Source organism: Megalops cyprinoides, chromosome 15, assembly GCF_013368585.1.
Source record: "Megalops cyprinoides isolate fMegCyp1 chromosome 15, fMegCyp1.pri, whole genome shotgun sequence".
NCBI classification, from domain to species: Eukaryota; Metazoa; Chordata; class Actinopteri; order Elopiformes; family Megalopidae; genus Megalops; species Megalops cyprinoides.
Window position 1 is genome coordinate 25,496,120 of NC_050597.1, and position 113,881 is coordinate 25,610,000.

The 113,881-nt window shown below is 44.7% G+C and overlaps 7 protein-coding genes across 8 annotated transcripts in view; 5 read left to right on the plus strand and 2 right to left on the minus strand.

Moving 5' to 3' along the window:
• Positions 1–318: 318 nt before the first annotated feature.
• On the plus strand, positions 319–5,603 carry LOC118790376 (serine/arginine repetitive matrix protein 2-like). The gene is made up of 5 exons (XM_036547282.1): positions 319–482; positions 646–1,501; positions 1,799–2,842; positions 3,143–3,197; positions 5,002–5,603. The coding sequence occupies exons 1-5, from the start codon at positions 382–384 to the stop codon at positions 5,601–5,603; spliced, it is 2,658 nt and encodes an 885-aa protein (XP_036403175.1). The 5' UTR covers positions 319–381.
• A 7,641-nt stretch (positions 5,604–13,244) lies between these two features.
• On the plus strand, positions 13,245–30,853 carry LOC118789813 (zinc finger protein 318-like). The gene is made up of 12 exons (XM_036546460.1): positions 13,245–13,706; positions 15,786–15,910; positions 17,220–17,772; positions 20,543–22,187; positions 22,462–22,571; positions 23,115–23,214; positions 23,666–23,976; positions 24,064–24,081; positions 25,865–26,056; positions 26,588–26,681; positions 27,001–27,119; positions 28,371–30,853. The coding sequence occupies exons 1-12, from the start codon at positions 13,410–13,412 to the stop codon at positions 29,994–29,996; spliced, it is 5,190 nt and encodes a 1,729-aa protein (XP_036402353.1). The 5' UTR covers positions 13,245–13,409; the 3' UTR covers positions 29,997–30,853.
• Positions 30,854–33,290: 2,437 nt separating this feature from the next.
• ppp2r5d (protein phosphatase 2, regulatory subunit B', delta) lies at positions 33,291–61,450 on the plus strand. The gene is made up of 17 exons (XM_036546456.1): positions 33,291–33,463; positions 34,695–34,778; positions 40,448–40,640; positions 47,320–47,519; positions 49,680–49,790; positions 50,164–50,256; positions 51,379–51,509; positions 51,698–51,757; positions 51,981–52,089; positions 52,226–52,279; positions 53,333–53,503; positions 54,251–54,378; positions 56,673–56,774; positions 57,050–57,122; positions 59,224–59,274; positions 59,827–59,943; positions 61,228–61,450. The coding sequence occupies exons 1-17, from the start codon at positions 33,437–33,439 to the stop codon at positions 61,363–61,365; spliced, it is 1,842 nt and encodes a 613-aa protein (XP_036402349.1). The 5' UTR covers positions 33,291–33,436; the 3' UTR covers positions 61,366–61,450.
• Positions 61,451–66,054: 4,604 nt separating this feature from the next.
• Positions 66,055–69,842, minus strand: mea1 (male-enhanced antigen 1). Its single transcript, XM_036547153.1, has 4 exons — positions 69,748–69,842; positions 69,142–69,485; positions 68,419–68,527; positions 66,055–66,325 (listed from the first exon to the last, which is right to left on the minus strand). The coding sequence occupies exons 2-4, from the start codon at positions 69,442–69,444 to the stop codon at positions 66,162–66,164; spliced, it is 576 nt and encodes a 191-aa protein (XP_036403046.1). The 5' UTR covers positions 69,445–69,485; positions 69,748–69,842; the 3' UTR covers positions 66,055–66,161.
• A 1,720-nt stretch (positions 69,843–71,562) lies between these two features.
• Positions 71,563–74,553, plus strand: dnph1 (2'-deoxynucleoside 5'-phosphate N-hydrolase 1). Its single transcript, XM_036547447.1, has 4 exons — positions 71,563–71,784; positions 72,126–72,197; positions 73,040–73,150; positions 74,032–74,553. The coding sequence occupies exons 1-4, from the start codon at positions 71,649–71,651 to the stop codon at positions 74,160–74,162; spliced, it is 450 nt and encodes a 149-aa protein (XP_036403340.1). The 5' UTR covers positions 71,563–71,648; the 3' UTR covers positions 74,163–74,553.
• A 10,068-nt stretch (positions 74,554–84,621) lies between these two features.
• tjap1 (tight junction associated protein 1 (peripheral)) overlaps positions 84,622–113,881 on the plus strand; it is a 98,991-nt gene continuing 69,731 nt past the window's right edge. Inside the window, exon 1 of the mRNA XM_036546279.1 lies at positions 84,622–84,670. The gene's annotated coding sequence lies outside the window, so the exon portion shown is untranslated. The remainder of the gene's footprint in view (positions 84,671–113,881) is intronic.
• On the minus strand, positions 86,763–110,569 carry dlk2 (delta-like 2 homolog (Drosophila)). 2 transcript variants are annotated; one of them, XM_036546281.1, is made up of 6 exons: positions 110,493–110,569; positions 99,140–99,225; positions 92,589–92,646; positions 90,932–91,062; positions 89,945–90,089; positions 86,763–87,514 (listed from the first exon to the last, which is right to left on the minus strand). In XM_036546281.1, exons 2-6 carry the CDS (start codon positions 99,210–99,212, stop codon positions 86,773–86,775), a joined length of 1,149 nt encoding a protein of 382 aa, XP_036402174.1. In that variant the 5' UTR covers positions 99,213–99,225; positions 110,493–110,569; the 3' UTR covers positions 86,763–86,772. The 2 variants fall into 2 exon arrangements, with proteins under 2 accessions (XP_036402174.1, XP_036402173.1); XM_036546280.1 differs by lacking the exon at positions 110,493–110,569 and adding an exon at positions 103,105–103,326.

Sequence of the window (113,881 nt, forward strand, 5' to 3'; positions counted from 1 at the left end):
ATTGACAGGTCATTCCTGTTGCCAGTTTACCTTTCCGTTTGAGATCAAGCCACCTCTCTGTTTTTTTTTTTTGTCAGCGCATAGAACTCTCACCGTGGTTTTTACATTAATTCTGATGAATAAATGCCTAAATGCCTTCTTACATTCATTCGGCTTAAGGCGCTCCGCAAAAACGCTTAGGTGCAGCGCCTAATCCTCTTTATGGTAGGGAAAACCCTGTCTTTGGATGAGTCTTTGGATGGTGACTGAGAACCTAAGTTCATTTATCGCAATAAGATGTTCTCCTGTGTGAAGTGCATCAATGAAGTGGCTCAATTTCAGTTCCAACTTTGACCTTTCACCTTTCTTGATTCCTCTGTGCGCACCTATACACAGAAGAAAATGACCATCAAACTGTTGAGAGACTCAGTGAATGAGGACATGAAAAACCTGAAGGTTGAAATCGAGTCCTTCAGCATAGAAGATTTCCCACAAGAGCCTGTGTGAGTTTTACTGTGTGGAGCAGATAATGTGTCCTCAGTGGTTAGACTGATGTAACACCTACAGTAACAATCACTCAAGAAGTCATGGCACTACGCTTTGAAACTAATGTTGGCTTGCTTACTCTGAACAGAGGAGTTGATTTATTCTGCAATATTTCTTTAGAGACCCCCTGGAAGAGGAATGCAGCTCAGGTAAGCCAGACGACATCAACTCAGTTCCCCTGAAATCGGAGAGCGCCTCACTGCTGGCCGAGGTGGAGGCGGAGCCGAAAGGAGAGGGCGGGCACAGAGAGCGCAGCGGGAGCATGGAGAGGAGGTGGAGCAGCCGGAGCTGGAGGCAGCGGAGTCCAGCGGGCGAGCACACCAGGGGGCGGAGCAGGAGCCGCAGCAGGGAGTGGGGCCACAGGTACGAGTGCAAGTGCAGCTGGAGCCGGAGCCGAAGCCGCAGCAGGGAGAGGAGCGGCCGGGGGAGCAGGAGGTGGAGCCGCAGCCGCAGCCGGGAGCGCACCAGCGTCCGCTACGGGAGACGCAGTGACAGCAGGGAGCGGGCAGCCAATCAGGCCAGGAGGCGGAGCAGGAGCCCGAGCCCTGCGTGGGATGGTGGCAGCAGAAGGAAGAGAAGCACAAACGATGCCCACGCTGGGCATTCCATTGTGAGGGACAGGAGCAGAGAGGCCCCACACACGGTGCAACTTGATCAGTCAGCTCAGGAAGTACCCAGACGCAATGATATCTTGGACGATGAGCTAGTCAGGAAGAAGAGAGAGCTGGAGCTACTTGAAGAGCAGATTGCCCGAAAGAGAGCTATCATAGCGATGGAGCAGAAAGGTCTAACCCCGAAGGTCCATCCCAGAGAAGAGCAGGACTATGATTCCCACCTCCCCACAGACAATGCGTACTACCAGTGCAGGCTGCCTCTGGAGTCTGAACATGACACGCCCCTTAAAGACGTTAGATCCACCCCTGGACCCATCCTGAAGAAACGGGCTGAACCTTTTGAGTTGGACAACTACCTACAGGTCTGTTGTAGTTTACTTTTTATTTGTGTGATTCATTTGATTTGCTCGTGAGTTTCCCTCTACATTAAAATCAGGACTGATCATGGTTAATCCATCTTTGTTATAGGTTAATTTTTGATAAAAATTGTATAATTGCAATTCAAGTGTGGTCCTCAAATGACCTGTTAGAAATGTCAGAAATCTGTGAGTACTCTTTTGCAATAAAGATGAATGCCTTGTGACCATTCATGTCGTAAATGTTGCTTGCAAAAATGGAATGGAATTGTTCATAGGTCATATTGTTTCTCTTCTCTACAGACTGAATTCACCAAAAAACCATCTCTCGACCAAAATTTCCTTTCCCAGTCACATCTTGACCAGCCCCCTGGCGATCATTCACTTCACCAAATCTCTGTTCGCTACTCTCATTTCAGTGAGCCATCTGGCCATCCTTCCCTCGGCCACCCTGTATCCCAGCACGTACCTGTCCATCATCCCCCTCTCGAAAAGTCTGCACCCCATCAGATCCCCCCCCATCCTCCTACTCACAGCCAATCATCTGTTGACCAGCCCCCTGTTTGCCATTCCCCTCCCGACCGTGAACCGGCTCCTAAGAGCAACATTTCCACCCAGTTTGACCGATTCCTCCGAATCCTCAACAAAGGGGTGGATGTAAACCTCCTCACCACCCTGGTTAGAGAGACCAAGGAGGAGACGGCTGCCTATGAGAAGCAGACGGCCCACCAGCTTCCGCAGAATGAGGTTCCCTACAAGGACCGAGACCCTTACAAGGATTCGTATGGGAGAAGGCCAGAGGAGCAAGAGGACCTTGGAGAGAGCAGCCAGGACTTCCTCCTGCCCCATGAGAGGGCTTGCCAGGACGGCATCGGATTTTCCCGCATCGTAAGGATGAAGCACGGGGTGCAGGAGGAGGAGCCGTACTGGAAGGAAGGGGATGTGGAGGATGAGGAGCGGTTCCTGTATGGCGAGAGGGCGTTTGGGGATGAAGATGAACAGGAAACCTCGGTGCCACCAGACAGGAAGCACAGAGGACCAAGCCCATCTTGGCCAGCGGCGGAGAAGCCCCTCTCGGTGGCGAACGGAGAGGACAAGATGCAGCACTACGACAAGATCCAGAGCCTGCTCCAGACCATCGGCCTGGACCTCGACACGGCGGAGGTCAGCAAGCTGACGGACAGGACACAGGAGCGACTCTATGGCAAGAAGCTGAAGGCCAAACCACCCGAGTCCGAACAGACCCGCTCCGTTTCTCCTGTCCAGTCATCAAGGAGGGAGGTCTATATGAGCTACTCGAGCACCCTAGAACACGGCAGCACTCATAACCAGAGGAGTCATCGAGAGGTTCACATCGACTCAAGGACCGTCCAACACACCCAAGAATCCGTGCCTCCCTCTGCCACCCAATATCTTCACACGTCCTCAGAGTTGTACCCCATGTATGAGGGTGGTCAGCATGAACACCCATACAACCAACATGGCGGCACCGTGCCTACGAGCTGGGATCATGTGCCCCCCCATTCGGATGTGCAGTCACCCCAGGCTTTCTCACAACACCCAGAGTCCTTTGTGGGACCGGCCCCACCGTTTTCAGTTGATCCCAATGGGCTCTCTCAGTTCTTTACATCCCCCACCGTTCCTCAGGTGCCTTTAGCTTCCCCCATGGGGCTGCCCCATGGGCTGCCCCCAGCGTACGCAAGTCTGTCCTCTGTGCCTCTGCCCCCGTTTGTTGGGCAGCTGCCTTCTGCAGTCCTGCCTTTTGCTGGGGCTGTACCCCACTACCCCATGCATCCATTGACAAGGGCCCCCATCATACCCCAAGCATCGTTGGGGGGTGCCATTTTTGTTGCTTCCCAAGCCCTAGCGGGCAGTGCAGGGGACGGGGGAAAGCAAGTCAAGGAGTTACCCCCCACCAAGTCTCGCTGCCTTCGAGTCATCAAAACGGTCAACAGGTGTTGCAAAAGAAAGGCGAAGAAAAGTATCGGCTTTGAAAGAAGTGCCTCTAACCGAGCAAAGCTCAGCTCCCTCTCCGGGTCCATTACCGGCCTCCTCGGAGGCGACAGAGAAGAGGCAAGTGGCGACACTTTCCGAGGATGATATCACGGCCAAACAGAAGAAAAGGGTATGGGTTTCTCCTGTTTCTCCTCTTTTCACTGAGTAATTTTACACTACAGCTACAACACTTTTGTTACATGTTTATAATGTTATTGGTAAGAAAAATGAGGAATATTATTGGTGAGAATAACTTTTGTGTAACATCATTACTTTCCCAGATTTAATATTTTTGATTTTGTGGTGGAGAAATGTATGTCTTAAAGCACTACTACTGAAAAGCATTGAGCAATATTGTTACTTAAAGCACTACTACTGAAAAGCATTAAGCACTATATTAATGTGCTGTGATTCTGTGTGTGTGGTTTTAATATGATTTTATGAGTTTAAGCAAGGCCGGGGGGTTATTCTAGGTTACAAGCATTTGGAAGTTATTACAGGACAGGTATCAGAATATGTGACCTTGGAGAAGGAACACTGCCTTTGGCATTACTCCTCCATGGAAGTCACCCCAGCTTCTCCATGCACTATTTTGCTTTTTCCTGGTCATGCCACCTTCTCCCATTGTATTTCAATGTAACTCGAGTTACATTGAAAATTCTGTCCATGTTGCAGTTTGTGGACTTGTCAACGTTCTGTGAAAACATCTGTTTTGAAAGCTTGTGCGCTAAACATTGCCTAATGTGACAGGCAATATCGTGAGTGGATAGGTAGCTGGCCTGTGTATTTGACACGCTAAGTTTGGAGAGTGCAGTCCTGTTTTGTGATGTTTTGCACAGGTAAACTAGCGCTGGCGCTATCCTGAAAGACAGGTCATTTTCTGCTCTAAATTCGGACTTTATGATTTCACACGTCTTGGATGGATAAAGCAGCAGCAGTTACAGTGGCCACAGCTCCCAGCAACGTTGACGTACAACGAAGAGCCCGAACAGAAACACATAAAGGAGGGGGGGAGCAGGATGCTTGGGGATGTGCTAGTGAATGTATTGTAATCTGTTGCTCCGCAGACCAACCCAATTTACTGTATGTGACTGATCACCATATGCAATAAACCAAACTTAATTACATCAGACTATGTAAGAACTTATTATTTTCCAGAAGGCTTCAAAGTATGGAGGAAAACCAGTATGACTCAGTATTGTGGGCTCCCCTGATGAGGCTGGCAGACAGTCTTGTTGCTAGGCAATGCTGGCCCAGACCAGGGGGATATCCGCCACAGTAGGCCTATTTCAGTTATATATAATGCTCTTACCATATTTAGATTTCAGAAGGGCCCAGTTTCTTTCATGTACTGTTGCATTCTCATTCAAATTTCACCCCTTTGTTGCGCTGGTCTGTTTAGCGAGCTGAAGGACAGGAGCGAGTTGCAGCGCTCCGAAGGAGGAGGGGCCGCCCTGCCACCCAGCAGCCTGGCCCGCGAGGTTAACATGTGCTGTGTTCCATTTTTGCAGGTAAGACCTGCACAGAGGTAAAGAATGTGTGGATTTGTGGCCACTCGCTCGTGTTTTGGGCAGAGAAGAGAGCCAAGTCACCCGAGTACGGCAAGCAGCTTGGTATGGACTCCAGCTGCGTGCGCGTCTGGTGGAAGGGGATGCAGGGCATGACCTGGGAGCAGCTGCTCCCGCTGCTGCTGAAGCTGAAGGGCAGCTGGCCCAACCCGGACGTCATCATCCTGCACCTGGGCGGCAACGACCTGGGCAAGACCGACCCCAAGGGCCTGCTGGCCGCCATGAAGAAGGACCTGACCTCCCTGAAGAGCATTTTCCCGCAGTGCCTGCTGGTGTGGTCGGACATCCTGCTGCGTCGCTCCTGGAGGACCACGGAGGGTGCCGAAGCCATGGAGAGCACCCGCGTCTCGGTCAACAAGAAGGTGCACACGAACATCGCCGAGCTGGCGACCCACCACCAGATCCGGCCCGGTTCGGACACAGGCCTCTACTGGCCTGATGGGGTTCACCTGTTGGGGAAAGGCATTGACACCTTCAACAATGACATGCAGGATTTCTTGGAGAAGTGGGAGACCAAGCTGAACGAAACCGCCAACCAAAGTTAGATGCCATAAGCTCTTTTGTGTTCCTTAATTTCCTGTAATTAAACACCTCTATTAGGTTGTAACAAAAGTTAGTTATATTTTTGATAGTTATATTAGTTATAATTTTGATGGTTTTGTTTACAAGAAGCTTTTTTTTCTGGCAAAGGTTGTGGCTTAGATTTTGGTAGATCTTCTGGAGGTGTGGAATGGAGGGGAAACTCATACCCAGTAATTCTCATGTGTCCTGTGTTGTCATAAGGAGGAAACGGTTTCCTCCTCCTTTTCTCCCACCCAGGTGTTTGATTTGTAGAGATGGTAGAGTGAGAATGGGTGGAGCAGTGACTCTTGAAGTCTTTTGATTGGTTCATACAAGTCAGTGATGGACATGGTAACTCTACCCATTATTGGGGTCATGAAGCTTTGTTCTTCCTTCCCTACATTAGATGAATCTGCCATATGTTAATGTTCAGGAAACCCCAACTTTTAAGACTAGGAGTTCCTGTGTACCCCATCATAAACTTTTGTGAATTGAATCCTGTTCCCATCGACACAATGTTATATGAGCAGGGGTTCCTAAGTGTGGGCTAGAAGTCGAAGTTTTTAATAAAAAATGCAAGATCAAAATATATTGAAATAATCACAAGATATTAGTAGTGTTATACTGTAATCTTTAAATATTTAAATACACTTACAACAGTATAAATATTTAGTATTGTGACACACTCTGTGACAACAGGACAAGGAGAACAGCGAGCCGCAAATCGTGGTCTCTGGGAAGGCATTATCTTTCTCATCGTATTTCTCATCTGTTTGTGTCATTAATATAGGTATAACCGTGGGTAATCACAAACTGAGTCATTTTAAAGTGGGGACTGTGAGATGCATGGAAAGGTGGATTTAGATGTGGAGTATCGTTTTGGAGACAAAACTTGGAGGCAATGTGTTATTCATTTGTGACATTAAACTTCAGATCATGCTGTGCAGGCAGTGAGAAGCAGAGTCAAATTTGGAGCCAGTTTGCTAGAGAAATATCTCAAGGACAGAATGGTGCAGTGATGGATCAGAGGACATTTTCTCATGTTCTTTTTTGGTCCTCTTTCACAAAACCTCTTGGAATAGTAACAAGATCTAACACTTCATTAGTCATCACATCTGCCTTCCTTGGCCTTATTGTGTTGGTGAATGCATTTTTCATAGTTCGGGAAATGGCTGCACTAAACCACTACTGCACATTAAAAGAATCTGTAACAAAATGAAAATATTTTGTTGGCCTTTGTACATCAACTTTGCAATGGCCATTGACTGTGCTTTACATTCCCAACAAAACACTACCCGAGCGGTTCAGTTTCTGAAATTCTAGTTGTACTTGTAACTTAATTAATTTCAGCTCTCCAGTTAGACGTTAACTTAAAACAGTGCAGGGTTTCCTTAGGAAAACCAGGTCTGTCAAATCTGTGAACATAGAAACAACATTTAGCACAGTAAGGGTATTTGTTACAAACAAGAAAACAGAGACGATGTTACCAGTTCTGAAAATGTGCTGTCAAAATAAAATCAAAATTCCATGGATAAAGGCTGAATAGTTTCCTCTGTTGCCACCAAGTATAAGTATAAGTATAGTTGGCCCAGTGTTATATAGCGGTCTTTGCTAAATGAAGTGATGGCTAAGTTACTAGTAACCTGGACAACCAAGGTAAAAACTGTTAAGCAGTGGAGTTGGTTAGCCGTTTCCCTTGCTCCCTGTGAGAAAGCCAAAGCTTCATCTTTGGTGGACCAAACAGTGGATACCTCTCTTCCCTCTCCAGGTCATCTGGAGGGTCCTTAACTTGATCTTATCCCTGGACCAATTCGTCAGTTCATACAGGTTTGGACTCCTAGGTGGTATCATGTCACATGACATTACGGAAAATCCAGGATACTGGGGACAAAAAAAAGTGGATGGACTCTGACCGAAAAGAAAGGAACATTTGTATGGCCCTTGTCATAGAATGAGGACCAAAGTGGAGCAACATGTTAGTATTTGTATGGAAAATACTGTCCCTCTAGTTTGGCACAAGCTCCTTGAGTTGAGTGTAATCCAGTGAGACTTTAGAAGAACTCTAGATGCTTTTCAGCCTCCAAAGTTATGTTATGGACTCTCAGGTTTGTATTAGTTTCTGGCCTCAGACTGGACTGAAGGTACACTCAGTGTCCAGCATGTGTACTGCATGCTGTGCTGTTGCATTGCTGAACAGATGCGCAGACATTGTAAGTGTGTAATGTATTTTCTTTCAGTTGCACTACCCTGTTCACAGCTGTATCATTGTCTTATGCTGCTGAATGTTCTGCAGGCCAATCTGTGTGGTATAAACCTGCTAACATTGTCATTTTTTACATTGTCGTGTCTGTGTATCTGAGACACATTTGAAATTGTAAAAGTAAAAGTGTGTGTGTGTGTGTGTGTGTGTGTGTATGTGAGTGTGTTTGTGTGTGTGTGTGTAAATTTATATTTGTTGCACTAAAACTTGTAAGCGTGTGATGGACACGCTCCACCTTTTACTGGAGGGGGCCTTCCAAAAACTTTGAGATTAAGCACATTCCTGGATTAGATTTTGATTAGATTGTATACATCTGTTTGGAATGACTGCTCTGAGATGGCTCTCAGCAGATGTACTGTTAAACATGATATATGTGATTGGGGGTATACATTGTGATGTCCTTTTGAATATTTATTTGGCAACATGAAAGTAAATGAAAATTGGCAGAAAAAAGTGATCAGTAGGAATAATCCTGTTGATCCGTGACCTGATACCCCTTAACATGTGAATCAGTAAAGAAAGAAATGAAGATTTTGTCTGCTTTTTAAATTGGTAAATGTAAATGGACTGCATTTATATAGCGCTTTTCTATTCATTTGAGTACTCAAAGCACTTTACAGTTATATGCCTCACATCTACCTACCAGTGGCAGAGGCTGCTATACAGGCTTACCAACTGGCCACTGGGAGCTGTTGGGGGTTCAGTGTCTTGCTCAAGGACACTTCGACACTCTGCCAGGATGAGCCAGATTCAAACCAGGGACCTTCCAATCCCCAGTCAACTGCTCTACCTCCTGAGCCACTGTCACCCCTTTAAACCTGCAAACAGGACAAGGAGGAGGAAGAGGACACATTCAGCAAAACTGCCTGTGATGGAACTGTATTCCTGAACCCAGTTTTTACAAATGGATTAAGGGACTGCAGTTCTCAGTATTTGTTCCTGTGCTGCTAGACCCAACAGTCTGGTTGCTTTAAAAATGGCTGCTTGAGTGCAGGAGTGGTTGAGATTTTGGATTATTTCAAGCAAACATAAACAAGGTCATTTCACTTGCCATGTGTCCCTGATTCTTATTTGCATGGTGCTCCCCAGCTCTGTGAGAAGTGAAAGCTTTATGCATGTAATGACTTCCCCTGCCACACGGTACAGAAAGAGTGTTGAATCTCCACCCTCAATGTACAAACTATCATTTAATTGACCTGAATAACTGTGGATCTGTCCATCCATAATGCTTTCTTCCCAAGTGCAATGTTTTGTAGGAGTAAAGGAGCAGGTCTTATAACCCAAAGATGGTGGGTTTGATTGCCATATGGGTCACTGGTGTTGTATCCTTGGGCTGCCTTTGTAAATATTCAGTTAAGTACATGGATAACATGTAAAATAATAAGCTATGTAAGTTGCTCTGGGTAAGACATCTGGTCTTGTAATGTAACTTCAGCTATTTGTTGTACTTGCTAATACCACAGACCTGCTCCTTTAGGGCTTCTGTAGCTGTAACAAGCTGTAGCATCTTGTACAACTGCATATGTAAAACAAGATTAAGATTTCTTCCAATTTCTGTGCCTTTTTTAATACATTTGCCTTGAGCGAGGGCAAAGGTACTAATTCACTGTATCTTAATTACCACACAGTGGTAATGAGACCCTTGACCTTTTGTCCACTGCTTTCTGTGGTGTGCATAGATACCTAAGAATTAAACTATATCATGAATTATGAAGAAGATAAGAGTAAGAACAGAATTCATACCTCTCAAAAGTGCATATAGTTTTCAACCGTCAAGCAGTTGGTGTTTCTTCCTGTTCAGATGTGCCTTGACCCGTGACTCAGAAAGGCAGCAGCCCCCAAGTTCTCACAGTTGGTGTGTGGAGGAAGTGGCAGCCAAGCAGCACAAAGGCGTGGTGTGCATGCAACCTTGGGCACAGTGGTCTACAAATGAGTGGGCAAACCCCAACCAAAACAGATAGTAGACTGCAAATGTACTTGTTGCACAATCACGTTGTGAATCATTCTTGCCATTTCAACAACTTAGCCTAGTGAAAATTGCCTTGCAACTCAAAACTATTGAACTCTCTGCAGCAAAGTTTTGTAGCAGACCTGCTTTGATTCTACTTTGAACATTACCTGAGTGAAGGTAAAAGCACAATGCACTAGGTTGATGTGCTTTTTTTTAATGAAATGTTTTAAGTAAAACAAATTACACTGCTTTGGGCTTTTTTCCAGAGTAGCTTAAGTATTGATAGGTTTTGTAATTTAGGTATGAATTTAAAAATTACACAAGATCCTAATGAACTCCTAATGTCATATTGCCAAATGCAGCTGAATGGTAATTGTATGTTCCATCTTTGAAAGAAATTTCAGTGAAGTTTTCAAGTCTGTAGTCGTTATAGTACAAGTCTTTATTATGTTTGATTTTCAGTATGAATTGTATGCATTCAAGGTATGTGTCCTGACTTTATTCTATGACATCATAAGTGTGTGAACTTGATGTGAATTAATACATGTTCACAAAGAACGTAATTGCAGGGATCTCTCATGTTCTTTCTCTGCTATTCCTCCCTGCAGAAAGCTGTCCTAGCGCTGTGACTTACATCCATTCCAATGCAGAGGTAGGTGTGTGTGTCTGTGTGTCTGTATCTTTGTGTACGGATGACTGTCCTCACATAAAGGTCTTTGTGCCATTGTCTTCCTGTTTTGTTTTCTCTTGCGTTGTCTTGAAAATAAAGAAAGCAGTGTGACCTTTACAAATAAATCCTTTAAAACTGTATGTGGAATGTGAGGCAGAAAGACTGGGAACGTTTGAAAGCAGATGGAAGGATGGTCAAAGACAAAAATGTTTTATTCAAATGCTACACTTGAGCACATAACACTGACCTCTTAGATGGTTCTTTAGTAGACTCACTCAAATAATATTTATGACATCACAGGACTCCCTGAATGTAACCCTCTGCACACTTTATGATATTAATTCTCCAAGGAGTTATTAGAATACTTAAATGCATACCACTGATCGCTCAGATTACTCCTTGGTGTACTCAATAAATGCACAGTACTCCATATCCGTAACACAAACCTCATAACCAAGATGGGTGCACTTCCTTTCAGGGGGATTTTCAAAGCATCTGAATCAATCTTTTTCACACTTGAATACCACACCCTTGATGGTGACTCATTCTCCCAAGAGGTAAAGAGTGTACACCCAAAGTTGATGAAGATGCAGCCGGCTGTTTCAGGGCTGACCTGGGGAAGAGGTTTTAAAATGCTCCTCGATTACAGCGATGATGACAATACTGCCTTTTCAAAATGAGTGTCTGATGCAAAGTGTGGCATGAGACATTAAACATGTCCTCATTCTGTAAGCTTTGATTTTATATTGTCCAGCTCAACAGGGGCACTGCTCATCTACAATATAGTATTAACCAAGTGTTTTCAGACAGCCATGCTAAAAGATCCAGGGCCCCTTTACAGAAGACTTCAAGTTCCTGTGACTGAAGAAGATGACATTATCCTCCTCATGGAGGTCACTGGAAATGGATAATGAATTTATTTGTGCAACAGAAAATGATCCTGTCTATTGAGCAATGGGATTACTGATGTGCACTTTCTTTGTGAACACAGACTCATACATACTCATACTCTAAGGTCAGTTACCTGAAATGTTGACACTTTGTTGATGAAAGTGATATTGCAAAAATGCAGTGCATGGGTATTTTTCCTTTTTGTTCAATAAATTTTCATCATCATTTATTTCAAATGATGCATCCAGAAATTATATTATGCAGATTACATCATGCTGTTGTGCTAGACATTTAAAAATCCCTCAGCAATGAGTAAAAGGTTACTGTATCAGTTTTATGCACATGCTTCCAGTAAACCTGTCTCTTGCCCATCAAGCTGAAGCAGAGGTCAAAGCAACAAAGAGGTTCTGTACTGTAATTTAGGACACAAAATGGTTGGTATTTGTGCCCTGTCCTGTGTTCATTGCTTCTTCTTAAGAACTACTATGTTACTACTGTATACTATTATGCTTGTGTATAAGACAAGTTATTCAGGACAACAAATATATGGCTGGTAGAATTTGATGTTTATTCTCCACACTAGTGCATGATTTCAAGATCACAAAAGTTATTTGTAAAGCTTAAACATAGGCTTTTCACAGTAAGCAAACACTACATGTTAGTCACTGGTGCAAATCATATTCTCGTTAAGACAGTCAATACATCACATTTCCAAAATCGTTTATCATTTTAGCATATGAAGAGACTGGTCTCTCAAAGCTCGGGTGTGATATGAAACTGTGACAGTGTAAAGTGGCAGCACAAAGCATACATGACTCAGTCTCCTGCTGTTGTAAAACAATGTACATACATTAAGCACTTTACAACATATGTTTGACCAAATCATGCCTATCTTTCCCAAGCTATTACCTTGTGGAGGAAAACAAATGCAGAATGAAAAAACTGAAAAAGTGGTGTCCTGCTCCCATCATATTCCATCCATGTTATGGCTGAGGAAAAAAGGGGGAAAACAATAGAAACAGGAAGTATTAGCTCCATCGGTTACGCCATTGGTATGGAGCTATAATTGTGCTTGTGAAGAACAGATGCTGTGTTCATGACATCGATGTCTTTGGTTTAATGTTTACTCCTGGGTGTGTGACACAGATGTGGGGAACATAACGATTGCAACATCCAAACGAGGTTGCAAACCAAATGAGGTTCTATTTGAAACTATGAAATTCTAAATTAGAAGTACATTTTCGCACAAAAAAAAAACCCGGGACAATTCGTGTCCCGGGAAAAATTATTAATTTTCCGAGACAGTCGCTCAAAAAAAGGACAATCCCGGCAAAACCGGACAGGTGGCAACCCCAACTACAAGCAAGAACAGACACGTCTCTTTCTGAGCATCAAATATATACCATCCCACGGAAGCAGTTATCATTCATTCCATTACCTTGTTGTCATTTATCAGACACTTTCATCCAGAAACAAAGTTTCTCTAATTTCCCATAGCCAACAGTGGGTGTTTAGCTTAGCACACAGAATGTTTAGTAACACGCATTATGTTCTCATAATAAAATGACACCCCACAGCGCCAAGTCACTTGACAGACTATATGGCTATTTCACTTGACAGAGAAAATATGGGTAGCATTAATGATTGTATGAGTGGAGTAACAGGAAAATTCAGATTCAAGCGTAACATTTTCAGCGTGAGAGATATTTCGGCATTGTATTATGTACTGATATGTAAACTACGTGATTCGTATCTGCGAGTAACTTGGCCTGCCTGAATGCTGAAATCCGTTTTGTACCTTAGAAGTTTTGCTCCAACACAATAGGTGGCGCTATACGCCATTAAGATGAATACCCTACAATTTCCCTGTAAAATCCCCTGAAGAAGATTAAGAAAATGAAGAAAAATTAAGACATAGGTCTGCGCATCTAAAGCGCCGACCATTTATGCAGTAAACTATGCTGCATGGGTTTATTATATTAGAGCTCCGCAAAAGCATTTCAGATTGAAAGAGCAATATGTTTCGTGGAAGGCCACATCGAGGAGGATATCTCCGGCCGTACGGTCCACCGCCCGGCCCCGCTTCCCGTGTTCCGCATCCCGGCCACTCGCCACCCGGTCCTGGCCGTCCTTTGCCACAAGGGCCTTATCGAGAGGACCGTGAAAGAGAGCGACACGGCTTTCATCGTGGCTATTCAGAAGATTATCGCCGTTCTCCGCCTCGCCGAAGGTATCCGTCTCCTGGGTCATCGGGTAGAGGACCGAGCGGTGAATACCGGTGCAGCGGGCCTCCTCCTAGAGACCATTACAGTAAGGTAGGGATGGATCACTTGCTGCTTCCTTGCTATCTCGGTAACTTAGCTATTGCTTAGCAAGACATTTTCTTACCTTTATCAATGGTAGCCAGTTTACCATTCTAAGGGTGAAGGGGACCGTGTGCCAGAATTTCTGCAAACCTAAAAAACTTTTAGGCGACGATTGTTAATGTTAATAAATGATTCAGTTTTTTTTAAATGTTTGCATTTAGAGCTATCACCCGCTGTCTGTGCAGGTACCTATCTGAATCTCAGATTTTACTGTGGTGACAGATTGGCCACCTGATTGTATTACCTACATTAAAATGAAAACGTTGGATGCTCTGGTAAGAATACTTGAGTGTAAAATAAATGCAATATGCATTGTAGATGAAAATGTACTTAAATGTAATTAACTTTGCATTTACTGAAATGTTCAAAACTTTAAGAAATGTAGTTCCTGCGCCATCGTGATTTTTAGCTCCTCTTTTGCTGAATACAAATCATAGCATTTCAATCATTTGCATCACCCACCTTAACTTTCATCTTAGTATTTGGTGATGTGCCCAAATATTCTGACCATACACCTTCTGCATAATAAAGACGATGGGTGGTATATTGCTTAAATAATCATTTTAATAACAACATATTGGCCATGTAAATATATTTGGCATACTTAAATTCTTACTTTAATTCGTGCATTGCATTTAACGTTGGAGAAGAACATTAGTTATTTGTTGCACAAGAACTATTCAGCTAACAAAGATGATCAATCAATCACTTTTTCGAATGCTATCAGAAAATTTTGAGTGGACACCGCGGAATTGGATGTATTAGTTTGGTGATTTGTGATTCTCGAAGCTCTCGAAGCTCCCAGACTAATATTTGAACAGAAATATATCGCACTACATCACCGCGTCGTTTGTTCTCAGGTCTCTCGCCTCGTTCTAGACCTCTCTAGAGCAGTTGGCTCTCAACCGGTGTGCCGTGAGGCAAAGTGAAGTGTGCCGTGGAATTTTGAGTAACCCCATGCGCTTTTATATAGGGGTGTGTGTGTGTGTGTGTGCACTTATACTCTGTGAAAAGACTAATGTTTTATATTGTGCTATTAACCCTTTCGCACGTAACTTTTTATGCTATGTAGCGCGTGTTATGTTACATGGTCCTTTATGTTTTCATTAGCGTTATTAAGCTTCTCAGAGATTTCAGTTAGCATTTGATATATTTTTTTACGTTAAACCACTGTTTCCTCAAAGCTAAAATTAGTCAGAATTTTTCCAATCTAGTGTTCTAATAGCACCGGTTTTAGCATACGCGCTAAACAGCAAATCACAGGACCTTACGTGCGAATTCTGGTTAATGGAGTAATGTTTGGTTGTATTTTATTAATTTAATTTTAGTGTGTTGCTGTTCATGATGCCACACTATGTCGGACAAGTTCTTTCTCAGATGCATTTCAATGCATTTTTAATAAATTATACGATCGCCTGTCTGATTTAACTATCTGTTTGATAATTATTTGACAGTCTGCTGTAGTGCAGTATGGGTCAAATCTCGCTAATGACATATAGCTTACCACAATGTGTGTGACATTCTTTATAATCGATAACCACCTTTAAGATGGTGTGCCTAAGTTGGTTTGACCTTTGATGCGCCTTTGCCCCCAAAAGGATGAAAACCTCTGCTCTAGAGTGTGACACCACAGATTTTACGACCCACTGAACAGGAACAGGAAGCTAATTTCGTTTTTTTAGAGATGCAGATGCGACTGCGGCTCTCTGCCAATTTCCCAGTTACTATAACGGAGGGACTGATAACCTTTTCTACACCCCCATTAAATTCAGTTTAATAACACACATTTAACAATGCACAGATGGAGGTTCTATACCCCTTTTCTCACTTCGTACTCAAACCATCGTGCGGATTGAATATTTTGTGTATAATGTAATTTGTGTATATTGTACAGGTCGGAGCAATGGCATGTGACACGTTTGAGGTCCTTTAAAAGGAATGAAAGTTATACTGAGTGATCCCACTGAATTAAAAAGATGGTCGAGTGGAACATGTCCTCACTGACCTTTTCTTTTGGCCGGCACACAGCGACTCTCTCCATCCCCTCCTCGCGGTAGCCTCTCCACAGACCATAGCCTGGTTATCACTGTGGGCAATGAGCTGACTGGACTGCCAGCACTGCGAAGCAGTCAGAACCCAGATCATTATGACAGGTAAGGCATCAATGATGAAGTTATTGGGCTTTAGTTTTAGGACCTAAACAGTCACAGAAGAACTCAATGGTTGTGTGTGCTGCCCATCAGAATTTTGCAACAATGCCAAAATATAAGTGTTGGTATTATTTAACCCCTTGTTCTAAGTCTTGTAAGAGTGTTTCCCTGTTTTGTTGTGTAATCTTTTTTTCTTCAAGCATTAATTCTATTTGTGTAGAAGAAAAGCAAGTGTACCCACTCTGTTTAAATGCTTTCAAGAGATTATTACAAAAGGACAACTTTTTGACATACATAGCTTTCCCGTCAGGTCAACTGTTATGGCCAGACTCCTGCCAAAGGTGACTACGCAGGACAGTTAGCAGGATAAATACTCCGCACGTAAAAGCAAATCAACCCAGCTACTCACACTCCGATGGTGGTCTATTAAGTGTTTTGGTCCAGCTGGACAGACGACGCTGTGGCGAAGGGTTGCAAAGTCTTAGCTTAAGAGCTTAGAATAGATAGTGGTGCACAAGAATTTCATAAAGTGAGGTTTGGGAGTGGAAAGAAGGGAATGTGGTGCGGAGAAAAGATGAGTTCTCGAGTACGGTGCGCAAAACAATGAAATAAAACGGTGGGGGCCGGCCAGTCTGCAATAGACCGTCGGACTAGCTCCACCGTCCTACCCAAAACAACAAAACAAAACTATAAAATAAAACGCGGCAAAACGCACCACAGACTTTACACACACTGTTGCTCTTGAACTCTATACAAGACAATGGCTATATTGGCGCAATATACCACACTGGTACTCACAATAATACCCCCCGACTGTGCTTACTGCCATAGCAATTTAAAATACCTGAGGTGCACACCTTCGTGCTCCCTTTACCTAACGTCATGTGACATACCCGTAACACAACCATGTTGACACTTCGAACACTACTGGTACTGCAGTACAGTGAGACTGAAAGCAAAATAAGAATAAAAAAGTGTGTATCAGAGTGCAAGGGTATTCTCTTCAAGTCAGCCATTTCAACCTGCCAAAGAAATGTATGTAGAAACGTGGTCCTTTTGCAATAAATTACTGGAGTGTTTGAATAACGTGCAGGCACATTTCTCTTTATTATATATAAATTGCTGTAAATTACCGTTCAACGGTACTCATCATTTCTGATGTATGTAAATAAACACTTACCAAGAACAGTTAGTCTTGTTTGTTTGAATGTTTTTTGTACTCGCTGTACTTGCTCTGTCTTTGATTGCAGTGCAGTTAAAGGGAGGGCATCATCTGTATTTATCTGTCAATACCTTTTTTTGGTGTTGACAGAGATCACCACATGGGCGATCCGCACTATAGGCCTCCCATCCCCGGGATGAGGCCTGGCTACGAGCCAGGGATTGATGAACGTGGGTACAGGAGGCGGAGCCCGAGCAGAGGGAGGAGCCGGGGGAGGAGCCGAAGCCGCAGCCGAGGCAGGGGGCAGAGCAAAAGCCGGCCCAGGAGCAGGAGTCGCGGGAAGAGTCGGGGGCGGAGCAAGAGCCGCCATCGCAGCAGGAGTCGCAGCCGTGACAGGAGCTGCGGGAGGAGCAAGAGCCGCCCCCGCAGCAGGAGCTGGAGCAGGGGCAGGAGCCGGGGGCGGAGCCACGCCAAGGGGAAAAGCAGGAGTCGCAGTCGCAGCGGCAGCAGCAGTAGCAGCAGCAGCAGCGGGAGCAGGAGCAAGAGCCTCTCTTCCGTAAATAGGGCCCAGGATAGAGACGACTTTCGGGAGCTGCAGCTGGCGCGGCGGCGCAAGGAGCTGGAGGAAATGCTGACTGCTCCAAAGAAGTCCATCCTGAAGAAACGTCTTGACTCGGAGACTGATTCCCCAGCAGCTGCCCAGGTGAGCTGATCTTTCTCCCAAATATGACTCTCACTGTAAGGATGCTGGCAAAAAAGCTGCAATGAAAAGCTTTTGGATCCCGTCCACATTGGAGGACACATACTGGCATATTGGCAGAGTGGTACCTTTCACAGCGAATGGGCAGCGAAAGCAGGCCCTCATATTATGACAGTTTTGACATCAATAAAATAATGTTTATAGCAAGGTTGCTAGTTCACCAAGATATCTTACAGTCAAAATTTCCTGTGGTAAGCTGAGGTCTCAGGTAAAATATACAGATATTTAGGTAGCACCTACTAGAAAACATTTAGCTAGCTGGGTAGTTACAGTATCTAACTAGCTAAAGCACATCACCACTGTCATTGTGGTGGGTAAAAGTTATTTCAGTAATTTTCATATACAGTCCTGCCATAAGGGAGGAAGTTTTCTCCTCTGTTCATATCTGTGTAGGATAAGTATTCATGTTTCAAACTCTACCAGGTTGCCTCAAAAGAGTTAGGAACACTCTAGCTAGTATACTTTGGACAGCTAGATCAATGTTATATTAGTAACGCTAGCTGTACATTTTGAATACTGCTGCTGAGTGAGGTGAAAGTAGAGCAAAGCACAACAACAAACTATTTTGAGTATTCCAGTTACTTGACTGACTAGACCCTTTGGGCAAATAATTTTTGAGTTATTGTGGTATATTTTACAATATAATCTAGGGCTGGGTATTGGTACTGATGCCCCAATTCGATTTGGTTCCGATTCACAAGCTAACAATTCGATTCAATCCGATTCGATTTGATTCCGATTTGATATCGATTCAATAGGAATGAGATATGAAATGCTATATCGCAGCTTTCCATATTTGGAGAGATGTTTAAAAAGCTCTAAAGTGAACACAAATTTACAAATGCAGAGTCACTGGAAAAAAATTGTGAAAACCACTAAAGAAAAGGCGAAAGGCTTGTACAGTCATGCGCTGCTTAACATTTGGACAACGTCCCTTCGCATATAGTCCGTAGTCCCATAAGGTTGTAATAAAGTTTTAAAATCCCGATTGCAGAACGGGACGTAACTGACATAACCGGACATAGTGAAGGCAACGCTTCCCGCACGCAACACGTGTATCTCTTGTCTCATGGAAATAAAGCGATTGCGTTGCCAGGCGTATAATCGTACAGTACACAGTATACCATATAATCTTGATAGTCATAATAAACACCAGCTACGATGACTGACAAAACGTAGCTGACTGCAACTGTACTGCTACTGACTGCTATACAGCAACTTTGCAATTGTGAACAATGTTTTCTTGCTAGCCTAATGTGAACACCTAGCTAGCTAACTACCTAGCAAATGAACATGAGCAACTGCGTTTCTCTTGAATTGCGCTAAATTACATTGCATCCGTGAGCAAGTGTTGCTGTTCAGTTTAGCTAGCTAGCTAGGTAGTGGCTGCACTGTATTAAAGTTAAAGCCAAAAAGCTGTGACTGCAGTGCACATATATGTATGTATACCAGGCATCTCCACGATTTCGATATCTCTGTACATATCAAGAGACAATACTCTACAATTTAAATTGTAGAGTCTGGGGGAAACCCGACACTACCACGATAAGCTTCTCCTCCATGTTTGACTGGAACCAAAATGTTGGATCATTTGTTTCAGCAACGTGTCACGCTGCCTTCACTCCATAGTCGCCGTGTCACATCGCTCCGTATTTGCATAAAACAGACCTCGAGTCTAGTCTATTTTAGCCCCACCTAGTTGGCTTTGCAATGGCCACTTGCCTCTTGTCGCTTTAAATCGCCAACTCTCATTAAAAATGAATGGCAGCCGGTTGCTTTGTCTCTCTCCTGTCGTCCATGTGACCGTACGGTTAGCCATGGTGAACAGGTCGCATCACAGTAAAAAAAAAAAATAATGACGTATCAGGTTTTTCTCTATGCGTTCGCAGAAAAACAGTGTTCAAAAAAATCAATTTAACTCTGGTATATCTGTATATTGTCACAACTGGAAAGCCCACTGTCCAATAGGAACAGTGGATCACGATGAATCATTTTGTCACTATTCAGTACACAAATTATATTGTATTTTACTACATGAATTGTATGAATATATTTATGAAATCATCTGAAGTCACAGCAGTGATAAGTACTAAAGGACAGAACGGGTAAAATGAATAATGCACTGATATAGTACTTTTGGGGGACAAATGCATGTTACATTTTAGTCAGTTTTATTTTGATATCACATGGTAGTTTGATTATGTGGTTTGAACTGAGGAGTACAAAACATTGTCTTATGTCAGGAATATAAAAAAAACAAAAAAAGCGACATTTCAGCTCACGCCTAATCTTTAAAATGCTGAGGTGTGGGAGAATTATTTCTGTTGGCAAAAAATGTGAAACACCAGAAATGGAAAAAAAATTATATGAATTTGGCAAGATGCACCTTATATTTTAAAATGATTGACATGCTTTCTCGCCCTAAACTATATTTAAGCATGCCAGACTATCCCTTTCACTTGGAGATAAGCTCTCTATAATGTCTTGAGTGAAAACAATTACATGTACTTGGCTCAGAAGGGGAAATGATTCTCAATCAATACATTTACAATCTGCCCAGAAGGAAAATCAAAGTTCGTCTCCTGTCGGCTTTTTCTTTTGATGCCACTCGGTTGACATAATTTATGGATGGATTACATTTTGTAAAGGACTGCCTCTGTAATTATGGATTATTATTGCTAACGCAACTATTGTTTCCTGTGAAATTTTTCAGACCAGCGATTCCCCCCAGGACATCCTGGTGGAGCATCAGAGCAGCAGCCTCTCCAGAGAGACGGAGCGCTTCCTTAATGCCGTGACCAAGGGGATGGAGTCTGGTCTCTTTGCCTCCATTCTGGGTGAAATGGGTGGAGGTCCTCCCGAGAAGGTGCAGCTGATGAGAGAGAATCCTGAGGGGGGGCAGTATGCAGACATTGTAGGCCGGGTCAAGCAAGAGCCACAGGTGGAGGGCGTGAGTGAGTTCCTCCTACCTCACGAGACGGTCAGTCAGGACAGCAGCGGCTTCTCCAGGATTTTGGGCCTGATGGGGGGCTCGCCCAGCCTGCAGGAGATGAGGAGAAGCTTCACGGACATCGAGGACGAGGAGAAGTTCCTCTACGGAGATGAGGATGAGGCTGAGCAGGACAATCCGCCAGTGCAGACCCATTCGATGGTCACAGCTGGACTGTCCCGACAGCACATTCAGCCTGAACCGTATGGTGACGGCCGGCCTGAGATGGCCAAGTATCTCGACAGCAAGTCAGACATGCCAGAGTATCGTGGCAGTCAAGACTTCCTGCAGCGCCGTCTCAGTCAGGCAGAGGTGACCCATGAGCTGCTGAGCAAAGCATATGGCGTTGCCACAGACTCGCCCTCTCACCGGGGTAAGGCAAGCATTGAGGACCATCTGGAGGCTCACCTGCTCCGCAGCTCCCTCCAGCACACTCAGGCGGACATGAGGTACCGCCATCGGAGCCAGTCCTCCACCACGCCTGAGGGCGACAGCAGGGCGGGCGTGTCCCGTCAGCAGTCCGAACCCGCTGGCTACCCGCCGGGGTTGGACCCACAGGAGGCCAGGGAGAGGCACGAGGTGGAGGAGTACGAGAAAATCCAGGACTTGCTGAAGACCATCGGGCTGGACTTGGGCGTGGCGGAGATCAGCAAGATGGCGGCCAGGACGCAGGAGCGCCTGCACGGCAAGAAGCTGCCCCCGGGGTCTTCCCGCCGCGGGGAGAAGCAGCAGGACCGGCGGGCGTCGTCCGGCAGCTGGGACCGGCGCCGCAGCGGGAGCCGGAGCCGGAGCAGCAGCCTCAGCCGCAGCCCCAGCTGGAGCCGCGGCAGGAGGAGGTCTCTGAACTCGGAGAGGCGCTCTGTCTCCCCTCAGCCCGCCAGGCGCAGCTCGCACGGTGACCCCCACAGTGCTCCAGGCAGGCCGGAGCTGCAGCCCAAAGCAGAGAAGCAGGGCTGGGGGATTCCGGTGCTGGGAAAGGGTGCCTCTCAGCCTCCCATCACTGTCAGCGTGGATCCCACTCCCAGCACCGCGTCTGTCCATCAGCCAATCGCTGCTGTAGCAGCACACACCGTTCATGCGGTCCCGGGGTACCAGGCCCAAACACCAGCCTACCCGCCGCCTGCTCCGAATTACCCCCCTCCTGGCTACGGCCAGTACGGGAGTTACATGCCTTATGTGGACCAAAGGTGGCCCATGTACCCTCCTCCCGCCCTGGTGCCACCTCCCGCCCCTGTGGAGGCTCACCAGATGCCTGCCGCACCTGGACGGCCCTACCTGAGAGTCATTGAAACGGTTGCCATGGATCAGCAGAACAAAGAGTCCTCAACCCAGTATCGTAAGGCAGAGCTGCTGCAGGCAGCAGAGAGAGGTGAGGCCAAATGGGGGATTTCTCTACTTCAAAGTTCAGTGGCCATCTGACAGATAACTTGCCTCTTACAAGCTTAGATATGATTTTAGATTTTACATACTGTATGTTTGAATTTGTGTCTATGTTGTTTGTGGGTGCATGGGTGTGTCAGTGTTAAGATTTAAAAATTACAGTTAAATTGCCCACTTTCTCTATAGGTCTTTGAGGTACTTCTCCATTCATGTCTACAATAGAATATTGGAATGTCTAATGATGCACAATTTCCATTTTTAAGTGTTGAAGGGGGAGGCTGAAGACAATGTAACCAGTCAGAGTGCGAAAGTGGGGAGCAGCCAGTCACAGAGGGATTTGGAAGAGAAAAATAATGAAAGTCAAAAACAAAAGGTACCCTCTTATGTGCATACTACTTATGAGAGGTTGGGATGAAACATCTTTCCCTCCCAAAACTTGCACAGTCATTTTTGTATATGTGTGCTTGCAGAAGCTATCGAATCTTCAGGAATTAAATCAAATGCAGGCAATGAAAACCACTGAAAGGCAAGCAAAATGACAGTGGTTGTTAAAACCTGCAGTAATATTGGTAAAACATTTCTCTTATAGAACTGTGTTCTCTGCTTTCATGTCATATGTGAAGGTGAACCCAAATAAGTCAACTGTATTCATCACTTCATGTGAAGGCCATCTGTAATTAGTTTTCATCTTGCTTACTTCTCGAACTTTTCCATGGTGTAGATCACTAGTTTGGTTCAGATACTGCTAAAGGGAATTTTGCAATCTAGTAATACCTGTGGTGTTTGCCAATGATACTTAAATAGCTAAAATGAACTAAAGATTAGTTTAACTACTACATTTGTTTCAAACATGATGTTGAAATTCCATACGGTAAGGATTTACCGTTGCATTCAAATAACGATTTGCAACATGTAGGTCATTGAAGAACTAGAGAACCTGAAGAAAGAACGAGATGTGCGAATGAAGAAGAAAGAGTATCTCATGAAGGAACTGGAGAGATTACGAAAGCAGCAAGGTACGCGTCATGTTTTCCCAAATGCTGTTGCTATACTGCCTACACAGATGCTGTAGTTAATGCCGCTTTCAGGGGACCATGAGCTCACGGGTTCATTCTGAACTATGAGTGTACAGATAACTCTCCATTGTCTGCCATAATGAAAGGAGCGGGGTTGGGTATGGGTAGTTCAGAATCATGGATGGTGCAAATCACATTATTTGTGCAAACATCTAAGAAAACAAACTTCTGAAAAAACATATTTGTACTTAGCTTGGAATACAGTTGCACATTGATAGATACTGATGGCACATATTTAAAGAACTGGTTAATTTGTTTTAGGTTTGATTATTATTATTGTGGTGCCTATAGGTCACCATTTAAGGTAACTGGAAATTTCATTTCACGTGTGGATCCTCTGGCAGAACTCTCGAGTAATCAACTGTATGTCATTCCTCCGTTTGTCCTCTAGGGGAGCTCTTGAGGAAGAAGAGGCGAGAAAAAGATGGTCACAAGGACCCTCTTCTGGCGGAGCTGGGCCGCCTCCAGGAGGAGGTGATGGCACAGATCTCCCACCTCCGCAAGGACCATGAGGAGGCCGAAAAGAAGCATTCCGAGCTGGACAAGGTGGCCCTCATCCTGGGCTTGCACGTTTCGGGCAAGCACAGGAAGGAGCACCGAGCCTCTGGGGAGTATGAGCCACCATCGAAGAAGACGCAGGAGCGCGCACCGAGCCCTGAGAAAACACCTGCTGCTCCCCCCTCCAACACCTCCTCTTCTAAGGTAGAATTCTTAGCGCTGGTCAAGGTTGCACAGCAGAGAGGTGAGGCACTGGTAAGAAGCCTCTATGTGTTTGCCCATCTCTTTCAGGGTCAGAAGAGTCCAGTGGTAAGTTGTTATGCAGCGATTTCCTTGACCGGAAGCTGTAAGTTCTCTCTGACCTTGTGGCTTTTGTCATTTTGTATGTGTTATTTTTTTATTGGATTACAATGGAGGCCCTTACCATTCACAGTTTCAGATATTTGCTCCAGGCAGCACTCTCTCTTCCTGGCATGACTCTGTTCCCAGGCACTGCCCACACCTGTGCTCTTTCCTTCATTCTGCATAATGCACATGCCTGTTGCATTATTACACCACATTAAATGTGCTTTTTGTGTGTGTGTGTGTGTGTGTGTGTGTGTGTGTGTGTGTGTGTGTGTGTGTGTCTAGAATGGGTCTCTCTCTTGGCATAAGTCTATTTTCTGTACCGTATTTTGGATTTTCCCATGCATGGACATCTCAAGGACGTATTCCCTCGGAATATTGAGGATCTCCTGTGTTCCCTCTTTCTTCCATCATTTGCTCCATTTGATATCGGTAAATCTGCTCTGACATGCCGTTAGCCTCCCGCTTCAGCCCCTTGCACATCGATGCTGGTGTTGGTTGGAGTGGAAGGTGGGAATTACACCCTCCATCCCAAAAACATGTACATTGCTAGCTGAAAAAGGGCTGAAGTACAGGAGCGGTCAGGCTGTTAGGAAACTGACATGTTGCAAGTAGCTACCATGGGGTGAACATATGAGCTCGAATTAAACTGATAGGTTAAAACATTTTATGAAGATGAAGTGGACAAAATAGATAAGGCAGGCCCACAGTCAATAGACCTATTATGTGACTTTTCCTTTGAGTAAAAAAAGAATGCATGCTTATGGTATCATACTTTGCACGTGGTACTTTTATCTTAAAATCGTATTAATACAGCCAACACAATGCAATTGTTGTAACATTGTTGAGCTGATTCTTAGTGTCACACAGCTGAACTCTTATTATCAGAGGTGATAGGCATTCCTGACTACAGGCTAAAAACAATGTGGGATATAAAACGTTTTTAATTAACATTAATTAGATGTTAACCCTGTACATTAACTAAGATGTTAAATATTTGTACATTTAAATATGCTTACATATGATGTACAATATACATAAATATAAATATTCAGTTCTGTAACTTGCTCTGCGTTGTAGTTTAGGAATGACAACCAGCGAACGAGCAAGCACACGCTCAAGTGATTGAAGGTGTCTTCCACAGCTCCCCCACACGTTCCTCAATTGAAAAGAAAACCTAAAATAATAAAAACAACAAAAAATCAGATAAAGACCCCCCCCCTCCCCCCCAATGGAGAAAAAAAATGGCTACCTTCCCTGGGTTTTTATTGTTCACTCTCACTCCCCAGCTTTTCAGAATTAATCGGGATTTTGAATAAAACATTTAGACTTAGCATGACTATAAATGTATCTTTATCTTTACAGTGAACTTAAACACATGGAGTATATGTAAAAAAGTGACATGTTTTCTGAAACACATCCCTTTCTACACGGGGTAAAAATACAGTGCAAATTTAGAAAATACATCCTTGGTGTAAGTCAGGCTATGCAGTAGTGCAAAGGCAGATCGCAATTTACAGTATGAGTAACTCCTCCAAGGCCGGAACACAGACCTCCTAAATCGCAAAGGTAAGACCGTTTTGGAAAACTTAAATGATTGAGGTTCAGGGTTTAAAATGCATTTACCTTGATGTTTTGGTGCAGGACTTGAACTGTTTTCAAATAAAAACAAAATAGAGTATTTTCCTGATGTCAGTTGGGAAACTGGGCACCATGACTGATGACTCTTTCACATATTCTTTATTAGGCCTCATCCACTTCGAAGTCCAGCCCTGAAAAACAGAAGCTGAAAAGCCCAGTTCGTACCTCTTCTCCAGAAAATTCAGCAGACCTGTATGAATACTATGACTCTGGGAACCACTGGTGTAAAAACTGCAACACCACCTGTGGCTCCATGTTTGATTTTTTCACACACTTGCACAGCAAAACGCACAGAAAGGTTGGTATGATGTTCACTGTTTTGTAGGTGATTATGTATACTAATAGTTTTCATTTTTTGATGTTATGTGCTATGTAAAAAATGCTTATAGGTTGCACTTTTTATATTGTGGCTTAATTTGTTTTTTCCTCTGAAAGGTAACCATACAAAGGAACTTATTACAATTCTGGAATCGCTGTACGTTAGAGGGACTCAATAAGTACTCCATTACTCCTTCACAAGTGGTATATAAGACTACATAACGGAATTCTCCACTATGTATTAACATTTATATGAAATAATTATCCTTGGGTTCAAACACCACGGAGCATGAATTAGCTCATTATAATACATCATATTGCATATCAGCCAATGTTAATAGTAATAAGAAATATTTGTAATGAAAAAGATAATGAACAATAATTCCATCATGCAGTCTTATGTACCTTTATGAAGACTCCCTGTGGAAAATTTTTCCATGATTTTTTAGTTTTCTAAAAGGCTCTGTTGGTTTTGGGGTTTGACCTTTGACCTTTGTCACTATGCATACAGACTCAGGACCCCTACGATAGACCCTGGGCATCAAATCCCTCCAGCAAAGAGAAGAAACGTACCACTGGAGAGAAGGTTGTTAGGCCAGCTAAAGGTACTGCAATTCAGTATGCCTTAGGTGGTAAAGTATTGCAAGGTCTTGGGAATGTCACTTAAGTCTAATTCATAAATGCATCATTTAGTATAATTCAGTATCTAATAAGTGTGACTAATTACTGGCTTACATTGTAATGGACTGTGCCTCTAAACATATTCAGCAAGTTTTCAAGGAGAGAAAATGTGTTAAACCTTGACTCTGCTTTGTGACTTGGTATTGCTGTGGAAAACACAACATGGTAAAAGCCCTACACACATTGGCCATTTTTTGCCACGATTGCCAGCCGTTTGACTCCTCCCTTGTGCTGCTCTTGCAGGTTCTGAGTTTTTGGTCCCTGTGATAGGATTTTACTGCCAGCTGTGCGAGGAGTTTTTCGGGGATCAGATATCTGCAGAAGATCACGTCATAAGTCACGGTCACAATGAGAAATATAAGGTAACGCCGGAGCACGATGGACCAGTGTCAACATTTTCATTGTCTGTCCTGCTACCTTCATTTCCTATAATCCTGTTCGTTATCGTGAGGAACGGCTGCTGCATTTCAGTTCAGACACTTCATTACTCACGCAGCACTGACACCACAAACGGAGCAATTTGTCACGTAATACCCTGCTTTGTTTTTGGCACCATTGTTTCCCATTTTTTGAAGTCACTCTAAAAACGGCCATTCAAGGATATTACTCACATTGACGTATGCTGCTACTTCAGTTTAATAGATAAGACTGAGGATTGACGCAGCCCATGCTGAAGGAATTTGTTTATTTAGAATTTAGTGTCGGGTGTCAGATTATTACAATATTTGTCCGGATATAAGGTGATCCTGATCATATGACGAGCACCCCTTTTTCAAAAACGTGAATTTAAAAATATGACACAAATTCATTTTATCAAGCTAAAAAGTATACATGTCAACAATAAATGAAAAAAAAAAAAGAACAAAGAAGAAAATAAAATTTTTCTTACTCGTGACTCATCATAACTCATGACTAATAGAGCTCATGTTTGTTATTCACAAACAAGGTTTCAGCATTATTGTCCTGCTAATTGGTTCTGGTTCTAAATTACAGATTCAATGACCCTCTCTGAATTGAGGGCATCTATGACTGCGAAATGATTTCCTCTGAAAGTTATTGGTTAAAATGAGCCCTTCTTGCACATGCCTTGTCATGTGTTATTTTCAGTGACTCCATATTTTTTAGCTAAAATGATTTTTGAATTGCCATCATGACTTCCTCTTACCCCCTTGAGTACTTGCCCAACTTTTGATCCACAACAGGTAGGCTGTCTTTTTTTTCTGACCACCATAATAGCAGCACATAGCTTCCTGAATGCACTCTCCTTTCACTATATCACTTTGGCCAATTGGACCACTTTGTGTGACTTACCTTTAGCGTTAGTGATTCTGAGTTGTCTGAAAAGGGGGAAAGCAGCTTTTTTCAATGTCTGTATATTTCCAGGAGGAAAGCCCTACCCTATTTTGGCAATTATATTAGTACAGCCATTGAATTTTATAAGAAGAGCTAGCAATGTTTGACATTAGTCAGATTGACTTTATTTTTCAGTCATTGAGAAGCAAGGTTTTGTGAACAGATGTGCGGTAAGGCATTCAAAATTACATACCTGTGTAATATATCTGTACCTGTTTCACAAATATGGGGAAAAATCAGGGTTTTTTGTCTCCCAACAGAAGCGCATTGAAGAGTACCCCCTCTACGAGCAGAGGAGAAATCTAGACCGACAGGCTGGACTCACTGTGGTGAACAGTGACAACAGAAAGAAAAGGCACAGTGAGCTCAAACGAAAACTAGACAAAGAGCCCATGGAACACAGAGACGAAAAAGCAGTAAATCACAGAGATGAGAAGTCCAAGGGTGACAGAGAGGAGAAGCAAACTGGCGACAGAGATAAGTGCACAGGTCACAAAGATGAGAAGTCCCCTGGTCACAGAGATGGAAAGTCCACCAGTCACAGAGATGATGGGTCCACAGGCCACAAAGATGACAAATCTATTGGTCACAGAGAGGAGAGGGAAGATAGAAAACTGACACAAGTGCAGGAGGTTAAGTCAGAGCCCCAGGAACCAGTGGACCTGGCTGAAAAGCCCCCAGACTTTCACAGAGTAATCTGTGGGCCCAGTCCCTCAATACTGGCAAAGGTGAGAAAGAGAAACGAGGAGCTGGCCAAGAGCTCGGCTGCAGCGTCCGCCTTTGGGAAGTTCAGCTGGAAGAAACCTGACAAGGAGGCTGAGAAGGAAGAGGAGAAAGCAGTTGAAAATGTGATGGAAGAAAACAACAATCTAGATGAAGGTGGAGACAAAGAAGATGGGAAAGGTCCCTTGGGAAAGGCCAAGACCACCATTTCCATCAAGCTGTCTGGGAAGACCATCATTCCTCCCTCTAGTGCGTGGGTCCCCTGCAGTTCCGCTAACTCTGCGTCTGCCTCAACAAAAATCCGGCCTAACCTGCCTGTGCCAGCTATGGTCTTGAGGAAATCCAGCACTGTTGCCTCCAGTAAGCCTGCTCCATTAAACACTTTCCTGTCCATCAGACCCCCTGGCAATGGCAGTACTAAACCTCTGCCAGTATTGAAGAGCCAAGATAAAAAAGATGGAGTGCTGACTGCTGACCTTATTTCCAAGGCATTTGGTGGTGAGGAGGTCGTTTTGAAAACTCCCGAAGTGCCAGGAAAAACTACAACCCTCGCAACAGATTCAATAACGCCCTCCAAGACGGTTAGAAGCCCGCCTGCCGCTGTTGAAACAAAGGCGCCCTCTGTGGAAAAAACAGATACAGCTCAAGTTCAGGAACCGCCCCCTCCAGTCATGCGCGTAATGAGCTTTGAGTCCGATGTGGCTGCCCCAGGAGTCCCTGAAAGTGAGCAAACTGTAACTGTGCTGGTTCGCCCTCCTCCCCTGCACAAGAATCTGATTGAATCCTCACAGAAAAACGAAAAGCCAAAATCCAGTTTGGCTGCGGCTAAGGTACAGGATTTGTATGACATCTTTTACAGCAGCAGTAAAGGCACCTCTGACCTCCTAGCCAGAACGAAAGACTCGAAGAACGGAGAGGCCACCAAGAGCAAGGGCTCGGGGGCCTCTGCTCCCAAAACCGAAAACAAAAGCGAGGCAGGTGCCCAGAACCCAAAAGCATCTGACAGGGGCTGCAGCCTGCAGCTCAAGGACCAGACCTCAGACAATTGCAGTCAGAAAAAGGACTCTGGGGTAACTTCGACTAGCTGTAAAATGCCAGCCCTGAGATCCAGAATGGGAGAACTGGACCTGGAATCACTGGACTTTAATTTTGAATCTGCATAGTTGGATGTGAGGAATTTGATGCGTTGTAATGTCACTGCCCAGACTGTATGTGGTACTGAAGAAGCAGTGAGTTTGTTAGGTCTCAGACAGAATGTTCTGGCAAAAGTAGAAGGGTTGGCAGTCAGTCAGGCTGGATGAAGGAAGGGGTTTGACAGAAGGGGTACTGCAAATGTGGGGGTTGGAGTGAGGGTTGGGGCAGGGGATGGTTCTTAGTGATGGAGAACACACCTCTCTCTTAAGCTAAAAAAAAAAGTTCCTGCTTGCCATGTTGTGCAATAAAATGAGATTGTACTGCATGCTTCACCATTGTTCTGACATTTCCAACATTTAGGGGAAAAAAGTCTGGCCTTACCTTCCTATAAAAGGTAATGTAAAATAACATCTTGTTTATCATGATGTCCGGTATGTCATGATTCACACTCCTAAGCTTTTGTTCTTTTTTTTTAATGAAAGACAAGTTAATACAGGAACAAGAAAAAGACCATGGATGAGAAGAAAGATTGGTAAGGAGACAAAGGACCAAAACAAGTTTCAATATTTTTTGTTTATTTTCATCACTATATCACATATTTGTGGCTTGTTGCAGCACGCGGCAGAAAAGCAATGAAGATGTGGATGAAACAACTGTACATATGTGTGTATTATATATTCATGTATACGGCTGGATGTTGTGCAATTATTGTGTGTGTTTCTTCTGTAAATGTACTGAATTCCATTGTGTTAGTCTGTCAGAATTAAATGTGCATGTCATGTTTACATGACTAGCTATGTAACATTAGGCTCAAATAAATTTGTTGCCACTGAAGTTTGCTCTGGAATTGCTTGTATTTTTTTTTTTTTTTTAGCTTTTATCTAAATATCGGGGGGTCAATTAGTTGTAAACCACTATGTCTGTACTTGGCTTGTACATGGCTGTACCTTTATAATCTTAAAACAATGTGCTACGCTTTCTTAGATTTGGTTTGTTTTCCATTTTAATTGTGTGTAACATTTGTAAGTTTCTTGTTTACTTGTATTTGTCTAAGAAATGCTTGTCACCATGGTCTTTATATTTTCTTTCTAACGTGCCAACAAAATTCAGATCACTGCCTGAAATCATACACTGTTGACTGGAAAGGTGAGATAAAAGCAATAACACACAAAAAACCTATGTGTAGGCTAACTTTCAAGACATAAAAAGACTTAGGATGCCTCTGCATTTACTATGTTTTTTTTTTTCCACTCCCACATGTCTGTGAGCGTTAACTTCCTACATACTCAAGGTATTTGCTGAGGCATCTCATATTATTTACCGTGATGTGCTTGTGTTGCATAACACATTTAAGGAGTCATGATGAAGGTAATAGTGTCAAATCTGTTTTGTCTGAAATCAATGTTTAATTCATTTGTTGCCACACGTATATTTTGACCATGGGCTGATATTATAACTGTCACGCAACTTTGCTGATTGCTTATTCGAGCAGTGTTCCTTTCGTCCTTGTGGCAGTTGTCTGGGAAGACTTGAACTCAACAGTCGTGATGCGCATCCAAAAGATTCTATTCGCATTCTGCACAATGAGATGGAATGGGGGTACTGATGTTCCTACACCTCCATCATTGAGAAGTTGGAACCTTGTGGAACAAGCTGCTGGGCTCCTGCAATACTGTGTTCTCTCTATCTCTGTGGTCAAGGTCAGTGCAGTTATTCCACACAAAGCCATTTGGAAATTCTTGATTTCTAAACCGGAACAGGTAAGACCCCAACTGAAGAATCTTTTGCAAGAACAACCATTATCAGGCAAGATTTTTTGTGTAATGATGTGACTTGGTTATTAAAATATATCAATCCTTGTAACAATAGCTAATTTTTCTAAGGATGTTATTTAATTTCCTCAAGGTTATTCTTTACACAACTTATGAAAACTTCATAGAACTTCCGGAAACTGCTACCTTGGTGCTCAGAGTTGCACTGCAAAAACTTGTTTCTCTCAGGAGATAGATTCACATTGTCTCTGTTCTAGTTCTGATGATGTGGCTCAAAGTTCAGATATATTCTCTCTAGTGAGGACTTTTGTCTTTGTCCGCATTGTATGCATTTTTATCAATAAAAATCTTTGAAAATGCTTGACTTAATTTTATTTCCTGTAATAGGAATTTAACTACAGAAGTGATAGACTACCAATATGAAAGTATGTATGCACAGCCGATCATTAATGCAGTCGTCACCTATACTGTGACATTTGGTCTGTGATGCATAAATAGATCAAGTGATGATGACACTAAGCGTATCACTGCTTTGCACTGTACGGTGTGCATTGGCAGCATGCAAATGCTTTATTTGACGCTTGGAACAGTCATGAGAGGCCAGCCCACTTTGAGTGGTTGAGAAAGACAAGGCAAAATGAAGCAGCTACACAAATGAAATTAGGGGCTAAGGAACAAATTGGTGGCTGGTCAGGTGTATGTAAAAAGTAGCCTATACAGTACAATACTAATTAATATGAGACCACCAGAGGTGGAGGAGGGGTCATGTTCTTCTGGCACAGTACTAATGCTCCTGAAAAGAAGACCCACAACACAGACACGGTCACTCTTCAACTGGCCTTCTCACCTATTGTTCTCTGGCAGGGGTTATTCTCATCTTCTTCTTCACAATGGCTCCAGGGTGCATACTTGTGTCAGGGATGGGGAATGATCTGGGTGTCTGCTATCAAATCACTGAACACTGAAAAGAGCCATCATAACATATGATCAACTCCTTTTTTCCCCACACTAGTCTTATTAATATTGAGGAGAAGCAACCTGGATGTTTTGCAGTGTGAGTACACAGTTTGAAGCAGTGGAGGGGACAAAACAGAGTAGTAGAATCTGAACAAACGGCTATTGCCACAATGCTATTAGACAACTAGTAGTATTAGACAATACTATAGTAACAATTAATATTTTAAAGAATCAAGACCTTTAAGAGGAAAATCGAAAGGATTTGAAACAAGTACAAGCAGAGCCAATGTTTTAATTAACTGGGCGAGTAACACTTTGATGTACCCAAAATATAAATTAATTTTGTCGATAACTACAGCGTATGTTCCACAAAAATAACTGAAGGAGTATTTGATAGACCCGTTTATCACGCAGTTGTCCAAAAACATGTAGTGCGTTTGTTTCCTGTTGAAGTTAATATTAAAACCTTCATGTATTTGTCTAGCGTTCCCGTTGCTTGGTGGAGTGCCCCCCCTACAGCTTCGAATAAGAGTAGAGGGAAAGAATCCTTCGAACTGCATTTGCCCAATGGAAAAATCCCGCAGTTTGATCACTAGGCGGCTTTACGTTTCACAGGCCAATGAGAAATAATGTCGGCCTAGAAGGGCGCAGGGAGCTGGAGGTAACCGAGGGGAGAGCGATCAAGTCCTGGGGAAGTCACTCACGGAGTCACCGTGAAAAACATCAACAACCGCCGCATAATGCCGAATAAAACTAAAAAAGAGAAGGTAATACATGTAAACGAGTATCGTGGGAATTGTAAGAGAATTATGTGTTGTTTTTTTCAGTGCTTGTTTGTTAGGTAGACGTATTTGAAGAGAAATTGTGTTTTATTTCACCAACTAGCTAGCGAGATTTTGTATTAGTATTCTTAAGGCCTAGCTACCTACCTTTCAGTCCGTGCATAAGCGCCCTTCCTCGTTCCCCTCCTATTTATTAGTAGCTGGCTTGCCTGATGTAATTCAGTGGTAAATAATAGGTACCGTTAAGTTTAATTTGTAATCCTAATACGATCTAGGTGTGCATTTCAATGCTACATGCATTTAAGTTTTAAATATTGCATTGTTTTTATCTGTCCAATGATTTTGGGGAAACAGTTTTTCTTTAAATCTTAAAGCAAATTTCAGGCAAATAATTTACAAAACAGATTTCTCGGCTGTGTGAGTGCAAGAACTGCCTTTCGATGGGGTGTACTGACAGTATAAATCAGCTAACAAGCGACCAGTCTCTAATGTTACATAAACGCACATTCATATCAAGTGTAGCCATAAGTTTATGTGGTCTTAGTTTGCTGGCATAATCATAACGAATCTATTGTTGCTAAAATTATTAACAGGTAGCTACTTAAGTGGCGATATCGTCTGGCGGATGTGCTTCATCATTGTGCAATTCGTTATTGTGTTATTGCAGCGTTTCAGTCGGAATACTTTAACTGTTTCCACTTAATGTCCCTGACATGAATGCGAGAACGACAAGAATACAATCGTGTCCCGGTCGTTCGAATGAAAATGCGTGACAGTGTGGTAGGATAGAGGGGGAAAGTGGGCCGTTTTCTGTGCATTAAAGAAACTGGTTAGGTGTATATCTCGGACGTATGTAGTGCTGATCACTATTCTGACCGTATTGGCTACCCTACATATAGGCCTGTGCATTGGCTATATGGTGGATAGCTATCGAAGTTGCATAGGAAGGTAACATGCTATGCCGTCACTAGCACACCTTTTTCGGGAATCCTGTGCGCCCGTAGCAAGCAAGTCAGAAACCACACTCCTAAATATTTAATTCATTATTTACATAAATATTTGAAAATAAAAGTACTTGATGCCTGTAATACTCGTGCTCAGTGACCTTTCTTTGTACCCTGGTACGTTAAGTACAGTGCTTGTTTGGCTGACCAAAAACAACGAGAGCTGAAGTGCTCAAGTATTTGATGTAATAAATTTGACTTGTCATCCACAGGAGCCAACCAAATCTGCTAAAAGCAGCTCAAAAAACAGTAACGTTAGTGGGGGAAAGGACACCGGAACCGAAAATTCAGATGAGGTAAATGAATCTTTTATGAGATTTTGAGTGTATTTTTGAATGTATTGGTTCCGATTGTCCCGATCATGCTCAGTTATCACTAGTATTCTGTTTTATCTGTTATTAATAGTTCATATGTGAACCCGTAGTTTTGCGTGCGTCTAGACATGTTTCAAAACAATAACATAATGTTCTACATGTCTAATAGGTCATGGTCATTTTTCCTTTATGTTGTAATTAAAAGTTAATTGGAAGAAGATTGCACCGAAGCCGAATGTGTCTTGTGTCAAGTGCTCAGTATGTCCCGTTTTTTGTCTCTAAAATGAAATATGAAACATTTGTGATTATGACACAAGTAAATGTGAAATTGCTGTTCGGTATGTGTGAAGCCCAACTATGATTAAATATATGTAGCTATGCAATCTGCTCATCTCTTATCACAAGTTGTACTGTATCACTGAAGACAATCAGTATATTCTAAGCATGGAAACTCTGACAGATAGGGAGAGCTAAATGCAGGTTAGACAAATGTGGCCTCATGGTATTACGTAGAAAAGTTTTTCTCCGGCTGCCAGGCTTTGAACCAATGATTTTTTTTTGTTGGGCAATACACTCCTTGCCAAAGCTGGCACCTTACATGCAGGGCGAATCTGACAGAAACATGCGGGCTCGCTGGTGGAGTTTACAGCAGTTTCTTGGAACGCTCATGGAGGAGCCATTAAAGCATTTGAGCTGGATCCAGATCCCTGCATTTATCAGGAAGGGAGAGGCTGAGCTCTGTGCACAGGCCTCTCAGCATGCAGCCGGGCTGTGTGCAGGCCTCCTGGATCTAAAGGCTGAGTCGTCTCCCCCCACCCCCACCATTTACCTCCACAGAACATCCTACAAAAAGCAAAGAGGGATTGGTTTTGTGTGTGTGCGTTTGTGTTTGTTTATGAGTTGTATTTTCTGTCCCTGCTGGTTAGTGGTACCTTGGATTCAGTGGCAGTGGTGCTAAAATGAATGGAGTAGACCTGACGGCTCCTCGTCTGTATTTGTCATTTATTGTCCTAAAGCCTCCTGCAAAAGTTTAGAAGGATCATTGGGGGATAGAGGAAGAAATTGTGGTGATGGGGTTTTATATGTGAATTATGCATTTGACAGGATCCGGTCTAAGCTATCAGATGCTAATAGGGCAAGCAGCAGTTTTTTTGAGAGGCTGGAAGTAGCAGCCTTGGTGTTTCAGCCAAAAGTTGGCAGTGTTAAAGCCATATGTGAGCGTTTGGGCGTTTGGATTGGCACAGAACAGACCGTGTGACTCTGATGTGTCCAGTCATGGGAGTGATTTCCTCTATATAGTGATGGGCGTGTCCAAAGAATGGGCTAATACGCTTGAATCACGAGACTTGATTTATTCCCTGAGAGGAGGACTTCATAAGGGCTTCTGCGTGGCATGCAACAGGGCAAGGCAGTAGACATGTTTCTGCAAATGCAGGGACACAGTGGAGCTTGCAGATGTTAATGAAGAATCTTTAGGACCTCCTGCAGCTTCCTTTCTAAATTTACAGTTGCAAGGAAAAAAACTAAACAACAATAGTAAATACCTTTATCAGAGAGAAAGGATTCCATACTCAAACACCCCCCCCCCCAAATGTTACTTGCTCAAGTTATTGTTACAGAGCAACAGTATCTGCAGTTGTGCCACTGGTTTCTTTCTTTACAAAAGTAAGAGTCTGCGCAGATATGCGGGAGTTGTATCCCTTTTCTGGTTATACACTGTGCTTTTTGTCTGCATTTAGCAAATGGTTTTTTTTTTTTTTTAAATATTAATTGAGAGGTTATAAAATATTCCTTGATGTCTCTGAGTGGTGAAAAAACTGCAATTTTGTAACAGTTCATTACCTCATGCTCTCAGCTGCTTGTTTTTAAGGAGTCCAGTGGGTCTGAAAATATGTCACCACCGCTTTCACCCGCCATTAGCCAGCAGTGGCAGAGGTGGCAAATTATTTGTTTATTTATTATACCCCGTTATGAAAATTTTGGGAGGCGTCAGGCCTGTATTCATGATAGCCATGGTAAGCCTTGCAGCAAGTGGCTTGTGAGACGGGCAGGAATTTTTGACTGTAAATAAGCCTCTTGATTTTTGGGCGGCTTGTTTACAGCCGTATTTTGCCATGGAGAAGTGAAGCGTTGTGTCAGTTCTGTTGGATGATGGGTTGTTTAGATCTTATTTCGGGATGTCTCGCTGTTTCACACTAAGCCGTGCTGTGGTTTAGTCCCACTTTGACACTCCTGAATGAATCTCCATAATCGGAGTAGCAGTGTATCGAGGAGGAAAAAAGAATCACCCAGCCGGCATCCCTGAGCTCATTGGACATAGGTCTAGAAATGGCTGTTGAAAGTGCTTGGTGGTGAATTTGGTTTATTGCTCATTCTGAAGCAGCGCTGGCCCACCGTAACGAGAGGTGTGTTTGTACCCTGACAAAGGCCCCGATGTGCAGTAGCGTATTGATGGTGGGGTAGGGGGAGGAGAGAGACACAGCGCCCTCAGCATTTGACGTCGCACACAGGAAGGCTATCGATTAAAATCTATTTTCAGGGGGGCTCAGGCATGCAGCTGTGGTCGGGCAGGCCACCCTCTGCCATTCTGTGTTCCTGGCCTTGGGCAGGCTTCAGCATGTGTTTGATAAGAAGAGGTGACAGGCCTCTCTTTGCTAATGTAAGGTCCAGTGCTGGGCAGGGTGTCCATTTTGTTACCGCAACTCCTCTGAATTTAAGCAGAAGGCCAGCCTCCATGTAAATTGCCAGCTCTTGTAGCTTGGAGTGTCTCATTTTGACCTCTGTGGTGCTGGAATGGTTTGGAAGGGAGGGGCTGTGAGTGCCAGTCCTGTGTTGGAGTTAATCTGAAAAAACAGCTGAGTGTCGCTCTTGATCCAGGCCTTCGCTGCCATTGGCTGGTGCCAAAGGGCTAGACCTGCCCACCACTTGACCAAGAATGATGGGAGCATCGTGCATTTCTGCCATCTCTGATTGAAGACATAATGTGCTAGCCTCGGGAGTTTGGAGGGAATTCCCCCTCAGTCAGTTCTACACAATCAGCAGCGTACTACATTGCGGGTGTCAGAGGTTGACTGGGCCACCCTCCTCGTGAAGGGGCTCTCTGTCTCCTCATGTGACGGCGCAGCCAGCCGTCGGGCCCTCTTGTCTGACCACCCGGCCCGGGCGTGGCGGCTCCGTCTGAGAGACACCCTCCCTTGTCCCAGCAGAATAATCTTCCATCAATGTACTGTTCCCTCACAGTGGCTGTCTGTTTTCTGTGTAGATGAAAATAAGTGCATTATGCAACGCCAAACGAAGCCAAAGTTTAAAAAAAAAAAAAAAAAAAAAAGGTAATTGGATGTCCCGCTGTGTTCGTTTTCGGCGTTTCCTTGGCGAGAACATTTTGTAAGCCCGGCACTTGATGTGTGCAAATCAATACAGCTAAATTGAACAGTACGTTAAACATAACTTGAGAACGGTAAATTAAACTTGATTGACATCGTTTAAAATGTGCACCCGTCACGTTTCGCGGCGGTGTGTACGTGCGTCAGGGCTGTCCTTTGGAAGAGGAGGTTCAGCGTTTTGAGCTGACCCCAGCCTGGAAGGTGACGATCTTATTCAGGGTGACATTGATCCTGTGGTCGCATCAAAAGGGTCTTTTTATAGACAATTGATCCATTGGGCCTCACTATGCCCAGATTTGGACACAGCAGTCATATTCACATGTCATTACTCTGTCCCTTTGTGTAGGCTCAGTGGGACTGCCACAGAGGATCTTCTCCTCTGTTACTGTTCAAAGTGCCAGAGTTATAAGCTGTCACACTGCCCTGTACAGGGACATACTCTCCCCAAATTTGGCACCAGTGAGGCAGAGCAGTCTTGCATTATTACGCAAAGTCTAGCTACAAAAGGAGCAGCATATCCAACAGCAAACTGTGTGCGTATCAGAGCTATGTAAGTCACTGAGGTTTTCAGTTGTTGCAGCTTTTCAGGACTACAACTCCCAGGAGGCTTTGAACGGAGTCTCAGCCATGGGCTGTTTATGTAGCAGACAAAACTTATGTCTGAAGTTCCATAGTATTAGACACGTTCATGTCAAGCCCTCAAAGATTTGGGGTGCTGCGACATTTGAATGATGTTTTTTGAATAAAATTTTGTCCTTGGACATGGAATTAGGCAGACTCGTTTGGCAGCTATGAGAATTGCCCCATAAGCCTGACCATGACAAAGACACAGTTGCTCAGTGACATGACTTTATAAACTCAAAAATGTGGCCATCAGCAAAATGACCAATCATGTTTTTTAATATGTTCTGAATGTTGTTGTCGTTTTTTTTTAAATAATGTTCTTCACTGGTGTTCCAGGAAAGTAGGTCTTTAAATAAGTCAGTTCAGTGTTCCCTGTGGAACTGTTTTGACTATTTCATCATTTGTAATGCTCTGCTGCAAATTTATTCCAGATAAGAGAGATTTTATCCACATCACCAGGTTGCTTTGTGGTGAAATTATAGAAGCAGTCATGCTCCATAAGGATCTTCTCACTGTTGCTAAGTTCCTGCCCCGTCTTCAGTTCAGTCGGGGACTAATTTGGATTCACTAAATGCCACTGTCTGGGCTATTTCAGATCAGCTACTGAAAGGGGCTCTCACTCAGAATGAAAATGAACTGATATGCTTGTCCATTTCTTGTGAAGAATGTTTGTACTAGTTATTATGTTCATGTGTTCCAGTTATGATTGTAGAACGGCCAAAGAGGGAATTGCCTACTACTCCTCTGACACTCAGCATACTAGATTGATATGATATCATTTTACTCAAGCCCAGTTTGCATACATTCACCAGCAGATACTGGCTTCCTCAGCCAGTGATAGAAGAGCAATTCATGGTTTTTGTGATGCAAAGAAGGACAAGGTTAATCCCAGCCTTTAATTTCTGTATAATTCATGGCAATGAATGCAATATAAAACGCAACAACAGAAAACATTTTGAATTCTCTGTGTTCCTCAGCTGAAATGTGTTATTGTTTCCTTGTTTCCTCTTCCAGTTTTTTGGTAAACATTTAAAGGTTGCAAAAAAATAGTAGCAGTATTGCAGATTTTACCCTCTCTGTGCCTTGGATGCGGCCATAGAAACACGCAGCATATGTAAACTAGGCATCCAGAAGGACTGGCTTTTAATGTCTGTGGCTGTAATGTACTGCGGAGTGAAGCTGCAGGTGTTCATGTTTATATGGTTGTTTTTTTTTTGGATTCATGTTGTTGACTGCTTCGAGGTGCTGCAACTAACGGCTCTTGTTGAAAGATGAAAGTGAGGATTGAGGCTTATTATTTTAACGTCTTTCTGTTGTCCCCACAAAGATGTGTGCTGGATTTTACAGTGGCTCAAAGCAGGCTTTCGCCAAACTCACTGCGTGTGTTTGTGTGTGTGTGTGAATGTGTGTGTGTGTGTGTGTGTGTGTGTGTGTTTGTGTGTGTGTGTGTGTGAATGTGTGTGTGTGTGAATGTGTGTGTGTGTGTGTGTGTGTATATATGCATATGTGCACTTGTGCATTTGTGTGTGTGTGTGCGTATGTGTCTGTGCATCTGTGTGCACATGCATGTGTGTGTGCACATGTGTGTATCTGTGTGCGTGCGCGTCTGCATGGTGTGCCCCCCCCCCCACCCCCGCTCCACAGGCCCAGCAGCAGCAGCAGCAGCAGCAGCAGACGGCCAGCAAGCGCCCCAGCAACAGCACCCCGCCTCCCACCCAGCTCAACAAAATCAAGTACTCCGGGGGGCCCCAGATCGTCAAGAAGGAGCGCCGCCAGAGCTCCTCACGCTTCAACCTCAGCAAGAACCGTGAGCTGCAGAAGCTGCCCGCGCTCAAAGGTAGAGCCCCCGCCCAGCCGCTGACACCCCGACTCAGCCCTTACCTCTGCTCCCTTACCCCCAAACCCCACCTCAGCCCCCCCTCTGACGTAACTCCTCTGGTGGCTTAAGTTAACAGCTTCATGGCCTCTCTTTTGTCTTTTCCCCAGTTCCCCATTAGGGTAAAGAGGAGGACTGTTAGATCATTGGAGTGCAGTGTCACTTTTTGACATGAAATGTATGGTGATGACTATTTTTTACGGTCAAGTAAGTAAGTTAATTAAGTTAGATATTACATTATGTTGTGTATGTTCATTAAACTGGACATAGGGTATTAAGCATAAAGACTTCTTTGCTCAGTTATGTCCAATATCACTCCCCACCTGGTACATTTTTAAAAAAAGAAAAAAAAAAATCACATTTGTGTTCATTTTTGAAGTTATTGAACGTTTGAACGTTTTTTTATATACTCACTGTAAAAATGTGAGAGAACGCCTTATTGCATACCCATCCTTGTAACACAAATCACGACAGTTAAATGAGAATGAAGTGGATTAATGTGGGAAAAACGTATTAGAAATTAAAAAAGCATTTGGCCCTTGACGTGATTTCTGGTCGGCTGCTCCGTCCCGTCCCGGGCGCCCGCTCTCTCCGGCCGCAGCCTCTCAGGCCGCAGCCTCTCTCAGCCAGGCCCGGGCGGCGCTGGCGCGTGTGACGTGTCCCGTCCCCCGTAATTGGATCTGCAGTGAAAGTGCCTGCGCTAAGTAGGACAGCGAGGCCTCGTCATAACACTCGGCGCAGACGGATTAGGCTCCCGTTACTGGCGTATGCATGCGTGGCCCAGAGCAGGGAGGTTTATCCAGGAGGCGAAGTCACGTCTGTGGGCCGCTCTCACCCCCCCCCCATCAGCTGACACGGCCGATCCGGGAAAGCCCCCACACAGAGATACAGCCCTCATTGGCCAGACTCACTTTAAGGTCACACATACTGACAAAAGAGATGTATCCTGTAGTTTGAGCCAGTCTGCTATTCCATGGGACAGAAAATGTTATTTGGAGGCAGCTCAGTTAAATCCGAGCCACTCTTTCAATGTAGTCCATATGAATGACTATGAGAGCCGGGAAGCCTGTAAACAGACTCGGGTTTTCTGCCTATTTCACACAAGGGTATTATGAAATTTATGAAAACGATAATTGTTGGAACTGGTTGTTGTCCTCCGTTGATCATCAGTCATAAACGTTGTTTTACAGTCACCCAGACTTCCTTCTGAAACCAGTCTCTTGAAAGTGGCCACGTTGCACAGATAGTACTAGTAGAATGGTCCAGATACCTGCTGGCCTACCGATGTTTACTCACTGGAGCATCCCACAGCGTGACCCTTTGACCCCCTCCACAGGTTTATGAAAGCTGAGAGAGGGGCATAGTGGGAAATATCTCTGGGAAAGGGGATTACCCAGTGTCAATGTTCTTAGTGTGCTGCCAATGTTCCCGGTGCTAATTCCATAACTCACATGAACGAGGGGGTCAGAGATCCCATTCAGCCCTCCCCCCCTCCGCTATTGCTCCGGGAAGAAGAGCGATTTTAGTCTCCTCCCTGTCGCAGCCGCCTCTTTGAATGGAGGCCTTTTTTTCCCTCCCCGGTCGACGCTAAAGCGTTGCTCGCGGGCTGCGAACAATTATCCTGTACAGTGTGTACAATGAGTGGCCCACATTCATCTCCCCGTTCCGCAGGGGCTCTGCAGGCATACCTGATTGCAGTCAGTTAAAGCGTCTTGTGACCCTCGAGGCCTAAAGGGCTGGGAGAGGGTCAGGTCGGGGTGCTGTGTTACATTCTTCCCCAGTAGGCGAAAGCTCCTTCAGTGGTGAACTTGAGACGGGTGTCTGCCTGAAGTCAGAGTGTATTGAGTTTTACAGCTCTGAGAGATGTGAATTTGCTTGCTGTTTTAGCGGCGACGTACCCCTAGGTTTGGTAAGGCCATCGGGGTTGGTGCTAAATATATTATTTGGCCCAGATCAGAGTGCTGAGAAAGTAGATGGTAATGCTAATAATGACTGTAATAATGTATAAAACACTACAAAGGGATTACAGCGACGATCCTTTTTTCCCCACCAAAAAATGATCTCAGTGACTAAATCTCTGCTGTAATAACACCAGATGGGGTGCAGAAGATAAAGCATTCTCTCCAGCTTGTGTCAAAAGTGTGTGTGTCGTGGGCGCTGTTGGTCCTGTGCTTCTTTAGCACTGCACATGGATGCCCACTTCAGTGAGTGACACAGAGCATAATTTGAGATAATTCCATCCGTGCTGCATTTGGGCCAGTTCCCAAGCCACCAAAATAGTCGTTAGCGTTTTTAGTGGGGGAACGCGAGAGCTGCCGCGTTTTGTTTTTATCGCCTGCCACACATGCTTGGCTGCGGGCGCTTACGCGCGCGAGTGTGTGTGTGCGCGAGTGTGTGTGTGCGCGAGTGTGTGTGTGCGCGAGTGTGTGTGTGCGCGAGTGTGTGTGTGCGCGAATGTGTGTGTGCGCGTGTGTGTGTGGTACGGTCCCCACCAGGGCTCCGCCCTGAGCGGGTCGTTCCTGTTTCTGGAAGTCGGCGAGAGAACAAACGGAGGAAATTTCGGGGACTCCCTTTCCTCCCTTTGTGTGCGGCAGCAGCTGCCCCCGTGAAGTCATAACCTGCCTGCGCAGCTCTGACCGACAGGAGTGTGCCATCCTCCTGGACCCAGATCACACTGCTGCTGTGGCTCCACCCGGTCATGTGACCCCTGAAGCACAAAGCTTCCCCCCCCACACACACACACACACACGCACACACTCAAACCTTGAAATAAATGAAAGCCCAGCAAAGGCAGGAGACACTGTAAATAACACCTGACTCCTGTGAAGATTCCGGAACTCCGAACGTCCCTCCTCATACTCTGCTTGGAAAAATAGTGCTTTGAACTTTTTTAAACTGGTAGTATTTTTTAATTTAATTTTCCTATTGCAATGGCCCTCCTCAAGACGAAAGGAGTGTGTCTAACAGATGCAGCTGAGCAGGGAGCAGAGCTGCAATGTAATGACGGCAGCGGCAAAAGGCCAGATCTACTGATGGCAGAACTGAAGACGCCGTGTCCTCTGGCCACAAGTAGCAATGGAGGGTCATCGTCAGAGCAGGAGTCAGCACCTTTGCAGAATACCTGAAAGAAAAGCTGTTCTTGAGGTTCATTTTTGTCTCTCAGCAGGAGGTTGTCACACCTGTAGGCCCCAGATTTGATTTCGCACCAGATGGAGCGTTGCAGTTCCCACGCATTAGTTCCGTATGGTTACAGATCTCTCACACGTAGAGAGACACAGGCAAGATGGAGTGCTACAAGAAAGAGCTGTTGAAACAGTCCTTAAAACAACCGCAGAACAAGCAAGCGTTTTTTTTTTTTTTTTTGTTTGTTTGTTTTTGTTTTTAAACTGCATATTTCGGCAAACCCTGGCAGATTTCAGGGTAGTTAAGGAGATTTGATGGCCGAAGTCCCTGCAACTGCTCAGCTGTCGGCTGGATTCCGACTCCATCTCGCCCCGCTTGCAACACCTGATTCCTCCCACCTGTTTGGCAGTGGGTGGTGGCAGAGGCCAGAGTGGTTTGTGAGGAGGGGGGAGGTGGGGGGCGTTGTTGCTGGCTGCATAAAAGGAGGTCAGATGTAGTAGGTGGATCAGGAGCTCTGGGTTCTGAGAAGAGACGCTTCAGGACACACAGAGCCCAGGCGGGTCTGAGTGACAGGAGCACTGGCATCTGGAGCGCCATTGGCCGGCCTGCGTGGGGCGGCTGGTGTCACGGTGGCAGTAACCTGAGCTGTTGTGCTCCTCCAAGGTTGGAACTCTCATTTTCAGTGAGCTTCGCGTGAGCGAGGAGCGGCACCCTGACAAACATCCTCTGCCTCCACAGAGAAGATCCAAGCCTCCCCCTTTTTATGACGTTGGACTTCATGAGATTCCCTCACCCCTCATGCGGACCTGAGAAAAATTGCACTTCCCTGCAAAACACAGCAGCTTGCGTTGTGTCATGGCTGTGGGCTTCGCTCACACTCCCGCTTCCCAGAATCCTTTGGGGGAAGGGGGAGCCAGTTGACCTGGTGTGTTGATTGGTTCTGAGCCAGTCACCCTTCCCCAGAGCCACAAAACAAGCAGTCTTGCCTCTGTGGCCAGGCAGAGAGATTTAGGTGAGATGGGGTTACAGAATGAGAGATACATCTTCTTCAGCTGTGCTGGCAGCAGGTGAGAGGAGAGAGAAGAGGAGGAACAGGAAGAGTGGGAGAAGTAGAGCTGGAGCTGGGGAGGAAGGGAGTGAAAGGGGGAGGGGGAGGGAGGCGGGGGCGGGGATGTGAGGTCCAGAGTGCGGTGCGGTTTTGTTTGTTGTGATTATACTGGTAAGCAGCTTACACTCCTGGTGGAGTAGCGACAGACAGAAGAAGTCAAGCTCAAACCCGTAGAGCCGGGGGCTTTGTTTTGCTCCGGTTTGCTTGCATTTGCTGTCGGCCATCTTTTTTCTTTTTTTTGTCCCACCCCCTCACTCAGTAAACAAAAGTGCCGTTCACCATCACATTGTTTGGGAAGATTATTGTTCCCCCCCCCCAGTCAACACACAGGCCAGCTCGAGCGTCAGGCTCAGGGTGTCGATTTAGCAAGCGCTGTTAACACCCGACGCCTGCCCTCGTCACACCTGGGTAGAAAGCCTTACCTGGGATGGTAATAAGCTGCTGGGTCACCGTCACGCACCGGTGTAATTTGTGGGGGAACGCGACAGCATGGGTATATTAAAATGGGCTGGACGTGAGGCATTTGGCAGTGTGGCGCAGTGGCGGCTCGCCCGTGACGGGCAACACAAGCCATGGCTGCCTCCTTCTCCCTCCGTTTGCGTCTCCGTTTAATTCCCCTGCCTTTTTGCAAGCAGGCTTCATGTCTGCCCTCCACCTTTTGTGCTGCATTAGAGCTCAGAGCTCTGGCAAGCAAAGGTTCAACAAACTTAATTCATTAGTGTAGCTCTGTTCACTAGTAAGGTGAGCAGTATTGTGGTTTAGTGGTAAGGAGCAAGGCGTGTAACCTGGTTTGATTCCCGGACGGTCCACCGCTGTTGCACTTTGGAAAGGTACTTAACCTGAACTGCCTCGGTACATATCCAGCTGTATTAACGTATAATATGTGGAAGGTGTTAGCCATGTAAAACGCTCTGGATAAGAGCATCTGCTAAGTGAAATGTTATGTGGTGAGCTTAATATTTAGTGATACTCTTCGGTCCACGTGCCCTTCTGAAATGGACTTCTACCTTTGACACTTTATCTAAAACCTCGGCAGCCACAGATGGAGCCGTCCTGTGGGCCTGTGGTCTGCAGCAGTGCCTTTTATGAATACTGCCTTGCGGGACGCTGCCGCTGGTGCCCTAGATTCCCGTCTCTCCTATTCACATTCAGTTACTGCGGTCTCTCGAAAGGGGATCAATATTTATGTGTGCCTGTGTATGCCCGATTACCCTCGACACAGCTGACAGATCTCGCTGCCTCATCAGGCTGACTGGAGATCATATGCCGAGCATGTGCCGCGAGGCCCGCCTAGGTGCCGGAGCGCTACACCGTGTTTCGTTTGTTTGTTTGTTCTGTACTTGCTGCCTTGCGCTTATCAGGGAATATCACGTTGCATAAGCGATTTCTGAAAAAGAAAGAAAAAAAAAAAACAAAAAGCGGCAGAAGAGGAATGGTGCGTACATCCTGCTGTTTTCTAACCTTGCAGGATCAACACATTTTTCAATCTGAGCTCCTTTCACAACTTAAGTAGGGAGTCTTTCTGTGTTTCAAATGCCTGACAAAGGGTTTAATTGTTTACCATAGGAGGGGTTTTTCCTGATGTTGTCAAAGAAGATGGCTTAGAGTCAAAGTTAACGACGATCTTAATTAAAAAGTCCTAAAATGCATATCTAACATGCACTACTCTGGTCTCGTTCCAGCGCCTCCTCCCCCCAGTAACACTGTGGGGAATTTCTTCCACCACTCCTGAATGTGGTTCATATCTTCGTTTGACTCTCAGTTACGCCAGATAAGCATCTGCTTTTAAGACTGTTGTATAATATACTTAAGTATATCTCCGCCCTAATGGCAGTCCTCTGAAGCTGAGCGCCATAATCTGGCACAAGTTGAATTCTGTGGGCAGAGTGTAGTGCACAGGTCAAAGCAGTGGGCTTGGGTTCCCTGGCCGGGTCACTGCTGTGGGAACCCATGAGTGAAGAGCTTTGCCTCATAGTCTTCATTGAAAAATGAGACAGAGGAAGTTGAAGTTGAAGGCATTGCAAGTAACTCTGTATGTGGGTGTCTGAAACAAATACCAAATTATAATATAACGACAATAATAATGCTACTGCAAGTTATACTACGACTAGTGATGGTGGTAATGAAAGTAATACTGTTCAATATAAAATAAAGAAGTGGTCGGTAAACCTGCCACGTGATGGCCATACACCTGCCGAAGTGATTAATTTAATAGTTAAAGATGCTTAATAAACATAGTCTTAGGCTGTCAGGATTGAGGGGGGCTAGGCGGGGAGACCAGACAGTGTGTGTTTGTATGTGAATTTATGTTTGTGTGGAGTTTAGCTATAGAATCTCAGACTCTTTGGTATTCTCTCTCTCTCTCTTGCTCTCCCTCTCCCTCATACTGTCACTGTTCCCGCCCCCCAGATGCCCCGCCCATCGACAGGGAGGAGCTATTTGTGCAGAAGCTGCGCCAGTGCTGCGTGCTCTTCGACTTCGTCACCGACCCGCTGAGCGACCTCAAGTACAAGGAGGTGAAGCGCGCCGGCCTCAACGAGATGGTGGAGTACATCACGCACAACCGCGACGTGGTCACCGAGTCCATCTACCCCGAGGCCGTCATCATGGTGAGAGAGGACCGCCACGGCGTCTTACTCGCACATGGCAGGGAGTGGCCCTGGCCCAGGGGAGTCTAACAGTCTGTGCCTGGCAAGCTCTAGCCTTGGGGATTTGTACTCGGCATGTTTAATGTGAACATTTGTAGATTGAGTGAAATTCTAAAGTACCATTGAAAGGCAACACCCTTATGATGCAGCACCCTCAGCTTTTTAAACATCTTCAAGGTTCCGCTCAGTGGAGCATATTTTCAGCAAATCATTAAATCGTTAGGCCAGACATTTCAGACTCCATAATCAACATTCTCAGAACATTTTTCCACTATGTTTGCAAATACCAACTTTGTATTTTCACAGAACATCTAAGCTCCAGATCTGGTGAAGGACAATGGAACTTAAACAAACTGCACTCAGTTAAAAAAATCTAACAGGATTAAAACATTTTACCCCAAGTTAAACTTTCAAGTGGGTTACACGTTGCATCCTTGTTCTATGCTGAATATCTGGACATTGCTCTCCATGTGGATTGATATTCAGAGTGATTGGATCTTTTGCACTGTGACTGATTTACATCACCCAAGACATATTGTTCTCTGACATTCTCTGACACAGAGGGCAGATCTACCCAAGGCCTCCCCTCCAACACAGATTCTGTTGCGGCTAGATTGTGTTGCAGCTCCTCAGAACCCTGCTGCTTCTGACCAATGAGGCAATGCATTACCGAGTTACATTAATGAGTAACTTCAGCTGGATATCCGGTTATGGCAACGCTGGGTCCATTCTTTGTTCCTCAGCCATCCTCGAATCATCATTTATTCAGTTCACACTGCCCTGTGATGGTATTGACACTCTTGCCTGTTGTTCACCCTGAACCTACCCCACCCTGCCTCTTTTTTTCAACCAATGGGCTCTTCCTATATAGGGGGAGGAGCATGTGTTAATTTTTCTTACAACTGGAGAGTGGAGATTTGAGGTCGCAAGCCTGGGGTGAGTTACATCTGGTCACATATCAGACGCGAGGCTGGAACACACAGATGTCTCTCCAGTCCTCTCCATGGCACTCTCTGGCATAGCCATATGCTGAAACAACATCCGCCTCTAAGACTCAAGAATTACGACAGCGGGTAGAACTGCCTAAACCTCTTGGAGTACCCAATCTCATTATTTATTTCAGGGAGTAAGTCAGCCAGCGGCTAAGAAAATCCCTCTGGAAACCCTTAAGCCGGGCGTCCCCACAGGACAGCGTCTCTCTGCCTGAGTGACAGATGCCCGCGTTCTTTCCCACGCACGACCTGGGGGGGATGATGGGTAATTAGTCATCGCAGATCAGATCAGCGTGGCATCTGCTTTTCCCACGAGCCCGCGATGGTGCTCACCACGGTTCACGGTTCAGACCCCACGGCGACGCCTCACACCCTCGTGCTGTATGTCTTAAGCCCTGGTGCCCCCTCTCCCGAGCCTCACCTGCATTTGAGCGCCCCCGCTGATGGCAGGCATCCTTCAGGGGACCGTTGGGCGGGCTGGCATTTCGGATGAATCAAGGCTATTTCCAGCCACGGCATATTGCTCCTGCTGGCTTCAGTGGGGGCGGAGCAGGAGCCGTTACATCATCACTAATCGGGGGGGGGGGGTTGATTGTCTCGGTGATAAGGGTTCAGCTGAGTCCAGACAGCGAAGGGAGCCTTTGTTCACTTTCAGGGAATCCCATAATGTAGCCATCTAACTCAATTGTTTTGGCTTGCCTGACACTTGTATTCCTGTTTTGAAATCACCAGTTGTATGCTAGGTATGTCATGAATGCCAGCTTCGGATATACTTGCACGCAGCCCATGGCCGTCTTCCCCTCAACAAGTCACACAGCACACTACTGTGGAGTGGCCACCCATTTTAGGATGGGCACAATCTGCCTGTCTACCTATCTGAGAGATCCCAGGGGGTTGGTAGGCACCCAGCAACAGTGTAATGAAGACAGTTTGTTCTGCTGCTGTGAGATTCCGGAATCTGGACCGTAGGTCTCAGACTCCTGTGAAAGAAAACGCCTGGCCAGCTGAGTCTCCAGGAACCCTCTCCTGTCACCTCTGTTGTGCATTCTAGGTCTTCAGGACAGAGCAGAGTGTGTAACATTGAGGCGAGTGGGTGCCGTTGGTTGATGGCTGATGTCTTCTGTTTCAGTTTTCGGTGAATCTCTTTCGGACCCTGCCTCCATCCTCCAACCCAACGGGGGCGGAGTTTGATCCTGAGGAGGACGAGCCAACCCTAGAAGCAGCCTGGCCACACTTGCAGGTATACACAGTTCCCTCTTCTCCTGAAATGCTTCCTCCATGCTATAGACCATGTTTTGCACTGTAATATCAGCATTCACCTTCTGTGCTGTCACCGATTTCAAGTTTAAAATGAATTTGTTGTTAAAGGTTTTAGTCACCTATGGTTTCACTACTGTTTCTGGACCTGGCTGTCACAATTTTACTAGTTACTTGGAAATAATAAAAGATATTTGATTCAAAGAATTGCATTAATATAAGAGATCTTCTGTGTAGATGCAGGACTTGAGTGTTTGAAACAGACTTTTTCATCAGTGAAAGATGGCCTCTGGTTTTAGTAGTCTTTCATTATTAATGTGCTTGTTCTTTAACACTGTCCACGGCTCTCTCCCCAGCTGGTGTACGAGTTCTTCTTACGATTCCTGGAGTCGCCCGACTTCCAGCCAAACATCGCCAAAAAATACATCGACCAAAAGTTTGTATTATCTGTAAGTACCTCTTTTATCCCTGATAAAAATGCGTGAGATCTCAACTCCTCACTCCCTCCATACCACTGGTAAGAGAGCGCCGATGCTGTGAAGGCCTCCGGCTTCCAGGGGAAGAGTGGTGCTTAAGTGGAGGCAGATGGGTGTCTTCGCCGTGTTCGAGTGCTCTCTCCTTTTCCCAGCAAGCACAGGAGAGCGGGTCGCTCTCAGGGTATTAGAAGGGATTGCTGTGCGTGATCGATGACAGGTTCGTCCCTCGGCCGAATACATGAATTTTAAAAGCGGGTGAGTCAAAGCGGCTCGCGTTGCGGAGCCATATCTCCTTCAGGCTCATATCGCGGGCTGGCAGACGGCGTTAGGGCGCCCTGTGGGCTCTCGCCCGTGACCTTGAAGGGTCGTGTTAACCGAACGAGATCTCCCATCACTCCTTTTGGTGCTGTGAATCCTAAGTTCTGTTCTTGGCCCCCGTGATGGATCCACCCTCGGCACTGTGATTTCAGCTCGTTGGGTGACGATCGAATTGGGGAGAAGAGGGCAAGGTGTCCTGGATTGTAAGAACAGGAGAGTGTTGATTTCAACAACGCTTACGCTTTAGCCGTGTGTGTCACCTGTACACGTTAGCATCCATGCTTTTGTTCAAGACTGGAGTGCTCATTGGTGTATGTCCTCGAAAATGGCTGGGGAAACTAGAAGTCAGTTACAGTGTTAGCAGCATGTAGAGAAGCTGGCTGATACTTCTCCAATAATTTATTTTAAAACCCAAACAAAGAAACCAGCCCGTGCACAAAGAGCAGTGGAGACAAAGTGAGCCTCCCTCCTGCTCTGCAGCCACACCTGTATTTAATTAGGCCTCAATCTGTAAGGTGTGGCTCGTTATCCAATAGGCTGGCTCCCCAAACAAATTGCGAACATGTGTACATAATTAACCAATTACTGCTACACAACTGACAATTAGCACTCGGGGAGAGGTGGTGAAGGCTCTCCTACACACAGAGTAATAGGATAAAGCAGATTTGCATGCATTCCTCTGGCGTTTCCATGCCAAGCACTTGTTAGTGCAGAAGCTGTTCCGGGTTCGCATTCTGCCCTGTTTTCAGATGGTGGGATCACCCCTTCTCTCTGCAGCTCCTGGAGCTGTTTGACAGCGAAGACCCCCGGGAGAGAGATTTCCTCAAGACCATCCTCCACAGGATCTACGGCAAGTTCCTGGGCCTGAGAGCTTACATCAGGCGACAGATCAACAATATCTTCTACAGGTAAGCGCTGCTGCCCTGTCACCTTAGGTTTACAGCATGCTTCCAGTGTGGGATATGGGAAGATCAAGTAAATCCATCTTCGAGTGGAGTACCTGAGGAAATGAAGGGGTTATCTTTATTTATGCTTGTTTTTTTTACAGCAGAATTAACCTTGCTTATTGAAAATGTTGATGTTTGTTTTGTTCCAGGTTTATATATGAAACTGAGCACCACAATGGAATTGCAGAGCTTTTAGAAATCTTAGGAAGGTAGGTGATCCCTTTCTTGCAATCATATGTTGTGACTAACAGAAGATGGTTATCTTTTGATAGAAGAGAAAAAAGATGCTTAAGACGCGAGTCAAAATCTTACGATGCATTTGAACATTTGAAAGGCGTTGGACAGGCTATGACATTTATAGGCTATGACCGTGTTTGGAACAGCTGATTTTAAAAAACGAAATGGATTTGGTGTTCTCTTCATCCTCCTCAGCATAATCAACGGCTTCGCTCTACCGCTGAAGGAAGAGCATAAAATGTTCCTGATCAGAGTGCTGCTGCCACTCCACAAAGTGAAGTCCCTCAGCGTGTACCACCCACAGGTAGCGCGGCTCTTTAAAGCCCCTTGCTCTCCAGCGTTAATCGCGGAAGTGCTGCGCGCTAGGCCCTGAGTCCCGCTCACCGTATGTGATGGTCTGGTTTTTCTGTTTGTGTCTCCTCTTCTCCCGGGATCCCCAGCTGGCCTACTGCGTGGTGCAGTTCTTGGAGAAAGACAGCAGCCTAACGGAGCCTGTGAGTAGGGAAATTGAGTTTCTTCTCACGTTTGAAGTCCCCACCCAAAAAAAAAAAAAGAGTACCGCTAATGTCAGCGATTGCCACATGTTGCCTCACACGGTGCAGGCCCGAAGTCTAATTAAAACCTGGCAACCGTCGCTGTTAGACTTGAGAAGAGATGTACGTAAATGATAGGATTGAGTCAGAGAGAGTGGAATCCGGTGAACGCTGCCTGATTAAGACTCTAATGAGATTTAAAGGCGTCAGGGAATGCCAGCTCCACTGCTGGCTGTCACAAGGGTTGGCCAGGCGGTTTTGTAATGCTAGTAATCTTGGTATTTGAAAACAGATGATAATTTGCCTTAATATGTATATGCAAAGGGTAGTGTTGTTTCTGAAGAATGGCAGTGTGTTGGATATGTGCGTGCACATCAAACTTATAACAGTGATCCTTTATTTCTTTTATGCAAGACACAGGTCTCCTAGTGTTTACAGGGCAGAAAATCAAATAATATACGGTATATCCAAAGCTCAGGGAAAGTGACAGCAGAATAAAACGGAGCGTCTCCAGCGTGTGGGACAGGATTACACAGTGAACTGCTGCCAGTTTGTGTACTGGTTTGAAAACAAACCTAAGCTAGTTTTACAAAATGGCTCATTATTAGTATAAGGGCTTGCTATACTTAAACTGGGGAAACTCAGCTGGCTGAACTCAAACTAAATTTGCTAAACAGGGTGACTTTTCCAGTGATCTACTGTTAAGTATTTTTTTTGTTGCTCATGGATTGACATTTCAAAAGTAGCTCTTGAAGTTGGAGTGTTCATTGTTGCATGTAGTTTCGTAAATAGGTTAATTGAAAAAAAATCAATAAATGGGGAAAACAACTTTGCAATTCGGAACAATGCAAATGATATGATAGATTTGTGAAGAATGGTTATTTTAATGCAAGGGATATTCTGGGAGTTTAATTATAATAACCTTATATGGGTACAGTGCCCCCATAATCATTCAGGACGGCCCACTTCATGTCTCTGCCCCTCTGCCCCCCCCCCCCCCCCCCCCCTGTTCAGGTGATCATGGGACTGCTGAAGTTCTGGCCCAAGACCCACAGCCCCAAAGAGGTGATGTTCCTGAACGAGCTGGAGGAGATCCTGGACGTCATCGAGCCCTCCGAGTTCGTCAAGGTCATGGAGCCGCTCTTCCGCCAGCTGGCCAAGTGTGTGTCCAGTCCACACTTCCAGGTACGCCGCGCGGGACGGCCGGCGGCTGCAGCCCAGAGCAGCCGGGTAGCTCGCTCGCGTAGAGGATTGGCCTCAAGTGTTGTTGACAGAGCCTGAAGACGTACCTCGGGCTCCGTTTGGGGCATTGCACAGGTGGCGTATCACGCTGGCGTAAAGTCTGCAGCGAAAGTTCATTCCAAGGAGGAGTGCTGAGGTTAACCAGGACCACGCTGTGAGCATATGGCTCGCATTGGCTTCGCTGCGTCGGCCAACCAAAACAAGGCTTTTTCGCTGTGACGCTGCTATTTTCTCACAACACTTGAAGGGCCAAGGAGGCGCACTCATTTGTAATTAGCCTTCGTGTTGTAACCCCTAATACTCAGGGTTGGGGGGTACTGGGGAGGTGCAGGTCTTATAACCCTAAGGTCAACAGCTCAGTGCCCAGGTGGGAGGCTGCCATCGCACCCTTGAGCTGGGTGTTTAACGCAGTATGCTTCTGGAAAATATCCAACTGTATAAATGACTGCCGTATAAGTTATGTCAGCCACTCTGATTCAGGGTGTTTGCTGAGGAGAATGTAATTATGCTACGTTATAATTACAATGCATCTTAATTATGCTCAATGAAAGATTGAGTAATTTGATCCAGCTCACGGGCATGGCCCTCCCCCGGAGAGACGGGAACGTCTCTTTAATAGAGAAGGCACGTTTTTCGTTAATGCGTCTCTTCGGGTGCATCTGGGGACAGTAACGGTGTGTGTGTTTTTAGGTGGCGGAGAGGGCCCTGTACTATTGGAACAACGAGTACATTATGAGTCTGATCAGCGACAATGCGGCCAGGATCCTCCCCATCATGTTCCCGGCGCTCTACAAGAACTCCAAAAGCCACTGGAACAAGTGCGTCATCAACCCCCCGCTGTCACTGTAAACCTCAGCTAAAGTGCCACCTGAGCTACAGCGCTGCTCAGTGGTCAGGGAATGGGGCTGGTACACACAGGGTTACTGGTTTCAATCTTGCATAGGGCATTGCCGTTTTACCCTTCAGCAGAGTGTAATGTATGTGAACTAGATCTGTGAGTGAGATTGAAACGGAAGTTCTCGTCCCCCGAATTCTAATGGCCAGCGTCATTACCAGTTAAGCTAAAGGCAATTTTCCCCTACCTCCATCGATGACAACACCAGCTAACCAGGTCTCAGGGAGTGATGTCAAAGCTGAAACCGCTCTGCTACCTGCTACCCTACTGGCTTTATACAGGACTCACACAAGCTACACACAACTTCAGGTCTGCTATAAAGGCATTCGGTCTGAATTGCAACCATAAGTCCAGCCGTATAAATGTGTGCTTGCACATCTTATTTGACCAGAATGGCAGTTACTAACTAGTGTTCCAGCATTGTGGCGTAAGTGAAAGGTCTACCTGATGATTGTAAACGTAAGTGTAGAAGGAGGCTTTAATCAGAGAAGGCGGTTTCCCATTTGCATTCTTGGGCTTCTCATACTGGGCAGGAGGTACTCCTCATTATATACATGCAGGTGGGAACCTAGCTTTCTGTCTACAGATACAGGACTGGAATAGATTTGTTGATTTAATAATCTGTCTGTAATCAGATGGTATGAAAGCAATTAATTAGCATCACAGCGCTAATAAAGGGGCTCTTTTTAGGACTAGTGAACGACTGTGCTAACTGCTGCTGCTATTACACAGTTGTTTCTTGTGCTAACTTAGGCATGGAGATCATGCATACGCATCATGCATGCCTCAAACAGGCTGAACACTGGTGTCGTGTTGGGTCGATAATTTGCTTCTGAAGAGAACAAGAATTTTCACATCAGTGTCAGCTACTGAATGAATATATGTGAACATAACCAAAATGTAAGATATGTCAGTTTGCTTATACTACAGAATTGCAGTTACAGTGAAAATTCTAGTTAAAATGTGCTTCATGTGGCACGTAACTAAGGAGAGAAGGGCAGGCGCAGCATTTCCGTGGTTAAAACGCCTGCCTCTGAACTGTCCTCTGCAGCAGATTAGGCCCATTAACACCATCAGTGATTTCACTGCCCCTGCCACAGAAACGCCACAGTTCTCTCCGCCTCAGAAAGCAAACGCAGCTCGGAATACAGCGCTGGACTCTGCAGTCCAGAAACGGCGGTCGGCTTTGAGCGGCCTTCAGGTGGAGACGATTGACGCGGCTGCTGGCGAGAGGCTAGTAGTGAATATGCAGCCTCGCTCTCTCTTGTGGAGGGGAATGTTGGATTCACACATCTGCTATAACTGCCTGAACCAAAGCAGATCGTCTCAAATAGTCCTTTTTTTCACCGTGACAGAATAATACCTGACGTGTAAGTGGAAGTAATGGAAGCAGATTCGAGGCTAGGTCTTGCGCATCAGCTGTGTCAACATTCACATGTGATATTTGAGGTATACTACAACTTATTCAAGGGTTGACACTTCTGGTAAAATACAGAAGCACCATTCTTTACCTTTTGTAATAGTTTTTTTATTTTCAATCTGTTTTGTAAAAAGAGCAATACATACGTATCCAGAAGAATACATCCAAAAGAAAGCCAGGGTTGTGTTTCTGTCTCACTGCTGTGTTAAACCCTCTTAGATATTAACAAACATTTTGCAAATTTTGGATGATTTGCAACCTTGTCCAGCTCATTTACTGAGCCTGTATGCCCGATTTGGTTGTGTCTCATTATATAAAGTTTTTGTAATATTGAGTCATACGCACTCGACAGTGTAACTATCTCACATTTCTGAAGAACAAAAGCAAATTAATTCAAGTGCCTGCAAAATACTGGCTGGGATCCAAAATTAAAAACAAGTGAGTTAAAGTCCATAAAAATAATGGCTACCTTAACATCAGCACAGCCAATAATGGATTGGTAACAATTACAACCGCAGTTTTACAGCAAGGCTTTTGACAGCAAACACACTGTAAGATACATTGCCAATTTGTCACAATAAATAATGCGTTTGTTGCAGATAAGCAGGATTCTATGTTAAGCATGGACTTTGGCCACATCTGTTGCTTGATTATGCTTGCAGTTAAAAACCCAAAATATGGACTCCCCACTTTTGATACATCAGAGTGCCTTCACAATATTCAACCCACCCACCATTATACATGTCATTAGATATATTCGACTGAAATGTTGATTTAACATTTTTCTCTCTCTGCAGGACAATACATGGCCTGATCTACAACGCCCTGAAGCTCTTCATGGAGATGAACCAGAAGTTGTTTGATGACTGCACCCAGCAGTACAAGGCAGAGAAGCAGAAGTAAGTGGCTCCAGGGACCTCCTGTTGTGAGAATGCCCAGTAGGCTTCCAGCAGGAGGCCGGCAACCTTTTCAAAAGGGCATCAGGATCTATTGATCATTTGCAAACCACCCCCACCCGACTCAAAAGAAAGACCAAAATTAGATGGTACATTTGATTCACTCAGTGTAACAGTAAGGAACGCCGTGAGGCAGTGAGTGCTTGTGCCGCGTGCTTCCTGCCGGGCGGGGGACGGTGTCTCTGTGGCTCTGAGGTGTCGTTTGGCTTGGATTGCAGGGAGAAGTACAAGCTGAAGGAGCGGGAAGAGATCTGGCACAAGATCGAGGAGCTGGCGAGGCAGAACCCCCAGGTAACGGCCTCCACAGCAAGGCCCTCGTTTAGCACTGCAAGTGAGCGCATCTGAAAAACCCGACCCAGGGCTACAACAATGTTGTTATGCAGTTAATAACTGCTATTACATAAGAGCAACTTTGCATAGTTGGCTGTTTGCCACCAAAAAACAGGACAACATTTACCCACCTGAGGTGTTTGGAGGTGTGATGAAGAAATAACAGCAACCAGCTGTCCCTGCACTGCATTATACTGCACATTTAAAATAAGTTTTGTGTTTAAAACTCAGTCTCTTTCTTTATGAAAACTGCACATACTGTATCAGAGGATTGATGAAAGCAAATTTATCTTCACCCAAATTACATGTCGGACATCAGATAGTCACGGGAGTTCACACTGTGCACTTGGTATAACTGTCAGTCATGGAGATTCTGCACGACTAGAAAGCAAAGATCCCCAGAGCAGCGATTGTAGCTGCACTCAAGGCTTGATTACAGAGGCGCCATAAGTGCCACAGGCATTCTATTATGACCAGATATTCAACTCCTGCGTGCCCTCCATCCTCCTTCTAGGTGGTTTCCGGTTAGTAACAGGAGATTCAGGTGCTTGTGCTATCTTCATTCCTATGCAAACCATGCCTGTTATTTTTTAGACCACCCTCCCCCCTTAAAAGTTTTCATAAAGATCCAGCAAATCAGAACACTTGTAGCTTCAACAATGGCAGAGACAGAATCCTCTATGTAGAATGAACTGAGCTTGATGTCTGGTCCATTTGATATAAAAAAAGGCTGTGCAAGTGTCCTCCAAATTGCATCAGGAGATCAAATGCAAAGCCTCATGGTATTCTCTTTGAAAAAGCATTTCATTATTCACTTTCTCTGAACGAACACAGTCTGAATTCAAAGCACCGAGTTATGTAGTGGTAGGTTGTTTCAGCACAAGTGTGGCGTCAAATGTTGTAGTAATCCAATTTTCTGTCAGTTAGCTGGCAAACTAAAATTTCATGGGTTCCCTTCAATTTATTGACATAAAACAACTGCCAAGTTCAGATTTGTTTGAAGCTGATGTTAGGTAATTCCATTAGTAGTTTAGTCTATAAGGGCTGTGATTTATAGATATCCATCACATTCAGTCTGAAGCATTCTGGAAGGGTACTCAGATACTTTTCATGTCAATATTCAGTGTCAACAACCAATTGCATATAAAATGTAGACTTTCAGGGAGTGTCTTTTGATAACAGTAATTCAGACACTTAAATTGAATATACAGAACATACAGAGTAGTACCTCTGAATTACGTTTTTGTTTTTCTGAATTTATATGTTGTGCTTAATTTGTATGTTTGAATGAAACAGGTGATGTATATGTACTGTACCCCCCCCCCCCACTCCACCCCAAATACTGCATAGCCTTGTATTTGTATAGCCATATTATTTTTTCATTTATATGTTTACATTTATATGAAAATATTTGATATATAAACACATTTCAATTTGTGGGTCTTTTTCACTGTCCTCCACCTCCTCACCTTGCCATTCTCCTGTTTGCTCTTTGACCTTTTTTGGGTTTTATTTTAAATGATTTACAGGGAGTCTGTACAACTGTCCTTTCCTTCAGTGGCATAGTGTGTGTCTTTGAAACACTGTAAATGTCATGCGAAAGACTGCCAATTAATGAAGAAGTATGTCTCCGTGCACATATCGGCCCCTGCTTTCTGCCATTCTCCTCGTGCCTGTAATGATATCGCATAATACTCCTCCTAGAGAGCAGGCGAGGTGGAGGGATTGCCATCCGGGAGTTCTCTGGCAATTAAAGACCCAGGGCTTTGTGTGAAATTGCCATTGTAAAAGGGAGTCAGGGCAGGGGTTTGTGGTATCTCGCTTTTTTTTTTTTTAAACAAAGTCATGCTTTAATTAATTACTCTGAAATCTTTGTGTTCCAGACAGATTTAATTATCACAGTTCATCTCTTGTGACTAGCCTGTAGCTCTCGGTTGTAGAGCTGGTTCATACAAAAGGCTTTTTTTTGTGGTTGATGTTTTAATTAACAGAAACGGCTTCAATGCAGTTTGATGGGTCGCTTTGCACACCCACATGTCTTTTCATCCGTCTCGCCCTGCAGATTACAAAGGTCTACCCTCACCTCCGGCCCGGAGCTCACCCACAGGAAGAGGTCAGCTCTCTTTTCATGGAATCGTTAGCTGATTCACTCGCTGTAGTTATGCAACCCAGTTTGAATAGGCTTTTTGGTGTTCATAGATGTGAAAAGAACACCTGGGGTTTGAAATAAGTTAAAACCTAACTTGGAAATCATCCTTGAACATTATGGCTGCTGCATTTCTTCCTCAATCAGACATAAACTGTGAATAAATGAGAAACGCTTGACAGCCTCTGTAATATGTTTTTATGCCTTCTGCCTGTTGTGGTGTTTTGCTTACCACACTTCTCCTGTAAATTACACAAATTCTTCAGTGCAAATTAATTCAATTAGTCTAACTGAGTGTGCTGTCTGTTGCTTAGTGTTCAAAGCTCAAGCTCTCTTCAGACAGAGTGTTTTTCATTCATGTCAGAAGTAACCCAAGGCTGAGCTGCTATAGTGTTGGTCTTCTATTATGTTTTGAATGAGATGAGGTGGTAATGTTCCTATTGTAGATTCCTGGTTATTCAGTCTTTACTGACTAGGCCTCAGCTCTGATTGATTTTGTGTGTGTGTGTGTGTGTCTAGTACATGATGTACAACGAGACCCCAGCGGGGATGCCGCTGTACTCCATGGAAACGGAGACGCCCACTGCTGAGGACATCCAGCTGCTGAAGAAGACTGTGGAGACAGAAGCCTCCCAGGTGACCTGCAGCTGCCCCCCTGATCTTAGCAGCACTACACAGAGGCAGCGCTGCATAGAAGCAAGGCCGTGTAGAAGCTGTGCTGTGTTGAGACAGCTCTGTTGAACCGTGGCCAGAGGTCTGGATTTTCGCTCTGGAGTCCGGGGCGCTCTTCTGTTGCGCTCTTGAGCCGGACGCTAATTAGAATTACAGCAGAGAGGGGAACGTCCAGCTGTGTAATGTAGATATGTCAGCCGTGTAATTCAACAGAGCCGAACAAATGAAAGTATGAAATACGATCACTTGCGTTCGTTGGCGGAGCGGTTACAGCTCTGGGGTTTCTGCGGGGCACACGCTCAGGTATCCTGAACAGAGCAGTGCTGTTATGGCTTTAGCATGGCACTCTGCCAGAATGATGCCAGCGTAAACCCAGCAGTGTATGTGGGTGTTAAATAAATCATTGAAATTATTATTGCATTACTTTACATTACATGAATGCCTTTTATCAGATGCTCTCATCCAGAGCAACTTACACAGGTTAAATTAGTTACAATTTCATCCATTTATACAGTTGGATTATTAATGAGGCAGTTGTGGGTTAAGTACTTCATCTAAGGGTACAACAGCAGCACCCTAGCAGGGAAAGGCTGTTGCTTTGATTTGGTTACAGGTCCTGCCCCTTACCACTTTGTCACACTGCCACTTAATATATATCACTGTTAGTAAATACTAATAATAAAATCTTTGTAATATCACATCATTCATTTATTTAGCATGATATTATAATGGAGCAGAAGAATTATTATGGGATAATATATTACATCAAAGTCATTAGTAACTACATGGAGGAAGTACAGCTGAGGGGTTGTCAAAGGAGAGAGAGAGAGAGAGCAGGGATGCACCTGCCAGGTAACCGAGCAGGTGCAGGAAGCCATGAGTGAGGGTAAGATTTCACTTTGATCTGAGCAGCAGGGTCGGAGGATCGGAGAGGAGAAAGTAGAGGGGGGAGGGGGAACAGAGGTACGGCAGGGGTGCAACGAAGGTTCAGTTCCACTTCAGTTCCAGCTGCACAGTTTCTGACTGATAACACTGCACCCTCATCATTTTTAGCTAAATATCAATATTGAGTGTTAAAGTTTTTCCCCCTACAGCTGTTCACTCAGTGAAAGTAGCATAGCGAATAAAAAGATTCCCAGTTCTAATGTGTCCATTGTGGTTGTAATTAAAAATTAACCTCTGTAACCTCTGTTGTACTTGATTGTAACTGGTGTTAAGTGTGTGCTCTTTTTTGTGGGGCACCCCCAGGGCTTGAAGGAGCTGAAGAAGGACAAGGTGTTGATGAGGCGGAAGTCGGAGCTGCCGCAGGATGTGTACACTATAAAAGCCCTGGAAGCACACAAGCGGGCCGAGGAGTACCTGACGGCCAACCAGGAAGCACTCTGACCGGAGAGCAGTGCCACCCTCCACGCCCAGCTTACCCGCCTCTTCCCGTCCTAAAGTTGCCTGCTGTACAACCCTCCCAATCTCCCCCCCCCCCCCTTCCCCACCCCTCTGCCCCGCCCCCACACCTCCTCCTGCTCCCTCGTGCCACAGACACAGCTCCCCCTCCCCTCCCGTCGGAGAGCCCAATCTGCATAGACCTTTGCCATCACTGGGATCAGTCGATATGCTGGCGCAAACACAAGCTCGTACATGCACACGCTCACATGAACACACACTCACGGTAACGCACACGCTCACATAAATACACACACACACACACACACACACACACACACACACACACATACAGAGTCACTCAGTGACACAACAGGTGCAGTTCAGTCATTAGACACCAGTGTCCTTAGATGTACTCATCTCTGCAGTCAGGCATGTTTTTGGTTTTGTTTCTCTCTGTCCTTATGATGTTGTCCTATTGTACCTGCTTTGTTTGCTTGTTGTCACTGCTAGCGTTAAGTCCAAGGGTTACCATGGAGAGGTTTGTTTGCGCTCTGCTTAGCAGGCTGTAAACGGTAAATGGATTGCGATGCTGACTTGCTGCAAACTGTGTGCAGTAAGAGTGACATTCATCCCAAAGAGGAAGGAATAGGTTTGCCATGGGATGACTGGGGCCAGTCAGCTATAACAGCCTTAGAGCGCTGCTGTGCTGATGCTGCAGCATGATCGCATCGTTGCAGAGATGTAGAGAAAAACTTGGTTTGCTGGGGAGCGCCTGATTCCTGCCCAATACTGAACGGTCAGTCAAGATGGTGTTTTGTGAATTATGCTTATCTATACCATGTCTGAAGAGAAAGCACTTGTGAGAAGCAGCCTGTTTCCACCTTCTTTAAAAAAAAAAAAAAAAGTTTAAGGAAAAAGTTTTATTTCACACGCTGGTCTCTACTCAAATGTCAGTAAAAGGTGTTTTTGCAGATGTGTCCGTTGCACACGGCAATACATCTCCTATTTTACGTTCTTTGCATTTGTCTTTGCATCTTTTAAATCATGGCCTTTCACCACCTGTCGGACTGCCTATTTGTGTAGCTAGAACAAAAGCGTTTGCACATCTGTACATACATTGTCAGTATCATTTTAACATCTGGTTAATAATTGACATTATTAATAATGATGATTGACACCATTTGACCGAACTTCGCGTCCAGCATGACCGTGTATAAGATTCCAGAACCTGTTTGTTAGGTGCAGGCACACCTTATAAGACAGCGAATCTGTTCTCTGCAGGGCATCATGGCCGTTGCATGTCCAGAGGAGGTTTTCCCCTGTCAGAAGCACTCTGGTGCTGTGTTGTCTTTCGCTGGTCTCCACAGAATTTACAATACAAAAAAAAAACACCTCTGCATGAACCGATGTGATTATGAAAAGTAGAGGATCTGTATTCCAGACAGTGGATCAGTTAGGTTTGGGGGGGATGTCACAGTGTATGTCAGGGCGGACGTGGGGCCGTTTTATTTACGCAAGATATCGCGAGCTAAAGGTGTCGGGTTGCGCCACAGGAATGTGTCCAACCTAAACTAGCTTTTTAAAAAATTATTATTCTGCTTCTCAATCTATTAGCAAAGATTAGTGGACCAGCAATGCTGAATTGCCACATACTCATTGCGGTAGGCTAGCTGTGGGGTCTGATAAATCCACATGGATTCCCCTCCCACAGTTCTCAGAAAAAATGGTGTAACTCCCATTTCATGAATTTTGTCCGTATCCCGCTGTCTTTGTTGCCTCATGGCCCACTAGACCTCCAACACATTGAGTCCGTCTTAGGCTCCCTTTACCGACAGTAATTGATGCACGTCTGTGTCTTGCGTCCTGCTTCTGTTGTGGGTATGTCCTGTTATATGCACTTGTACATTCGGTTGACAGAAAGCAATTTTTCAAGTTTCGGCAATTATAAAGCTCAACCTCACTGCAAGGGGCAGCCATCATTCTCACAGGATGAATCCGCCGTAGTCTTCCACACCTTCAAACATGCCAGCACCCAGAATCCTTTGTCCTGAACATGAGTCATGTTGCCACCCACTGGTTGTGGAGCGAAATGGCCCTTTTGGGCCTGCAAAGCTTTCCAACTGACCATGTAGACAGTTGAAGTCTCTGTGTTAGTCAACTTTTGACTAAACATTCTCCCATTGATTCTCAAATTATTTGCCAAATGTCACCAAAGGACTCGACAAGACAGTAATCATCCTTCAAAATGCGTTGTATTTACAGTAAATGCATATATGTTTTTCCCTTGTGAAACTAAAACCAATAAGAAGTCCACATCCTAAGACAGATGAAGCCTCTGATTGTCTGAACTCTCCGTCCACCCCCCAGGATTTAACTTGAGCACCTGGTGCCCCATTCTCACGTTCGCTTGATGTTTCTTCAGTGTTAGCTGGCCGTTGACTGGGGAGAGGACTGTGGCTGGGCTGGGACGATCCCCGCATCTTCAGATATGTCACATTTTTGAAACCACGTTAGCTGTCAACACAGACGATTGCCATGAAAATGTTTTCATCTGTTGTATTTGTTTTTTTTTAATTCATATGGATGAATTGTCTGTGTCCATACAGAGAATCATGGATAAGCTACCAGCTTTTTAAACCCTTCTTCGAGGGCCTAATGTAGCTGCCTTTATATTTCCTTTTTTTTCTAAACAAAAAAGCTCTGCTCCTTCAAGGCTGCAAGGTCTTTTGGAAAGGAAAGGGTTAATTCAGTTAAAAAAAAAAAAAAAAAGCTGAGGTAATCTCTACATGTACCCCAACCCCTATCCTCTCCTCCCTGACCTGCTTGATTTATTTAGTCTGTGTCATAGATTGTGAGCTACAATTTCTTTAAAGCGCCTAAGCAATATTAAAAAAAAAAAGAAAAAAAAAACAGATGCACTTGGTGTATGGAAGAGCGCTATACAATCCTCCTACTGGGACTATATATAGGAAAAAAAGATACTTGCTTACTATTCAGGCTCATTATATGAGGAAAGGAAAGCCTGCAGTTACTGTTGATAATATTTGTGTACTGTATATTGTAAATGTATATTGCTTAGGGTCCTCCCCAGCCCCCATTCCCGTAGGTCCCTGTAGCCCCACACCACTCTCTATGTCTATATGCTACAACCCCCCCTCCTCTTTTTTTTATTAATTTCAAACTGCACGATGTCCCCCCTTCTGTTGCAGGATATTGTCCTTGAAATCTGTCTTTCGCTTTCTGATCATTCCAAAGGTGGGGAACACTCTGTTGTTGCTGGACAAATTGAGCACTCAGGCACTCGGACTGGCACTCTGGCCCACAGTGTCCGCACAGGAGCACTCCCTTTAGAGAGTCACTTCTAAGCTACGAAGTGAGAGGGGTCAATTTATTAGACACCTGGGGCTTGTTTTGATAGCTTCTTTTTATTTTAACTGCTGTTCCTAGCCCCGGCATGAAATCTGGTAGTTAATAATAGAGAGAGTGATGGATGCAACATAATGAACAAGTACCACTACTGTTGTAGTCTGTGGAACAAATGGCTGCATACCTCAGGTTGTTTAGGATCTTAATGCTGTGTGTAATTTTGTTTGCTCTATCCTTTTTTTAGGCGCATCAGAAAACTAAGATTCAAGAAAAGGAAACACTGCAGGCAAACAGCTTTTTTCATTTATGTTTCTATGTAAGATGCGTAATTAAGCTACCATTTCAAAATAGCTTTCCTCATTCCTTCATTTCCTCTGAAACTTTTTTTTTACATTTCAAACATTTGTGCTGCAATTCCGTCACTCTCTTGACTAAAAAAGTAGTCATTTTTAGCGCACGCATTGCTGAGTACAGGTTACTGACCAGCCCTCTCATGTTGACAGTCCCCAGACATTCCTGTGTCAAAGACAAGCTGCATCGTTCTGGCCACTGTGTGTCATGGATTGGCGCACATTGATGCCATCACTATAGACAGTGGGTGGCGCGAGTGCTCTCTTTGTCCAGCAGCAGAATGTGAAGTAGAGGACAATTGGAATCAAAGGGTCTCTCCACACACCACCCCCCTCCCTCCTCCTCCTCCCCAGTTCTGACACTAATGTTAAGCTGCTTTCCAGGTCATATGTACATATGTTGTACTTAAATTAGGTAGAGCATTACATAGTATGAAAATGTCATATTTTGTACAGATGTTCATGTATGTACAGAACAAAATAAAAAAAGTCAAAGAAAAACCTGTGTGAAGACCACAAAGTATCTAAATTTGTGGAAACACTACATAAAAATTGCACATGGTTTTTCCTTACACCAGTTTTGTCACTTTTTCAAGTGTCCAAGGAAGTGCAAACAATGACATGTCCTTAACTACTTAATCCATGTAGAATTTACATATATAGACTGCTGTATAGACTCCAGCAGATACTGTTACACTAGGTGTGTGAAACCACGTGCTCGTTTGACCATTCCTTATCTTCTTCATGCAATCCATGAAACGTATTCACAAAGTGAGCAATGGGTTTATTGCACTCAATGAACTAAAACAGTCATCGCAGACACAAACACAAATTAAAACACAGGATTCAAACCCATTATGACTGACCAGTTCAGATAACACACATAAAAAAACACTCAGCATGTATGTATATTTGTATATATACACCCATGTATAAATGAATGTATGTATGTATGTGTATATATATACACACACACATATATGAATGTATGTGTCATTGGAATGCATGAGGAGCAGATATGCTTGGGATTCCTGATGCAGGTGTGGTTAACATTCCTTCCCAATGTCCTTCACATGAGCTTCCTCATTTGCGCTGCAGCCTTAGCCCAGTGGAGCTCTGTCGGGACTGTAGGGTCTGCTGGACCATGTCCTTCCACTGGTCGTCAGAGATCTCCCGGGCCCAGGCAGGAATGCCCAGGGTCGGCAGGTTCACCGCAGCCATGGTCCTCTTCACGAGCTCCACGTGATCTGCGGGGGGTTAGGGTGGAGCAGGGGACATGTGAGCAGCGGTGGGACATGCCCAGTCGCAATGTTCTTCTACACCAAAGAAGATTCATGATTTTAACACTAAAAACAAAGTGCCTCTTCTAAAAAAAAAACCCTTGCTGTCAACATGCAACTTCTTTCTCTGCTCCATGATTGCCTGGCTGGCTGTGACTTGCATCGATGCTTGCTGATTTCCACCCTACCAGGATAACAACCCGTCAGTGGGCTCTCGGACCAACCCACGGTCTCGTCCTAAAATCAACACGTGCTGCACGGTACAGACACACATTGCGACAATCATGGCTTTGATTCAGGGAGACATGCTACCAGGAGATTCACATAAACCACCTTTAATCCCTATCCTTGAAAATAATAAACCAATAGATTATCTGATGCTGCCTTGAGAGCAAGGAAATGCCCTTGCTCAATCATTCAGGTAACTAATTCCACAAGGTGACTGGGCTCAGACCAAGTGAAACCCAGGAAACTCATCTCTCCAGGACTCAATTTGCTGAGCGCTGGCAGTGTGCAGTGAGCTGTAGTGTAGTGATTAAGCAGTTAAGCTTGCGTCACAGAGGCTGTAGTTCCAATCCCCAGGTGGGGCACAGTAGCACTGTACAAGGTACTCGACCTGAATTGCTTCTGTAAATTTCCAGCTTCGTAAACGGATAACATGCAAGGCACCCTGGATAAGGGAACTGGCTAGGCTAACATTGAGATCCACAGTCCTTCTGGTTTTTGTGAGATGTGGACCACTCACGCAGTACCTAGAATAACATGTATTTTGAGGTCCCTGACAGGTCGAATAAATGACTCCAATTAAACAATCAAGACTTGAGCGGGAAAGAAGACAGAACCCCTGCTAATCCCACACAGCCAATCACTGGCGTACATGCTCTTAGACTCATGACTAAGTGCTAGTACACCTTTGAGGAGGGCACTGTATTCCACCTGAGCTGCTATAGAAAACCCAGCTGTCACACACAAAGAGCTACTACATATTAAGTACAAGATGTGACCCCTATGAGCACAACAATTACCATTTCTGAGTGTTGGCCAAGCAAGTGAATGTATCCTCTGGGTTAAGTAATACTCAGACGACCACTCACACAACTCCTAGAAAAACATCCACTCAAAGTTAATTAACTTCTAGATCAAGTTTATTATGGCTACGTGGACAGGTCTCTGTGATAAAGCGAGGGCTTGGAGCTTGCCGTCTCAAAATCATTCCAGTGACTTCTGGCGATTTAAAAACTGCAGGTTTGTAATTCAGCGGGAATACATCTTAAACAACTGTGATATAAAGTAAAGACGCAGTCTTCGGTAGTTGTTGTACCACCATTATGCTCACTGCTCTTCCTGGGGATCATCAATTTCCTGTTTTTCCATATCTGTCTGAACAATTAAAGTGCAAGCCGTTTTCCTCAATAAATCCTCCTACAGTTCCCCAGTCACGAATGTCTTTGTATATTAATGCTCGCTTTAAAATAAATAAATAACTAAATAATTAAAATAACCTCACGCTGGCTCCTGCATTTTCCTATTGTTTTCTTAAATGTATTTTTCCCCTCATTGGCACTGTTTATCAGCCTGCTTTTAATTATGTTTTAAATTTGTTGTATTAAATCCCATGCATATTAAGTGCATTCCCATGCATATTAAGTGCATTTTTATTTTAACCTCTATAATTGGTTTGTGGTGTTTATCTTTAATATTTTGTTTATCTCTAATATTGTAGCTATTGCCGTTATTTCATGCACTTTACGTCACCCTGGATAAATGGTTCTGCCAGATGACTACAATAACATTATTCAACAGTTAAAAAGCATCATGTTGCATCTGGGTTTGTAGCAGCATGCCTACGCCTCCAATGCTATTCCATATGCAGGTAGACTATGGACTAGGGCCAAGTATGCAGGAACAGCAATTAACTGGCAGAATGGCAGGGATTTGTTTGGTTGTTTGGCTGTTTGGTTTTGACCCACGACATGTTTAAATGGTTTAGGTCTCTGCCCAGGGTCTGCTGAAGGCCTTGCAGAGAGGGGCAGCTCAGCGGTGGACAGGAAGAACCTTACCTGCGTCCATGGGAATGGAGCCACGGCTGTGCCTGGCGGCAGCGCCCTCAGGGTCATCCTCCTCATCACTGTCCGGGGGCGGGGGCTGGGGCAGGTAGAGCCCCATGGCCTGCAGATCACAACTCAGAATCACTACAGAAGCTGGACTCAACAACCTGGCCATCCAACACAATGCCACTACACTCACATCATTCTTTTTCATTCCATTCACATGCACTTTGGTGCTCTTCAGCTGGCACTTATTTATTAATTCATAATATTTCATTTGGATACATATTTAGCATTCTTGTGATCCAAGACAATATGGCTGTTACAGGAAAAGACCAGTACATTAAAGATATTGAGGACTATTGCTTGAAAACTGAACACCACGAAAAAGTGCCACGTTAAATGTTAACTCATCAGCGTCAAACGCTCAAAATGCACTTTCAGTTTAATACATTTTGTCTGAAATGACTGGGGCCCATCCAATGTTTACCAAGAGGCACAATCTAGAGTGTCACAGAACTATCTAACTGCTGTCCAAGGCCGTGTCTGTGACACCTAACTTTGAATATTTCTAATATGTGCATTTGGATAATCAGCTAACAAACTAAATTCAAGTATTCATTTATTTATGTATTTATTTATTTACATTCCTAAGTCCTTGTTTCATTTGATTCACCGTTCCTTCTGATGACAGCTGCTATACAAAATGAGTAATTTATATAAATTCCCAGGTACCTCTATTCTTTCCTGAACGTCCTGAAGCTGTTCGGCGTGTGACCCTATCTCTTCAGAGTGGTCTGGCTGATAGGGGTTTGACGTGCCGTCAGGATCCTGGTTCAGTGGCTGGTAATAGTAACCACCGCCTCCGCCATCCTCATCGTCCCCCATTCCTCCCTCGTCTTCCTCGGCATCCTCGCCGCTCCACTCTCCGCCGACTTCGGCCACCCCGCCATCGGACAGCCGCTCCTGGCCCAGCTCTTCCTCCGAGTTCGGTAAGATTCTTTCAGGACCCATCTCCCCGGTACTCTCCACTTCCATCCACGGGCGCCAGACTCAGGCTCAGGCCCTGGGGAGAAAGTCTGCGGAGAAAGCTAGTGAGGCAACATGACAACTCCACACTGTGGTCTGTAGTCAGTATTATATAACATATGTAACGTTATTGTCTATTGTCATTAACCATAGTATCTCAGAAAATATATTTTGCAGTGACTGAAGCCAACCTAACTGCTAGGGTGGCATTTTTTTTTCCGAAACGTGAGACCGATCTTTTAACTAACTTTTAGCAATGATCGAGCTGAACTAGCAATAGCAGGAAGATGTCTTTTTCCTGATTAGCCTTACCTTATACTTATTTTCTGTCGTACAAAGTATCGTTTTTACGACTATATTGACTATCACAAACAGTAATTAGCTACACTGCACCACTGACTGCTTCCTGTTTTTGGAGGAAACAGTTTCCCTACGTTCAACGTCATTACGTCATCCTAAGGGTTGCCAGAGTTTGAGAAAATCATCACATTAAATCCAACGCGGATTTTGCAATAGATGTAGGCTAGTAAAGTGAAAATCAAGGAAAATTAACTTTATATTTGTCTCATAGCCGGGTTTCGGAATTTGCTTCCACAATATGTCGGCCTTGCAAGATTAATAGTTGAAGTCATTGAAAATTGCGATTGTTGCTATCCTCCAGTCATAATTATTACTAAAATAACTATGACAGACCGTCCTCCAGTTGTACTTTTTTCGGCATGGTTTAACAATGAGGTTTATGTGTCTATAAACCTTCTTGGGATCAATAGCCTTGCACTATTTACAATCCAATTTGTGCACAGAAATGGGACGATAGCATTACCTGATGGGACAGACGTGATGAGGTAATGCCTATGGAGGCTTTAAATAGTAATTATTCGCATCGTTCATTATGTGCCAAAGCAGTTGCAATTTCTCGACTGCAATACACCAAATAAACAAACAACCCTCTCAGTATGTTTGCCCGTCTGTCTACAACAAAGGGATGGAGTGATGAGGTTTTACCCCAGACCTCCAGATCAAATCTAAGGATCAAGGCAAGGAAGTTCTCATTGCACCTGTTTTCAGTGTTTTAATGACATGTCATTATTGTGATAGTTGATATTGTGATAGGGAGGTATCTGTGAATGAGCAGGGTGATATTTCACCATACAACAGTAACATTATAGCCAGCCTTCATGTTATATCAATGTATGGCCAGTTGTGGGATGTTAACCACGATAAGAGAAAGTGAAAATTTATTTAGCAGGTTAGCCATCACAGTTGTTCTGTGTTCCCTTTCAAGCCTCTATCACTGGTGGGGCTAGTTTGCTACTGCTTTTGTAATGTTGATTGCAGATTTGAATGATCTTGTTTGGCTCAAGTGGAATATCTGACACAGGACTAGCTTGCTACTTAGCTAATGGTCAAAATTACAGATGCATGCAGGGCAAAAAGAAGATACAGGTTAAGCACAGTAGTGGTATTAGCAATGCATCATTTCAAGACTAAATCTCTAGGACAACTTCAACTACCTATGTCCTTTTATTGAGTGGTGCAGAAAGTATTGAAGGTAGAGTTGCACATTGACGTTAACACTGCTTTCATAAGGATTGCAGACTGTGTAGGAAATGCAGAGCAGTGCACAGGAGGGTTCAGATCTCTATACTTTCCAATGAGGGACACTGACACAGCAGTGCCACACCTACCAACTGAGCTGGAGACCTATGGGATATGAGGCCTTCCTACTACACCACTGCTGCGTTTATGAATATTACACAACAGTACTCTGTCAGGAGGTGCTGCACCTAATTGCATCGCTGTGGCATTGTTCAATAAAGCTGGAGTGCTTTCCAATAGATGTCATCAATACTCCCCATTATACTGTACATAATTTTCTGTGAGGTAGAGAATCAACAATTCAATCACAAGTCCCATATATGGATTTCAGAAACCTTAAGGGATGGGGTAAGCGCTGGTGTTCTGATGAACACTCTGAAGCATTTGTGCCCCCATTCCTGAGACACACCCCTAGTGCGAGCCATGGAGAAAACTGTTGAATAAAATTTTAAATGGCTCTATATTTTACCAAACCATAGAAGTTTTAGAGAGTATCTGGCAACCCTAGTGAACGTTACAGGAATCAGACCAGAGGAGGCAAATTCCCCGTCGTAGACACGTGTGTTACGGGGTGAATTATCTTGAGATTTTATGTTTTGAAACGCTTAAATACGATGCGTATATATTTTTGTGGCAGTATTCGTGGAGGACGACAGGATGTGGTTATTTATCAGAGAATTGTGCAGAAATTACAAACCTACGGTAAAGTTCTAACGGAGCATGTTAGCAGTGGTGATATTTCAGAAAAAGGTAAAAAAGTTTTTAAGTTTCCTATCTGTCTTTCTAAGTCTCTCGAAATGTCTCCGTATTTAGCAAGCTAGCGACTTTTCATGTGCCCCCACGATTACCTTACTTTGTCTTGGGTGAATTGTTGCACTTCTTCCTTTGAATGGATTGCCCAGTTCGCGGTATAGTTGGCTAAATTTTGACATGCATTTCTTATTCGTGAAGTTGGCGAATTTGCAACAGCTTTTCTATTTAGCTTTATATAAATTCTTCAGATAAAACGCTGCCAGGTTTATGCTTGCTTACAAGGCTAAATAGTCCTAGTGATAGGCTATTGACCTTATATGACCCTTTTATTTTCCAAGGTGAAGATGCAGCACTGGATGGAGACAAAGCAATCCACGACCGAGACATTGAATGGCTCATGTCAGCTGATGGTGAGCAGTTGCGGCTGGTGAAGTGGAAACACTACCTTTAAATATATCATTACATTCAACCTCTTCCCTTTTATCCTCCTTAATTAACAATAAAACAAATAGTTCACAGGATAATCGACAACAATCGTGTAATTTCAATAAATGATTATGGTCGCGAAACACCGCAGATTGTCTGAAATTTGTGTGCTATTGCGAAAGCTACAGCATGAGATTGTTTAATTAACAAGGGTGGCAATTTGAATAATTAAGTTGCAAGTAATCCCAAAACTTTCTCTTAAATGTTTCACATTATAGCTTTCTTGTGTTACAAAATTCAAATTACAAAACGGAGCTAAATTTAGTTAAATCGATTTAAATGACTGAGAATAAACTTTTAGGTTAGGCTGAGTGCAATGAACAATAACGTTTAGAACACAGAGCTCACAAAAGCTGTGATGTGTCATGAGCTTTAACGTAATTTAAATCGATAAATGCCATCCTTGTTAGTTGAACAATCTCACGTTGCAGCTTTCGCAAGCACACAAACTACAGGCAATTTGCGCTGTTTTGCGAGCATAATCATTTACTCAATTTACGCAACTGGTTTTGATTATTCTGTGAATTATTTTATTGTTAATCAAGGAGGATAAAGGGGAACAGGTTGAAAGTAATGATAGATTTAAATGTAGCCTTTCCGCTTCCCCTCTTTCCAGCTCACCAGCTGCCACAGCTGCCACAATCTCATACACTGTTCTCAACAAAATGCTATAAGCCATCGCAACATAATTTGGTAATACCAATAGGTTTTCTGTTGTTTTCTTACTTGGAAATTGTTCCCATCTGTGTTCTTCACCAATTTATAGTGATTGTGGCGGAGGTGACGCAGCCCTCACTCGGAGTTGGGTACGAGCTGGGACGTGCGCTGGCCATGGACAAAAAGATTCTCTGCCTCTTCCGCCCTTCCTCTGGGCGAGGTAGCACACTGTTCTGCATAATTCCCCAATAACCGCAGCCCTATCGAGTGTGTAGTTTTACAGAGAGGGATTATGGTAATGGGTATATGATTGACTGGAGTGGCTTTTGGTGGATGTTTATTCCACACATCTCCAGGCCTGAACTCATTACAGGGATAGGAACGCGGCTGTTTATACAAGCTGAATTCATAACTTATTTAGAGGCACATTTATCGCATACACGATCCCAATATTTGAAGGAAGTATTAAAGCCGTCTGCTGGATGTCACCCGTGACATCCACTTCCAATCAACTGCGTTCTGTCACTAATCACAAAATAGAGAGGAAAGGTTCGTTACATATGACAGAGGCTAGCATCATGAATAGTTTACCTTGAATAGTTACGCCACAGGTAGATGGAATGCATCTTGCTGCAGAAATGAGCAGTTGCCAAGTCCATTTCTTTCTTGTGTGTGTAATAAGAAGCATAGCACCTCCTGACCCAGGGAAAAATACAACAGTGCCCAACAGGTAGATTAAGATGAGAAAACAATATTAAGGATAGCCACAATGAATAATACAAAGAGGAGTATGTTGTAAAGGAAACTGGTCTTGTTTCTCCAGAGTTCAAAGCACTGTTTTACTGTGGGGAAGTAGGTGCTGTTTCCCTTAAAGCATCTTTTGATTGTTTTTTGTGACTCTCTCATATTGGCTATCTTTCAAAGCAGCCTTTGTTTTAGTTTGTTTTCTTTATCTCTGAAACAAGAGTACATACTCTGTGCCTCCTTGGTGTATATGTCTATGTACCCATGTAGTTTCTGCCTTTTACACCATCCTTACTTCAAACAGAAACAGTCTGACACTCACTCTCTTTCTCTCTCTCATTTCCTCTCTCTCCCCAGTCCTGTCTGCTATGATCCGGGGGGCTGAGACCAGATCCCAGAATTCTCTTTTCCAAGTGCAGGACTACTCTGAGGATGAGGTAGAAAGAGTCCTGGAGGACTTCTTCAGTGCCCTCTCCCCCAAGATCTGACTCGGAGTGAAGTGGTAATTACAGGATCTCCCTGTGAAAACATGGTAGCTCTACAAATGTACTCTACTACCTTACTACTGACTTTACTAACTGGCTGTTTTTGACAAATTATCGGAGTCAGACCATATTACCTCCCAGGCTCGATGCTTTAGTATTTGAATATATTGTTCTCCTTACAAAGTATATTTGCAGATTGCAGATATATTTGCAATTTAGTGCAGCATAATAAAGCCAGAATAGGAAGCATCAGTGCCAATTTCTTGAAGAGAACTATGATAGCAACATGTTGAAAGCTGTTTGGTTGTAATCCAAATGTGACACTTACTTGTAGGAACTCGAAGGAAGTCATAGCACAAAAGGTTCAATGTTATTTCATAATTAATACCTTTGCAAACTGTCAATAAAGAAAGCAAATAAATTGCCTTATGGCAAATGAAGTTACAGGTGTCTAAATCCTCATTTTACTTCTGCATGCATACACTATCACCATACTGTAAAATGTTGACATCTTGGAAACAACTCTGTGGGCCGGTAAGTGTTAATGTAACAGCCTAAGGCTGATTTTGTTTACGTTATGTTACATTAAACTTTTCAGCCCTGTTTTGATTTTTAAGGGCAGATATAAATTAGAATCTTTTGCGTAACATCAACTCTAATAATGTGAAAGTCAAACTTCTATTACTATTTTCAGTGCCCAATAGAGTATCACTCCATGGTAAGATTTTGGAGTAGATATTTTTGAGTGGAGGACTTGCTGACAAAGATCTGTAACATATATCAGATGTATAGGCTGAAGGAAACCATTTCATCCTCTTTCTCTACAGAAGTGACTTTCTGTATGGAGTTGAGAGGGCTTGCTCTGTGCCTGTTGCAGGTCTTTAATATGTCCACCAGGGGTCCCTGGTTGCTCTTGTGAGGATGGTCGGTTGTGGGAGTGCCACGTTGGCTGTGCTGATCGACCATATTATTGCTTCTCAGTGCCCTTTAAAAGACCCTTTTAATCGTCTGCAAAAATGCCATCATCAATCATATAATGAATAACTAATTATGGACTCAAAAAAGTATTTGCAAAGCTGACCACAGCTTTGTAGGAGATGACACATGATTACTGCATTTACTTGTGTGTATAAAAAGGCGGACACTGACACACAGAGACTGAAATATCAATTATCTGTGTTTGAGAGGTCTGCATTCATACTTCCCAATAAGGAAAGAGGGTTGTAATTGATTACACAGTAATCCACTCCATTCAAGAAGTGACTCATGTGGCTTTTACTTAATGATGAAACCATTACTGAAAGGGAAAAGCACCACCCGTTTCAGATGTTTTATAACTGTCAAGCTATTTTGGACTGCACTAAGCCCTGCTTTTGGAGTAAAAACACAAATCCATCACACATTCAACACTAGCTCTGTCAATTACTGAACATGCTTTTTTTTTTTTTTTTTTTTTGCTAATGCACTGTCTTTGCACCATCTACTCAAATTGTCTTCCAGTTTGTAGTCTGTAAACACCAGCAGTAATCTGGATGAAAACAGAAGTTCTGGAGTTTCAAACGTTCACCACCTCAACCAATCCCATATCTTTTAGCCTTTTTTTCACCTGGTTGACCATTCAGGAGGTCCTCGACATTTGCGGTTCAGAATGCCATTCCAGCCCATGCTGCGTGGCATTTATTTTACATGTTACACACATTGATAATAATAAATCTCCTATCTGAATGAATGGAGAGGATCTCCTGTGCAGCCACCTTCCCTGTCCAAAATTCACAAACTCCATATTTTGTTTCTTTTTTTGCATGTGCTTTAGCTATGAACAACATTCTGAAACAGGCAATGTTTAAACAGTGGAGAAACAATCAGAATTCACATTTCTAGGACGATGTATCAGATTAAGGAGGGGGGCTCTTGGGTTTGTCATTATGAGATCACTGTTGGAGTTGCGTGTGTGTGGAGGTTGTTCGGCTGTGTTGTTTTGTCAGGAGTGCTTGGCTTCGTTTTGGCTTGTTTTGTTTTTTTATCTGTTGACAGCTGTTCAATAAAGCTCTTTTAAAAAGTCAAAAGTCTAAGCCTTGCTCAGAGAGCTGACTCCAGGAAAACAAACAGCTCGGACTGTGTAGATTTGAGATTTGTAGCCCTTGACAGCTGCAAAATGGTCGACCTGGAAGCGCCTGTCTGATGAGTCAGTGTTGCACATCGCCGGAGCTGAAGTGAGGGAGACGGTCTCGCTGGCACTGGACAGACTGCTGTCTGTTAATGCGGGAGGTACCTGACTGCTGGAACCGTGGGGCTGGGGCAGGGTGCAGCATCCTGACTGCTTGACGTTACAACACCACGTGTGTATGCCGACGACTTCACTCAGATGTCCTCAGGCCGTGGTTCACTGGGCAAATATAGTGATTCAGTGGAATGCATGTCCAGAGCACTGGGTAGAAAGTGTCGTCTCGGTGCACAACAATCCTCTACCCATCATGCAACAGTTATGATGACATCCTGTTTAGCATGAGGTAAAGCAGCCAAGCCCCCTCTGGCTGTGGCAGAGGTTCTGTGTGCCCGCTAACCCCATATTGAGATGATCCGTTTATTCGTTTCTGGCTGTCATTTTCCCATTCTCTACTCTGTCTGCCCCCCCCCACTGGTCACGCTTTTTGTCGTTATGCCATTTTTAAAGCATAAACTTGCAACTTTTCTTATGTGAAACATTGTCAAAATGGAACATATACACTGTACCCATTATGGTCACCTAGCTCAGAGATTATAATATGTGACATGACATTTTTCTAATATGAGTAATCTGAGTATTGTTTTCCATTGAAAAATAGATAAATTCACAATGATGCCAAGATTGACAAATAGTTGCCACAAACCTGGAGCTCAGAGATGTGCATCCAGGTTCTTTGAAATGTTCTTTGTATATGAATGCTCACAGCTATGTGAAAAGCCTTTAATTGAACAGTTTCATCATCTCTACAGAGATTGCAGCAGCTTTCTTGTTTCAAATTTCCTGTATGTTTTTGCCAGTTAGGAAAATGACAGATGTCTTGGAGAGTGGGACTCATAGCCTAATTTTCCATGAGTTTTGCATTGCGATGGGTCTCTGTAATGACACTGGCATACCTTGAGCTTTGATTAAAGAAATGTTGGTAAACGGCGAATCCAAGGGAATATGGACTTTTCCGTGTTTAACACCAGACGCACCCAATATTCATAACAGAGTAAAGGAGTTTTACTTCACAGCCAGCAACGGGAACATCATCATAACATGGTGTTCACAGCATGATCAAATGACAATACAGTTGCGCTCGATCTTACACATTGAGGGGGAATCCCCCGGGGTGTGAGACTGCAGCTCCTGCCCTGACAGCTACCCAGGGAGTGGCAGCCCTGTTGTTCAGCTAAACACATCTGTCCCCTCCAGAATGCAATCACGCAGAGGTGTCATCTCCCTCGGTGGTGAACCAGCAGGAACCTCATGATAAAAATGGAAGATGTTATCCGTGGGTGCTCAGACCAAACGCTTTCCTCCACACAGTGAAATTCATTTTAATTGCTTTCTAACAGAACATTCTGTTCTGTGCTCAATGTACAGCACGTTCTGTGTGGTCTGGCTACATTGTATAGCGGGTGCGTGTGTGCACCAAATTACTGCTGTTCAAAAAACACTGGACGCTGTCTTTAAAGCGTCTTTCACGAAGAGACAGATCAATAAGCTATTAACCGCCCAATAAGTTAGGCTGGCTTATTTTATGTAATGGTTCTTTGTGCTCCCGTGTATTGACAGTAGGGGTCTAATGGATGACCTTCAGGGTTTGCACCTGAATTGTATTCCATCTGTCTCTCACTCTGCCTCCATTTCTTCCTGACCGTCAATGCTGGAGAAAAACGTATGTTTTAATAACCTTTATTCATTCATTCATTCATGAAATGATTGAAAATTTCTCCATCTCTGTTGGAAAAAAGAACTTTGAATCCACATTTACATAACCGCTTTGATTATAAGGTTGTGTGGGTGGATTATTATGAATGATTAATGCCCAACTGAGAGCGCAATTATTCAACTGACAAGTGTAATTGTTTGCTACAGTTACATATCATTGATGTATTTAAATTATTCATCCCCACCCTTAACCTCCTCCCCCTCCCAGACAAAGTTTAACATAAGAGCAAGAAAAAAGGCAATAAATTAGGTGAAATCACACAAGAGCTGTTTATTTGACTGAACTTCTAAGGCTTTCCTGCATATCTCTGGTTTCCTAACAGGTACAGTACTGTATATGATTGGCCTGACCAGTGTCGAATACATGTTCTCTGAAGTGAAGCCACATACACTACTGTATGACCTAGCAAAGGGAGTTTTGAGGGAAAGCCTCTGGGCAAGTAAAGGCCTGTGTTGCTTGCTCGTTCTTTGACTTTTTGAGCTTTTTTTTACTGGGATGCTCTGACTGGAGGAGGCAGCATTTGATGGTGTTTCCCTTCACCCACTCAGCAACTTCTTCATGCAACATCTATGATGTCTTCATTCATTACATATCTGTCATGAAACCTATAGTGTTACATGTATGAAGAGACTTGACACATGGCATGCAGTATTTTATACATGAATCACTAACCCACGGCAGATTTCTCTAACGACATAATATGCTTACCACAGACAGGAGGTGTAGCATTTAGTTGGACCTTCTGTTTGACATGGCCCATAGGAGAATGGGGGCTCTGTAGCTGGCCATTCATAAATGGTTAGCCCATGGATTTCAGAGATCCATCATATTTGTAATGATGATAACATACTGTATTAGTCATCGCATTACATTATTGTCATTGAGCAGATGCTCTTATCCAGAGTGATTTACACAATGGCACTAATAAAGTGGCATGAAAGGTTACACAAACAGGACAACACTAACCACAAGTAGGCAAAGTCTGAATAACATGCTGTAGCTAGGCCCAGTCTTTCTAAATCAAGGGACTCTGTGCTTTGCCAAGATTTCTCCTCTTGTTTACAACATGAAACTGATGATAGCATGTATACTGTATGCTCTGCTCTCATCATCTGGTCTACGATGATACACTTGATAGCTGGCCAGACATTACTGGTTAGTGAGATGAAGTTTCTAAGCTAACATTATTTGACTATTTCTTCTTACTTATATGCCTAGGTGGTACATATTAGCCAAGCTACATTTCAGGTTTCTTGTGAACAAGCTGGTTCCCTGCTTAATATTTTTATCATGTCCCCATAATTTTTAAATGTTTACACAGCTTGTTTACAATTTCAGTATTTTACAGTGAATAAAAAAATAAATATCAGTCTGGCAAAAGAGTTGAAACCTTTACAGCAATGAGCCATGATCACCATCTTAATTGTCTTAATTGTCTTAACATTTCTATGTGTAACCCAAATTTTTTTGCCATCTCTTTCCATTTGGTCTCTGGTATGCAATTTAAGTACCAAAACCTGCTTTAGGTTTAAGATTAAGATTTGTGCTGTCCACTAGCTAGACCTAACTCTTTACAGTGATAAGATAGCAGTGGTACATAATGGTGAATGCCATGTTTTGAATGCATCTGTGCACTGGCATCACAGGTAGGTTGTTACAGACCTCTGACACCACAAATACTAAATTAGTTTCAACAAAATGCACTTCCCCATGGCACTGTTCAGAACTATACCATAGTTAGAAACATAACCAAGTTTTGCACCTTTTAATAATAGATTGTATTTTCATTTTGTAGAAGCAGTGCCCCCTAGGGGACAGCAGGGGAGAGGCACAAAGGCAAGGCGAGGCCCTCTGGGTAGCAGCAGGTGGCTTACTGGCATGCTCCTGACATTTCTCCCTGCTGCCAGTGCCAGGTACCTGGGTCTGCGACAGCCCGGATTACCCCACAGCTGTCCTCCTGGCACAGGTCATGAACCCACCGCTGAAGGGCTGGTTTAATTTTTCCAGGAAAATTTTCTTTTATTATTTAGGTCAACAATTTGATTTAATCCCTACTGAACCCCTGCCAGGATATACTGAGTTCTGTGAATATGAATTCTGTGGAAAAAGGGGCCTGTTTCCTGGAAGGTGTCAGCTACCACTCTACTTTTCTCTGCATGAGAAAGATTCGCAGCATTTCTTCACAAAAACCCTTCAGGAGCTCTGGGATGTAGGCAGGTTGAGCACAAAAAGCTGTACATTTCCATGATTGCAGTTCTCATTAGCATTTTTTAAACCATGCATACCCATTTCTGTGTGACTAAAAGACCAAGTCAAAAGGTAGTAAAATTTGTGTCTGATTACTTCACATGGAAACACTTATAAGTTTGGATTCTATCGCCCTCCATTTCCCTTACTGTGATTCATAGATCTTTTAAAAGACCAAAGGAGGACTTATATAGGCTCCTCTGCCAGTGAGATACCCAGGACGATGATGTGAATAAAATCGCGTTGAAGTACAACAGGCCACATTGTAGCCTGAGGGTCTTGGTCACACTAATTTGGCAGCAGTTGATAACTGTCTTTACTGGTTTTGAAGTTTGAATCTTTTTTTTGGCTAAATTTAAATCCTGAGCTGTACTAAAGCACACCCCTAGGTCTCTGTCCAGTTCTGCATGCTGTGAAGTGACAGGCAGACATTTTCTCAAGTTACCCTCACTACAGAATCCATTTCTTTGTCCTGTTATTTATTTCAGCACTGGAGCAATGATTATCCTTGTTGCTATGTGGTTAGTTACAGTGCATACATCTAGCACGGGGAGTACGTGGGAGACTAATAGCGCTGGCTACCACAAATGCATAACTATGCCCTACTGTTATTTGCCTGTTTCATTATTTTTTTAGAAGAGCAGTGTAGTGTTAGCCAACAGAGGCACTGTGGTTCTCTCCCTCATTCCCTCAAAGTCAGTGCATCCACAGCTCGGCGGGAGGAGAAAATCATCTCAAACAATAGTTTGTCCCTGTACCCTTGTCCCACTTTTGAGCGAATGGGGTTGCGGTTCAGCACAGTCACGGGTCTATTGTCTCACCTGACCTCCCCACCTGCCTCCTGCTTTTAGCGCCCACCGCAGGTTGGAGCTGGCTGTCCTCCAGCCAGGCCCTTCTCCCGAGCGGGACAGGGCTGAAGGACCTTGAGCCCTGCGGCCCCCTGTAAGGGCCCGCTGCTGGACGCCCTGGAGCAGAGCCACTCTGGCCAGGCTGACTGCAGAGGGGAGGGGTGCGAAAGGAGGGACACGAATGAAGATATAAACCGGTATACAAACTCAATACAATTTCAAAAAAAAACTCTTCTTTATCTGCTGAAATATGCACAGAACTCAAATTTGTAGTTTGGTTCATACCATATTGTGACATAGTATACAAACATACCATTATACACGGCTCCCAAGTAGCTCAATGGCTAAGGCGTTTGCGTGGAGTTTTTGCTGAGCTCTACAGCACGGGTTTGATCCCGGCCGAGTCATCAGCAGACTGTGACTGGAAGGCCACAACGCCGGAACGAAGAGGCGGTTATGTTGGCAGGGGCTGCTCGTCTTGGCACTTTCAGGCACACCCTGACTCATCAGGCATCTGTAGGTTGCCTGGATGACATCAGTAAAGCCACGCCCTCCCTTCTGTTCAGGCGCTTAGGTCACCATAGTGTGCTGGGCAACCTGAATGCGAAAAATAGTCGCTGTTGCCGTGTGAGTGTATTACAGGATTGCATTAACTACACCTCAGCACTCCTGCATTAGTACAGTGGTGGTCATGGTGAGACAAATACAACTTATCCAATTGGAGATTTCAAAATAAGGTAAAAGGGAAAAAAGCATTAGGAAGCAAAAACATCATACATATATCCATACAAAGTAAACAATCAAAAGATAACAAAACTTCACAAACAGCAATTCCTAGACTTCCAGACAACACAGCGACAGCTCACTGCTGAGCAGTAGTGTGTGTATACTTCTCAGCATCTTCATTTCATTTCCTTGTTAAGAACTGGGATAGAACAGAAAAATCTTTTTTCTAATAATTTTCCGGTATGAGGATTACAGATGGAAACAGATGGAGAGAGATAAGCAAGTGAGCAAACAGCTGTGCAGAGAGGCACACCAGCAAATATACTGGCAGGCAAAACGAGAGAGGCAGACGCAGAAATCGTCCGGCCAGCAGGCAAGATGAATACAGACATGTCGTGAACCAAATAGCCTAGAATACACAGAGAGCAAACAACAAAATCCTGTCAAAATATTGATTATGATTATATATATGTTCACAACAGAACAACTCTGGTAGGGCTATGGCTGCCGGGATCGTACAGTATCTAGTCACAGGAACAATAATCAGACGCAGGGAGGAAGCCAGGCTGCATGTTTTTTTCCTGTTTTTGTGGAGGCTGATGTCTCTCTGGTGTGTGGGGGGGGTGGCATGTGTAGGGATTGGGTCGGGTGGCGTGTCCCTCCCTGGGGAGTCGGCTGCTGCTGTGGCTGGTGACAGCCCCGCACAGAGCCCGCGGCGGGAGCGCCAGTGGCACCACTCGGATGTGTCCCGGCCGCGCCCCCCCTGGGCCAAGTCCTCGTTTCCCCTCCTCGCACTGTGGCGGGTGGCCAGGGACAGACTGGCGCTGGCCAGCGGTAAAGAGACAGAGAGAGAAAAGAAAATAAACTCTTTGTTGCATTAAACAGGTGTCCTGCAAACAGAAGTACCACATAAGGACCCATTTCAAAGAAAGGACCAGAGGGGTCGTTATTGATAATGAAAGATAATGAAAACTGCTCTTGCTAAAGAGAGTCTCTCTTCTCAGTAATCCCTATTGAGGGAAATTGCATGCAATAGCCTGCGTGGTTTTCTTTTGAATCTAATGGGCAGGCTCCACTAAGTGGCTGTATCCATTTTGAATGGAAGGGACTACTTTATGTTGTTTTTGTCTTTTTTTATGTTGTGATTTTAGTGTGCTTCACGTTTGCAAACAAACTCAATTTGAGCTGCAGGGTGAGGGTGGGGTGAATAGTAGGAGGACCAGGATAATGTGGCGGCAGTGTAGCATAGTGGTTAAGGAGCAGGACTCGTAACCGAAAGGTTGCCAGTTTGATCCCCGCTGGGACACTGCTGCTGTACCCTTGGGCAAGGTACTTAACCCATACTTGCCTCAGTAAATATCCAGCTGTATAAATGGATAACATTGTAAAGAACTGTAGCCTATGTAAGTCGCTTTGGATAAAAGCGTCTGCTAAATGAATGAATGTAAATGTAAATGTAAATAATGTGGATATCATCAAGGTGAAGACCAGGTGAATCCAAGGCCAGGGCACAGGTTAGGGCAGTGTTTCTCAATCCTACTCCTGGAGCCCTCCTGTCCTGCATATCTTCTATCTATCTTTGCTCCAAACACACCTGATTGAAATGACTAACATGCTCTTGATTAAATCAGGTGTGCTCAGCTAATCAAAAGTGCCACTGATGAGTTCAGTCAGGTAGGTAGAGCAGGGAAAGATGGAAAACGTGCAGAGCAGGGGGGCCCCAGGAGCGGGATTGAAAATCAGTGGGTTAGGGTAAGGGTGGAGGGTAAGGCCTGGGTAGAAGTGAGAATAAGGGTAGATTGAGAGCAGGATGGAGGAAAGGAAAAGCGTGGAGTACGGTCTGGGGGGAGGTGAGGGTAAGGGCAGAGTGAGTTTCAAGTGAACAGAAGTGTAGGAGACAGAGCAGCAGTAACGGAGGAGTGAGGACACTGGCAGTTCCGAGCCCCCTTGGCACCGGCAGGGCCTGTTTCCTGCCAAGTCCCGTGGACCGGCCTGCTGCCCCTCCACCCCCGGCACTCCCACAGGAGAGTTCATCCCCGGCACATGCCAACGAAAGCTGCTTCCTCCAGCTCCTGGGGTCAGCAATCTGCTGTTTACCACACAAAGACACCCAGAACAGGCCCTAATTGTTTTTTTAAGGTTCTTCTTTCATGTGGCCTCAGCGTGATTCTGGCAGCAGCCCTGGGTCCGGGGCTCATCAGGGCTTGGTGACTACATTGTGCATATGCTTGCAATTCTGGAACGAAAGAGAAGATGGGGTCATCTGTAAATTTAACTAGTTTGGAATTCCCTAATGGCTGATTTTTAAGAATCCAGTGGGTTTAAAACCGTGCCGTTGGTCATGTGCATCCAGGTACTGAGGTGGGTAAGTCCATCTCACATCGTTAAGTGGGATGCATAAAAAGGCAAATTTCTGCAACAGACTGTCACTTTGCTCACAATCTCTCATTCCGGGCGCAGTTTCCGCCGCGGTCGCCGTCTCACCCGCGGGGGTCGAAACCAAGAATTGGCCACCGCTCCTTCACACAGGAAGTAAGGACTCCTGTTTCAGTTATTCCTGGGATCGGTCCTGCTTCCTGCGCTGGATATAGCGTCGGGGGTGGGAAGGGGGCATGGGGGCGGGGATCGGATTTCGTTTCCCAGGGAGAGGCGATCGGGCGGAATCTGAGGCGGCAGAGCTCGGGACGGGCGATGGCGGCGCAGAGAGGTGGTGCTGGACAATGCCCGCTGCACGCAGCGGTCTCACGGGGTAAGTCGTTTCGGTTTTAGTAAATGAATGAGGCAGGTGTGTGGTGTATTTTTTTCCTCATTGGTTGACAGGTGGTGGCTTGGACTGGGCTGTGCGTGTTGGCCTGCTCTCAGTTATCTGCCCCGGAAAGCCCCAGTAATTAGCAGGATGGGCCCAAACGGCAGGTTGCTGTGGTGTTGACTGTGCAGTATGTGGTTCAAGGTCCTCTGGCTGGATAGGAAAACAAGCTCTGATGGCTGCTTCCTTTTTATCTTGGTTTGTGCGGTTAGATTCTTGTCTTTTAGCAGATCTATCTAGAGTGCTACACTTGTCCAAAGATCTATTTAGGGTGTGTGGACTGGACTGGTCATAGATTTAGACTGGACATCAAAGTATGTATTAGGGAGTGTAGACTGACCTGGGTATAGAAATAGACTGGGCATCAAGGTGTGTAGACTGGACTTTACATAGATATAGACTAGACATTAGGCAGCTTTTGCAAACTTTCTTGTTTCTTGATCTGTGGAGTTATTCACAAAAGCAAGTCATGTCAGAGCTTGCATGGTTATTTTGCTTTATCCTGATTTATGGAGCGAAACATTGATTGAAATGGAAGCACACACAGTGGACTGAAAAAAACCTTTTCAAACCCATTCTTCACAAAATATGTTATTAATATTCTGATCAGCACTGTGTGTTACTCGTGACCCGCTACAGCCGGAGACTATGATATCACAGAGCGTTCAGTTTTAGCACGTAGGACAGAAGTTCACAGCTTTAATGCACACATTCAGTATCAAAAATAGGACGACTTGCAAAAGAGAATCATGTACAGTACGCGTTTCACAAATAAATTACAAGAATAAATTACAAATACAGCTTCAAATACTGTTGACCACAAAGCTATTTGTTAGGGCTGTCTACACAATCACTGATGGTGGCGTCACATGACACAATCCCCACAAACTTCTTACTTACACTGCTGCCCATCACTGCACACTAAACATAACAGGATAGTGTAGCAATGTCCACTGAACCTGATTTCCATGAACAATGAAGTACTGTTACAGCTTCCAACAAATGTATAAAATCATGAGAGAAAATATTAACATACCGCATTTACAATTATCATTCCTGCTATGGGATGGATTTTGTTTTAAACCTGAACAAGGCAACTGTGACAATAGTCTGTTTGTCGTTTCGTGCCATTCTTAAAGGTGGACACAGTCCTTGTAGGACGCTCTTGAATCGAATTGTCAGAGGCTGTGTGTAAATGTGTGTACGAACAGCACACACACTTGCTGCAGCTCTTATTTACATTCAGACTTAGTCCAACAGACTGTGACAATATTCTGTGAAATACACAGCAGGGATGGAAGTAGGTGGTGCCACATGGCAATTAAAAATGAACCTAATGTACAAAAGAGGGAAATTACACTTTGACAAAAATCATTGGGGGTAATGCATGATGTGTTTAAGGTTGACATTTTTTTGGCAAAATGTGGCAACACTGGGGTTCAAGTAATACACAAACTATTGTAAATCTTTTAGAAAAGAAAATTGCTCTGAAAATTGCTACACATCTTATAAGAATTGCTATTCAAATGATGATTTGTGTCCCAGATTCAAATACATAAAGCAAAAAGGCATTCCATCCCTGCAATGTCATCTCATTACAAAGGCTATTGTCTTGGCTGTAAATTTAAAAAGTCAAGCTGTTTTTCATCAATCTTGGCTTTTTCTTCAGGCTGCAGATAAGTCTGGCAACCAGTTTGGAGGTGGAGTTTTCAGTGATCCTTTTGCACAGAAAAATTTTACCTCCATCTTTTTGTGTTATTTTTCCCATTGAATCTCTTTCACATTTTACATCACTGGCTCCACAGTTCTGAAGCAACTAAACCTGGCTGTTTTGGGTCCTGCTCCATCCTCCAGGAGTTTTACCAGTTCACCCCACCTCTTCTAAGATGTGGTGCACACGCCCTTTTAAAGTTTCTCCATGACCCCTCCCGCAAAGCCAATTGGTCAGTCAAAGAGGGAGGGCGGGAACAAGGCGTGACCTTCCCACATGCAAGTGTAAGCAGTCTCTACCAAGGTTCTTGGGTTGCAGGGTGAGTTGGGCGGGGCTAAATGACCTGTGTGTTCAGCCTCTTCTTCTCCAGCCCGGGGGCGGGGTCATGCAGGAAGCTGATCTTGCAGTCCTGCTCGGCAGGGGTGTGGTGTGCCCTCGGGGGCTCGCAGCGGCAGCGGGCGCAGCGGTCCCGCCAGTGGCCCCGCAGCACCAGGGCGGCCGTCAGCGCCACCACGGCGAGCGTCATCCCCCCCAGCACCAGGAGGGTGATGAGCTGGGCTTCTGTCAGCCCCGCCCCTCGCTGCGTCACCACCTCCTTCACCGAGATCTTCAGCAGCTGGCCTGCTCTGCTGGGTGTCACCCTCTGGGAGGAGTTGCCCTGCGACGCCCCGGCCCCTCCCCCTCCCGCCCAGCCCTGGGAGGTCCAGGCGGGCGCGCGGGTCTCTGGGCCGGGCCTCCACAGCTCGCCCTCGCAGGTGGCCCCGGTGAATCCGGGGGGGCAGAGGCACTGGAAGGCGTTGACGCGGTCGAGGCAGCGCCCGCCGTTGAGGCACGGCCGGCTGGCGCAATCGTCCTCGTTGACGGTGCAGAAGCGGCCGGCGAAGCCCGCGGGGCAGAGGCAGGAGAAGCGGTTGACCCCGTCCACGCAGGTGGCGCCGTTGGCGCAGGGCCGCATCAGGCAGTCATCCACGTTCACCTCGCAGCGCAGCCCCACGAAGCCCGCCAGGCACCGGCACGACAGCTCCGAGGCAAAGCCGTTACTGTCCTCGCACAGACCGCCGTTCTTACAGGGGGACCTGAGGGACAAACAGAGCTGAGTCATATGCCAAAATAACAAAAAAAACTGTAGCTGTTGAGGACATGTTTTTTTCAACGCATGAACAATCAAGGAGTTCTGCTGCCTGGTTACGACTAAAAACTATTCTCCACTGTACATTCAGACAGCTAAATTAGGGGCTTCTTATACACCAATACACACAAGATACACCTCTGTCTTAACACAGTGAGGTTGAGCCATTGGACTATAAGGGACCAGGACAATTCAGTAGCCCTGACGTTTCCTTGGAAACCACTGTGCTCTGGTCTGTTTGAGGACCCCAGGAGAGAGGGAGTGGCCTGGTTTGCGGCACGCCGCCTCTGGTAATGAGCCAGCTGAATTACATGATTGCCCTCCCGCAACAGCAAATTGTCCCAGCCTGTGCCGGCCTGCGTGCGTCTGACAGCCATCTTAGAGGGTTTTTCTCTTCTCTTCCCCCCCATGGCAGGAGCGTCAACACGCCGAGCCGGTCCATTTGAAGTATAAATTATTCACACTCACGGTCCACTCTTCCATAAGCTGCTTGGAGTGTGATTTAATGCATATTTGAAAACATGCCGCCACCCCTTGCACGTTACTCTTTTGCAGAGGGATGTGAAAAGCTGCTGCTCATTCCACACTCATTCCACAGAGCAGAATGGGTCTAAAACGACTAAAACGACATGGCGAAGCGGTAACCGGAAGGCTTCGGGCTCACATGTCGTCCAGTTGAGCTCAGGAGCTGCTTTTTATCATTATCAATAATAATACTTTGCATTACATTTGGCAGGCACCTTTACCTAGATTAAATTAAAAGGCCTTTGTGGCAAGAAATACTGTTTATCACAGGAACAACACACACAACAAGGGCACATCTACAGAACAGCCAGTGACACTAAATGAGGAGGACGCTGGAAAGCAGTGTAGAAATACAAGCTAACATGACCAATTTCTTTTACATTACATTAGCTCTTAGCCAGAGTGACCTACATCTTTATCCATGTTTACCACAAATATCAAACCCAATGTATTTAATTTTCAAACATCAGGATTCCACCAATATCAATCATCTTTCTGCAATGAAGGCTGATTGTTTAAACAGCTGAGCTTTCTTTCTCTTTCCCTCCCACTGCGTGGCCTAAGGAAATTACATTAGCTCCTATTCAGAGCGACCTACGTTGTTGCCATTTTTACAGCTGGGTATTTACTGATGCGATTCAGGCTAATGACCTTATTCATGGGTGCAACAGCAACAGCCTACCTGTGAATAAAACCAGCACCCCTGGGCAATGAGCCATGCTCCATAAGCACTACACCACACTGCTGCTTGTTGGTCCCGCATGTAAATAGTGCCTAGCAATTTTCCTTGACAGTAACATATCTACATAATTCTACTGTGCACAGACAGCCTAATGATGATCTGTTGAGCGACATTACTTTGCAGCGTTCACATGGTGCCAAAGTGTGATCCTTGCATTTCCTTGCATCATACACATTTGGTGCCTACGTATTGTATTAACTACACTACAGATCAGATTTCACTTAGCAGATGGAGTGGTCAGATACTGCTCCTAGGCATAGGCTATGTCCAAGTTCTGCATGCAAAGGTAAAGTGGGAACAGGTGTGTTTCCAGTCTTTGTAAAAAGGTGAAAATTCCTGCAGTGCAGGTAGCTCTTGTGCAGGGAGGAAAAAAGGTTGGGTTTGGAATGTGTGGTCATGGAGGGGAGGAGGTACCAGTGGTTGCCAAGCAGAGAGCTCTTGCTGGGGTGGAAGATCTAATAATGTATCGAAGGTACAAAGGAGGTGTGCTCTTGACTGTCAAGCAGGCTAGCAACAGGGTGTTTAATTTGATACCAGCAGCGATCAGAAGTCAGCGAGGGGAGAATCACAGAGGCGAGACAGTCTAGCAGTAGCACTCTGAAGTGGTCTGATGGCACAGGTGGGGATTGTGGCCAACAGAGTGTAGTAGTAGCTTGAGTGGAATAGTACTAGGGATAGTGATTATTGAGCAGTGCACAAAGAACTTACAATGTGTACATGTGACAGAAACCAGCAGCATATTACAGAAGTCTATTACAGTCTATTATAGTATATGATAGTTATACTCCGATACAACATTACATATTTTTAGCTTAGCAGACAACCTACATAAAATGCATGTTAGATGTATTTCCAGAGCACTGTTACCCATTACAGCCACTGGATCATTACTGGAGCAGCGCAGATTAGGTCTTGCACAAGGATATAACAGCAGAGACTGAGGCTTCTCAGATCCTGACCCCGGGACAAAATCCATGGCATATACAGCAGTACTGCCCCTAGAAACCCTAGACCACTTCATTAGTGTCTCATGAACATTTTCACAAGGTTCAGAGTAGTGCTGTGAGAACGTTATCCTTGAGGCGGTTCAGGGAGGGGAGGTGGTCTCACCTGGTCCTCTGGCAAGGCCCTGTCTTCAGCTCGCAGTGCTTGCCATGGAAGCCCTCGGGACAGAAGCATGAGTAATCCCCCATGTCATTGGTGAAGCATGTGGCTCCGTTCTGGCAGGGCTGCTCATTGGCGCACACATAGATATCTGGGGACGGGGGCGAGGTGTTAGACACAGGTCTTTAGGATGCAGGGTGTCCTTACAGAGAATGATTAATTCTGCCCAAATTACCAGTACTCTTCCAGTTCCCATTACACTGTTTCAGATTGGCCCCACTTGCATTTGAAACAATGTTTAACTAAAGAATTAAGTGAATAAAACCTTTCGGTGACATTAGAGGAGGACTGGGGATTTTTCTCTACAGTAAATCTAAACTGTTAATGTCTGTAATTTTTGCAACTTTATTGTCATATTGTGAAAGTGGTGTTTTTTTTTGGAAAAAGTATTTTACATAGTAGCTGCAAAAACCTAGGATTCCAAATTACTGCAGATTAACATGTGTTCAAAATGACATGGTTGAGCCAATGTTACAGATCTCTTGAGAATTGAACTCAACCATCAATTTTTCATTACGCTTTGAATGAAAGTGCCATCTTTTGGAATACTGCCTTGTTAACAAAGTATATATCCTTCACATAATTTACACTACGTATTAAAATGCACAAAGACTTTTCAGCTGCTTTCTAGTCTTCCTACATTGCAGTGAAATGACTTCTCTCAAAATAGATTAGATTTCAGTGTTTAGCTACAGTTACATAATTACCAATTTATGCACTGCAGCTGTACCTTTAATAGGCATGAGTGTTCATTTCCTTCCTTAAGATAAATCTGCTTGAGTTTCTGTTGAATATTGCTCACAGTAAGTTCACAGTAAGTATTCGCAGTAAGTTCCTTCATTCAGACTGAGTATGGGCAGAGGACAGAAGGACATGCCACATTTTGAATTGTCACTTTAGTACAGCCCGCCACACGCAGGGTGCCCGGCTCACCTTTGTCGCAGAAGCGTCCGGCCCACCCGCTCTCGCAGGTGCACTGCCAGGGCTGGTCACAGGAGCCGTGGACGCACCCCGGCATGCGCACGCAGTCTTCACACTGAGGCCCCTCCCAGCCTGGGTCGCACCTGCAGGACCGCACCGAGTTTTTAACACCCCAACAGAAACGCCTGTGAACTTGTTCTTCTCACCAACCCTGAATATGTACGAGATCCAGGATGATTTTCACAGTGGATAGACAGAGCAGGGTGAGTAAGGCTAAATCTAGAGGTTAACTTCCTTGTCATGACATAGCTGGGCACATGAGGGCGCTAGTAATGAACTACTGAGACAGGCAACCTTGTCAGACTGCACCCACTGGCTCAGAACACCACAAATGCAGTATCATTAAATGGGCACAAAGAATAGGTGTCTTGGGGGGAAAAGCGGTTGGAAGCTGTGAGACAATCAGATTGGAGAAATTATTTTACATTTACTTCTTTGTTACCAGTGAGATGAGATGTTATATGTTTGAATGGTGGAACATTGACTGGTTGTTAGTGGTCATCACCCACAGAATGAAAACCTATCCACTTTGTATCTTGTGCTTGTCCGAATCACTCAGCTCCAGAGAATCACTGTCTCTGAAACTTTCACTCAGGCATTCAATGATGAGTGTCACATCATTGTAACTCACAGGGCATAACTGAATTTTGCAGCCATGTTTAAGGTGGACTGCCGCCAAAAACAAAACTGTCTTTACTACTTTGCGCGTGTCCAATCATCAACTTCTTGTGAAATGGATTCCTCAAGCAAAATAAGTCCATTTAGGCTACAGACATTATGACAGAAACATGCTAGCCAGTTAGAGGAATCAATAAACATCATTCTGGATGAAAAAGAAACCTTTGAAATCTACAACTATGCAAATATAAAATGATCATTCAATAAAATATATAACAGATATAATAATAGAATGATAATAGAAACAGTAACAATAGTAATTGCTGTAATTACTGATGTTGTTGATGTTGCATTTGCATTGGCAGTTTAGTCAGAGTTGGTTGAGAGCATGAATAATCATTTCCAGAAGCGTTGTTATTACGCTGATTGTGTGACTGTGCTGTGAAACCCAGCTGGGTAGTGACAGGCGCATTTGGAAATCTGTGGGTGATGATGAACCGGCTTCGGCGAAGTCAGTCATTCTTTAATCACTTATACATCTATGCAAATTTAAAAGAAATCTTTGCTCAGAGTAAAATTACGTCTTTTATTCCTTTTTTGCCTCGGAAAAAAGGCCTCATTGGAATTCACATAGAGATTTTGTACTGAATATAATTTAAACTTGGCTAAGGGTTACTTGTTCTTATGAAAAGTAGAGCAATTAACAGTCAATGGCCTGAATTCATGAAGCAGACAGGGCTGCTTAAGGATACTGTTTTTAATACCCACAGGCTGTCAAAGAGCAGGACAGCGTGGTGAGACTTTACAATATTAAGGAAAATCGAATGTGTCATTTTACTTTTCAGTAGGTTTGGCGAGTTTTGGCAACAGGTTAAAGAGGAAAAAAAAGTCTTTTTTTAAGATTACTTCATGAAGTGTGCCTGATGTTCCTTCGACATGCAGAGCCCTAAGTGAGACCCCGCTAATGGAGTTGGCTAACAAGGCCTCTCACCTGCACACGCCACTCTCATCACACCGCCCGTGGCTCAGGTTGCAGTGGCAGTCCCCCTCTGAAAGGAAATGGGAAAGGCTCAGTCCTTCTTTATTACCACTGTAGACCCACAGATCACTGCATTGGTTTCTTTACTCTTCACCTAACTGTGTCTAGTCCTGTTTCAAAAGCCAGTTGGGACCTCTAGTTATAGCAGGCATTTAGATTTGGCTTTTACGAATTTCTAATTGGTAAACTGTATTATTTATAATTCATAATCATTGGATTTTTTGCTGTGTCATGCAGTGTGGACTCTGACATCATGGTACCGAATTGGTAATTTTGTTTTTTAAACCTGGTACTACAATTTTTTTTTTCCTGTGAGTTTTCTGTTGCAGATGAAGATACATTTTGCAAACATATTGTTCTAGCACAGAATGGAAAACTAGAAGTCATTGTTTTCTGTGGGAGACCAAGGCACCGCCTTCTCTACGGCCCACCAGCTCAGCTGTATAGCTCAGTTCAGCATTTACTGGCACCAGAAAAGCACACTTGTGCTATGAAAAATAGAAATGAGGTTGGAGCTTGTTGGATCCTGCCATTGCGGGGGGGGGGGGGGGGGGGGATCTCCTTGTTGTCACTGAAGGTTTTTATACTTAAAGATGGTCAGTGGTGTTGCTGTCTCTGTTGGCATTTCCCTCTGAGCTGAGGAGGTGAATGAAGCTCAGGCTTAGCACTGCACTGGACAACAGTGAGTGGGTTCCAGTCTTTCCTGTTAAGGTTTCTGAGAGAGCTCCTCCAGGGAAAATACATGCCCTTCTATATGGCAGATGAACGCAGATGATAATGTCAAATACAGTGCAGAACATAAATGTTCTCCTTCCTTTAGGGTATCATACACTTCCAGTCTGCCATAGACTTATAGTGATTCATCTGGTATTCAATCCGCAATATATTCTGAGATAACAGAAAAAGAAAAGCTGTCTGAAGTGTACCACTTTTTTGCAGACTCAATCTGGAGATTCCTTCGTTAACCTTTATGAGAACTGGGACTCTCTCCAAGATGGAAGCTGTTGTACATCAGGCTTCTGTGTCAAGGGGAAATTCTGACTAAGATGAAGGAGGGAGCATCAAATGAATGAAAGAATGACAGATTCCACGCAGTGCCCTGAGCCACTCCCCTCTACGCCCTTCGAGGAATTTACACTTTGTGTGATGTTGACACCCACTTGAGTAATCACTGGGCCAGGTGGGAAGGAGGAGCGGCGCACTTAAACATTGGAACACGCTTCAGTGTTTTCATTTTGCGCTTTTTTCCCCAACAGCTCCAGTGGTCATGGATAGATATCAAAGTCCATGGAGTTGGCAGCCACTGTGGCATTTGCTTAATTCATTATACAGTGTAGATGGCCTTTGGTGCTTTTAAACCGAGTTAGTTATTTTAATTACAGTTTAGAGTCAGTTAAAGTGAACTGTATCTTTGTCTCTGCAACACCAGCCAAGACTATAAATGTAATAAACTAGCGTTGAGCATCTGGCAAGTTATGATTGTGTAGTAAGAGAGGATAGCTCAATCAGTTCTAAAATTTGAGAACATCATAATTCTTCCTCTCTGGCTCAAATTGACATCCTCAGGCATTGTCTCCCATATTAAAATGAGATGACACAGAGTTCATAGTATCTCCAGCACAACCACCTCTAGTGCCCCTCCCGGTCACACAGGAAAGCTATGTTCATTTTCATCAGCATGCTGAGTGGCTCTAGCAACCGCTGTCACTACCTGCCTCCAGCAGAGCTGACAGCTGTGGTTATCAGTCTCGCTTGTAACTTCACTGTTTGTGAATGCGCACAAGAACAGAGGTGAACTCACAGCCATCAGAATAGCATGACCAAAGCCCCAGGGAGCTGGTGGTGATTTAAGGAGTGAAGCAAGAGACAGTTAGGAGCTTCTGCTCGTTTCTGACAAAAAGCTTCATTTCCTTTTTCCCTGCTCTCCGATAGGTCTCTTCTGTAAAGAGGCTCTCAAGTTGCCTTTTAGCCCCTCTGTTTGTTACCAGATAACCAATTTCACGCTTTCCTTGGACAGTAGATTAGACCCCCTCCATTTTATGCTTTGCAGAACACATTTGAGATTATGACAGTCCGGTGCCTTTCTAACATTATTCCCTGGTCTTCACTAAAAATCATTCTGAAGAAGCAGTTTGCGACCTTTAGAAGGACTTCATGTTCTTTTTTCGAAAATCCCCTAGTGAAACAGCTACAATTGCTATATGAAGTGTTTTAAGGGTCATTTTTGCCGGGTTTGGTACAGTGAGAGCTGGAGCAAATGGCACACTGTGACTTTGAGAAAATGTATTATGGGATGGTGAGCCCTTTTTTTTGGTGGTGGAGCATATATGTGTGCTGCCAGATTCTTGGTTTTGGGTTTCTTGACAAATACAGCTGGTTAACACACAGAGACAACTGAGGATCTGTTTGTGGTGTAAGCAAATTGCCTATACATGTCACCAGCAAGCAGTACTTGAGCCTGAATCCCAGCAGAACCAGCTGGATGTAAAGACACACATTACCAGGTCATAGGATAGATTACCAGACATATTACCATTGATTTTACTTTGGACTTCCACAGCAATATGAATAAATCGATAAACTCAGTCAGATTTCAGTTGATTTGTGTGGGCTGGCTTCAATCAATACCAGTTTTGCAACTGTCGTTTATATGATGAATACCGTTTGTGAGTACACAAGACATTTGTTGACATATAGATTATATAGATTGGTAGAGAAGTACTGTTGCTGATAAATCTCTTCATGGTTGTAGACATTCAATCATAATTTTACTGCACCTTTTATGTTATTTTTTTATCACATCTCAGCAGTAAAGCAACCTATTCCACATGTAAATCAATACTGGTCCTTTTCTTGTAATTCTGTGACAGTAAATACGGAGAGGGTGTTGGTTTGCTCAGTCAATACTGATTTCTTGTGCAGCTATCATGACGTCACCGTTTCACGGTAGGTCAGAGAGTCGGTGAGTTCACGGCCTGCGCTCGGCGGCGGCGCCCAGCCAGGGCTCGCGCGGCGGAGACGGGCAGACACGAGGGCCGCGCGTGCAGAGCGAGGCGAGGAATGCGCCGCGATCATGTCACCACCCGCACAAGCTCTGCCCCAACATCGCTGGAATTCGTGATTGCTTTTCCCTTTCTTTCCACCCCCCCACCACCCTTTTACAAGAAACGCGCCTCTTTGAGAAAAAAGGCACGACTGAGTTGTTTGACGCTGAGTAATTCAAACATCGAGGGGATAAGTACGGGGTCCAGTTGTTTGCGTTCATGTTATAAAACGTGCGTGAGCATGTCGTAAAACAATTCTTTTTTTACCAGAGCCGTGCAGTTTTCACTCTCGAGGGTCTTTGTTTTAAACGCAGGGTGTTGCTGTAAACATCTATGTCCGATTTTTGTTGTTGTTCTGTGGAATTCGCACGGCGATAATTGTTATTCTGTAGTTAAGGATAACATTTGTTCATCTGACTTGGAATGCCAAACATTTGTCATTAATACTGGCTATGGCAAAGCACTGTGTTTGAGGGAACACAGTGGAGCTCGAACAATGAGTGCTGAGACCTCTTTGTGCTCACCAGAACAGCTGAAAAGTCCTAGCTGTTATCCGAGAACAGTTGAGTGGTCGAGAAAACAGAAACATAAACTATGATCATTTCAACACAGGCAGCTGGGAAAGCCTGGGATTATCTTATGAACTCTAAACAGGGAAGAGATGAAACTGTAGCAGAGCATGTTCTGGAGGCTTAGCATAAACTGTGTGGGAGGAACGAAACTTAACAATAGCTTACGTGAGGGGTCAAGAAGCTTGTTTCTGAGGTGTAAAAAAGGCTGGTACATTTATTTAGTGAAGTATGGATAACTTTCTACGTGCATGCATGTGTGAAGCACACCGTTCGTACGAGGTGTGTGTTGTGCTTTGAGGGGAAACTGTACAGGGACCTTGCAGTCAATCAACATCCACAGCCCTTGAAGTGCCATTTAACGTGCTTGCCATCTGTGCCCTGAGGGCTTAGCGATGTGCGCTGGGTGTTTTTGCAGAAGTCTTTCTTTCCACACTGTCCCTTCAAGGCATGCCTCTCGGAAGTGCGTTTATTTCTGAATCTTCCATTGGCGTGGGTTATTAAAGTCGGCTTCAAATCTGTGTTCCACGGCTGCGCTCCTTCAAGGCTTCAATTACGCTCAGAGTATCTCCTGAGGTTGTGTCACATTCCACGGACCGTTCCGGCTCCGCGGTCCTCGTAAATTAATCTAGCGTTGTCTCGAGATTCCAGCTGAGGTCCTCTCCTGTTCTCATGAGGTCTAATTCCACTGTCTTTTTCCCAAAGGAGGGGGTCATTCTTTCGTGGGGAGGTGTGCAGTGCACAGTCTATGGGTTTTGCTCCTGTAATTTAGTAGAAACTTCTCCATACTCCATCTGGGCATATATGTATACTTAAGGGAGCTGAAAGTTAACTGTTAACTGTTACTGACAGTTAACTGACAGTTATATGCCATTCCAAGCAACGACAACATCCATTCATCTGTGGTACATCTACTGAATAGCTGTTCTGGGGATCCCATTTTCTCTGTATGTATTGACTTATTGCAGGGAAGTGCAAATCAATTTCATACATCACTTGTTAAAAGCTCACACTTGATTTCTGTTTTAATGGTTGTGTCAAATTCGTGTCATTTAAATGATCTAAAGCAGGCTTTCAGTTTGTAGATGTGACACGTTTTGTCACTGGTCTTTTACTACTATCAGCTTGTGACTGATGCCTTCGTCGCACAGTTAAAGTTCTGGAATGTTGGGCCTGCCCTCTCTGGAGAGCAGGGCTGAGTAACCGCTAGGGACATTCAAGCGGCAGCCGGCACGCCTGCAGGTGCGGACAGACGAGGGAACTCAGTCTCTGCTCTCTGTGGTACAGGGTAACCGCCCGCCCACCTGCTGTTCCTGCTGTGCCTCTGATAAGGTGCGGAAATTAGGCAGCGGAGTATAAATTCCATACCACCGTACCCTTCACCAGGCCTGCCCTTACCCCTGGCCCATTCGGGACCGCCAGCGCCTGTTAATTTAAATACAGCCATTGTACCAGTGATGGACACAAAGGGAGAGCAGCATGGGGGGGAGGACTTCAATGCCATCATTATGATTTGTTTAGATATCAGTTATTTCAGCTTGGCTATGGCCATGCAGAGGAACAGAGGGTGGGGTTCTCTGACATTAGCTTGTACTGCTTGCATAGTTAAAATAAACATTTATAATGTAAGTTTATAAATGCATTTGTGAATTTATAAAGTAAGTATATAAATACATTTGTGAATTTATGCAAGCCGTGCCAGGCTCTGATTGGTGCCTGCGGGGTGGCTTGTAAATGAATTATAAAAGAATTACAAACCCTGTTTGTGTTTGAGTTGTGCGCACTGATGATTTTCCCCAGGTATGGTGTGTTTCGGGGCTGAGGTTGTTTTTCCCAGCATCTCGGGGGGTCTGGCGGCAACCCCTTTGGGAGAGCTCTCGTTCACTTGCCGCACGGGGTATTTTTGTGTGAAAACCTTGCGGGATCTAATTTTACTCTGTACGCTGGCTGGGCGTGAAACCTCACCCCGCCACCCATCCGCCCGCCCCCAGTGCCTCTTATAAACGCAGGTTTGGGTTTCCCTCACCGCTGATCCCCGGCGGCCGTGCGACTGCTGGCCCTCCACGCGCCAAGGCGTGTGTGCGAGCGTGTGTCTCTGTCCCCTGCACAGCACGCCGGGGGCGACACCCGAGGGGCGGGGGGGGGGGGGGGGGGGGGTCGCTACCCGCTTCTGACGGAGGGGCTGTAACTGGATCCAGATGAAATTAAGGATCATTCAATCTCAAGCTGCTTGTGCCGTTAGAAAAATATTTAGCCAGGACGGCCAAGCGCGGATCCGCTGCCTTATCCCTGACTCTGAGGCTCCTGGCAACGTCTGGTGGGAAGGGGGGTGGGAAAGGGGAGGCAGTTTAGAAACTTGCTGCCCTTGCTGTCTTTAACTGGGCCTCCCTGTCCCTGCTCAGAAGTAAGAGTGCCTCCTGCCAATCTTACGCCTCCTCTAATTTTCAGACTCTCTCCCTTCTTTCAGACCCCCGAGGTTTAAACTGAAATTAATCGCAGTTTTTAACTGCCAGGAATTTTACAGCCTTGTTCTCAAGTGAGTCTTCATGGCATGTAAAAAAATCTGTCCACCTATAATACGTGTATAAGCAACACAATCCGACTCCCTCTGTCCCAAATTAAATCTCTCACAAATATGACCATTAAAGCTTTTGTGCGTGCAATCATCGTTTTAGAAAATGTTAGAGGAAAATGTATTAGCTGGCATGTTTTGGCCAGTTCAGTTCTTTGGCTGTGCTCTTTCCTGGCTGGTGCTAAACCCCATATATTTGTTGCAAGTCAGTAGTAGAGGTTTCCCATTGAGAGCACGCCCATGCTCACAAAGAGCACTGTTTGTGAGAGGGTGTGTGACAATCCCATGAGCCCTTGACCGTGTCTAATGCACTCTTACCTTGCGCTGTGCAGTTATGGACCAGCAGGCCGCAGCTCCAGACCAGCAGGCTGAGGGTGAGTCGGTGAGGCATGGTGGCTGGGGATCTGGAACGGGTCACAGAAACAGCTCATCAGTATCTCAGAGGTGAAACCATCAGTGACCTCCTAAGATGTGTGGCGTTTCTATTAATAAAGTATTACAGATAGGTATTTGAACATCTAATTCTAATCTCATTCAAATCCTCTGATCCTCAGCTCCTGGTTGAATGAACAGAGGATCACTGAGTTCTAAGGTGTTTATGAAGTCAGGCAATCTGGAGTAGACAGCAGTGGAGAGGGCATAGAACCCTCTGATCAGAACGGGTCTGTGCTGTTCCTCCTTCAAGTAAAGTACCTACAGCAATATTCCAATAGGGTCCAGAATGTGTGTCACAGGCCTTCCACAGCATTGATTTTTGCTGGGTTATAAAGAGAACAAACTCACAGCTCCCTGGCTCAGTTCTGACTCATTCTGAGTACAAGTGGGAGCTCTGCAGCTCAGACTTAGATTTGAGTCTTAGTGGTGTCATTCGCGAATAATGCCTTGGAGTCTGCCTGCGCCCGCACAAAATTTGGGTTTCTTCTGCAGGGGTGGTGGTGTGCTTTGTTAGCCAGAGTTCCCCCATTGCACCGCTCTCAGCACCCTGCAACTCACCAGGGGCTTAAGAGTTGTGCAGGTGACGCCACAGAGTTGCACCTCGGCATATTTGCTCCCCCATTGCACTGTGGGATTTGCAGAGTGTAAAACAGTCACACCAGGTGTATGTGTATATCACCAGATCGTTTTCAGTACACGACAGTGCCTCTGTGTGAGTGTAGAGGGTGTCGCAGTGAGAGGATCTAATGTACTATTGGAGATTAAAAAGCTGAAAGGTGAAAAAAGTTGGGGAAAGTAAAAGGAAAAGAAATCAAAGAAAATGAAGTAAATTCGTATTATGATCTTTATGGTGGAGTCTTCCACAGAGCCCCATTCTCTCCTCTGCATGATCCTGCTGTCTTTCCTGACCTGCCTGTGTCGATATCTTTTGCACCACTCAGCGGTTTTCCTAGGTCAGAATCTGTCAGCAGCTTTGTGGACCAAACGACAGACCGTTCCCAAAATCGCATGTGCCGCAGCGGTCTCAGTCCAAAAAATGCAACGCAACAGAGTGGGAATCGTAAATAATTCATCGGACACGACCTTTGGTCTGGGAGTCGCGTTAGGAGGAGACACCTGTCTAAGGGTGTCTCCGAAGCGACAAAAAGCACCGGTGAATAAGAAGGGAGCCAGTGAGGCGAAAGCAGGGGGAGATGAGGAAGGGGGCCTATCAGAGCTATATTTACTCGAGTGCCTCAGCCCTCCTTCTCTTTCGGGAACTTGCTGGACGCGCAGCGAGGGGCACGTCACCAGGGTACCTTTACACAGGCCGCCCTTTTCATCCAGCCCGCAGAAGATCAAACGGAGAGGAACCCAATCGCCGAATGGGGAACAGACACTCTCTTAATAATTAAACCAGCTGTGTGAATTTTTTATGCTGGACACTCACAACAAGTCCTGGCCCCGCCTCCCTCATCGCCATGGTGCACACTTTTGTTTACTTTACTATGCTTTGGTTTTTTTTTTTTTTAAACAGTGTTTGATCTTGAGGGAGAGGGGGTTAACTTCCTTATCGCTATCTTGGTGTGCAGGTGCCCCCTGCATTGGTGCAAAAGTGTGGCCGCGGTGTTCAGCAGAAGGCCCTGTGGGAAGAATAGGTGCTGGATGCGGTATGACATCAGCGTGGTACGATGGCGGTACACGGGCGATAATCCAGGCGTAGGTGCTTTCATCACCACTTGGCGGATGGGCTGGTTGACCTTTCCTGTTTTTTTTTTCTTTAAAGCTGGCAGGGAGGGGCAGCGGGGGGGGGGGGGGGGGGGGGGGTGGCCTCCCCTCCAGGGGGGTGTATATTTCAATCCATCCCCAGCCTGTGTTTTTATATCCTTCCCGGTAATCTTCGCTCGTTGTCTCTGGGTCACAGAACCGCCATTAGAATCCGGCCCGCAGGACAACAATTGGCCCGTCCCCTCAGAGCCTAATTGGGCCCCCGGAGCTGCTAATGAGAATGAACTTGGAAAACGCTCTGAACGCGTAACCCGAGAGCAGTTTAATTCCATAATAGGCAGCTTTCTCCCGTGCCACATTAAACAGCGGCCAGCCATTGTCCTGGACGTCCCACAGGCCATGTCAGTTACTGCTCTGTCCCGCCTCCAGGACAGATCGCTAACACCTGCACCCCCAAGGCAAGATCGTTTTCATATGGCTACTTCCATAACAACTATATAAGGAGATTTCTGTACAAACAACACTATATCACACAAATGGGAAACATGACCCACTTGTACACAGTCGCATGCTGTATTAGCTGTTGCCATGGCACAGATAAAGTATTACTTTGAGTCCTTGTAAATGCACCTCAGCATTGTTTTCATCCCCTAACTACATTGCTCTCAGAATTTCTGCACTGCCAAACTATTTGCGTTACTTGTCTGCTGCTGGTAAACTTTGCTCTCAAGCAAGGAGTGGTAATCCTTAAAAAAACATGTAATAGAATTGCCTGTCTTCATCTACATTCCCATAGTGCATTTTACACGTATGTGTACATGAGTGTTTCAGCCACAGTGAAATGGATATTATGGGAACTCTGCCCACTACCCGTCATTCCCTGAGGATATCTATGTGCATGGGGGAGCCGAGTTTGATGCCTCTCTTACTCAACATACCGAGATGGGGGAGAATTCTGTGAAGAAGTCACGTGGGCATCGGGAGCTCAAACGGGTGACACATTTCAAAGGCAGGTATCACATTTTGGCTGGTGTCTCTAATGAGACTCAGTCATCAGTATATGTATACATATATATATTAAAAAATAATCAAAAATAAGTAATAAGTGGAATGCTGTCTCCCATCACAGTGTCCCCATAGAGCTTTTTTTGTGCTTGTCCCAGAGACAACTGTAAATGACTAAGGTTACAATAGCTGCAGAAAATAGCAGAGGTGTGAGTAGTGGCTCCTGTGATATTCTTGGCGGTGTGATTTCTTGCTTTCGCGGCACTGACAGGCGCTCCTTTCCTCTGAGAAACACCATCACACATTTTTCTCGGCAAAAGAAAAAAACGACTTGAAAGTTGTCAAGCAGTTGGTCATCATAAAGGGAAAAAAAAACAGAAATTAACCCTTTGTTGGGAATTTCTGCTGGAATCTGACAGCAAATCGTTGGGACTTGTCGCCATGGATCTGTACTCATGTGTTAGTCATCAACAAGGGTGCTCAGAGTAGCAGACCATGTCTTTGAGATGATTGATCGTTCATCAAGATATATTAAGTCTCATTCATGTACTTTTGGCAGAGTGAAAGGATGACCTGTCCTAATGCTTCAACCCTTCACAAGAACTTCAGAAAGCTGTTGAAAGCTGTATAACCTTGGCTCACTGGAGAGAGACCAGTGCCATTTTTTCCCTTGTGTCAGAAGCCAATCATTTTAAGTAACCAAAGAGAAGGTCTGGTAACATTCTAATGTAACATTTAGCATCACTACCATTACTCTATGTCAGCCAGCCAACGAGAGTTGCCAAATCCAACAATCCACGAAATGAGGAATTTCAGCACAACCCTGAACAGACTGCACATTGTAAAACGCAGCAACAGAATGGAAAAGCGATGCCCCCTTCAGCACTGTGGATGCTCACACACTTCGAATAACAACAGTGAAATAAGACCACCACATACTTTCCTTGTCAGAAACTCCATCTACTTGTCACAGGCGAGACCGAACGGCGCAACGCAAACGTAAACAAGAGGAGGATCTGAGGAAGAGTCCCTCGCGTGGAAAGCGCTACCTGCTCTTAAAACAGCCGAGGAGCGGGGAAGAACGCCTCTGTGACGGCACAGAGGAGAGGCGCGAGCACACTCATACTCACACACACCTGAGACGAAGGTGGCCGGAGGCAGACAGTGGGGTATCCTCAGGTGAGTGGCGGAAGGCACACGGGCCACGCGTGCTCACGCATGCGAAGACACACGCGCGCACACACGCGCACACGTACGCACACACGCGCGCAGCTGCTGTGTCTGAACGCACGCGAGCACAAACGCAGGCTCCTGAGCGAGCTGGCAGCGAGGCAGGGTTTGTTGATGTAAAGCCTGTTGAAGCGACAGAGGCAGAATAAAGACAGGCGCGGATCCGCCTCCCCACTCAACAGCCACAACCTGGGAAGGAGCCACTCTTAAAGGGACAGGCGCCCTTTGTTTTCCCCCCAACCTCTCCCTGTCCCACTCCTAAAGGCGTCCTGAATTCGCAGGAGACCGCTCCGTGCTCTGGGCACATCCGGCGACCCCTTGAAGCCTGTCGCAGTGTTCCCAGCAAACAGTAAATATTCCCACACATGGTCTTTCGCGTTCACATGTTCCTGGCTGCCAGAAGCCTCACGTCGTTCTGATAACTAAGGCTGTTGCTGTAGCGACAGATAAGAATCCTGAGGTTGGAGGTGGTTCTGCCTACACACACCACTGTAGGCAATAGTGAGGAAGGGATAATTTTTCAGAGGATTATCTGAACAATATCAGGGCTGCATGGTTTTACAGGAATCTACATGCCTAACCGCAGAGAAAGTGCGAGCATGTGCGTGTGTGATTCTTTTTTTTTTTAAACAATGTTGGAAAGGACATGTAGACAGCAGAAGGGGTTTTGGAGAGCTGCTGAACAGCAGATTTTCCAGGTTGCTCCAGACACATTGAACTCATGGCCTCAAGAACATTTGTGCTAAAATCCATCAAACCAGTGCTTACAGATTAGCTCGGCATCTGTAACACAAGGGCTATAGTAGCCAGTCACTGTCCATGTCTTTCTGTTTGACATAAGACCACACTCCCAACAAGATGCAGCAAGCTGCAGTTGAATAGGGACAAGTGCGCAAATAAAATCCTATTTTCCATCACAATCCTAATCACACGGGATTAGGCGGTGGATTAAAGTCACCAGCGTTTTTGTTTTAATAGGAAGAAGGGGGAAAAAAAAACTCTTTTTGTGATCAGCTCCAATGGCGACATATGTTTGACCGTGCTTTCAAATAATTGGATATCACTGCCGTGGCTTTTCAAGGGCTTTGCTCACGGCAAACCCAAATGTCTGCTCCAGAATCTTTGGGCACATTGCGGTTGTTCATTTAGCTCTACTCTTCAGAGGTTTTCACTCTGAATTCCAATGTATTGGGTAAGATCGCCCATCTACGCACATAAATGCTGCCTGTTGTTTTTGTGTATACGTTTGAGAAACGACATGTCCATTATTTCATTCAAGCAGCAGGGCAATTTTAAGCCTTCATTGTGTGGTTTTCTGTCAGCCGGGGCTGATTATGCTGTTTGCACAGACAAAAAACCCCGTGGCTCAGTAATTACGGTGTCCAATCTGCTGTTTTGTGGAAGTGTTTCCCCCTTTCATACCTTTATTGTATAATAAGGCGACTAAGTCCCTCAATTCAAATAAACACAATACTATTACGCTCACTGCAATTTTGATAATTGCATACGCAAGAGACCAAGGGTGTAATGTGACTATGCGCACACACAAAAAAGCTGAAAACAAAAAAAAAACAAGATTTGGTGAAGGCAATAAAAGCCATTTGTTGTGATTGCGGCAATTTTTTAGAAATGTAATGATGGGAACATCAAAATGGGCATGTTGTCAAGTGACATAGCCCATCAGAAATAATGGAAAAATTGACGAACGCGCATTCACTGGAAAAGGTGCCTGTTCTGTGCGCCCTTCCCTTTGTTATGTTGACGGAGTAAGCCAGCAGTCCCATAGATGTAACCCAGTGCTATCTCTGTATACCTGTCCAGTTTCAGCGCAAAGCGCCAAAGATTAAAAAAAAAAGGAAAGAGGGAACTTTCACACCAGCATGAGTTAAGGGAAATGACCGGGCCCTTCCCATCTTTTGGGCCCGTCTGTGTTTCCCCCGGATGTGTTTCACTGGAGCTGAACCAAGTACGTTCCCAGAGTTGTTTTACAGTTGGGGGTTATTGTTATCACAGGAATGGTCCGTTATCACAGTGGTGGGAAAAATAGCCCCCTGCTCGTTCACACACTCTCGCCGTTTCTGAGTACACCAATCACGGCGCGGCGCAAGTTTTCCAGCCTTGGTGAAAGCTGCTGGTCTGCAGGACTGAGTAACAGCAAAACAATTTGTCAGGGTGCTGACCTTCGCCTTGTTTAAAAAAAGAGCAATAAAACAAAAAAAGAGGCTTTGTGTGCTCTCTGTTTCTCCATGTTTCAGTCATCTCTCATTGGACTACAATGGTGACGAATTAGTTCATGTAAGAAATCAGTCGCCTTTAGCTGAATACACCACTCCTTTGTGTAACGTGACAGCAAAAATGTACACAATTCAAGGGGTTATTTTTCACAGGGAAACGGGCTGGGTTGAGCTTTGAGTCAAAGCCCCATGCACTCTGCCTGCCCTTTGGAGAAGACGTCTTTCCCTCCTTTGTTTGCCAAATCCCCAATCATGCCTCATGTTAAGCATTTGCCTTTTCATGTGATGGCTGTGAAAAATGCAACAGGCTGTTTGCGTGAAAGAAATAACAAGTAGGGCTACCTGCAAGCGTGGCTCGTCTCTCTCTTCCACTAAGAAAAAACCTCCAAAAGACCCCTCATCTCCGAACACAATCCCGTCACAGAGAAGCCAAACGTGTCCGCGGCGATTGCTGTTGCTGTGGCAACAGTGCGCCTATACAGATTTTAAAAGCCGGAGCTATATGATTGAAGTGGGTCTCAGCTGGAATCTCCGTGATTCAAACACGTCCCCCATCTAAACCACCAGCTTAACTCACATCACATTGTGTCACTTCGTTTATAATGCCAATTACCCATCCCTTACTTGTGAAGCCACTCCCTGTATCAGATCAACATGGCTTTTTAATATCCAAGACAAATAATTTGACATATTCTTTAAAAGAGACCAGACATCCCGTCTAGTTCAGTGATAGGCCTGATATATTGCATACTTTACATATTCTTACAATTTATTACATATGCAAAAGTATTTGTCTTCATTATTGCATTCTAGAAAAAACTTATGGAAGACAAGTAAACATACTTGAGCTAATCTACTGCTAATCCCCTGCAAATGAAATTCATTCCAAATTGTTTCAGCCAATGATTTTAATAACCAAGTTTCTAATGAAATAAAAAATTGAATATTAAGATTAAGGCTAAGGCAAAGAGAAAAAAAATCTGTCGACAAGACTAATTTAATTAAGAGAAATAAAGCAAGGTCATATACACTGGATACTAAGAAGGAAATTCATTGAATACTCTCGGAGACATTAACAAAAAAATGGCCTCTGCCATTGAACAAAATTACCTAACGACCTCATCTGAAGACATCACAAGGCTAGTATATTGTAAAATACGCATTCATGCATATCATATGTTGCTTTACATTCAGAAGCCTCCAGTCCCACTTTCCTCTCTCTGTTTCAACTGCTTTTGTACTATCTCTGGACATTCTGGGAACCAGTCCAAATCTAAGGTTCTCCGTTACATTTAATCAGGTTTACTTCAGTTGTTATAGTTTAGCTATATTTAGTTTCTTAGTTGCTGTAGTCCTCCCCTGTAAAGACTTCCCTTTTAAAATGCCCATCACTTCCACCACATATGTGTAAATCCATATATCCATATATCTCAGTAAACTCCGCCAGTCTATTTTTATTACTGCGTTAATAACTATTAAAGATGATCTTGTCAAGCAACTTACCATACTCACACATCATTTCTGCATCGATCATTAAGATGAACAATGAACAAATGAATCTACCTTTTCTCTATGACTGTAGTCTATCCATCATCTAATTGGTTTTCTACCCTGACAGTATAATCAGTGGCTTTCAGTGGAAGTGAGTAAATCCACAATAGGACTAACTGCACTATTGAATTTGTGGTGCACTAGGAGCCCCACATTTCTGTATTAAAATTAATAGTGGGGAAACTTTATTTATATAGCATCTTTCATACATGGTACTCAAAGTGCTTTCCAAATTGTAAAAAATTGCTAAAAAATAAATAAATAATAAAAAATAAATCCAATTTGTATTAATTTTAACTGCAGTACTTCTTAGCAACAGAACTTCAACATAGGATATTATGAAATCAATACATAGTAGTACCAAACACAGCCAGATGTCATGGATACATGTTATACAAATCAAATCTAAAAAGCCCTGTATAGGAGACTCCATATGGAAACTTGATTGATTGGATAATCCGTGATTAGCTGTGACACTGGTGGAAGCAACCAAAACGTATCATCTGTACCTTTCATGAATGAATCTCCATGAGGTCAAATCCCGATTTGATCCCCATCCAGCAAGCCCTTTGCATTGTAGGAAATATTGCACTTTTACATTGTATATATCAAAATAATATACCACTGGGTTTCCACCACCTCACAGATCAAGTCAGCCTCCTACTCCATGTTACTTTCAATATCTGAAGTTAAGGGACTTACTGAAAATAAACCAGTGATCTTTTACACATCTAACACATTCACCATACACTGCAGATACATGTAATACCAAACCCCCCCCCCCCCCTTCACACAATACAGACTGTTATCTCTAAATAACAGCATCTCTCTCCAGGTGGGATAATGGAACAGAGATCTTCAATTCGCTACAAACCTCTGTGGAGATCAATGTACGGGTGTGTTCTTTTTTTTTAACATCTCGCAGCTCACAATTCCAGTCTGATGCAACATGATTTAATGCAATGTCGTTTGTGTAACATCTGTGGACAAAATGTGCTCTTCAGATTCAGGCTCGTGCACACAATCCACAATTAACACCACAGACAGAATCTCTCCAAGCTGTTATCCTTGATTCTGAGCTTTAAATGTGATTGAATAATAAGACATGACATACCAGCATAACAGACTGTTTCATTTAACCCAATTGTCATTATGCTACCCCATATCCCCTCTTCACACTTTTCTGTAATCCCTCATAATGTCATACAGCCATTTCTCTGTCACATTTGTTCTTCATACAATTCTATTTGAACAAATAAATATATAATACTCTTGCACTAAAATCCTCCAAAAATAGAACTTGGCCACAAGCTAGTTCAGTTGTCCTGTCACAGGGCATTTACACTTGCCCATGTTACGGTCTCACTTAATGTGGGCAGGGTTTTTGTCATATTAGCCAGAGCTACAGGTATAGCTTGGTCCTGGCTAGATTTCGACTTTGTTTAGCCTGATACTCAATGTTCTCAGGCTAAACAAAAGTTTGCCAGCGTATTGTGACGTCATAGAATGAAGAATTGGAATGTTTTCATTCATACACCATGGCACACGCCCCTAATAAATAAACAGCCTTTTGCATTTTGCGATGCCGCTTAAATATGAGAAATGCTACAAAACTGGAGGAAAGTCACAGAAAATTGGTGTTTTTCTGGTGTGAGAATGCATACGTTAGCACTCCTCCAGCTGCATTCACACGAGTGGAGGTGCCAAAGCAGCTAATTTACAGATACACTTTTCAGGGATCTGCTAAAGGAGATCGGAGCTGGAGAAACACACAGACCACAGTTCGGCACAGATGTGGTGCGCATTCTCACGTAGTCCGGGGAAACCTCATTCATTAATGCATTCACAAAGCTAATTACCTAACATCAAACCTAAGATTTCCGGAAAAAAGGAGATTTCAGACATGTTTCAAATGAACTGTCACAGAACTGACATTATTATGGTAATTATGTGGTGATTTCATTACGGCCAGCTGACAGGTTTGAGTGCAGCAGTCACAGTCAATAAAGACAAAGCCTCAGACTGAGGATTACACCAAATGATGTAGATGAAGGGTAGTGTAACAATTTAGTCACCTTCATCTAGCTTATAACAGATAACTGTAGCTATAATAGTATGAGCGCACAGAAAGCCTCAAGCATTGTTCCCCATCCGCTGGCATGTAGAGACAGAGCATCAAGCAGAGGTCCTCTGAAAGTGGTGGCACAGATCAGGGACAGCTATATCCGTGGGAATTCAACAAAATCATTTTGATTAGCCCTAAGCCAGAATGGAACACTTTACCCATGTGTTAACATTTCCAGTTAGGAAATTAGTCTCTACGGAGAATGGAATGGAATTAAACAAGTCAGCCCGGCAGTAAAAGTGAAGCTTGGCACAGTGCCTTTGCCACCAATAATATCAGGGGTAAATATAGTTATCTACTTTCCGTTATTGCCTCCAAATCACTTTTTGGCAGCGGCAACAGAAAAAATGAATATCATCGTTCATGTTAGCTGAGAAATCCTGGAAAGGGACCTCTGTTGAGGTGAAGGCACAGACTCAATTGCATTAGGGTCTGAATCCCTCAAGCTACTTGCCCAGAGTCGCACCACTGAAGAAGCGGAAGGTTGCCCCATTAGCTGAACTGAACTGGATGGCTCCTGTACGCAAGTTTCCGTGGGACTCCAGCCCAAGTCTCTGGGCTGCCTAGGCTGTGTGTCACATGTCAGCATCACAGGCGTTTATTAAAGGAGATTAAATCAAAATAGGTTAGCAAGCTTGTAAACAGAGGCCCCTGGGAGGGAGTGGTGGCCGTTGGCTTGTGCACGCACGCACATACACACACAGAAATGCGCATACACAAACACCTGTTCCTGCTCCAGGCAACATATCCTGTAGCCTTCCTCAATGATCATAGCGCCTTTCCTACAAGGTCCTGTGAGAGGGTACCACGAAGTCTGTTACCTTTTTTATTAGGAAGTGATGGTATTTATGAACCTGATTTATAGGACACTTGCTGTACTGACCGAGGTGGTCGCCCGTGGATTTCAATCACGACTGAGTAGCCAGCATGATCCACAAGTTGGTGTGAGGGAAATGCATTTTGACAATCACTGGCTATCATTTCTATACCTGGCCCACTCAGTAAAGCGATGAACAGCAAGTCAGCAAAAACAGTTAAGAAAAACACAGCACCCCAGAGATTTGCATTGCCTTCCCAAGCCATTTCGGGTTACTGACTATTACAGTTTAACTGTTGCAAAAATGAACAAGACAAGAGTCGTTTTGATGACTAGGTCCTCAGGCCAGTTTACAGAGTCACATAGCTACCTGAGCTGCGACATTACTATGTACTGCTGTGAGTCAGAAACCTCCAATGCATGCATTGAAACAGTGCTAGAAAAAACAAGTGACCTAAGATACTGTAACTCGCCCAGTGAAATGGAGAATTACTCATCTGTTTTTAAATAAACAGAACAAGCCTTTTAGCACGCCACCTTGCCTGGCAGTTGGAAGATTCTCCTTACCGTTTTTGGACAGGAGCGTGCCTCTTTTGTCTCTCCGGTCAGGGGAGGAGAAGGGAGACGTTCCTCTGGTCCGATCAATCAGTTAGTGGGTTTTTCTGCCCTTGAAGCGTGTCCAGCTCTCCCCCTCGGCGTGCGCTGGGCAGCCACCCCGCCGGGTTATTTTGGTGCGGGGAGTGCAGATGGAAGTGGAGAGGGTCCTGCTCCCTCCAAGTGGATGACAAGACGACGAGTTGCGTCCCTCACTTCACACCCACTCTCGCGCCCTCTTACCCCCCTTGGGGGGCTCCTGCTCAGGCTCCGCGGTTTTAGTGCCTCGTTGAGCGGAGTGAGTTGTTCTCTGTCGCTAAGCACTTTGTCAGATAACTTGTTGCGGCAGTGTTAAATTAAGCCCTGATTAGATAGCAGCTCCTTACTGAGGGAACCTGTGGCTATTTTTTGCCCAGAGTTCTGTGTAAGAGGGCGAGAGGTAGACAGAGGAGGGGCGGGCGGGGAGGGGGTGCCACAGAAGATCCCACTACATTGGGAAGAGGCGCTTAGCCAAAGTTCACTGGTGATGCCACCGAAGGTGCAGCAGCCCAGGAGAAGACCATGAGAGCTCCTTGACTCAGGGCGCACTGCTCATCTCTGTTCTCTATCCCATACAGCCAGCCGCTGTCCCGTCCCATGCATTTAGATTGTCTCTTTCTCAGTTCACAGCAGCCCCCATATGGAATATCAAATTGCAAAGTGTGTTCTCCCAGAGGCTGCCTGGATATTGCAGGCTGGCAATAAAAGCGCGCTCGGTGGACTTTAGGTTTTTTTGTCGGCATCCAGCCCTGCCTATTCTCCGGTCCCCGCGATGTTGGTATTTCCACTGCTGGCCGCTGTGGAGGGATTAACTGCTCTGAGCATCGAATGCCAGCCTACAGTTAATGTATTTCAGCCCCTAAGGGTTTTTTTTCCAATGGCAATCCGGCTGAGCCCAGGCTGTGGGGGCCAGACTCGGACAGGCAGAAACTGAGAGCGGATGGCATTCCCAAATTATTTCGAGAAGCCGAGCGTCTTTTTCCGGCCTCCGATATTCGGAATTGCTTTTATTACGTACCGCGTAAAACCTGGTCCCGAATCCCCCCTTAATCCGTCCGACATCTGATTACCCCGCGCTCCCCTATCCCTGCGAAAGCCCTGTGGAAAGCCACTGCGCTGGTGTCTCTGTTAGCTGAAACCCAATGAAGGGGAGCAGCTGAACTCATACGGAGGCATCCCACAAAGCCCCAGGTGAGATCCACACGGCCGAGGGACGACACTCACGGGAGTGAGAGAGAGACCCGCACCTCAGACACCAAGTCCTGAGAGCGGCCAATTTTTTTTTTTTTTTTTGGTCCCCCTTTCACGCTTTAAAGATATTTGTTTTGTAAGGCGACGCCACTGTGGTCATTAACGCCCTCCCTCCCTCGTGTGCTACGAGCCAGCAGAGAGAATTAACGTTCCATTGCTCGGATGCTCCCCTCCTGTCACTTTGGGGGGCTGTCCCATTCTGCACTCCGACAAATGCGTTGTCTGTCCCATGAACAAAGGGGATGGGACAGGGCGGGGGGTGGGTGTAGGTTGGACCCGTGGGATGTGGCCCGGTTTCTGTAACCTAAGCCCAGCTCATTGTTACGTGGTAGGGGCACTATATTTACCGGGTGGAGACTTTGAAATAGCTGGCGGAGGGGTGCCGCAGTAGATGTATGGCGCAGCTGTGAAATGCCTTCTCCCTAACTACTTGTTATCTGCGCACAATGCCGGGGAGCTGTCTGTCAGTATGGAGAGACCTTGATGGGGAGGTATTGAATGACCCCCAAGTATGAGGCGCAGAGATGCCTCCTGACCACCTGGTCCAAACTCCTGTCTGTTAATCTTGGGTTGGAAATGGCTTGGTGGGTAGAAGGGGGGAGGGTAAAAAAAAAAAACAACAACAAGCATTCCACACCCTCGGCAGCCTTGACTTGGGAGCAGCTGAGGGTCAGATAGACAGTCGGTAATGCCTCTGAGAGGGTTGGGCAAGCAGTGAGTATTGCATCCTAGAGAGAATGGAAGACATTAGGTTATGATTTTCAAAGGGAAAGGAAAAGCGTAGGTAATGCTTCATACAGGGAAGGGAAAACAGTGGGTAATGTTTCTTAGAAGGAAGAGGACACAGTGGGTACTTCATCACAGAGGGAAGGGGATAGTGGGTGAGCACATGGGTCCCCATAGACCATTCCTTGTCATTCGTATCATAACACAGCTTCCATAGTGCATTCGAAACTCACTTTACCCAAGCACTGTGGTGTGAAACCCTACCCGAATCGCCCAGAAGACACATACTGAAAACAGAGCACCAGAGCAGACCATCAGCTATGTTTTGTGTACGGGCAAGAGCAGGAGGGGATCCAAGGCAGCGCGGGCAGGGCTGCATAATTCATGCCGCTCTGAAGTGCTGTCAGACACAAGCGCAGCCTTGTTCTTGGTCTGTTGGGCAAAGACGGACATGGATAGCGGGGAAGTGGCCGGCTGTGTGCACGGAGACTGACGGCGCGTGTCAGAGTGCTGAGTGAAGGGCCCCGAGCAGTCGCAGCGGTAACCCGAGCCCAGGCGCAAGGAGCAACAGTGATGGATGTACAATGTGTGCTTGACCCTTCACCCGTCCGCCCCATTCCTCTCTGCGGACAAACAAAGCCGTGCTCTAGAGGCAACAGATGCATGCCAGGCCTGGAATTTAGAAGATTGCCATAAAAAGAGCTGGAACCTCTCATCCATACTTCATGATAATCTGGTGGTTTATAGATGAGTGGTGCAGCGTGGCAGGAATCCCAGAATTCCCTTCAGCACCCATCACTACCTGTGAAAACTTGCTAGCTGTTTTAGCCTGACCAGAAAGTAAGGAAAGTGAAGAGTGAACCTACAGCCTACAGACTTACATACATACATACTCTGCAGTGTAGTATATTATCAAGTCAAGTTTCCAGCCTCGAGGTCTTGCTTAGCCCATCTCTCACACATTTACAAGCAGTTCCTAGCAGCGGTAGCGTCATTTCAGGATTCCAGTACTGTTACAGTGAACGCTGCTGTGGAGCTGGCTACACATTAACGGATTGAGTTGAGCCCTGTGCGCAAGCAAGTGCAATGTGCTCTGTGCAATTTACTCTTAGAGTGTCTTGGGACACTATTGGGACTGCTATTGCCATCAAGGTGGAATGTGTGTGCTTTCATGCTTGTGTGTATGGTGTGTGTGGGGAGGCAGGTTAATATTAACCATACCTGTTAATAATACATTACTATTATTAGTAGAGTTAATATTAGGGTTGGGGTGGGGGACTTATTTCATGAACAGCACCAGTCACTGAGGACCAATCTACTGCAGCTACTTCAGTGTATGCACTAGC

Excerpts from the sequence above, each read along its gene's own strand:
- ppp2r5d (XM_036546456.1), top strand. The coding sequence starts at position 33,437 with ATGCCGAATAAAACTAAAAAAGAGAAG. Across the intron at positions 40,641-47,319 it reads GAAGCTGCCCGCGCTCAAAG|ATGCCCCGCCCATCGACAGG; the intron begins GTAGAGCCCCCG and ends CCCGCCCCCCAG. Across the intron at positions 49,791-50,163 it reads CAGCCTGGCCACACTTGCAG|CTGGTGTACGAGTTCTTCTT; the intron begins GTATACACAGTT and ends CTCTCTCCCCAG.
- dlk2 (XM_036546281.1), bottom strand. The coding sequence starts at position 99,212 with ATGCCTCACCGACTCACCCTCAGCCTGCTGGTCTGGAGCTGCGGCCTG. Across the intron at positions 92,647-99,139 it reads CCATAACTGCACAGCGCAAG|AGGGGGACTGCCACTGCAAC; the intron begins GTAAGAGTGCAT and ends ATTTCCTTTCAG. Across the intron at positions 87,515-89,944 it reads GGGCCTTGCCAGAGGACCAG|GTCCCCCTGTAAGAACGGCG; the intron begins GTGAGACCACCT and ends TTTGTCCCTCAG.
- LOC118790376 (XM_036547282.1), top strand. The coding sequence starts at position 382 with ATGACCATCAAACTGTTGAGAGACTCAGTGAATGAGGACATGAAAAAC. Across the intron at positions 2,843-3,142 it reads ACCAGAGGAGTCATCGAGAG|GTGCCTTTAGCTTCCCCCAT; the intron begins GTTCACATCGAC and ends ACCGTTCCTCAG. Across the intron at positions 3,198-5,001 it reads GCTGCCCCCAGCGTACGCAA|GTAAGACCTGCACAGAGGTA; the intron begins GTCTGTCCTCTG and ends CCATTTTTGCAG.
- dnph1 (XM_036547447.1), top strand. The coding sequence starts at position 71,649 with ATGCGTATATATTTTTGTGGCAGTATTCGTGGAGGACGACAGGATGTG. Across the intron at positions 71,785-72,125 it reads TGGTGATATTTCAGAAAAAG|GTGAAGATGCAGCACTGGAT; the intron begins GTAAAAAAGTTT and ends TTATTTTCCAAG. Across the intron at positions 72,198-73,039 it reads ATGGCTCATGTCAGCTGATG|TGATTGTGGCGGAGGTGACG; the intron begins GTGAGCAGTTGC and ends ACCAATTTATAG.
- LOC118789813 (XM_036546460.1), top strand. The coding sequence starts at position 13,410 with ATGTTTCGTGGAAGGCCACATCGAGGAGGATATCTCCGGCCGTACGGT. Across the intron at positions 13,707-15,785 it reads CTAGAGACCATTACAGTAAG|CGACTCTCTCCATCCCCTCC; the intron begins GTAGGGATGGAT and ends GCCGGCACACAG. Across the intron at positions 26,682-27,000 it reads GGTTGTTAGGCCAGCTAAAG|GTTCTGAGTTTTTGGTCCCT; the intron begins GTACTGCAATTC and ends CTGCTCTTGCAG.
- mea1 (XM_036547153.1), bottom strand. The coding sequence starts at position 69,444 with ATGGAAGTGGAGAGTACCGGGGAGATGGGTCCTGAAAGAATCTTACCG. Across the intron at positions 68,528-69,141 it reads ACGTTCAGGAAAGAATAGAG|GCCATGGGGCTCTACCTGCC; the intron begins GTACCTGGGAAT and ends TGTGATCTGCAG. Across the intron at positions 66,326-68,418 it reads CTCCATTCCCATGGACGCAG|ATCACGTGGAGCTCGTGAAG; the intron begins GTAAGGTTCTTC and ends AACCCCCCGCAG.